A 127,217-nucleotide genomic window follows, 5' to 3' on the forward strand; every position below is an offset into this window, starting at 1 on the left:
AGATAATAAATCGTATACTCAATGATTTACAACTTACCTCAGAAAGCTATGGAGATTCTACTACAGATTTATAACAACATCACATAGTCAAAGTAATTGCAATTCCGAAAAGAGACAATAATACCGAAAAATATAGACCCATTTCATTATTAAGTTGCACGTGTAAAATATTCAATAGTCTTTTAGCAAGACGGTTGAAGTATTTTTTTTGAAAATAATAAGTTTTTGCATGAGGAGACCCTGGGTTTCCGTCGAGGCTACTCTTGTCACGATAATCTATCTCGTTTTATTATAGATTCGGAAATAGCGCTCACTAAAAAAGAGTTTACACGCTGCTCTTTTGTAGATGTTACCGATGCGTATAATAATGTTTTAATTAGATCTCTTATGAAGCTCTGGTTCATTTCAAGGTCGATCGGTACATATGTGGGTATGTATACGAGTTTTTGAAGGAGCGTCATACTGTATATAAACTCAGCAATGGCAGTGAATTGGTTAGAACCACTCGTCAAGGTTTAGCACAGGGGGACCCTACATCTCCTATTTTATTCAATATTGTCACAATAAAAGCCTGTCGAGATATAAGACATGACGTTAAAATATCATAGTATGCAGACGACTTTTCCTTTTACTACTCACATTACAGTATCCACATGTGTACTGAAGTTATACGAAATATACTACATAACTTTTGTGAACTTATTACACCAATAGGGCTCGGCATCTCACCTTCTAAGACCAAGCTGTGCGTTATATTAAGGAAATACAAATTACCTACCTCTTATTTCAATAAATATCAATAACTGTGAGATTGAAGTCGTACAATATATTAAGTTATTGGGTATGTGGATAGACAGCCGCTTCAACTGTACAAAGCATATCAATGAATTAACTCAAAAATGTATACCCTTCATTAACATATGGAGTTGTGTTAGTAGTTCGGCCTTTGGTACACATCCGACACGTCTACGATGATTATATATAAGTATAGTAAGAAGTAGACTCGATTATGGATGTTTTCTTTTCGGAAACGCGAGCCCACGCTTAGTTCGGAAACTCTACGTTATATAGAACCAGTGTTTAGGAATTTGTGGATGTTTCATCCGTTCTACACCCACTCACGTCATGCAAATTGAGATGTACATTCCACCTCTATTTATACGTAGAAATTACTTGAGCCACAAATACTATCTTAAAATATCTTCTAGGCAAAATGATTACTGATTACTGATGTACCTTACTGGCGAAAAAACCAGCTTCCTCTGTTGCATTCAAGTCACAGTCAATATCAGGATTTAAATATTTATAAATTCCAGAACTGGCCATCTCGCCAACTTCCTTTCAATATTTATAAAATTGATTTGACAAGTATAATAAAGATTGATATTGAAAACATAACGTCTTCAAAAGCAAAACTGTCAATTAAAGAACTTAAAGATGCCACAATATCAATGATACAAGTAAGTACGCAGATTTTGTTCAAATTTATACATACGGATTCAAGTCAATGGATGCTCATTTTATGATCCAGTCGCCCCCGTGGTGGCCAAATTCAACGTAGATGATCCAAATATTAACCTCATGTGCTTGGAACTGTTGGCTATTGTTGAGGCCCTACGATATTTAATGTCAATTAACTATACAAAAATAGTCATATTCACTGATTCTAAAAGCAGTTTATATCACCTTCTTGCATGCAACAGAGGAAAGTTAGGAAGAATCTTAATATTGAAAGTATCGAAATAATGATACGTAATGAGATTAACGTCTACCTACAATGGGTACCCTCCCATGTGGGAGTTCTTGGTAATGAGGTCGCTGATGAGCTCGCCAAAGTAGCTCAATCTGATAGAATTCCTCTTCGTGTATCGCTATAGTCTTCAGATTACATCCCAATTGTAAAGAAGCTTTGCTATAATCAGTGGAAGACATATTATAATTAGATCTCTTGCGAAAAAGGCATTTGGTAAAAATCCCTTACTGCTGAGCCTCTACGAGTTCCTTGGTTCAGTAATACTAGGATGTCATATAAAGAACTAGTCGCTTATTTTAGACTACGGTCAGGACATGTTCCTACGATTCCTACGACATGGCTTTACAATAAAGAATAAAAAAAGCTAGCTGTAACCGCGACTTCGCTTTGGAAATTCTATTTCACTCATTTTTTTTAACGGCATGATCCTAAACCCGCATATATATGCATATCCATGGGATAAAAGTATATATATTGTTATGTGACCTCCTTTATTTTATTTTAGCAGATCCAGACACAGTTGAAGAGACATATAGGCAATCATTTAAAAATATTTTAAATTTATCATGCAAATAAAAAAAAATATAAAAACTTTTTTACTAATAGCACATTTTTTTACTTTTTAATATAAATTTCTGTAGTTCAAACTTTTTGGGATTATATGTGGTTTTCGCGCGTAAATATTGTTGTATTTAATAGAAAAATATTTGGTTATTTCATGTTTAATCGATAATTCTGGTCGATAGGTATTTGTCATGTTGCTCCAACACCTTCTCTATCTTTCAGTGAAAGTTCTAGGTTATGGTTATAGGTACGGTACAGCCGTTCCAGAAATTAGCCTGAGCAAACAGAAAGATGGACAGACAAACATTTTAAAACTGCTTTTTTTGTGTTTTAGTACCATGTTAATATACCATGAAAAAATACAGTTATTTTGCAATCACAGACAAACGTTTCTATTTTATTCATATCACTTCAGCCTATCGCATTCCACTGCTGGACATAGGTTTCCCCAAATTCGCGCCAAAAATGGCGTGTACTCGTGTGTTTTGCTCATAGTTACCACGCTGGGCAGACGGGTTGGTGACCGCAGGGCTGGCTTTTGCCGCACTGAAGACGCTGCTGCCCGTCTTTGGCCTGTGTATTTCAAAGCCAGCAGTTGGATGGTTATCTCGCCATCGGTCGGCTTTTTAAGTTCCAAGGTGGTAGTGGAACTGTGTCTTACGATACGATAAGAGACGGGGTGGCTATGTTCTTTAGTGCCGTAACCACACAGCATATTTCATAATCCGTCCGTCACGTCCGCAATGGTATATGTCTATGTCTTAGTTTATGTATATGGTATGGATAAATATATAATGGATAATAGTCTGGCACTTAAAACGGTCCCTGTGATGATTGCTAAGAAATAGATCGCTTTCACTGATACTGAAAGCGAGAATTACACAAGGTTATACGGAAATATAAAACCTATTTATGTAAAACGGTTTCGTTTTCATTTCTGTAATATTACTTGTTTCTATTTTTTTCCCGTTCCCTTAAATTTGTATTTTTCGACGGAGATACTTATTTATGTACGTCGTTACTAATTATAATTTAATATAACTAGATTATCGTCTGGCTTGATCTTAACTAAAAACATTTTTATTTACTAAGGCGATGTATTTCTTTTTTAATCACGTAGTAATGAATGATCAGTTCACTTTGTTATTTTATTAACAGTCCGGTAGCAAAATAAACTAATTTTTACATTAATTTATGTTACAACTTAAAAAATAATTAGTAAATGTAGTAATATATATTATAATTTATTAGTGATGAATATAAATAAAAGATATGAATTAAAATATTGTTGTTTTTAATAAAAATAATAATAATGTTACTAGCGGACTCAGCAGACGTTGTCCTGCCCGGAAAATAGCTACAAAATTGGATTGCTTACATACCGATAGCAGCGCCACCTATTGGGTTCGTTGAGATAAAAACTACTCTATCTCCCAAGTTGGACCAACCTACAGATGTTTACAAAATTCGATAAAATTTGGATCAGTAGTTTCGAAGTTTACACTAACATACATTTAAAAATAAAATATATGTAAATTTTATAAACGATCTTTTGAGCAAAATATGTATTTAATTTACTCAGTATTTATTTTACATTTCTCAATTAAAAGTACAAAATTGTTTGCTTTTGAATAAAATACGCTTCACTTAATCTTCGCTTCAATTGACGTAGCAATTATCGGAAAACACTCGAGGATACACCGCCATTTAACCATTTTACATATTTGTCTTTTGAAACAGTGAAATTTTATTTAATAAAAAAAACCTATATATTAATTTATAAAATGAATCATTTGGTTTTCAGTTTTTGTCAATTTGATTTCTCTATACGTACGTATAAAATTATTTACAAAAAAATAATAACAAAAGAATAGTCATTATCTATACTAATATTATAAAGCTGAAGAGTTTGTTTGTTTGTTTGTTTGAACGCGCTACTCTCAGAAACTACTGGTCCGATTTCAAAAATTCTTTTTGTGTTAGATAGCCCATTTATCGAGGAAGGTTATAGGCTATATATCATCACGCTAAGACCAAAAGGAGCCAATGGAGAATGTTTCAAAATTGGGGGTTGTTTTTTCCTTTTGAGAGCTTCCGCTGCGTGCGTTGTGAAAACAGTGTTAAAGTTTCGCAAAAATCATGTATGACAGAATTGATCCTCTTTAAAAGTTCTAAAAAAATTCTGCGACAGCATATATCTATCTTTTAAGGTTGGCTGACTATAAACTTTTTTATGCTAATCAAGTTTGTTCTAAAATAATGCATTATTTGCGAAGATGTTTTTATAAACATGATATTAATACGTTATCAAAATAAATACGTTATTCATCACAAGTATTTAATTTAAAACAAAATAGCCTTTTATATAACTCGATTTCAATGAGTATCTCCTGAGATATCGCAGTTTTAAAATAACATTGCAGCAAAATAATGATCAAGTACGCGCGCATCTGCTTTACGCGGACGAAGTCGCGCGCAGAACCTAGTTAATAATATAAGGAGTGTTGACACCGTGATAAATAATATAAAACAACATACTTTATTTACGTTTTAAAATATTGCCGAAGATTTAAAGTTTCGGGAATACATGTTTATTTTTATTTTATTTTGTTTACAGACATGCGATGATATTAAGATGATGAATGCTCACGATATCTTCACACCTTGAAAATTAACCGTAAGTAGATAGCTACAGTTTGTCTTTAATAATGCTATTACTTACCTATTTTTCAGATTTTTCTTAACTTTTATTGCATAATATTTCTTTTTTAAATAATTCTAATATATTTTTGTTATACAAGTTAACAATTCACGGCTTGAATTGCCTGTTTGCTTAATTTAAATTTTTTGATGGATGCTGATTTTAATTTGCATAGAAGATACTAGGCTTTGTACTTACTTTAACATTTATAATAGACAAGGATCTTTCATCATCTAAATCTTTACAGGTAACGTAACTAAAATATTTTATTTTTTTATTTAGCACAGCAATGCCGTCGCGCGTGTTGAACGCGCGCGCGGGCAGCGAGGTGACCGTAGCTGACAGCCCGCTCGCGACGTTCGAGTCGCTCACGCAAGCTGCCGTCATCGCTGTCATGGGCGTAGCCATCGTCGTTTCCAACCTGCTAATTATAGCTGCTTTCCTAAACTTCAAAGGTGCCGTAAATCAAATTATGAAAAAGATACCTACTTAGTACAAACGTTTTCCTACCATAAAATCACAATCGTTTGAAATCTTAAAAAAAAAGCGAAAAAGTTAATTTCATTTAATTTATTTAAAATTTGTTTATTTAAAAATTATGTTCAAATATATTGTATTTATAAGGGCCATCACAAACCGTGTGACTTGTCGCCGCGTTTAGTCGCTGCGACAAGACGCGGCTTTGTATGCACCTGGCGTCTTGTTGCTGCGACTAGACGCGGAGCTGTCGCGTTCGTCGGCAATTAGTCGCTACGAAAGACAAGTGCTACGCTGCAGGATGCGCTTCGACGTCCGAAATCAATACATCAACATCGAACGTATCCATGTTGAAATTCTCAAAATAAACGTGCTGCTTCCTTAGCTCTCACAGCGAGACTGATGCTGGGCTGTTGCGCAAGTGTCATCGTGTATATACGTGCACAGCACGACTAGATGTGGTGACAAGTAACGAGCGTGAGCGACTAGTGAGCCCCTAGCTTGTCGTCGTGATTCCGCGAGTCTGACGCCAAGTGTTTATTTGAAAGTTGTCGGCCGCAGCCTGTCGTCACGTCTAGTCGCCTACCTGTCGCTATCGCGTGTCGCCTAGTGTATGCCTAGATTAAATGACAAGTCTTCCTTTTCAATCGATTACATTTGACAGTTAAATACATATATTATAAAATACTTTTTCATAGAAAATAATATTGTAATGTGAAGTTTGTAAAAGCATGGTCAGATAATTATTGATGATTAATTTTACTTTCAGGTCTATCGAACGAGGTTATCAACTATTATCTCCTATCGTTAGCTGTAGCAGATCTGTTATGTGGACTTTTCGTCGTTCCTCTATCTGTGTACCCCGCTATCACTGGACGATGGATGTTTGGGGACCTGATGTGCCGCCTGGTCGGCTATGTGGAAGTGACCCTGTGGTCCGTCTCTGTGTACACATTCATGTGGATCTCAGTGGATCGGTACCTTGCCGTGAGGAAACCTCTCCGTTATGAGACGGTTAGTGCGACGGTAGATATCTCTTTTCTTATTACTTTTCGTCTTCCACAAACTGGGCGCTCTGGTTCTACTGACTCAAGAGATTGTTCAGGGCGTTAACATCGGGTCTCCATCAAGTTAATGAAGTCAGTTTTATAATAACTAGCTTTTGTAGAGTCTTCTTCCTTCTTAATATCTCGTATCTCATTTAAAGTCTCTTCATCTTTGTCTTTTTATAGTTTTTCACTTTATGGTCAATATTTTAGTTGCCCAAAGCTTGTTTTTAATAGAAAATATTTCTAAATACAGAGTTTATAAATTTAATGTAATGTAATGATGTTTATTTTATTAATGTTGTAGAGCAATAAATTAGAGACAATGTTACAGTTTTCCAAGTAAACAATTAAAAAAAGCATTGCATACCATACTTTTATTACATTGATGGAGAAATCAGATGTAATTGTCATGAACATATCATAAACATTTTATCTTGCATGAATACAAAATATCCTTAACATGCCATATTTCTGTATTTTCCTTACGCCTTGCATGAAATTCAAGATAATAATAAATTACTGTTCATTTAGTTAGAATTTTTGAATGTTGTCATCTAGAGCCAGAATGTCACAATAATTGAGCACAATTTGCACAAGTGTTTCCTATAGTCATGTTAAATTTACGATAAAACCCAATATAATTACTTAATTTGAAAATTTAAATAATTGTACTACGCCCACTCGAATTTAAATTAATGATTTATTATTAAATAAAAGATTTTTTAAATTCATTTTAAGTTATTGAATTATAAGGCTGAATTAACATAAAAATTGTAAAATATCTGCAAAAGATGGATGTAAAAATCAAAACTTATGATTCAATATCTACAATTTCTTATCTCATGGTTATTAATAAAACTTACCACGGATTGCTAAAGTATCTGACGCTAGTTTCTGGTTTACAAATTTTCAGAAAAATTACAAAATTCGATATTCATATTTTTTCTTAAACACTTTAAACCATTCAGATAACGATAGACGGACAGCGGAGTCTTTAGTAACAGGGTCATGTCGTTTTTGTTATAGTTCGTAATTTTGGTGTGGGTAAACATGTGGATAGACATGAGTCATGATAATGAAGTGTTAACACAAAGAAAATATATAGTTAACGCACCCATGAAAAGGATATACAAATAGGTGTGATGGGACAGATTCAGAAACATTTGAATAACAATAGGTTTTAAAAGTTTAAATTGTTAATATAGATCGCAGTTGTTTGTTCGTAAATTACAAAAATACTACTGTATACAGTTATCGTTTATGAATTTAAAGAATAAGAAAGAAGATTTCTTAAATTACATTAAATTAAAAGAAATTTGTTGTAATGAAAGCGAGCAGCTCACACTATGTGTGGTTTGAAGTTGATGGAGTTCATAATTTTTTATTATTATCAATTAATAAGACATTTATTCAATCAATTAAAAGTTCATCAGTGTATCCCATTCAAATTTAGTTTATTTTTAATTTAAATGGCTAGTGTTGACCTACTATAATTAAAAAAATCGTAATTAGTAACATAATTTCGGGTTAATTCTGGCTTTTAAATTTCTGTGTCTTATTGAGAATTTTTTTATAAAGTTATTATTATATTATAGTTATTAGCCCCCTTAATCCCCCTCCCACTTGTAACTTAGGGGTATGAAAAATAGATGCTGGCCGATTCTCAGACCTATCCGATATGCACACAAAATTTCATAAAATTTGGTCCAGCCGTTTTGGAGGAGTTTGATAACTTATAACATTGTCACGAGAATTTTATATATAAGAAGATACAATACAAATATACTTTATTGTACAACCAAAAACAATACAAGTAGCATAAAAGAAAAAAAAAACAAGCGAGAAATAATAATAATAACAAAAAGAATATATGAGAAGATACAGAAAAGGATAATAAAATTTTTTATTATGAACCTCGTGAAAGCCGAAACTGAGAAAAAACGTTAATATCTGGATCTGGCGTACGAGATTATCGACATGTGGGAGGTGAGGTCCACTGAAATTATCCCTATCGTAATATCTGTCAACGGTTTGATCCCGGTTAGCCTCGCTCATCATCTGAGGTAACTCAAACAAGTAGCTACGAAACCACTCAATCACCGATGGAGTTATGTTAAGGGAACACATAACCAATATATCAAAATTTACAGTGCTGAACGCATTGCTAAAGTCTAGCAAGGTCAACACTGTGAGACTCTGATTGTCCATGGCAAGTCTGATGTCGTCGGGAATCTTGTTCACGAGACATCGTGAACATCTCTTGAACAAAACATACGTAGCTAATGTCGAAATATCGAGCTCCTCAAAGTAAAAATAAAAAGCATGGTAAATATCCCGTTTTTATATAAGTTTAATAATTCGTTTTATATCACACTAACGGTACCCGTGAGCTCGTTCTCGTGGGAGATAATTATTATTTTTAACATCCTCGTAATGATTCTACGGGATTAAGAGTCTGGTAGTTCTAATACATGAAAGGTGAACCATAAATGTGGTACAAATTGTTGTAATATAATAAATACTTTAACTTCTCTATGTAAATATTATAAATTTCTACGCGAGTGAAGATGCGGCAACTGCTAGTTGATTTGTAAAAAAAAGCTAGTAAACTATTTTGTAGAGAATACTCCATTATTACATTTTATTTCATATTCTTCATATATGAAAATGAGTTGATCTAAAGATAAAAAAGCGTACAGTGTCTAAAAAATGATTACATAGTCTTGCCCTAAATATTGTTACAATAAAAAAAAAACATTTTTCCTATTGCACGTAACATCTCCATGGGCCGCAATACAGTCCTTTAAACGTTGAGGACAGTTATCAATAGAAGCACGCACTCTTTCCATGGGAATATTCTTCACTACCAAACATATGGATTGTTTTAAGGACTCATAATTATCATGGCATTTAGAGCAAGCCATACTCTCTAAAATTGACCATAAATCATAATCCAGCGGATTAAGATCGAGACTAGATGACGGCCAGTCTTCAGCTCTGATGAAGTCGGGAACTTTGGTTTCTAACAAACATTGGGTGGACCGAGCTTTATGACCCTGTGCTGTGTCTTGCTGAAAGTACCATTCTTGGTTATTGAACATGGTGATATGAAGGGGCTTAACTACTTTGTCAAGAATGGTATCTTGATACATCACTTGTACCGATGTTTTGATAACTTTTTCACAAAAACTAGTGGTCACTCAATGGTCGAAATTCGACCATAATTAAAAATTTAAATCAAATAAATACCAAAAAATTATGAAAATAAAGAACCTTTTAAAAAAATTTCAATTTGACTTCAGACTTTAACAATCAACAAAAGAGTATAATATGCGTGTGTGTGTCAAATACATGGTAGTGTGTGTAATATTTTTTTTATTGATTTAATATATTTTTATACATAACTAGCTGACCCCGCAAACGTTGTTTTGCCATACATGTTATAAACCCTATAAACCCCCCCGTATAACTTAGGGGCATGAAAAATAGATATTGTTCGATTCTCAGACCTACCCAATATGCACACAAAATTTCATGAGAATCTGAACTGATCTGATCTGACTGACCGATTTTAAATGGACTGACCGATGTTGAGATACAGAAAACATAAGCAAGGCGAAGACCCCAAGGGCATTGTGACCCTGGCCCAATAGGGCCGAAATAAGGTGACCCCGGAGGCGAAGCCCCGGTGATGAAAGCCCAGGTAAAGAGGGCAACCTCGAGGCCCGTACCCGGACAGACCCTCGGGCCTGTCAGGAAGACCCACACACACACACACACACACACACACACACTAATATAGAAGACTCACGAAGACTTTTGTCTTCAAGCATTGCGGAATCTTCGAAGTGAAGACTCGTCGAAGCCTGCCAAACGCCGCCCAGCCCAACCGAATCCTCCTATCGGCCTCCTTCTCGAAGTTGTTGCGGCCTAGTTGGATAGCATGGTCTAGGTAAATATAATCCTGAACAACTTCGAGAAGGGTACCATTGAACGATACCGGTCTCGGTATGACTTGGTTGTTAAACATAACTTTCGTTTTGTCCAAGTTCATACAGAGACCGACACGCTGGAAGGACTCGTTTAGGCCGGCCAACATGTGGCCTAACTCATCCAACGTATCCGCAAAGATGACAATATCGTAGGCGAAACGAAGGTGAGAGATAAATTCACCGTTGACGTTAATGCCTCGTTCTCCCCAATCTAAGGTCTTAAAGATATCCTCCAGCGCAGTGGTAAACAGTTTCGGTGATATTAAATCCCCTTGTCTTACCTCCTGTTCTCTGGTCCTGTTCTCTGGTCCTGGACATGAACGGTCATCGCCGCCGCGTCGTACATACATTTCAGTATCTCGATATATCGCCAGTCGATATGACATCTCTGCAGAGAGTCCAGGACAGCCCAGGTCTCGACAGAGTCGAAGGCTTTCTCGTAGTCCACAAATGCCATACACAGCGGTTGATTATATTCTTCTGTCTTTTGAATAATCTGCCGAACAGTATGGATATGGTCCAACGGTGCTGTAGCCATTTCGAAACCCAGCCTGCTCTGGTGGTTGGAATTCGTCGAGTCTTCTGGCGAGACGATTCGTAACAACCCTCGAAAACAGCTTATAGACGTGGCTAAGAAGTGTAATCGGTCTGTAATTCTTCAACAGAGACTTATCGCCTCTCTTAAAGAACAGCACCACCACACTCCTGGACCACGCCTCCAGTGTGGTACCTCGGTGGATGAAGGCGTTAAAGAGTCTTGCCAGGGCTTTTAGGACAGGTCGCCCTGCGGCTTTAAGGAGCTTAGTGGTAGCTCCGTCATCCCCCGTTTTTAAGCTGCCCGAGCGCTGCACTAATCTCGCCCTCTTCGAAGTCCGGGATACTCTCCGAATACTGGCGCAACAATGGTGCCCGCTGATCTTCGGTGTCCCAAGTCGCAGGCTTGCGTGCGCTCGACGAGTACAGCTGTCCATAAAAATTCTCAAACTCTTCTCGGATCTGAGGGCGAGAGGAGACGGTTCTGCCATCCGCTGTTTTGAGCTTCGCAAGAAGGCTTCTCACCAATGGTCTTTGGAAAAGTTTGGACCCTCTATTCTGTTCAATCAGAGTAACAATCTCTCTCGTATTTGAGCAGCGGAGGTCTCGGCGTACAAGTTTCCGTATCCTCTTGGAAAGAGCCCTCTGTTCTGGCGAAGCAGCCGGCAACTCGCACCTCTGCCGCATCAGATCCAAGGCTTCAGGAGAAAGTTTGATCTGCTTCGTTGGCTTTGTTGGTGGAAAGTGCCTGCGACCCAGTGTACGCACCGTCTTCACCACGTTGTCAGTTACCTCGTCCACGTCGCTAGTAGTTTCCAGCGATTCGAATCGGTTTTGGAGTTCCAATTGGAACAGCTCGGAGCCACATAGTATTTGGGGCAGCGTAGGTCGGAGAGTAGATTTCATCAAGCGGGTCCGCTTCTTTCGGAGACATATATTCAGAGTGCCGCGTGGTGGTCGCTGCCGGTGTTAAATCTGTTAACCACTGAGACATCTCTGAATATATGCCTTTTATCCGCTATGATGAAGTATATCTCGTTCCTTGTCACAGTATCGGGGCTTTGCCATGTCCACCTCTTTTAGGGCTTCTTCTCAAAAAATGAGTTCATGAAGAAGGGCCCCTCCGATTCGAGAAAGTTGACAAGCATCTGCCCCCTGCGATTCCTGTGCCCCAATCCGTGTGGTCCGATGCTCGATCCATCGTGGTCTCGTACTCCCACTTTAGCGTTGAAGTCTCCCATAATAAGGCTGTAGAAGGTCGAAGTAGTGCCATGTATGGCCCTTGCAATGTCTTCATACAAGGCTTCGACATCATCGTCAGAGTGTGCCGAGGTCGGCGCATATACCTGTATCATTTTCAGGGAGTACTTGTCAGTGAGTTTAAGTACAAGGTACGCTACCCGGGTCGACACACTGCTGACTTCCACAACGTTGCCAGTGAGAGTTTTGTGGACCAGAAAACCGACTTCACCTTGGGAAAGCCCATCACCTTCACGGAAGTAGAACAAGTGCCCGGAGTCCAGGATCATCGTGTCCTCACCCTCTTTTCAGACTTCAGACAACCCCAGTATGCTCCACTCAATGTGACTAAGTTCTACCTCAAGTTCGGTAAGGTGATGGTCCAACCGTAGCGTGCGTCCATTATACGTAGCCAGGTATAGTTTTGTATGGCAGCCTCCCGTACCTCGGTACCTCTACCCCACCGTTACCGCGGCCGCTGTCGTAGCCAGAAATAGTGGGGCTGCCGGGAACTAAGGGCCGAAACTTTAGGCGTGAACTCATGGGGATATTTGCCCATAGTTACCACGCTGGGCAGGCGGGTTGGTGACCGCAGGGCTGACTTTGTCACACCAAAGACGCTGCTGCCCGTCCTCGGTCTGTGCATTTAAAAAGTCAGCTAGTTCCATGGTGGTATTGGAACTTTGCTATGCCTTAGTCGCCTCTTACGACACCCACGGGATGAGAGGGGATGGCTAAATTCTATAGTGCCGTAGCCACACAGCAAATGTAAATTTCATGTTTTTTATAGTAACATGACAAGGTAGGCAGTGCCTTTCTGCCTATATGGAATCCACGCTTCGGCTCCATACCTACTTTGTGTAATGCAATCACAGCGATTCGGTGGTCTTTATCACCCCACTCCATTTTAATATCACAAAAGATTTTTTCAATGTATGCACTTGAAAATGAGAAAACACAATGGACAATCATATAAAAATGACAGATTCCAAATTCAAATGTAATATTTTATGTACTTTTAATTGTAACAGTATTTATGGCGTACAGTATAACACATTTTAAAAGGAAAAATTAATAAAATATATAGGTATAAATACATAAAAAAATATGAATTAATATTGTCAAGTGACTGACTTTTGTCCACAGAGCGTTAGATACTTTTGTATATTTGGTACGAGTATTATTCACTGATTACAAACATCAGTAATGAATATTTAACCATTGGTTATGTTTTGTGCAGGATTACCAATAAACTTATGCACTGGTTTCGTTATAATACAATTCAAACTTCCCTTTTGGGTAAATATGGCTGAGTGTCTCTTTAAATGCTAACTAAGCGGATAATTTGTTTTTGATTAGCAACGCACTAGAAATTTAATCGTAATGAAATTTGGTTAACCAATATATTTATTACATTAATATAGGTACAAACTCGCACCCGAAGTCAATGCTGGATGGTTTTCACCTGGATTTCGGCAGCCATGCTTTGTTGTCCACCTCTTCTTGGATACAAAAAGGAAGCAAATTTCGATAAAGAAACTTTAATTTGCATGCTGGATTGGGGAACAACATATGCTTACACAGCGACATTAGTTATTTTAGTACTAGGACCTAGTGTCATTTCAATAGTTTACAACTACTTCTACATATTCTCTATGAAAAGAAAGTTGAATAGTGGTGCTCCAATCCACGATAAGGAATATGCGACTGCATTGGCTGAAAACCTCGCAAACCCGAGTCATTGGATGAGTTTTATTCTCGTAACAGCCTTTTGGCTTAGCTGGGCTCCATACACAGGTGTAAGGCTATACGAATACTTCACCGATCAAGAGCTTAAAATACCAATGCTTCACTTCGGTGTAGTATGGCTCGGTATCTTAAATTCTTTCTGGAAAATTGTTATCCTCATATCTTTTAGCCCTCAATTTCGACTTGCATTGAGAATATTGTGCTTGACAGCTTGTTGCCGCACGAAAGGTCGCTTGCAAGCTGAGCTGATTGGCATGGACAATGATGATTAATTGTTTTATTCAAAATTCAAATTTTTTTTATAAGAGGTGTGTTAAATTCTGTCGTTTTATTTCGTTGCATTGAGGGTTTGGAGGTCAATGTTCGATTTGATTTTTAGGTTTTGCATACGTTTAAATATCATAACCTCGACTCAAAACTATTGGCATACCCGTAACTGAGAACAGACGTTCAGTTTCTGTACGGATATTTTTTTTTTATTAAATAATAATTTTCAAAAGTTGTCTAAACTATATGAAACGCTTTCCCTTAAAGCGCATAACTATGTAATAAAATTGAATATCTACTGCTGGGGAACATAATAATAATTGGTCATTATAACAACAACAATCACTACAAAAGTCATTCCTTAAATTAAGATAGAGCTTAAACTATTTACAATTGTTCACTGTTTAAAAGCGACCATTTTTATGTTTAAGGTACAAATGTGTATCTACTAACTTGTTTCAAATCGCAATATATGATAAATATGTAATTTTTTGACAATAATTGTTTGTTGATATGATGTAAAAAAATACGCAATAAATATTTCATATCATTTTTAAATCGCTGACACGTTTTGTTTAAGTGTGGTCTTTACAACTAATTAAGTAAGTTTTTTTTCTATTTTGTACTCTAATATATTTTATTATAATTGATTTCGTTTGTAATATATATATGTATAATTGATTTGTATTGTTATTTAACGATAAATTTATAGTTAGATGATATCTTTAGATTATTCTTGAATATGTTTTATTTTTTAAAATAATGCTTGTAAAATAATTTCATCATATTAATTGTATTATCAGAATTATTCAGATTAAAGTGACCTTTCTGTACAAAAGATTAAAAATCAACAAAAACTGTTGGTATCTATGTTCATTACAAGTTTCTAAGCGCACATCAAAAATTTTGCTATTTTTAATGACGTTATTTTTTAAAAATTATATACTATTGATTAAGAATGTCATTAGGTAGCTCGTAAGGTTTTACTTTTTTTTTCAATAATTGTTTCGTAATATAACCAAGAAAACGTTAGGGTAATTCTATAATCTGTTTTATAAAAGCATTTGCTACGGCGTAGAACTTGCTACGCCGTTAGCTTCGAACCGTCATGTTTTGGATCTATGGCTATTTATGTTTAGAAAAGTCATAGACATTCTTATTGCCTTTAATAATCATTTCATTAACAAATTTGCTTAATAATAATTGTACTATTTTTAATAAATATTTTAATAACTCTATACTTAAAAAATACTAGGTTATGTAAAAATAAATAGACAAATAAAATTAGAAGCAGCGTTTTTAAAAAAATGGCAGTAAAAAGGTGGAAATAATAGGGAAACTAGGTTTGTTTTAAAGTATGTCTTAGTGCCTCTAATGATACACGTTTACTGTATTAATAAGATTTTACTAACGATATGTTTAAGTAGATAATCGCGTAGTTTGTTTGCCTATTTTGCTATATATTTGTAAGATTTATAATGATGATCCGGAATCTTTATATAGGATAAATAGCCAATGGGATTTCCTATGGAGATTAGGAAGAAGAGAAATATCATTGTTTTATCTCTTTTGTTATACATATTACTTAATTGCTTAATCCATGTTTAAAAACGTAACTACATCTTTTACTCTTCACTTTTCTATGTCTATCCGTCTCCTATACCTAACTTTTATCTTCAAAAAGAAGCAACGTTACAAGAAACTTTCTGGCGGTAAAAAATTATAGGGCTCAAGATAGTGCAAACTTAAATGACCCCATGTTGCGCTTATACATTTTCTTCCTTATAGGAATTCATTCCATTTCCTTCCATTTTATTCCTAGTTGTTTGATGTACTAAATCATTGACATATCACATATACATTCAAAATGATCTTTTAAAGCACCAAGTTTTTCACCTAATAGTATAAAAATAAATAAATTATTTTCAACTACTACATTATTTATTACACGAACTTTATATTAAAATCATCCATTTGTGTGTATAATGCTCGGCGAGTTGTATCTCAGCAACTTCATTCAATTAGAATTTTTTGGAATATGTAAAAATCATCAAATTTAATTCTAAATTCCATAAGGTCATTGTGATTTGATTCTTATTGGTATTGTGATATTGTCAAAAATAGTAATTGAAAATGTTCGAATGCTAAAAATGTTAAGTAGATTACTGATTGCATGGAAGTCTTAAAAATGTATAATGTCGATAGCGATTCCATAGAAAGTATTGAAATTCAGCTGATCGGAAGATCACAGTTAATCACGGTTTCAATAGCGAATAAGCTAAGAAAAAATAAATTCTAAAACAAGCCTGATTTGTCCAAGCCGTTTACATTAGACATAAAATAATAATTTCTAATTATAGGTAATAGTTATTTCAAAAGTTTCGTAAAAATTAAATTTAGCTTAGATTTGTTTTGGAATGAAGAATCAATTCTAATAAGTAATAAATACTGCCATTTGTAATAACTTAAAATTTTAATATAATACGTAGACTAGGTAAAGTCTAGTAGAGTATGATCGTTGTATCTCCTAGTAACACTTCTCTTCTGTTCGATATGGATAATTTTGTATTGAATTGTGATCGAAATTAATATTAATTTATTTGATTTCAAATTATTATAGTTTATATTATTGATATTAAATTTATTTCATTATTTTTATACCTTTTCAAGTTTAGTTTATAACATATTAAAAAGTTCAAAGTAATGTTTTCAAAAGTTTAATCATAATACTTTGTGATTACCGTTATTAAATCTCGTCTCATTGAATTTGAACTTTGATGTTTATGATTGTGTGAATAAGCAATCATAAACATTTCATGAATAATACGTATACATTTAATCACAAAAGGTTTCTACATTTGACAGGTTTTAGTATATTTAACGTTAGAGTACGTTACATGACGCATAATAACTTAACTCGCAATGCTTTGCTGGTATAGTTTTGCCTACCTCGTATAATCGTGATATTCATTGACTCAGATGACAAACAATACAAAACAATTTAATAGTTTTATCTTTGAAATTAAGCATATTTAAATCTGCCTTATTAACGGTCTTAAAGAAATGACCAGTACGTCTCTTATAGGCTGCAAGTTCTAAGTCATCTGTTAAAATAAGCGACATGGTTCTAGGTTCTATCTTCATCCCTCGAGATAAAATTTTTTGCTTTCGGATAGGATTTCTTCGAATACTTCCTCTTACTTGCTTTGATCGCCTTTTTCGTGCGAACACTGTGTGACGGCCAGACCTTTTTCTGTCACAAACAGAGGAGGTTTTAATTTACCTATCAATAGCCCACACAAAAATTTAACTAATACCAAGCGTATGGAGAGTTTTAAAAATTGTATTTGGCTCCATACCTACTTTGTGTAATGCAATCACAGCGATTCGGTTCTCTTTATCACCCTATTCCATTTTAATATCACAAAATATTTTACAATGTATTGGCGCGAAAATAAGAAAAGTGAATAGTTTTCAATAAAAACAGTTTGCTTATGTGTATTTTATAATCATTAATTTTATAAGAATTTTTTGAATGTTCATTAAATTTGAGAATCAGTTAAGTCTAGTTCTTTAGAAATTGAAAGATAGCAAGAAAATAATAATATAATAATACTGGTACTTATTTAACACATTAAAAAAAATCTTATATAGTGTTAGAAATAATTGTCGACTTCGATTATACGTTAAAATGATTTAAATGTATCTTACATCTTGTATAAACTTATAACAATAAACAGGAAATATAGTTACTAGTGTTTAAAATTAATAATAACATATTTTTAAAATAAAATTTGCTGAATTATAGCTATTTATTATTCAGTGTGTAAAAATTTCATTGCCTTACAATTCTAATTATTATTACAAACTGGTGTATAACAGCAATAATTATAACTTATAAGTAGCATTCAGTTGTCAGCATACTGCCATTAGTGTATCACCGCCTGCCACATTACGTACAAAGTGTAACGGAATAAATTTGTTAACTATTCAATAAAAGTAAATATCAACGTCATTTAATCGATATTTTAGTACATAGTACTTTAGAATGCAGTCAATTTAAATTTCATAATCACTACATTTGCTATTAACTAAAGTATTTAAGTAATTACTGTGTCTTTCAAGTAATATAAATAAATTATTGCTATTTAATGTAGAACTTATTTGAAACGTCTTTATCTAATATAAACAAAGTCTTATGTATATTCTAAATTTTTAATACACCAATTATTGTAACCATATATTTATATGTAGTTACGTGTACCTAGTATAGGAATGAAAAATATCTAAACGAATGATGTAATAAAATGTAAAGGTGTTGTAAGTAAGTCTGGATTTACATTATCGATATTATCATTAGCATTATCATTATTATATAATAAAACTAAGTTGATAAAATGTACGTGCCGATAAAACTTAAAAAGGAGTCCCGGCACGATAAAGGGACTTATATAGTCTGATAGCCTCTGGAACAAGAAAGTTTCCGTTTTAACCTAAAGGGCGTGTTTTTAAAGATATAATGGTTTTTTCCAACCCTTCAACTTGGAAATGAAGTGTAGTGGCGCCATCTGTTGCCGAGTATTTGAACTTCATTCAGTACAACAATTATTTGGGTTACATTTCGAAAGGCGCTGCGAGCAATTGCAGCATGTGTAGTAATGGTGTGAAATGTAAAATTTCAATCTTAATAAAGTCTTAAATTACATTTGTTACTATAATAAAGTTATTAAATTTTATGTATTTATACAGCAGTAGCTAACTTATATTTTGGAGTTAAAGCGATATAATTTTAGTTATTCAAATTAGTTCTGAAAACATTTTAAAATTTAAGTTTTTAAATTACTACTAATTAATTTACTACGGATGCTACAGTTACATAACCTATTGGTACGGCGGATGATAATGTGGAGAACATTCTAGAAGATGCTAGAAAGAAAATATCCTCAAACTTTCTTGAATATCCTAGAGCCTGTCGCCCGCCAGAGTTAGTTCGATTTGAACAGTCAAACAAGCGATTTCAAAATCATATTTGTAAATACAAAAATACAGGTTTAAAGTTTGTAGTTTAAAAATTTTAGTAATTAGATAATAATAAAAGATATATATATATAAATGTTATCATTACACACTCGTAGTAAACATAATTCAATATTTGCATTGATTTTTGTATAACTTGTAAAATAATATTTTTGATAACATATATCAATTATTATATTATAACTGAAAATTTGATTGTTATTAATCTATTTAATTTTGAAACAGTATTTCTTTTTCATTTTTTCATAAAGATGTAATTGTCTAGAAAAAAAATTTTTCCGCTAGAGCAATCTGCTTCAATCGAAATTAAATGATTTTTTTAACATTTCTACGCATAAATAATTGTCTAAAAGATATAACAAACGAAAAAAGCGCTTCACGGACGATGCAAATTTATTTGGCAAAAGGGATTTTCTAAGTCAATGTTTTAAGTTGATTTTCTGAACAACCTTTTTTGTACTTAAAGACGAATAAATCAATGTAAAAAGGTTTTCTAGAGATTCATTATTTTTAGATCTGCACAAAGTACATTTTATTATTGTTCGCATTTGTATTCCGATCATCCTCGATTATTAGTAGTCAATTTGTTGCTACGAAATGATTGTATTGTGGTATTTACACAGTATGTGAAAAACTACGTTTATATTAAACGATTTATGTATATGTATAACCTACAGTTTATTTTTATTTCTAGTTAAACCATAGTTATATGATAGAACTGGATAATATTAATAATTGTAGTAATGTAAGCTGTCTCGCCGTCGTACATCTTATAAGTGTTACTTTTATTACACTCATTGCTCTCTACGATATATATAAAGGTCAAATATGACTACGACATGATAAATATTAAATACGATAATTAGGTTATCATAATTTTTTACATACGTGTGCCGCTATCTATATTTTATGTCTGTGTAAATTTAATCTTTTTCACGTTTAAATATTTCTTTTAACGAAAAACGACGTATTTGTAAATGAAATTTTATCCTAAAAAATAAATAAATGATCATCAGCCTATTTTTATATAAGACGATTCTTTAGATGATTGCATATATTTCAATATCGTGGCGTATTAATATTAAAATTATTATTGTATTGATAAAATTACATAGAATAATATATGTAAAATGTATAATTCAAGTTTGCTTATGAATAAATTATTAAAATTAAGCTCGCACATCATTGTTTTATTTTCAAATTCTATGCGTGTTATTTTTTACCTTAAGATTAAAATAAAGGTATATAATTACGATACATAAGTACTTATTACTCTTACAATTCAACTTCAGGATGTGTCACAGCTATAAGCTCTTCGCTCAAAATAGATACCATATACTTAGGTTTACTATAAGTCTAAGGGTGATTTCTTGAACATTTTATTTGTAATCTAATGTAACTGAGTATAGAGAAGAAAACAAAGAAGGGAAGAGAAAATTAAAGCCATATATTCTGTATAAAAAATGTAATTTATTCGACCGTGACTTCGTCCGCGTGGAATTTAACAAAAAAGTTATTTTTTCAGTTCGCAGAGCTATAAAATAAATAAATTCTTAAAATAAAAGTAACCTAAGTTACTCCTTATTACATCTGTCTGTGTACACATCGGGTAGGTCTGAGAATCGACCAACATCTATTTTTCATAGAGCTAAATTATAAAGAGGGGAAGGGGGAATTATGGGTGGTTAATAAAGTATATGGCAATAAAACAACGTTTGCAGGGTCAGCTAGTGATATATAAATGTGAATTAACTTAATGAAATAATAATTCCATTCCATTTCCATTCCCATTACCACCTTGGAACTTAAGTCGACCGATGGCGGGTTAACTATCCAACTGCTGACTTTGAAATGCACAGGTCGACGACGGGCAGCAGCGTCTTCGATGCGACAAAGCCACCCCTGCGGTCACCAACCAAAACATAAGTAAGTTGACCCTAAAAAATAAATTGAAAAATGAATTACAAGCCGAGTTCGCAAAAAGCATTGATTTTTAAGTTTAAGATTGTAAGCTTAGTTAAGTTTTATTTTTAAAATTATTTAATTGTGTTAAAGATGAGATTAATTTATGATAGATATGGATTATTTTATGATAAATGGTTTGTCTGGGTTGTAATGGGTTGTCTGGAAGAAATGGCTAATCTATATAATATATATAAAAGCGAAAGGTCATTCATCACGAAATCTCCGAAACTATAACACCTACAAACTTGAAATTTGGCAGGTAGGTTCCTTATAGGGTGTAGACATCCGTTGATACCGAGTTTTATGAAACTCGGCCCCTAAGGGGGTAAAACGGGAGTTGGAAGTTTGTATGAAAGTGCTATGTTTTTGAAGTAAGAGACTTTAAATTTAAAATGCATGCTCTGTAATGGTGAGAAGGTGTCCAAATAATGTATCTTTAGAAATCCACTCCCTTTTGGGGTTAAAACGGGTGATGGTAGGTTGACTCACTCATCACGGAATCTCCGAAACTATAACAGCCACAAACTTAAAGTTTGCAGGTAGGTTCCTTATAGGGTGTAGACATCTACTAAGAACTGATTTTATGAAACTCGACCCCTAAGGGGTTAAAAGTGGGGTTGAAAGTTTGTATGAAAGTCCTATGTTTTTGAAGTAAGAGACTTGAAATTTAAAAGGTATGCTCTATAGATAGCCAGAAGGTGTTCGGATAATGTATCTTTAAAAATGAACACCCTTTTGGGGTTAAAACGGGGTTGGTAGGTTGACTCACTCATCACAAAATCTCCGAAACTATAACAGCTATAAACTTGAAATATGGCAGGTAGGTTCCTTATAGTGCTTAGACATTCACTAAGAACGAATTTTACGAAACTCGACCCCTAAGGGGATAAAACGGGGGTTGGAAGTTTGTATGAAAGTCCTATATTTTTGAAGTAAGCGACTTGAAATTTGCAATGTATGCTCTATAGATGGTGAGGAGTTATCCAAATAATGCATCGTGATCTATATATATATAAAAGAGAAAGGTCGCTGACTCACTCATCACGAGAACTCAAAAACCGCTGGATGGTCCCATCCACCCAGGATAGACAAAGATTAAATTTGGCAGGGGGGGGGTAGATTATAGTTAGTAGACTTCCGCTACGCTGCGCAGGCGCAGACGCCGCGTTGGCGCTACGGTCACAGCTATGGATTGTGCCGGTTGCGCTGGCGGTTGCGGGTTCGATCCCCGCACATGACATACATTTGTATTGGCCATACAGGTGTTTGCCATGGTCTGGGTGTTTGTACAGTCCTTGTGGGTCTCCCCACCGTGCCTCGGAGAGCACGTTAAGCCGTCGGTCCCGGTTGTTATCATGTACACCTGATAGCGATCGTTACTCATAGTAGGGAATATATCCGCCAACCCGCATTGGAGCAGCGTGGTGGATTAAGCTCTGATCCTTCTCCTACACGGGGAAAGAGGCCTATGCCCAACAGTGGGATATTACAGGCTGAAGCGAGACTTCCGCTAAGAACGGATTTTGTGATATTCCACCGCTAAGGGGGTTTAATTGGGGATGATAGTTTTTATGAAACGTATACAGCAGCTATAAGTTCGCCTGATAGGTTATTTAAAAAAATAATATGCGTTAAAAATCTTAATAGTACATATCTTCATAACTATGCGAACGTAGTCGCGGGTAACAGTTGTAGTAACAGGTATTATAAAACAAAGTCCCCAAAAGTGTATGTGATCGATTCCCTCAAAATCTACTGAACGGATTTTTATGCGGTTTCACCAATGGAGAGAGGGCTTCAAGAGGAAGGTTTACGGAACGGCTAAGCCAATTTTGATGATAGTTTCACTGGAGGTTTACCGGGAAAACTTTGTGACACACTGATTTCAACGCGAGCGAAGCCGCGGGCACAGCTAGTTAGCCATAAGTCCGCCCATTGTACTTCACTGTCTGTAACTATCTTTATGCTTTGTTTGTAATATATTTGTGGTGTACAATAAAGTATAAGATTAATAAAAATAAATAAATATATAGTAAAAAATAATAATAATTGAATATTATATAATAATTATATATTGACAAGCATTAATTCCGCCGATAAACTGTCACGCAGTTTGGCGGATTATAAAATTGTACAGTATTTGGTCATATAAAGAATTTATTATTAAAAAAAAATATTATTTATTTAATTAACCCCCTTTCTAGCAAGACACATGAGTTGCCAAAAATGGCGCGAGCTTGTGGAGGCCTATGTCCCGCATTGGACTGCGATAGGCCGAAGTGTGTTGACAAAGTGTCCTGATAGGCAATCACTATTCACATATGCAAGGGCTTGCTGTCCCCATGCTGGCTATACCGCTTGTTGTTATTCTTTTTAAACTACCTGGTCTAATCCCGACATTTTTCCCTTTGAAGTGCCTTTATACCAAGGAAACAGTCTGGACAAGAATTTGTTACTTTTTACAAATGTAAACAAGCACGTAATTAATGTTGGCGTCGTAAACAATAATGTCCACTAGCCAAGACTTTACCTTCGAGTTTGTTTCGTTTACGCAATAGCCAATTATTATTTATTTAATCTCTTTCCATGTATTATTCGTCCTTTCATTTTGCCAGTAATTTCTAGAGAAAGTGAGAGTTTATGCAATAAAAGCAAGAGTCTACAGTAGACGTAGACTAATTATTGCGTAGCTAAGTTGTTCAGTCGTACGTATTTTAAAAGCTAGCGGAAAGAGTTAAAGATTTTTAAAACAATATTGTATTATTGCTTAGATGGTTGCGCAAAAAAGTTATAGTTATTTTCTTAATATTATTAAGGTAAGGCGGGTGATCTAGAAATGAAACAATATTTGCCACTAATACATACAACATTTATTGGTTTGACCAAATTTTTTAAATTCATTAAGATATATCAATATATATAACTGTCGGCCCGTACTAATTATTTCAATAAAAATAAATGTATATTTAGATGTAATTAAAATAAAAAGGATAAAAACATAAGAAATTATACAAAGTATAAAAAAACTATATCTAATATTTAAAGTTTAAAATATGATAATAATTTAAACCTGAATAACAATTAGCACAAGCGTAAAAATAAAAAAAGACTTCAAAACTTAAAGTTAATTTAATATCAAATAATACTAAATAAATAATGTAAATAATAAATAATCATAACTAATGAGCGGAACTACAGGAGCCGACTATGTAAAAGACATACATAGATGTAAATAGGTACATTTAAGTTATTCGTATATGAGTATGAATGTATAATAATACATATAAATATAACACCATTAACCCCAAAAGCCTAACTTGTCATATATATGTAAACGATTATTGTAGCTATAGCGTTACATTGATAAAAGCGAGTGCAAAGAAAACGATCACAACATCAAATAGTATTTTCAGTACCTACGTGTCAAGTTTTAGTATACACACACGTTACCAGCGGTTCTATTTCTTACTTTAAAATTTAAAATTAAATACAGAATAAAATGCACTTTAAAATTTAAAGCAAAATACTTTCAAATTTTTGTCTTCGAAATAAATTAAAAAATACGTTGAGTTTGTACGCATTAACATTGCATAATTTAAACAATAATTATTAAATAAAATAGAAAGTTCTAAGTAGTTGTAAACCAATAAATAATTTCGTGGAAATAATATATTTAATTTCACAAATATTAATACTATGGTCAGTAATAAGATTGTTAAATATACATAGGTTTTATTCTAAATATTTAAGTGAGATCAATCAGTTAATGACTCTGTGCAGTGTTGAGAAAAGAAATTGTCAATCTAATATAACATGTAGTTTCTGATGATTATACATAGTTAAGTGGATGTGATAGATATTGAATGTCCATTTTTTTACGTATAGTTTATATTAGTTTCAAATATTTAATCAATTAAATAATAGGCTGAATATTTCTTCTCTTTGCTAAAAGCAAATATTCATCAAAAAATAATTTCCTAGAATGGGTTTAACCCTTTTGTTATATATTGCATACATATACTGCATGCATTATATATTTATGTTAATAATATATTTTCATATAAGTAATTAATGAAATAGACATTTATTAATTTTTAACAATGAAATGGATTAAAATAGTGATGTTATCTAATATAGTTAATTATTTATTAATTAAAGTTATCCTAGATTTTTTTTGATTCTGTTTAATTTTGTATTTTTTTTCTTTTTTCTTTTTCATCGACAAGCTTAAACACACTATAGATAGAAATAGATAGAGTTATAAATTATATCTACTTAAATACGTATACAGTGTATACATTATATAAATAATTTTCAACGTCTCGATTTTGTTTGAAGTTAGATAACGTTCTCAGGAAAATTCCTTGTAGTATAATTTCTATTAATATCTTAAGATTCGATTTATATCGAAGATAATCAATTTCAATTTATTTATTTGCTACTTTTGTTGTATTCAAAGGTCTTTTATACATAACATTACCATGTTTAAAATCAAACAAGAACCCTGCGAGGGCACTGCACGTTTTACTCTTAAGAACATTCATACAATATCATAAATGTAAATCGCATTCATTATATTTTCATTAAAATTGTGCAAGATAATATAGAAGATATGTTTGCTTATTTTTAAGTTCGTGTATAAATAAAATGTAAATTCTTAGTATTAAGAAAGTTATTTTTTTTTAATATTTTATTATTTATAGTTCATACGAAAAGACTTTTTAAAACTTCAGTTGTCGTTTTTAGTGTTTATACAAATTTTGTTTAGTTTTAAGTAATTTTTTCACGAGAGTTGCTACTTATATTTTGTACCTTTGCAAAAATAAGTGTTTCAGGTGACATCTGTCGTTGCCATTCCAAAGTCTGATATTTTAAAACTTAACCTTCATTAGATCATTTTGATATTAGAATATGATTTGTTTGGCTTACGGTGACTTGAAAATTGTGTCAAAAAAACTGACTTTCGACGTGGGTTATCAAGACAAGAGTGCATGGATCAACTTAGTTCCATTTTTGGTGATGAAGCCCTATCCTTCGCCTCTATGAAGCGCTGGTATAACGAGTTCCATCGTGGCCACCATGCGCTTAGTGACAATGTCGCTCGATGTGCTAGAAAACATTGATGATGAGCCAAACCTAATCATGCAAGCTCGTCATGTACCATATCGTGAAATTGTGGCATCTCTGAGCATTAAGACACTAAGCACTTCGAAGTAAATGATCGCCTATTTTTTGGATAACATATATACGTGTACATGTACATGTTGCAACCGTACCATTCGAGCAACGTATAACTGTGAGCACTCACACTCTTTCTGAGGTACCTCAATTAGCGTTGAAAACTGTTTTGAAAATTGGGTCAAAGTGTATGAAAAAATGTATGATCAACATGAAGAATACTTCGAATAACAATAAAGCTATTTTCGACGGTAGTTAATTTTTCACTATTAGGCTCAGAATATAAATAACAACCCTCGTTGTAGTTAAATTTTCAAATTAAAGCGAACTACAAAACAGTTTAAGTACTTATATATATAATATATAGGTATTTATAAAATGTTGTAAAATTGATACTTTTTTTGAAGAAATTGACGTTTTCAATTTATATGAACGATTATAATATAATACTATAATATAAATATCTATACACACCTGTTTTATCCAATTGAAACGTAGCACAAGATTTTTTTTTCAATTTGTCCCCAATATTTTTGAGATAATCACATGTGTAAATGTGACTGATAGTTAATTTGAATAGGCCGTCAACTTTTTTAAAGTTATAGTTTTCGATGAGGTTAAGATTATTTACAGAAATGCTATTTAAATAAGCAGCTATTGTTATTGTTGATGTTAAATTATAATCTAGTATATTATTATTTTGTTGGCGGCTGTTACACTCAAAAAACAAACAAAACAAAAGTACTATTAAAATTATAAATTTAACATATACTTAAATAATTTAATTTGTCTTTTTGTTTTGCAATGATTTTAATATACGAATAGGAATGTTGAGATTTGTTCAGAGTAGTAAGTGTGTATCTTGAGCAAGCGAACAACATACATATCTTAGACTGACATAATTATCACTATTATGAGTTGATGTAAAAGCGTTATCGATAATGAATTAATATGAATTTATGACGAGAATATTTTTTTAATTTATTATTATTTATAAACTTTGTAAATGATGAAATAGATAACACATTTCTGAATACACATTTATTTTGATACAGTCGCAACGGAGTCAATGTAATCGAAGCACGTCATGATAAAGTTGTCCACTGTTTACGAAATTGTTCTACCACTTTTCTTGTTTAGAAGAGGCGAGAGCGCGTTAGAAGATATACGATAAATTGAGGTGTCCCAAAATGTCTGATCAGGAAAAGTGGTGAAAGCATATCAATGCTGGTATGCCGGGGATCGCCGGTGTGGCGAAGGGGTCGCGATTATTCCCGGGGTTGCGACTTTCCCGTATCGCTCTTAGCAGGCGTAGCCGGGGTCGATTCTTCCTTAAACAGCGGGTTCTTCACTTCAATATCTCCAGTCTGAAAAGCATCGACAGTCTACTAAATGTACGCAGAAATGCATTTTCTAGAAATCTAGTGTCGTTAAGTGCAAAACTCGACAGCCAATTGACAGTCGATCCAGATGGTTAATTCAGCTAATTTTTATTTTAGTTCTCTAAAGCTTTGTAGAGGGCTCTTAATGGAAATAAAAATTAAAAAATTTGGAATATTTTAGAGAACGTTACGATTATTTAAATTCAAGAAGAGTTTGACAGTTTACAAGACAGAACAATCTGTCGGGTCAGCTGGTGTCAAATACATGGTAGTGTATGTAATGTTTTTTATTGGTTAGGGTATTTTTATAAATAATTTTAAAACAAATATTAGCATTCTGCACTCTTTCTCTATACAAACTATAAGTGTACGAAATTTTATACTCCTCCGTCCGCGCAATTTTCGTTAAAAGGGATACAAAGTTTTTGCTTCACGTATTAATATATAGATCAACTAATACTTTTTATATTGTATATTTGAAAAATCCGGTTTTAATTACTAAAATTACTAACGCATAATCATAGAAACTTACGGTAGCAAATCCAGGACATTCGTATACAGTGTAGTCTCCCTCTTCGTTCTCTTCCTCAGATTCAGGGTCAGAAACCGAAGCATTGCGGTGATCCATACCGTTTCTTAAGAAAAAAATTACAAATATAAAATCCAGTTTCGGTAAAATATATCGTACGTGTAACGTAAGTTTCATAGCTAAAATTGGAAACGTACCTCTCCATGGCAATGATCTGTTGCTTCTGATGCTGGTAGTGGTACATATGAGCAGACTGGGCCAGCTTTCTATCCCCAGAGCTGTCAACAGTAGGTCCGGTTACTCCATAAGCGGGATAATCCACGTCAGCTGCAGCTTTTGCCTTCCTTGATAACCTTAGAATTGTATAAAGGCCACCAATATGAGTATACATAGAATACTATCATAATTCAATCTACAGTTTAGTTAGGTAATTAGGACAGATATCGATTCTCCTGTTCCGCAAACATAGCCGAGCATAGTTGATCTTAAACAAGCTCACCAACTCTAAAGTTACCTAAGTTCTAAGTTCTAGTTCTAAGTTCTGGTCTAAGTTCTTAACTAGCGAACATTTTTATAATTATACTACAAACTATTCTAGACTTTAACTATTTTAACCTGAGCAGATAATTTTTTATTCCAACTACGCAAACTGATATGAGATACAATACTCATTGAAAAGTATCGGTCCAAGTAGCGTTTGAATGGCAGCCTATAATTGAATATAGGATAGGCCAACTCATTTTTAAATCCATTATAAAAACGTAGTTTATAATAATAATAAGCATTTAGATTAACAATTTGGGAATTACGAAGATACACCAATATTTTTAAAATCTTAATAAATTTCTTTTATTTACGTTTTGAATGATTAAGAAATTTAGAAAACATTTTTATATAAAAAAATGTAATATCACGATACGTTGTAACGCATATCCATTTTATGAGAGTATATTAGCTTTTTTAACACTTAAAATGTAATGTTTGTTAAATTTATAGACATCATATATAACAAATCTACTAAAACTAATTAGTTAATCTAGTATTGCGTGGATTGTATCTCGTTCTACGATACTACAACAGGTCTATTGTAATAACTAAACGTCAACAACGTACATTTAAATGAAGATTATAGTGTCCTCTATGAAACAAGATAGCCCTTTGTCAAGTCAAGCTGTTACTGAACCCGACTGGACAAGAGTCAAGGGTCACGTGACGAACGTAGATTTATACTGTCTAATTTTATTATCCTTAAAAACGCAGTTTGAATCAATTTTAATTTTATAACTTTAAATTGCAATTTAATCAAACCACGTTTATATTTTCTATTTTCAACGATAAATTAACTGTTAATATTTTTTTTTCAATATAAAAAAAACTGCGTACTTTAGCAGCTACAAAAGTTAGACAATATTTTAATGAAGTAATAATTAACCAATAAGCATATTTTATTCCTACTCCTCACTTACGTGTACCATCCGACGGCGAAGCCGACGATCGCCATTGTAAGAGCCGCACCAACTGCAGCCAGCAATGCTACTCCGTATATGGAGTTAGCCGGGTCTACGGTTGGGGTCTCCAGTACATGAATGTGGTGAGGCCTATCCGTACCATCAGCGTCTTCATTCATTGTACTGTATAGGATCCAGACATATAACAAAGTATAAAAAATGTTTTTTATGGCTTGATTTTCGCATCGTCAACGTTAAAAGAAGCTATTCTAAAGTGTATTACATCGCCTATAATACGAGTGTATACGTATGTTAGAAAATCAAATATGTATTCAAAATGCTTGTCTAAATACAAATATGCATCACTCGTGTAACGTGTAAGTTTAATTACATTTTGTTCTCTTTATTCTTTAGCGTCATCACCAATGTAGTTTAAAATTTGATTTCTTTAAATATGTTTTAAATCAGAGAGAAAAATAATACGAATTTTCTGACCTAATAATTTATTTCAAATATATAATTCTTCAATCAACTTGTGCGACTATATAATAAATGTCAACTTCTTTTTACGAATAAGAAAAATTTGTGTGACAAATGTATTAATGCATGTTTAGGTAGGATTCAGTATTTTATCAGAAGTTTGAAAGAGCATTTATCGATTGATATAATTATATGTACGTGACAATGTAAAATTATTTCGAAGAATTACAGACAAGCTTAGTATGGTAAAAATTAATGTATTGTATAACAATTTGTAGCTAACGCTGTAATTATCTAAAATATCTAATAATTTACTTTGCGTTAGAGAATTATTAATTAACCAAAGCAAATAAATAGATATTAGATGAAGCTTTTATATAAAACACAGTACCTAAATTGCTTAGGCTGAACTAATTACCATAATATACTGGTTAACGCTTACGTTGTTCCTGTGTTCTGTAGGTACATGTAAAGCTATGACACAATAGCATAATAAAACTTAATTGTATTGTTAATATTTATGTTAATGATGATCGTTAATAACTTACAAACTAAGTACAATTAAATAAAAGTGCAACTATATGCTGTCAATTGTCTCCCTTGATGAAAAGTTATTTTTTATCCATTATTTCTTATTTAAATATATTATGTAAAGTAAAACTAGTTAAAGTTACGTAAGTTTTTTACTAATATTTCGAGTATGTTTTGAAATAACGTGTATTGTAAATTACGTTTTTGTTATTTTAAACATAATACTCTTAATAAAGAAAAGTTACGGAATAAAGCTGAAAAACTTATTTTAAAATTAATCTCAAGCATTTTTTTAAATCAAGAAAGTACAAATTGACAGCCATTTTCATAAATTTCGTGATTATAAAAAAATCTTGTTTGTTTCTATGAGTGAATTTTAAATTTCTATTTTGAGCAAATACCTTATTTTATCAAACAGTACGATCAAAAGAGTTTAATCGGTTTATTTCCTCTACCTCTAAATTACTATTTCTTGTCTAAGTATTATTTTATTACAAAATAGGTATATTATTTTAAAACAGGTGTGTTTTAAGTAAGGAAATATTTCTATGACCGTACTGTTTTGTTGCGACATGCTGTAGAACCAACACCGCTAGATCAAGTGAAGGTCGTTGAAGAAGTGAAGTGAACATGCACCTTATTCTAATACATGTGAAAGCATAAATAAATAAACCGCTGCTCTTTGATTACGTAAAACTCACTAAAACCACTCTCCCAATGGTAATTTATGCTTGAATGGACTACAAATGATTTCATAAAATTATTATTTAGAAATAAATTATTATCATTAAATTGCTCCAAGTTAAAAAAAATTACTGTTCCCATGCCACTAAAGGAATGTAGGGGTGGATCTCTAGGAGGTCACTAAGTGCGAAAACTGAAATTTCACCTCTCATTTACGACATTTATGTTCTGTCGGTTTATTTTCAACCAGCGTAGAGTGTTGGGCAGTAAAGAGACGGGTAAACGGTAGTCCTTATTAGCCCTGCAATTAATTTACTGGCTCATTGCTTATGTAAACTGCAATTATAATGTTTTTTTTTCCTTTTATAATGTTTTACCTTTGAGATACAACAATACATTCTGCCGCCGTCGGTCAGAGAGTCGAAATATTTTACTATTGCATACAAAGTCGTCAAAAGTTTGATATATGGACAAAATTTTCTTGTTTAATAAAGTAACTGTCGTGATTTGTATATCTTATGCAAAATGCTTGGTATCAATATTTTCTAAAATTTATATTTATGAAAATTATTGTTCTCTTGTTACCTAAACATAAACATAAATAATATATAGGTATTTTATTTATGTTTATGTTATTTCTAAACTTCTAAATGGGAAGTAGATACAATTTGTTAACATATGTCAACAATGAGCTAAGAGATCAAGAGACCGCGAGGGCCAGACTTTTCTCATTTTATAAACGCTAAAAATTTAATGGCCAAATGTGAAGGTTGATTCATATTGACTTTAGCAGATACTTGGTACCAAAGGTTTACAAAATTTCTTTGCACTCCCACCCACGGCTAACCTAAATATTTGTCTGGCCGGGGTTGGAACAGTCCCATCGTTGGGTTAAAAGAGTGGCATGTGGTGCTGACTTTCAGGCTGATACCGGTTCTTACCGGACATGGCTAATTCGGTAAGTACCTGCATCAAATCCCTAGAAGAGCTACCCCTGCTTGCCACGAGTGTGGCGACGGACACGGTGCGCTACACTCTAGAACACGGGTCCCCAAACTATTTTTCTCATAGACTCTTTCAAAATTTTGCTGGTTCCGTAGGACTCTTCAGCTACATTTCTAGTACATTCACAAAAACAAAAATGGGAAAATTAGATCTAAGTATGGAAATTTACATTGTGACTTTGTCAGTCTCGACACGGTGTGAAAAAAAGGAATGAAATTTTTCGGCTTACCCATTTTTTTAGGCCGATCGTTCTATAATATTAACTATAAGTTAATATATTTCCGATGATCTTTTTTTTACCAAGGTTATAGCCCACGGCGCCCTTCCATAAATTTTTGCGGACCCGGATTACGAATTGTAAATCCCCAGTTTTTGGTAACACTAAAGTAGAGCCCCGTTGAATCTCTTGTGAACACCTGGGGGTCCATCTTGACCACTTTGGGAATCAATGCTCTAGAGGAATACGTTACTTGGGGACCCCAGCACCAGGCCTTAGTGGCCATCACAGGTGGTGATCGAGTTGTCTACTCCAAGTTCAGCAGCGAGAGATGCCAGTCAGCCATGGCCTCCTTAATAATATCTAATAGACCTATGTAGCCAAGTAATATATGTAAAATTCAGCTTTTTACTATGACGTAAGTTAAGTTACAAAAGGTTGGGGCAATGGTTGACGTGATGTCTAATATTACTTCGAAAAAATATTTTCAAAAATTACGCTTTAAAAAATAACGAAATTTAGTTGGCACTTTGTACGCCTTAGCTACTTGGTATCTGTCAAAGCCACTATGAGTTTACCTTCATATTTAGTCATTGCTTCTACCTATGTTGGGAACATGCGCTGAGTAGCTTTCAGCTTTTATAAAATTACAAAGGTCTGTCTCTTGCGAGCTCTTGGGCTATAATGAAACACACACTGCTCTCAACTGAAGTCGATTACAATCTGCGAAGCGATTGAATGCATTGTGGTTTGAAGAGTCTAAACTAAAAGACTGCACCGGCAAATAGCTATATACATTTTGCCATAGAACTTTCGATTTGTTGAATTACGTGTTCTCTATACAACGTTTTGTCGTAATAAATTTTAAAGCCTTCCCAGCTGAGGTCATCGAAGGAAAAATATTTCGATTGTTGCCTACTAAGAAATTTCTCTAGTAAATTAAGGGGTAGAAGATCTGTTTCAGTCAAACAATACTCAAATATTCGATTTTAGACTATAAATATCCGATTGAATTTTAAAGTTTATATAGAAACTTCCGGTCTATAATTATAAAAAAATTGAGGTAAATGATTAAGCATACGGTATTTAACAGAATTTGAATATTCTACTTCCGGGCAGAAAGGTCTCTTCTCGTTTAAGGGAGAAATGTTGGAGGTAAGATAAATAAATCTGCGTAGGTTTATATTTGTAAAACAACTCAGAATATAAAAACGGGTTATTCTATATGTTTTTAGATGAAACTTCTTCAACTGATACTCTTTTTGCTTTCGACTTTTTTAATTGAAATATTGTAAGGAATAAATATATATAACTATACTTTTTAAGTAAGATAATATTTTTTTTAAAGATAATGAGGTTTTATTAGACAGATATGTGGCGTCTCTGTATAACTTTCTCATAAACACGCCTTCGATTTGTCGATGTTTCTAGCTTTTTTTAATGTAACTTGTAATCTTTAAAATTAACATGATGTAAATATTTTAAATTATATAGATACTACTTTAAATTTGGTTTGCTTGGGTGAAATATGGTGGAGAAAATATATCGCTAGCAAATGCAAATACTATCTCTATTTGAAATATATGAATTGATTCTAAAAACTACCAAAAACCTTATTTATTTGACTAATCCAGTTATGTGTACGTACAGAATACGTTTCAGAATACGACCCGAATATATGTAGGCTTTATCGAACTGTCGTAGGACTTCGTCGAATAAGAGGTGAATCGCAAATACAAAGAGAGTAAATAGCGTTTCTCTTCTAGCGTTCGTTTGGCTCTCGAGAACGCCAAACATCAATAGCAATGAGGATTTTTTTATTTTCCAGATATTAAAGGGTATTTCAATTACCTATAATAATATTGAGCAATATAGCATTATATAAACTAGTGGTCGCCCAGAGGTCGAAATTCGACCATAATTAAAAAAAAATATTGATGAAAACAAAAAAATACTGAAAGTAAAGAACTTTTTAAATAATTTTTTGGTATGTAGAATAAAAATTGAAAGTGTATTTTGTATAGAATGAAATTTGAAGAAAACCTTTAAATACTAATTAGGTATTAAAAGGTAATAAGTAATTTGATTCTATAAAAAATTAAAATAAACTTATAATAAAATTGTATTAAAATAATTTAATGCAGTTATCATCATTTCAGCCTAACAGAGTCTACCGCTGGACATAGACCGCCACAAGTTCGCACCAAAAATGGCTTGAACTCATGTGTTTTGCCCATAGTCACCACGCTGGGCAGGCGGGTAAAAATTTTCTCTGATAGTGTGCAATAAAGAGTATTTGTATTGTATTGTATTGTAGATTATTCATCACAAGTATTGAGTATATATATACAATACTTGTCATTTAGTGACGAATCAAATATGTAAATCACTGAAATGTATAAACGCGCATTACATTCGAACATAAGTACGAAATCGTTTTTAGTCTGTTCGTTTTTATCAGTACCTACAAGGATTGTAAAAAAGAATAAATTATATAAAAAAGGTTAATATATTCATAAAAAACATATGGCATAACGAATTTCGCTGTTCGTTAGTTATATATACGATGGAATACAAAATATGTATGATGCTTTTATATTATGTATACGATTGAATACAAAATATGTACTTATGTAAAACTTTCTTAAATTAATGTAGCGAAAATAAAAGCATTTTCCGAGAGTAAATGCAAAATTGTTTTTCCGAACTTCAAAGCAGAAAGTATAACGAAGTGTAGTCGCATTTCGCTCAGTTATACATGTACTTGTTACCACCTGTGGCTGAACCACGATTCCCTTTTAACGGAATTAACTGCATGCCATTCAAGTTTTGTATAAACGTCCGGGAAATTGTACGAAATTGAATCTGTGGCCGAATTTCCGACGTCAGCCGCTAGATTGAATGTAACATTTTTATGGTATCTACATTTACTTAATGGAATTGTGTTTTTTAATTAGTTTGGATTTTGTCATTCCTCTGTTTTTATGATTGAACTTCTTAGTAATGGTCTATTATAACTTTAGTCTTATTAATGCTAAACAATAATTGTTTAGTAATAATTATAAAGCACATAAAAGATTACATTAATAATAAAGTTAGTGGTATTGATCACTCAATATCAATAAAAAATAACTTTCAAATAAACTTCAAAGGACTTTGAAATCGTCATTTCACAAATTAAAATTTTAATTATCGTTAAAAATTACGCTAGCACCGATTTGGAATATAGAAACTGCAGAAAATAATCGGCAAGAAACTCCGTAGTTACACCTTAAAAAAATAAACTGTGTTTTAAGACAAAATTGGTAATATCTTACATGAAATAGAGCGTTGATAAATCAACACATCTTTATAATTAACTAGCTGTGCCCGCGGCTTCGCCCGCGTTGAAATCAATGTGTCACAAAGTTTTCCCAGCAAACTTCCAATGAAACTTTCATCAAAATCGGCTTAGCTATTCCGTAAACCTTTCTCTTGAAGCCCTCTCTCCATTAGTGAAACCGCATGTAAATCCGTTTAGTAGATTTTGAGGGAATCGATCACATACACTTTTGGGGACGCCCGCGACTACGTCCGCGTGGTTATGAAGATATGCATATCTTATCATTAAACATCTTTATAGTAATGCATTACTATAAAGATGTTTAATGCAAATTATTTTTTTACTTCAGTCACTTGAAATGCTTATCACACTGAGTAACTTTTTAAAAGGCACAATTTAGTATAATTTAATAGCTATTTTTATAAAACCTCTACACACTACATTTTTAATTTTATTTTCAAGCTGCAGTATAAATAACCTATCAGGTGAACTTATAGCTGCTGTATATGTTTCATACAAACTATCAACCGTAATTAAACCCCCTTAGCGGTGAAATATCGCAAAATCCGTTCTTAGCGGCGACTACTAACTATAGGTAATCTACATCCCTGCCAAATTTCATCTTTGTCCATGCTGGATAGATGGACCATCCAGCGGTTTTTGAGTTCTCGTGATGAGTGAGTCAGTGACCTTTCTCTTTTATATATATAGATTACGATGCATTATTTGGACACCTCCTCACTACTGTCTACGCCCTATAAGAAACCTATATGCCAAATTTCAAGTTTGTAGCTGTTATAGTTTCGGAGATTTCGTGATGAGGGAGTCAACCTACCATCCCCGTTTTAACCCCAAAAGGGAGTTGATTTCTAAAGATACATTATTGGGACACATTCTCACTATCTAAAGAGCGTATATTTTAAATTTCAAGTCTCTTACTTCAAAAACATAGGACTTTCATACAAACTTGCAACCCCCGTTTTACCCTCTTAGGGGTAGAGTTTCGTAAAATCCGTTCTTAGCGGATGTTTACGTCCTATAAGGAGCCTACCTGCCAAATTTCAAGTTTGTAGATGTTATAGTTTCGGAGATTTTGTGATGAGTGAGTCAACCTACCATCCCCCGTTTTAACCCCAAAAGGGAGTTGATTTCTAAAGATACATTATTTGGACACCTTCTCATCATCTATAGAGCATACATTTTAAATTTCAAATCTCTTACTTCAAAAACATAGGACTTTCATACAAACTTCCAACCCCCGTTTTACCCCCTTAGGGGTCGAGTTTCTTAAAATCCGTTCTTAGCGAATGTTTACGTCCTATAAGGAGCTTTTCTGCCAAATTTCAAGTTTGTAGGTGTTATAGTTTCGGAGATTTCGTGATCAGTGAGTCAACGTACCATACCCCGTTTCAACCCCAAAAAGGGGTTGATTTCTAAAGATACATTATTTGGACGCCTTTTCATCATCTATAGAGCATACATTTTAAATTTCAGGTCTCTTACTTCAAAAACATAGGACTTTCATACAAACTTCAAACCCCCGTTTTACCCCCTTAGGGATCGATTTTTATAAAATTCGTTCTTAGCGGATGTTTACGTCTTATAAGGAGCCTACCTGCCAAATTTCAAGTTTATAGGTGTTATAGTTTCGGAGATTTCGTGATCAGTGAGTCAACCTACCATCCCCGTTTTAACCCCAAAAAGGGGTTGATTTCTAAAGATACATTATTTGGACGCCTTTTTATTATCTATAGAGCATACATTTTAAATTTCAAATCTCTTACTTCAAAAACATAGGACTTTCATACAAACTTCCAACCCCCGTTTTACCCCCTTAGGGGTCGAGTTTCGTAAAATCCGTTCTTAGCGAATGTTTACGTCCTATAAGACGCTTTTCTGCCAAATTTCAAGTTTGTAGGTGTTATAGTTTCGGAGATTTCGTGATCAGTGAGTCAACGTACCATACCCCGTTTCAACCCCAAAAAGGGGTTGATTTCTAAAGATACATTATTTGGACGCCTTTTCATCATCTATAGAGCATACATTTTAAATTTCAGGTCTCTTACTTCAAAAACATAGGACTTTCATACAAACTTCAAACCCCCGTTTTACCCCCTTAGGGGTCGATTTTCATAAAATTCGTTCTTAACGGATGTTTACGTCTTATAAGGAGCCTATCTGCCAAATTTCAAGTTTATAGGTGTTATAGTTTCGGAGATTTCGTGATCAGTGAGTCAACCTACCATCCCCGTTTTAACCCCAAAAAGGGGTTGATTTCTAAAGATACATTATTTGGACGCCTTTTCATCATCTATAGAGCATACATTTTAAATTTCAGGTCTCTTACTTCAAAAACATAGGACTTTCATACAAACTTCCAACCCCCGTTTTACCCCCTTAGGGGTCGAGTTTCGTAAAATCCGTTCTTAGCGGATGTCTACGTCCTATAAGGAGCCTACCTGCCAAATTTCAAGTTTATAGGTGTTATAGTTTCGGAGATTTCGTGATCAGTGAGTCAACCTACCATCCCCGTTTTAACCCCAAAAAGGGGTTGATTTCTAAAGATACATTATTTGGACGCCTTTTCATCATCTATAGAGCATAAATTTTAAATTTCAGGTCTCTTACTTCAAAAACATAGGACTTTCATACAAACTTCCAACCCCCGTTTTACCCCCTTAGGGGTCGAGTTTCGTAAAATCCGTTCTTAGCAGATGTTTACGTCCTATAAGGAGCCTACCTGCCAAATTTCAAGTTTATAGGTGTTATAGTTTCGGAGATTTCGTGATCAGTGAGTCAACCTACCATCCCCGTTTTAACCCCAAAAAGGGGTTGATTTCTAAAGATACATTATTTGGACGCCTTTTCATCATCTATAGAGTATACATTTTAAATTTCAGGTCTCTTACTTCAAAAACATAGGACTTTCATACAAACTTCCAACCCCCGTTTTACCCCCTTAGGGGTCTATTTTCGTAAAATTCGTTCTTAGCGGATGTTTACGCCCTATAAGGAGCTTTCCTACCAAATTTCAAGTTTGTAGGTGTTATAGTTTCGGAGATTTCGTGATCAGTGAGTCAATGTACCATCCCCCGTTTCAACCCCAAAAAGGGGTTGATTTCTAAAGATACATTATTTGGTCACTTTCTTACCATCTATAGAGCATACATTTTAAATTTCAGGTCTCTTACTCCAAAAACATAGGACTTTCATACAAACTTCCAACCCCCGTTTTACCCCCTTAGGGGTCGAGTTTCGTAAAATCCGTTCTTAGCGGATGTCTACGTCCTATAAGGAGCCTACCTGCCAAATTTCAAGTTTGTAGGTGTTATAGTTTCGGAGATTTCGTGATGAGTGAGTGACCTCTCGCTTTTATATATATTATAGATGTAATCCTGCAGCGAATAATAACATTAAGTAATTTTTTTTTTAAAAGCTTTAAATTTATTCTCAGACAATTGTAAAACCGTCTGTGAGATTTTATTATACAGTTATTAATTTTATATGTCATCTGGTCATCAAAGTTCACGTATTAATACGTGAAACAATAACTTTGTACCTACCCCTTTTTACGAAAAAGACGCGGACGGAGGAGATTGAAATTTCGCACATTTATGGTTTATATAGAGATGGAGTGCAAAATTCTCATTTTTTAAAATTATGCATAAAAAGTGAATTAAATCAATAAAAATAAAACATGACACACACTACCACGTATTTGACATACAACGCTTTTTACTTTTTTGTTGATTGTCAAAGTCTGTAGTCAAATTGAATTTTTTTTAGAAAGGGTATTTATATTCATTATTTTTTGGTTTTCTTCAAATTAAATTTTTAATTATGGTCGAATTTCGACCTCTGGGCGACCATTACTATATATTAATACGGTAAGGTTAAGATGTTTGCTTCCCATTTTTGAAAAAAAGCTCTCAATTACTCCATATAAATTATATATCATTTTAAAGATAATTGCTTGCTCTACCGGCATCCACAACTACAAAATTAAAAAAAAATCAAAAAGGAAGGTTAGGTATCTTTTCAGAAGAAGGAATACTGTTTTTTCCTCAAATCAACGCGGGTGAAACCACTATGCCCAGCTAGTCTTAATTAATAAGTTTAATTTAAGTAATAAGTACTTACATCACACTTCAATATACTATTTATGATGGACATATTATAAACTTTATCTAAAATCTAAGTTTTTACTAGCATTGGATTTAAAACTCCATGTAATTAATAGAAAATGGAAAGCAATACATAAACCTACATTTCTTTTAAATAGATTGACGATATTGAAATATAAATTGCACTCGATTTCAACTTTAGTTACAAATATGTATAAAGACGAGTTCAAATTCTATCTTATAATAATAATTATGAAAATGTTTTGTACTTAATTTGCTGCTGATATTTGTTTAATATACGAAATATTATGCTTTGAATACACCTTTCATTGCTTTGATCTAAGCTTCACTTTTATCATAGCCTATGTAAGAGGTTCAGAATAGACGTTATTAGAGCTTGTTTACAAAATGATTCATGTATCAAGTAAACAAGCAGCTATGTAGGAAAATATTGCAAACGTTTATATTTTGTTCTACTTTAAAACTTAGTCAGGATAAGTTTCCTTTGATGACCTTTAAATTATGAAAAGCTTTGTAACTCAAAAATTCAATTCGTCAAAGCCAGGTACAGGACAGTTTTAAGTGTGTCATTATAAATATATTTACAAAATAAAGAATAAGTTACATCATGCTATGGCTAAATATGTATGTAATAATAAATTAAATATTTATTAAAATATGTAAATAGATTGTTTGAATTATAGGTTATATAATAAAAGTATTCCAAATAATAAATAAGTCAAATGAGAAAAAAAAAATACGTAATGAAAAAATATGTTTTAAGTGTTTTACTTACAATCCAGTGCGAAGTCTTTCCAAATTTCCAGCAACAAGCGCTTTGTTTTTACTCAAGTTGGGATTTTGTCGCGTTTGACGAGGTTCAACCATTGTTTCTAATTCTTTTGCACCTTTGTCGACCTCCGGATCCAGAGTAGCTTGAAGAAATATTATAATTAGTAATATACCATAACGATATTTTATTTCTTGCCAGTTACTTTTCTATGAAATATTTGTCTTTGTTTGTTAAATTTTAAAAATTTCGAAACAAGCGTAGCCGCACTTATCGTTGGTTCTATGTAACCTATGTAAGCTATCAATATAGAATACAAAAGAAAATGGTTATCTTAAATTCAGCCATCTGTATATCATTCAGTCAATCAATTTTAAAGCATAAGCACTTTTTCTTTATAATTAATTAGGAAACAATCTAAAACATACTACTCAATTAGTTGGTTCATATGATTATAACTAGCCTTTGACGTCTGTTTTATTCTGCATATAAAATTTACTTACATACCATGTTATTTTAGAGAATAGCCGTTACATGTACATAACAAAAATTAATAAAACATTGTACTTTTATTATTTTCATTCCATTTCATTACATTAAATACCCATACCATGATACCTTATAGATAAGCGACATATTTGTAAGTTTAATTATTAGCTGATGAATTTACATATAAAAATAAATAATTAAACATAAAGAAAAATTTATGACAAAAAATCAGTTTTTAAAATTGATAATTATTGTTAAGAATTTTAAAAAAAACCTAACTTAATTTTGACTTCGGTTTATTTATTTCAAAAAAATCAAAACATAAAAAACATTAGTCATATAAAATACTGAAGAGTTCGTTAATTTGTTAGAATACGGTCTTCTTAAGAAATACCTATAGGTACACTGTAGATTAAGATAGATATATTTTTGAGGGGCCAACGAAATTGCCTTTGCGTGTATACACAACTTGTCAGAGAAAATTCGTTTCATTATGGTTTACGTAAACATTGTTGATATTTATTTTCCCTTCGACGCTGATATTTACAAATAAATCAGTTTGGGGGAAAATAATCAAATTATTTAATGTAAATTTTGAATTAATCCTCTTTTCAGATACACTTTTAAGACTTAATAAAACAAACACTCAAGTTATGCATAAATTTAAAAAATTAAAAATCCCAACTGTGTAAAAACTAATTGAAATAGAAAATGAAAGAAAAGAAAATTATTGCATTTTTATAATCATGATGATACACATAGTATTTAAAATACAAGGGCTCATCATGATCCTTTAATGCGATACCCATATCAGTATCTCTTTTATTTTTTTAACTTTAAGCTGTTGAGTCGCACAGTCGTCCTTATATTTTTTATTAATGTCACTTATCTAAGAACACTGGTTGTCAAAACTAATCTATAGATATCTTAAATATATGAATATCTGCATACATACAGGATAGGCGCGAAAAACATAACTCTTCGCAGTCGGATAATAAAAGGCAACGTCTCTAATAAATAATATATTAACGCCAAACCATCAATGACAAACGTTTTAAAATTTAAATAGTATTGATATTGTAGCTTAGCGTTATTTAAGTAGGACATTTTCGAAATACATTAACTAAAGGGCCAAAACAGGGAATGATCATGTGTGAATGAATTTTTTTTACCCCACATGGGGGTGTTCGGGCTTATACGAATAAAATTTTTAACATTTTCTTATATAAAATTATTTGAAATTTAATTCTTAAGCTTTTCTCTAAGCAAAAGAAACACGTATCTAAGTAGTTTGTAAATGTTCTTCCCTTAGCAGCGTAGGAAGATAAGTAAGGTTATCTTTATTTTTATTATTAAAGTTATGAATTCCGTTCTAAAATAATGGATGGTTCCTATAGATAGTATAACATATGGAATCATATCAAAATTTTCCAAGTGAATGAAGTTGCAGGCAACAATTAGTTAAGGTTTAAGTTTAAATATTTATATAATACACGTATAAGCTTATATATAATAATGTTATAACAGTATATATTGACGTTTTTACTTTTTAATACAACGTGAGTAGAATAATAAATAGTCAAGTAAATATGCGTTATTAAAGATTACTCAAAAAATTGGTATCAAATCTCGATCAAATTTAAATGGGACTTTAAGCATCAGCTGTCGATTAAAATAAGAATCATCAAAATCCGTATGAAGTATGATAATCGGTGAAAAGTTATGCGATATAATAAAACTTAGGCCGGAAAAAACAGTCAAGTAAATACGCATTATTAGATGTAACTCAAAAAGTACTTGTTAGATTTTATTTAATTTAAATCATCGGAATCGGTCCACCCAGTCAAAAGTTCTGAGATAACATAAATGAAAAAAAAAAATACAATCGAATTGAGAACCTCCTACTGTTTTGGAAGTCAGTTAAAAAAGATAAAATTTGTGAGGATGAATAGTTTGTTACTCTTTCAGGTAAAAACTACTAAATACATGATTACAATAATGATGATGATAGATGATACATGGCAGATGACCTAAATCTCCAACATTATTTGAAGTATTACTACACAATTTTACTGTATAATATGAAACCTTTAAATAGGATGCAATGAAAATAATGCACATATGAACATCCGTTACTTGATGAATTTGCAGAATAGTCTTCCAGTAATGGATGACAAATAAGAATCCCACTGAAGATTACAATTCAGTTTTATATATTCTTATAAGGCTGTATATAACAATAATTGTATTTAAATAAATTTGTTTACGTTAAATTAATGCTTACTTTTACGACTTCTAAATATAATTAAATCGATTGCATGTTATGTGTATTCACTAATAACTTTTACTGGGTGTATCGATTTTAATGTTTTTTTTTTTAATTTAAAAGCTGGTGCTTGTTGCGTGGCCTCATTTATATTTGAGCAAGTTCGGACAAGTAGTTTTTTTATATCCATATTAACGTGTATTGTATCATAGGTACGTGTCGTTGTAAATTTAAATATGTTATTTTTTTAAATTGTGATTGTTCTCAATGTTGTGAATAGAGAAAAATACAATTATTTTAAATTATAAGTGAATAACTTCTTATATAAGTTAAAATATTGCGACTGATATGAGGCTTCCGGCATCTAAATTATAGATTTCGTCAAAAAAATCTTATTCTACATAGTTAATTTATGTATAAACTTATACAAATAATAATATATAACATATTGTATGGTAACACTGTATAAGTAATCTTTTTCGACTAGTAACAAAATTTCATGGAACAGTGTGTACTGGAAATAAGTATTTGTAGAAAAGGTGTTCATAATTTTCAATTACTCTAAATACTTTAGAATATTAAAGAGACCGTTTAAAACATGTTGCTGCAAAGAATTAAAATCGGAAATTAACCACAAGAATGTTTTATAATATCAATTCAATATTATACATACGTTTATGTATATGATAAATATTTCAATTAAAATTTATAAAAGTGAATTTTAATTTGATATTTATTTTACTTTTTCTTTTATTGCGCAAAACGGTTTTACTTTATTTAGATATGATATGAATGTTTCATTTAAACTAAATTAACTGTTCCAATGTTTTCACGATCAAGTTTTACTCAAATTTGGGGCATCAGAATTTTTTTTGGGTACTGATAGACTAAATAACTACTGAAATACCAAGACTAAATAATTAGCCGACAGTACAAACTAGCCAGGCTATATTAGCTGATAATAATAATTTCTGTGATTTTGATGTGCTATTAGGAAAATATTGCAATTTAATTTACAATAATAAATTAGAAGTAAAAAACTTAAAAAAAAGAGCAAAATTAAAATAAACATGTCCCTTAGAACTTTTTTTCTATCAAAATATAACGTCATTAAACAATTGATATGATATAAAACCTTGTCGCCAGATACTCGTATTGACTTGATTCGAAAATTTTAAAAGTTAAAATCGATCAGATCAAAATATTTAATTTCTTGTTTCAGCAAGGCAAATCTCAACATAACTATATAATGTTTTATAGTAGAGATTAAATATCCTTTTTCAGCTCAGCTCTGCTTCGCTCATCATATTGAATAGTTAAAATTGTTTTAATTGGATATATCATGTATTGTAATTATTATATAATATTCTGTTATGACTTAATTAATAATTCTTTAGATTTGAATACTTATATGTTTGTGTCACAAATTACAAATGATTTCGAAACTATATTATAAATTATTAAAATTTACTTACTTGTCAAATCAGTAGTCGTATCTTCATAATAACCTGAATCAAACGGTGTCAAAGCGAAGGATTTTCTAAGACCCATATTTTTCAACAGATTAGGCTGACTCGCTTTCTTTATTTCCTCATTAGTGCCAGGATTTCTGCCTTCTTTTTTTGATTTAACTTCAGTATATCTAGTGTCGAAATTTGAGAAAGAGTTTTGTTTAGAGTACTGAGACCCAACTGGATTGCTCAGCATTTTTATCATATAGTTTGGTGGAGTTTCGTTAGGAATCCAGCGTGGATATTCAAATTCGTAAAGATTTGGTTCTGGCATAGCGTCTTGCATTTCCATTTGATTGATTAACTTGATTTCCTGTATGATAAAAACCAATATTTAGTTACAGAAATTTCGATACGATTGTTATAGGATTAATCATCATCATCATCATCATTACAGCCTATACAGTCCACTGCTGGACATAGGCCTCCACAGGATTAAGGATTAATAGTACTCGTATATAACAAATCATAATAATGTAGGAAGAATGAAAATATAAAATTAAATTAATATTATTATTTTGATTCAAACCGCCTGACCAATATTTATTCATCACGAAGGCAACCAAACGATTTAAATGTAATGGTTTCTGATAGCGCGATGGTCGACATCCTGTGCTTACGGTCAAATCGTCGTATAAAAAAACTACTAAATAAATAACAACTTTTCATTAAAAGGCAACATTGTATTAAGATATATCGAGGAATAATTACACACATAGTGTAAATAATAAAAGGACAAGCTCGCGCGTGCTGCGATGGGAAAACGAGTCATAACTATCTTTAAATGTTTTAAGAATCGTAGAGCACTTAACGCATGTTAAGGGAATTCGAACGATTTTTTTTACTCGCTTAACACCTTTTATTACCTTACCGTTTATTCACCAAGAAAAAGTGTAGTTTTTCTGGTCCTCTAGCAGTTTAGCAGCTTTTTGTATAATTGCTTGAAAATGAATGCATGTCATCCGTATAATTTTAGATGTAAATATAAATTGTTATACGTGGGGCACACTAAAAGTTTCCGGAATGAATAAGAAAAAATAATATTAAAGGTCAAAAATGAATTTTTTTCTCAAAATATTCTCCCTTTGCGTTAATGCACTTTTTCATACGATTAAACCAATTTTGAAAACATTTGTGCCACTCCTCCGCGGTGACCTCATAAAAGTGTTTTTCATAATCTTCGATGGCCTCTTCTGGTGATGAAAATCATTGACCATGTAATAGTTTCTTAATTTTTGGAAAAGATAAAAGTCACAAGGTGCCAGGTCAGGACTGTATGCAGAATTTCTCATAAGTTCTACGTTTTTGTCCTTCTAAAATTCGTTTGTCTGTCTAGCCGTGTGGGAGCTAGCATTGTCGTGGTGCAAGATGATACGGCGTTTACGGTTATTTTTACAAAGCAACAGGAGCCATGTGTCCAGTTTTATTAAAAAAAGAAGCAACCATCCGCTTAGATGCACTTTTCACGCGAGCCGCTTTGGTTGGTTTGGCTTGGTTAGCCGCTTGGCTGCTTGGTTTTGGGATCGTAGCAATAAATCCATCTTCGTCACCTGTTGCTATGTCCTACACCAAACTTTACGCCTCTTCGTTAAATCTGGTAAGTATGGTATTGTACCAAGTGGCGCCATCCGTTTTTTAAGCCTAGGTCAAATTGTGTGGGATCCACCGCGAGTATAGCTTTCTCACACCCAAATGTTTATGTAGGATTGATTGTATTTGATTCATATCTATGTCTAAGAATGCCCGGATCTCATGGTAGATCACATGCCTTTCTGTTTCGATCATAGGGTGCACAACATCAATGTTTTTGTTGTTCACAGCGGTGGACGGGTGACCTTCGCGAGATTTGTCACTGAGATTGACACGACCGCACTTGAATTCCGCAAATCAGTTATAAATAGATCAGATTGAAGCCGAGCGAGGCTCTGCTGAACTGTCAAATTACATTTGAAATCATAGAAAATTATACTACGAAAATATTCCCGAGTTAAATCCATGTTAATGTAGACACGCAATACAAATAAAACAAACTGCATTCTAGAACCAAATAGTTCCATTTTCAAATGTTTTGATTAGTTTTTAAATATTGTTTATGTAACTGGCCAGTTCCGGAAACTTTTAGTACGCCCCATGTATTATATTTTTTACTACATCATTTGCAAACATTGTTCAGAAACACTTTATTTATAGTACTAACATAATGGATTCGTATAACATTTAAAGTAATACATTAGTTTTTTCTATATTTCAGATTAATTATGAAACATATGGACATAAGGGTAATAGATAAAACAATATAATAATTATTACTCAGAAAAGGATTCCGATATAAAATAGTATTTTAAAAAGTTAAGTAAATATTTCAAGTAATAATTTAAACGTAATATGTATTATATCAAAAAATTGACACGAGTGTATAGTGGTATAATTATTTGTGGTGCGCATTGTATTCTTCCCACATCATTAAATAGCTAGTAATACGAGAAAATTTTAATATATAAAAATCTACTTATGTTCGCAAAAATGTGGGAATATTATTAATAATCGCCGGTTAAAAGAAAGAGTGGCACATTCAATAAGCTTTCCAAGTCGGCGAGTAGGTAATAGTCGACCGACATATTTTACGACACGCACTTAATTTATCATTGTTTGTCTACTTGATTAAAACTCATAAAGAGCTTTTATTAATAATGTTTACAATACTTAGCTGCACTGTTGAAAATTACTCAAAACAATTATAATTTGCAATTTATTAATTTAGATGCTGACTGTAACTAAGTAAATTAAAGCACACGTGAAAAGGCTATGGCTATGGAAAAGGCACTATTATCGTAATACCTATGTTCATTATTGTAATATTATATTTGTTGTTGATGATACGGGTTCATTAGAGCATTTGAGATTTCAGTAGTCGTCTGACACATATCGCAATCCAGCAGTTAAGAGTTTAGATATGTTTTTTCGGCTTTACCTGCAATTTATATTTTTTGCGTCAACATAATTAATTGCACTGCCTCTCGAAACCAAGAAATTATACTTTATCTCTCACATAGATTGCTAATAAGGTATTATTTATATAATATAATTACCGATAGACTTTAGCAGCGAGACGAAACAGTTTTTAAGGCATTAATTAATTAATTAAACACGGTAGAAAAAAAGTATGATCAAGTTTCATTATTAATTATAAGACTAATCAAAAAATTACGTAAATAAAAAGTTAAAGAATAAATTATTTCACAGTGGAAATGTAGTCAACTCTAATTGATATATCCAATTAATATCCCTGCAGTCAATCAAGACTATCTCCGAGCGCTGAATAAATTAAGCAAAAATTTCAAAATAAAATATGTTATGGGTAAAAGAATCAACAGGTTATATAATATGAATTTAAAATAAGTGGACGGAGTTCTAAATGTCGCTAAGATAAACATGGAAAGATTATATTTGGATATCGATTACTGGGCTACAACTAGGTTAAAGTTCATAATCTAAACTATTTTTGACTTATATTTTCTTAACGGTCATTAAAATATTCTTAGCTCTTTGTATAATGATTAGCTCGTTAGATTTCGTTTTTATTTGTAAATTAATGACAAGCTTTCGATGCGTTAAAAACATCTTTCTCATAGGTCATCAAAAATCCGCGATGGCGTAAGCCTATCTTTTAAGGATAGCTTACTATACATATTCTAACTAGTTATTTCAGACAGACACATTATTCATCTTTATCAACTATAATGCGCTAGTTATTTTAAGCACTTCATTAATATTATTGTAATCCTTTGCACCGTATTATTTAAATTTTATCTTAGGAGTTATGGCTAAATATAAATTTGTGCGCGAAAATAAATCCATGCGAGAGTCTCACATCGATCACGGGACTTAATTGATGCGACCTACTCTCTGCGTCGCACCCGTCGCTATCGCTAAGATTATATACTAGCGTTATATTATTAGCCTTGGGAAGTCACGGCGAGTTACTAGTTTTTTCATTGAATCAATTACAATATTTATAATAAAGGTTTGGTAAAAAGTATTCACTTATTGTAACTCAATAATGATCTTGACGCATGCAAGGCATCTTTGTAAAAATATCAAAGTAATTTAAATTAATCTTCATTTCGTGGGTAATGTTTCATTACTGTGAAATAGGAGACATTAGGAGAATTAAGCATCCGAAATTCTTCGCGAAAGACGAATACAGTCAAGATGTATACTTAGTTGTAATTTATTTACTTAGTCCGATTACACTCATTCTGTTTTTGATAGAAAAATATCCCCTACGTTGTAAAGGTTTTCCTGTTAATATTTTAAAAGCTTTGGTTTGTTAGTTCAGCGATGTCGTATTGTAAGTATATCATAAATTTATGTCCGAGTTTCGATTGTTAAGTTTACAGAAAGTTTTGAATGTCTTTTTAAATCGTGTGTACAATTAGAAAATAAATAAAACACACATTACTCTCAATCTAAGATATCGTATAAAACTAAACGGACTAAATTGATTTTGTCTTCAAATATGTATTACATTTCAATGTTAAAACATATCGGCCAACCAGCATTGGAGCAGCGTGGTGGATTAAGCTCTGATCCTTTTTCTACATGGGGAAAGAGGCCTATGCCCAGCAGTGGGATAAGACACGCTGAAGCGAGCGAGCGTTAAAACACAACGCATCGATGTTACTATTTGCTTGGTAATAGATTATAATAAAAACAAGATAAAATGTAAAATGTTAATTGTTGATATTATACAAAGCTTGAGTATTTTATATTATTGACGTCAAAACAACAAAACTAGTACGTCATTCGACGCACTTTTAGCTTGTACCTTCAAGGGGAGATATAAGGGGAGATATAAGAATATATTTACAAATAATTAACATATTTATAGACATACAAATGTGTCGTCGAAATGTATAAACGTGTGCTTATAACTTTCAAACGACTGGGATGTTGGCAGGACAAGGTAATTGTATTGCATAAAAGTAAGACAATGATATATATTTATGTTTGAAAGCGGTAAAAATATACATGTTTTAAAGCTATAAATAGTTCTTATAAAAAGTCCAGTGTTTTAATTGAAAGCTAGCGCCATAAAACCCACGCATCTTTGTCATTTTTATTTAACCTTAAAGTAAATAATTAGCTCTACCTGACGAAAGCTATTATAAGAATTTAATTTATAGGCAACTGTATTTTATAGAATTTTATTTATTTTTATAGTAAAGCTGTAGGTTTGATAATTAAATTACGGAGAAAAAATACATTTTTAGTTTCTAAACAAAACTATTTTTAATACCTAACAGTAAAGTAATTAGTCCCTAACCTACCTAACAGTAAAGTTACCTAACAGTAAAGTAGTTAGTAGTAGTAGAAAGAACGTTTCAAATTCCTTGGTGATTCTCACGAACGCTGTCTTCGTTCTGACAGTAATTTTCTTCTTGAAATTCCTTCTCACTCCTCTTCCTTTTATGACAAATCTTTTACAGTTCAAGCCTCTCGCTTATGGAATACCTTGCCCTTGAATATTAGACGTGTACAAACACCTGCACTTTTTAAAAAGACTGTTGGAAGCATTTTCTTCAAACTCAACAATAAACAAGTAATTCATAATTATAATGTATACAATTATGTATTTATATGTATGTATGCATGTACGTGGGTATATATGTATATATGTATGTATGTATGTATGTATTTATGTATCTATTTATGTATGTATGTATGTATATGTTTAATTATTTGAATATTTATAATAATTTTTTTTTTGTAACTTGTACACCTATGCTGACGCTAGACCATTTCCTTTGCCCTAAGGTTGCCTGGAAGAGATCGCTTTTTAGCGATAAGGCCGCCCTTTGTACCTAATGAATATATTGTCAATATTTTCTTTCTTTCTTTGATATGTATTATTTCTGTTTTTGGTGTACAATAAAGTGTATTATTATTATTATTATTAAAGTAATTAGTCTGTGATGTCTCACTTTCTTTGGTATTTTTAGGAACTTCAAAAATAAATATACGTATTTGCTAACAGTACTGTGTATTTGTTTGGATTTAAAAGGAAGTTTGCAAAATCCCTTGCAAACTTGAAACACAGAGGTTTATTTACCCATAATATATGTACCGGAATACCTACGATTAAGAAAAAGAATGAGAGCGACAAAAAAGTTCTTAAATACAATATTGCAAAAATATTAAATATAGTAAAATTATTCAAAAACTGTATATTTACCATGTTTTAATTTAGAGGAGAGATCTCTCTGTCTCGTGTACAAGACATTCGTAGCTAATGTCGAAATATCCAGTTCCGAAAAATGAAAATAAAAAACATGGCAAATATCCCGTTTTTGAATCATTGTAAATATAGTCAGGGACGTTATTTACATCCTACAAATTATAAATACATAACAATTTATATTAATTAATGTAACAAAAGTAGATTAGATACGAAACGATACGATTCAGCCTATAGTGTAGGAGAAGGATCGACCTTTATCCACCACACTGCTCTATTTCGGGTTGGCGGATATATTCCCTATTATTAGTAACGATCGCTATCAGACGTATATGATAACAACCAGGACAGACAACTTAACGTGTTGTCCAAGGCACGGTGGGATGAACCACAAGGACAGACAGGCAAACCGGAAAGAAATATTTGTACGAATACAAATATCCATCCCGAGGGGATATCGAACCCGCAAACCGCTTCTGTTTTAGACGCATACATGGCTCACGCACCGCCACACCAGAGCAGAGTAACAAAAGCGAATTTTCATAAACACTACAAAAACAGAATCAGTTACGAGTATAAATGCAATTAAAATTAAAATACTTATTTTAATGGAGTTAAGGTAACCAAATAAGTAAAATTGAATTTCATTTCTCAGATTCGGATTGATTTTACTGCATACAAGCGATCTCTTTTGATTTCGTGCGGGCACGATGCACATTAAAATGCAAAAATATATATTTAAATGAATTTACTGAGAGTTTTATTATTCACAATTCTCTCGAACTCATTTAACTAAAACTCACTATCCAGATTATTTTAATAAGTAGATACATAATACTTAGAATAGAACCTAGCTAATGTTACGACAAGCCGAAACATTTTTTGGATATCACACGAAAAGTAGTTTTTTAAAGATTTTTAACGCGATAATAGGAATATTACTTTCTTAATTTTGACTCTCATATAAAACTTTTTAGAGTATTGAAATGTATGCAAAAATGAAGAATATACATATAGTCCGTATCACATGACATTTTTAACAGTAGTACGAAAGAGCAATTAATTAAAAACCGTTAATTCGTTGGCGAAAATAATTCTGAAATATCTGCTTTTAAAACGCACATTAAACTTTTTTGATTAAAAACTTAAAAGGGAACAAAATAACATACAAATTTCATAAGAAGCTTTAAATTAAAATGTATCAGCACAATCCGACTTTTATGCAGTTGTAGTTACACTGTGAGCTATATACATTTCATCAAATCTATTCAATATGTTTTTATCGAACAAATAGTACTACCTGCTAATTTTGAGCTTATTTTATTTTGTGGTTTTAATACTCGTATATCATGATAGACTCTGTGACCACAGCGCAAACTCGACGTTAATTATTATTTTACCGCAATGTACAAATAATTTATTATGTATTTGCATTTAATTAGCATATTTGAAGCTCGTTCGTATATGAGTTAATCTCACTTTTAAGTGGTTTTCGCGTGTCTATAAACATTTACGAGGTTTAAAATGAAAGGATGCTATTATTTGCATTAAAGATATTTATCTTAGAACGATTTAGTGCACCACTTTTCATTTCTGATTGTATACATGTATAACTTTTCGGAAAGCCAGTTGCAAATATACACCTGCACAAAGATATACCAATTTAAAATATTTTTAAGCATAATTTGCCACGTAGCTCCACTGCCGGTCGTAAGTATTGTCAGAGTGGTTTATCATCAGCATGGAAAATGTTTATGGTTATAAGAAACAGCGGATTTACACACTTGTCAAATCATTATGAGAGATCCAAAAGGACAAACACAGAACATTTACAAATATTCGTTGAAAGTACTCGTTTTGAACGGCAATAAAATCTGTATTCATGCTAGTGCTATTTTCCTGTGGCAGGACTACTGGAAGAGATTCCATCATGGGATAAGTAGTGCCTTTGCACCAGAATTGTTTATAAGAGCTATTTCCTATTGCAATCCTAGTGTATATAAATTGTTAAATAAATAAATAATCTAGAATAATTCAGTGAGACTATTTGATTTGACGCTTATTTTTAAAATTAAGACATTTGTTCATTTATCATTTGTTGTATATTTAAGTAGCTAAATATTTTCCTTAGTTTACACTAAATAAGTTTCTCAACGCACGCATAAATATTTGACAACGTATAAATCATTTTTCATTACTGATATTATTCTACATTATTAAAATGTAAAATACGCCACAAACCGCATATTGTGGATATATCTTGTCGATCCGAAACTTTTATTTAAAATACATTCTATAATTTGAGGGGAGTGTTTATTCTACATGAATCATTACAGCCTATACAGTCCACTGCTGGACATAGGCCTCCACAAGTTCACGCCAAAAATAACGTGAACTCATGTGTTTTGCCCATAGTCACCACGCTGGGCAGGCGGGTTGGTGACCGCAGTAGGTACTGGCTTTGTCGCACCGAAGACGCTGCTGCCCGTCTTCGGCCTGTGTATTTCAAAGCCAGCAGTTGGATGGTTATCCCGGTATATCGGTCGGCTACTTAAGTTCCAAGGTGGTTGTGGAACCTTGTTATCCCTTAGTCGCCTTTTACGACACCCACGGGAAGAGAGGGGGTGGCTAAATTCTTTAGTGCCGTAGCCACACAGCACTACATGTATGTAGCATGATATGTAGCACCACATATTCTACATGAAACGTTTCACAAAACCCATTAATATTTTGTATTGAAATTCCTATTTGGAGTTTAATCGTTATAATATATTTTCATATAAGGCTCCCGGTATGAAAAAAATATGTGTAGTAAAATCTACTGAACGAATGACCTCGTTACGTTTCTCATAACGTCATCTATCGGAACTCGACGACGACGTTTTCTAATCAATCAACCAATTAGTTTGTACGTAGTCGGAACCCTATTGGGTTCCGATAGGTGGCGTTATCTGATTCGTTTATTTACCATTTGATATGGTAATAATCATTTTCTTAGGCTAAGTAGTAAGCCTTTTTTGTGCCTATATACACTGTCGATCTGAAGGATTAAACTCCAGTCGTGCTTCGGAGCTTTTTTCTTCTATTTATTTTGTCAATTATCCAATATTTTACAGTAACTATTTGGAACGGAGACAATTACAATTAATCTAAAATAATGGAAATTGGTCCAGCCGATCTCGAGTTATAAGTGTTCGAACAAATCCGACTTTATTTTATATGTTGTAATATATAATGTACTGAAAAAAAGACAACTATTGGTAAAACTAAGATTAATGCGATCCAAATAACAAATAAATAAAGCCCTTCTGTTTTACGTACCAGCTAATGGATTGATTGATTGATAGCTTTAATGGCTTTCAGACGTACGAACTGGTATAGCGCAGTATTTGATGTTCGAAAGCGCGATATCTCTGTAATGGATATTTCAGGACCAAAGTGGGTTGTTGACTATTTCATAGTTGTCGTTTTGCCCATTTTCTTCTACTTAAGTATTTCGTGAGATATATATAGGGTGTTCGATTCCTAACTACGTTCTTTCAAATGATACTCTGGCAAGGTACCTCGGCATAACCTTCCAATGTTATTGTTATAGCCTTAAAAACGTCGATAGGTGAAATATTAATACTAACTACCTCATACAACTTAAGAATTACATACGAAATCGAATTCTTATCTAGCAGAATATTTTTCATTATAAATTATAGCTTTGCTTATGCACTCACGAAAGTGATGTTAAGCTGTACGAGAGAAAAATCAAGAAGATATGTCTTGGCGTCATCGAAACTTTCAGAAACAAACTGACCACAACATTGTAAAAGTGGTCATACAAGGGTAAAAAGCTGTGAATAATGGTTATTAGCGCTGTCGTTATAACTGGTACTGTAAAAAACGTTACACCACGTTGCGTTGCGTTTGCTGAGGCCTTTTTTAAATTCATGAAACTGTACTAGTGTATACATAAACATTGTACTAGTTAAGTGCATTTAGCCTTGAGACTGCTTACCGCTTTAGGATTTCGGTTTTATTACCGACTCGTATTTAATAACACGATAATTTGTTTTAAATAAAAAATTTAAATAAGTGTATCAAATTTGTTACCTAAAATACATGCATTAAGTTGCCTTTTTTTACGTGGGGTAAATCCATCATGGTTACCCTCCGGCGCGGGGGCACCAGAGGGTTCTGTCAGACTCTTAGTGACTAAAAACCACCACGTGTGAGCAGTCGTCCGCTTGAGTGAGGCGAGATGGGGTCAATGCATTAAGTTGCCTACCTTAGCAACAGTTGACCGTGTGAATATGTTAGGTGTATCTATTTATCTTATCGTTTTGTTAGTGATTATTATTTAAAAAAAAGTGTGTGTCCAGCTCCGACGCACGACTGGAGGTTACTCCTTCAGATCTACTGTCTAAATAGGCACAAAAAAGGTTTGCTAGTCTAAGAAAAAGATTAATACCATATCAAATGGTAAATAAACGAATCAAATAACGCCATAAAAAAACGTAACGAGGTCATTCGTTCAGTAGATTTTACTCCTCGTATTTTTTTTCCATACTGGGGGCATTAAATGAAAATCGATTATAACGATTAAACTTCAAAAAAATTATGCTACAAAGCCGACGTACAAGCTTACGGTCCGCTTGATGTAAGCAGATAGTCGTAGCCTATGGTCGCATGCTATATATACCACGATTATTGTAAGCACTTTGTCGATCCTAAGCTCCAACCTGCTTTGGATCTCTGGCCACCTTACTTACCATAGGAACATAATACTTAAAAGCAATGTTATTTGGCAGATCCAAATTTTAAACAAGCTATTTCCATCTACAACCTACTTCAGTTGATTGATATTGAAGTACAATCACAAATTGCAACTAAGTAAACTTAATTGCATCGCTACCGGGCAGTTCAGAATAACGAAAGTAACAAACTCGACTAGCATGAACTTTTATTGCGAGGGTACGTTTTCGAATATTTAAAATAGAATCAAAACAAGCCTCCAGTGATTCGCTTACTAAAAAATTAAAAAAACAAAAAAATATTTAAAAAAAAATAAACTATATTTTAATTTCACTTATTTAAATAATAAAAATAAGATTTAGATATGTAGCTTTTAAATTTCAATTATATTTTTTCTGGTTTAAATTTTTCTGTATGCCATGACTGAATTAAGACGTAAACTATTTTTGCCGAAAAACAGCAAATATACCTGAATGTATAAAGTAACTGCAATAAAGTAAAGACAAGAAGAGAACTACGACGTCTTTAGCTAGTATGCGTACGCTTCAGCCTGTAATATCCCACTACTGGGCATAGGCCTCTTTTCCCATATAGGAGAAGGATCAGAGCTTAATCCACCACGCTGCTCCAATCCAGGACTTTGATGTTAATGATACATTTCGCTTTGGTCGCCCAGTTATTGAAATTTTTGAAAAAGTGGAACTAGATCGATATTTGAGTAGTTACGATATAGCTGAGAATTGACCATTAAACAGTTTTGACCTATTTGAAACAGGCTGGCTATACAAAATATATGGGTACTCGATATATGGATGCCACATGAACTCACTGAAAGAAATCGAATAGACCGTGTACTTATTTCCGATTGACTTTCAAGACTTCACGATATCGAACCATTGATTGAAGAGATTGATTTGAGAGATTGGATAACCTACGATAAGAACGTACGAAAGAGATCGTAGTCAAAGTTCGGTCTAGCTGGACAGATTATCGCGAAAACGGGTTGACACGCAATAACGTGATGTTGAGTGTGGATTGGAAGGGCATAAATCATTATGAGCTTTTACCACCGGGCAAAACCATCGATTGAGGATTTATGCTATCAACTGCTGATGAGACTTAATCAAAAAATTAAGAACAAGCGACAGAATTGATAAATAGAAACGGCGTGGCCTTTCATCACGACCACATATGTCTTTAGCCACTCAACGAAAATTAAGAGTTCGACTGGGAAGTCTTAATGCATACACTATATCTCTAATCTTGTACGTTCACATTTTCAGCTGTTTCGGTCTTTCCGAAAATCTTTAGGTAGTGTAAAGTTAACATCAAAAGAAGACTGTCACAACTAAGTGTCGCGGTTTTTTAATGAGATGTCATAGATGTTTTCAGACGAACAGGACTTTACACTGTGCATACATATTATATATGTATTATCACGAGCGAATAACCGTTTATTTTGAACTGTTTTGTTCTAAAATTATAAGAGCACTCAGCACACTCGTAGATATCTTTTACTTACTATAGAATAACCCGCTCATACATACATACATAGAACTTTTTTACAAACGGTTCAATGAGCAAAATACAAATTGATTTAATAAACTAGCGAGCAAATATACATACATATAAATAAAGTAAGAACACGGGAGCGCACTAATTATATTAATTTGCCATTTTCCTGTATCACTTACCTCTTAGAAATGCAGATGCGATTATGCATGAGTGCTGATTTCTTCGTATACAGATAGGACGATTCGCAGAAAATTTATACGGAAATATTCAAGAAATAGCTTTAGTCTAATAATATCGACAATGTATTTATTACTTATCATCAGAATTCTAAAATTGTTGATCACATTTAATTGCATAAATTCATATCTAAGTTGAAATAAATAAATTGTATTTTATTGAAACTCATGAAAGAACTTGCTTATGCACAAAATATTTTCAAGCTCGCACATGACAAATTTGTATACCTTGTGCCTAGAGGTGTTTGATTATGTTTTTTGTGTGTTTCCAAACTTCCAACACCAGATTTACAATCTATTAAGGGCCACTGTGACTCAAGAAATTAGTAATAAAAAGGAAATGAGTTCAATTTGTTATATTCGTTATACATTTTTAAACGTTGTTTACAGGTAGTCTCTATACAATATGAATTTGTCTATTTACGATAATAAAAAATATATAAAGTATAAATTTATGTACCTATTCAGTCTCCTGTTATATTATAAAAAGACGAAAATTTATAAAATATCGTAATACGATTATATTAATTGAAGAATTCAGTTACTAATTCATATTAATTCAACCCCAGTTATCTATTAACTGTGTAATATCTGTTAATAAAACCTGAAAAATGAAACGTTTGAATATATTTACCAATACTCCGCAAAAATCGGTATTTACAACATTTATAAATAACATATTGTATAAGATCTTCTAGACTACACTCATTTGCGTAATGGACAATAATTATTTTATGTTAATTTTAGTATATTGGAAAAAATCGCGAAAAGGGTGACTAAAAATTCTTGGCCAGACTATTCTTAATTCAAAATTGAAAAATTATTTTTATTTATACATAAACCTACGAGTTTAAAGACTACATTTTAATACCTATCAACAGTATGAAGCCTGCAGAAAATGCAAAGGTCGGGTTGTCTATTATTTTCCTTACTAGCTACTGTATTACAAGTATAAACAAGCGTATTAATATATATATTGTTCTAGTTACTTTCACCCACATGTTCAACAAATACATCTTACACTTCTTCTTCTTCTTTAGGGTTAATGGCTTTCAATAGTGCCAAATGAGCACAGATGAATTCGCCAATCTTACATGAGCGCTGTTTCGTTGCGAATACGATGACTAGAGATTGCCACTTAAAGTTTGGTTTGAATGGCGGTTGTCAAATATAATATAGTCTGGCCAGGACTTTTTAGCCAAATTTTTCGCGATTTATCTTAAACATACTAAATAAATAAAAAAAAAATATCGACCAAATATTTATTTAAAAATCAAAGCTTTAATTATTATATAATTTGTAAAGCTTCATTTTGAAACAACATCAACATATATAATTTTAATAATTAACTTACGAAAACAAAGGCTATAATATTTTTTTTTTGAAGTAGAAGGATTAGAGCAAACAATTAAAGTCCGGCCGCTCAAAGAATACGTTTCTGACGCCTGTCAATTTGTCATGACTAGTGATAATACATGTTTATTCAATTTAATTTATATGTTGTTTTTTTTATAGGAATTATATTTCAACATATTCAATAAATATTCAATCAATCAATCAATTGAATTGAATCAATCAATTGAATTGAATCGTAATTTCTGAATGTAATGAAGCGAAAAAAATAAATAAAAATTCTTTATTTATTTGGAAAATGTATATTATGACATACATAATTTTAAGCCAGCAATAAATAATAAGCAATCAAAACTTCCAATTCGCTTGGGGAGTCGCTGTCATCTTCACTAACGTGTATAATCAAATTATTGTCAATCAAATATCATATATGTATATATATATATGTATCATATATATATATATATATATATATATATATATATATATATATATATATATATATATCATTACAGCCTATACAGTCCACTGCTGGACATAGGCCTCCACAAGTTTACGCCAAAAATAACGTGAACTCATGTGTTTTGCCCATAGTCACGCTGGGCAGGCGGGTTGGTGACCGCAGTACTGGCTTTGTCGCACCGAAGACGCTGCTGCCCGTCTTCGGCCTGTGTATTTCAAAGCCAGCAGTTAGATGGTTATCCCGCCATCGGTCGGCTTCTTAGGTTCCAAAGTGGTTGTGGAACCTTGTTATCCCTTAGTCGCCTCTTACGACACCCACGGGAAGAGAGGGGGTGGCTAAATTCTTTAGTGCCGTAGCCACACAGCACCCGTAGCCACACAGCACTGTAATGTAATGAATATATATATATATATATATATATATATATATATATGTATCTATACGCATATCGCAATCTTTAGTTTTTGGAATCACCTTCATCCAGTCATCTCTTGTGACTTTTCGCATGCTTCTTTTAAAAGCATATTCATCTTTTTTATGCCATACGGTGGAGATGTATTATAACGGGCTGCATAACCTTTAATTTGAGCCCAAATTAGCTCATTGGCATTGTACTGGCAGTGGTACGTGAGTTGATTTGAATAGAACAAAACATTTACTGACCGTTAATAATGTTGACGTTGTTTCGAAATTAAAGCTATCAGATATATAATTTTAATGATTAATTAATTTATAAAAACAATTGTAATAATAATTTTTTTAGTTGTTAATGCCGGTAGGTAGAGCAGGCAATTATCTATAAAATGATATATATATAATTTATGTGGAGTAATTGTGAGTTTTTTCCTTAACAGGGAGGCAAATATCTTCACCTTTGCGTATTAATATATATGATGATAATTATTTAATTTTTATCCAGAAGCAGGTGGGTAAAGATCTCGTTTTGGTCGTATCTTAGGCTAGTAGAATAATAATACATTTTTACCTTTTTACATTCCATTTGAGTAGATCACTCAATGGATATTGTCTACCTAATATTATCTTGAAATCAGTCATGGCAGTTGATTATCACGCCTTCGTAAATCTATACTAATATTATAAAGTTGAAGAGTTTGTTTGTTTTTATTTGTTTGTTCGCTTGAATTTGAAAAATTCTTTCAGTGTTAGATAGCCCATTTATTGAGAACATATATATCATCACGCTAAGACTAATAGGAGTGGAGCATCAATAAAGAATGTTTCAAAATCGGGGTTTTTTCCTTTTGAAAGCTTCTCCAGTTAGCCCAAAGTTATACACGCGTACGCGCGTCACGGGCAGAAGCTAGTATATTTATATAGGAGGCCATTTCTAATTCTATTAACACCAATCTGAATAATTAGCAATATTCAAAAGATGTAAACAACTTTGTAAACATCCGACTAATTACTTTAATACGAAAATTTAATAGAAAACTTAAATTCTTATTAGAATAAAATATTGTAAATATGTCTTTTATTGGGTCTTTATAAAATAGGATTATTTAGAACCAACAATTTTTAATACATTTTAAGTATAGATATTTATGTTAACACCATGTAAGGCTTAAGTTTTTGTTCATTATATAATTCACCGCGAAAAAATTGAATATATACGAGTATATATTCCTAAAGAACGTAAACCTATACATACACGAGTGTTTGCCTGTATGTCCTTTATCGAATCGTAAAAACTATACATTTAAACTATGGATTTGATCATGTCATGATATCCAGCAAAGTGTTTTGCATGAGCCCAGAAAGTTTTCTGAGTTGGCACGACCTAAAAAAGAAAGTTAAAAAAGCGTAGTACTTCGCGCAGGGTATAATAATATAGCCTTTATCTATATATCTATCTTACAACAGTTCTAAGTAGAATTGTCAACACTAAAACAATTTGACAATGATTAATATCCATAGCATTTATACAATTGAACAACCAAGGTACCTAAACATACAAAAAACATATTTCCAATTTGTAAAATATAAAAGAAAATCAAAAATAAATGCTATAAAAGTTGGCATACAATCCTAGGCCTTCGAAAAGGACATATTAATGGCAATGTAATTGGACTAAGAATTACAATTGTTGTTGTTTAACAAATATTTAGTGTAAAATGAAAGTTATTTTTATTCAATAGATGTGGAAATTGATATGACGGAAACTTAAAACTCTGATAATATTACAATTAATAAGCCTGTCAATCGTGAACGCCTTTACCTTATCGATTTGAAAAAATTAAAATAAAATCCATCCTACAATAACTTTGTCCGGAAAAGAAAAAATAAACACGTGTGTGTAAACGACGATAACCTGGTATTGTAATATTAAACTAAATATTTTGGTTTTGATAAAGATTTACTTTTCAAAATACCTATTTAATTTACCAGGCCAGATTAATGCCAGCCTGAAAAAACTTAATATAGTATATATGTACTTACAACTAGTAAGCGGATGACGCTCAGCGTATTTTTAACAGTAGGATTTTAAGCCTTTGGTTGGGAACGCTGAAAATTTTGCTATAGGACAGGCGCTCTATTTATTTGGTTATTGTATATTCTGGAAACTAGGACATGTTAACGTTTACCGGGTCAGTCAGTAAAAATAACTTTATAGTATATATAGCTACATGGCCCTGTTATTTTACCAATCAATATGTGTGAATTTTAGCTGAATATTGCTGAGGAATGGAAGCTTTCACAATCATTTAAATAGGTAACAAAAAATATTAATTTTCATTTAACTTATCGTTATTTGTTTGAACTTTCATATACTGTTTTTTGATTTCCATATTCATGATTTTTAAAGTCGCCTCTATGAATACAACGTTGTTTGTAATTAGAGTAGTAGTAAGTCATGAAACAAGTGCATACTATTGGATAACTGATTGATTGTATGCTCGGTTAGCAAATATTATTTTAGATTTAAATAGTTTAATGATCTTGTAATAAAGCTGTCAGAAAGTTGTTAAGGTTTAGTTTAGCTTTTTATGCTGCATTCATTTATAACTTCGTAATGTAGATCTCAAATATGTTTCGATTATTATATATAAGAATCTCAGGACATGTAAATTTTATGTTCAAAAGGTTTATTTAAACATAAGTCATTTGTAGTCATAGCTATTTATTTCTATTTTTTATTAGTAATGATTTATAGGCAACTAGTTATGATACCCAGCTTCGCTCGGGAGTTGATATGAGATTACGTGTAGTTGAAATAAAAAAATAAACTATGAAAAGTGGCAAACTAATGAAAAGTAAAAATTGTAGAATTCTTGGGAGGAAAAACGCTTCTCCTTAATGCAGATAGCTCAGCTACCTAGCTAGGAGAAGTAGAGATCATAATAGTAATTGCTTTCAAATTACACCTAGAAACTGATTGTTCCTTTTTTGTCACTTGTTACTTGAATATGTTGTGTAAATACGGAAAAAAAAAAAAAAAAAAAAAAAAAAAAAAAACAAATGTAAATGTAAAACTATGGCGTAAAAAGTAAAAAAAAAAATGTTGAAAACATTTTCTCATTATTTTCTTTTTTTCTTTTTATTTTTTTTTCTTTTTTCGCTTTGTCTGCTTCTCAGGGTGCTCATTCTGGTTCGTTGATTTTGTAAACGTGTTTCGTGCTCTTCTTCCGTTTCATTTCTTCGATATTCTTTTTGTTTCCGCCTTTTCGTTGCAGAACTGGCAAGATCTCCTCCTGTTTTACGTCTGGGCATTGTATTCTGTAAAATATAAATTGAATAAACATTTTATAGACAAATATATTGTTACGTAAATGTTGGGTACGTTGTGACAAAGAAAAAAATTTATTTAACCTTCAAGCTATCGCGCGATATTTTGTTTACGGCCAAAAGTATATAGAAGGCATCGATTCAACGTCGCGCGACTGCTTGAAGATTAAGGAAATTACAATTAAAAGAAAAAACCAAAAACCATTAGAATTAATTAAACACACTATTAAAAATACTCACATTTGATATTTCACAGTAAAGGCTCACAGACAACTTTTTTCTTCTTCGCTTCAAAATCGAGAATTAATTAAACACACTATTAAAAATACTCACACGTGATACTTTAAAATGAAGGCTCACAGATAACTTCTTTCCTTTTTGTTTCGAAATCGCTTGTTTCGCTGTTTAAATCAAACTAACTCTGGCGGGTGACACCGGGCTCTTATAAATATATTCAGGGAGCTAGGCTCTAGGATATTCGAGAAAGTTTGAGAATATTGTCTTTCTCACACCTTCTAGAATGTTCTCGACATTATTGTCCGCCGTATGTAGGTAATTTAAATAAGCCTACTTGAAACATAATCCATATTAATTTCCAATAAGTATTACTAACAAACCATGTTTTATGAATACACTAGCTTCCCGCCCGGCTTCGCACGGGTTTTTAACAAAAAATTTCAATCCCTAATTTTTTTAAATAACTTCTTTTCTTTTCGTTTTGAAATCACTTGTTTCACTGTTCAAATCGAACTAACTCTGGCGGGCGACACCTGGCTTTTATATATTCAGAGAGCTAGGCTGGATATTCGAGAAAGTTTGAGGATATTTTCTTTCTAGCATCTTCTAGAATGTTCTCAACATTATCGTCCGCCGGACCAATAGGTTCTGTAACTGTATTCGTAGTAAAGGCGCGGAATTTAAAAACTTAAATTTTAAAATGTTTTCAGAACTAATTTGAATAACTAAAATTATGTCGCTTTAACTCCAAATATAAGTTAGCTACTGCTGTATAAATACATAAAATGTAGTAACTTTATTATAGTAACAAATGTAATTTAAGACTTTATTGAACTCCTTTTTTAAGTTTTTATCGGCACGCATATATTATCAACTTAGTTTTAATATATATAATAATAATAATGATAATGATGACAGAAATTGCCTTTTACATATAATTTACTGAGGTGTGATATGTCGTATGCCATATGATTTCGAGATAATAAATTTAGGTAGACCATATCAATTTATGAATATAACGTACTCAAGTGGAGCGTAAAAGGCTAAAAATTTATGTATTATTCGATGTTATTTACGATTTTTTTGTAATATGTGATATTTTGCAAAGAAATTCTAACACACCGTGTTTATTACACTGTTGAAGCTTTTTTATCCAAACCGGGGATTAATATTTCAACGTTTCTTTTTTTCTGTATTTTAGATGTAATGTATAAATGGAAGAGAACGAATAATATAACATAGGTGTCAATTTAATATGAATTAATTAGTGGATGCCGCAATATTTCAATTAATAATCGACATAAAGGAAGTTAAAGTACACAAGTGTATAAATAAAATAATAATGTCAATATTTCTATTAGTGTGTACCACGTTATACGAGTATATAAGTAGTAATGGAAATTAAAAATGACCGGAATGGAACCTTGGTTTATTTTTTTTTTATAAATGTTTATTAATTTACACATAAAGAATTAAGGAAATTAACAATAGACTATTGTATATTGTATATGTATCCAAACTTTGTGCGAAAACAAAAAGTGCGAATTTGATCTTATCGCTAATAGTATATTATTACAGAGATTAGAATATTTGTTAACTTTATTTAAGGACTACTTTGTTGTAAACCTAAACGTTTGGTTAATGTTTGCGAATACACGATAATGTAACAAGCTTTACAGAAAACTGATAATGTCGCAGCAAAACCAGTTAAGTGACCTTTCCGATAGTGACCGGAACGGGTGAATAATAAATCCATTAATTCAACGGTGACGTTTTGTAACACAGTATAGATGCATAACCGTCATTTGCTGTAGTATTATCGATAGTCGTTGGTCGATAACTAATGTGTTTTCTAACAAAAGCTATTTGGGTTAAATTATATATTGTTTAGAATAACCTAAATGCCTATACGATTAAGCTTATATAAGACTATATAGAATATTGTAGTTATTTTTGAAAATTAAAATGAATATCGAGAATTAGACACAACTTATTGAGGCATAGTAGGAAATATCTTGTTTAAAATTAGAGCAGTCCGACTGTGTAAGTACTTCAACGTTACAGAAGACCTTAGCTAAATAATGCTGCTCTATGGTAGTTTTTTGTAGGGGTCTTGGGTCCTGGACCCCCGTGGACCAAAAAGCAGCAGAGGGACGGGGCGGGTGGTTCGGTTGCTCGCCCTGTAGCGCGAAGGCGCGGTGTGCCGGTTGGGTTGTACTGTGTGTGTCGGCCAGAGATGACCCCAACCGCCGTGTAGCCGGGCGTTGGAGGTCAGGCCTGCCTGGCTTGGAGGTGAGACGCTTCTGGACATGTATCCCCATCCTGCAGATGGTAGGGTGGTACGGTTGAGCGTCCCTTAAGTGGGGTGGCCGGCTAGGGGCTAGGCGATCTTCGGCTAGCTTGAGACCCTATACGTCGTCGGGAGGGTAGTCTTGTGGGTGTCGCCCTTCTAGGTGCCGGGGCCTGGATGTTCTCAATTGGGCAAACCGCCGAGGCGGAATGGTGCATGCTAGCGCGATCCCATCTCGCACCACTTATGCGGAGTTCTGCTCACACGTGGATGGTTTTTAGGCAGTAAAAGTCTGTCACACCCTCCGGTGCCCCCGCGCCGGAGGGTGTCCATGAGGATTTTCCCCACATAAAAAATGGTAGTTTTGTATTCCTGTTTTAAGTAACGTACTCAGAGCACCGGGGGAGAGTCGAGGATACAGGTGCAATGCGGTTGCAATATTATTGGTAATTGCAGGCGTAGTCTACGCTAACCAGTTACCATCAAGCGGACTGTATGCTTATTTTCCATCTTTATAGTATAAAAGAGCTTATTGTTGTAGACAGTTATCTCTTCATATAATAAAATGGTAGGAAAGTCAAAACTGTACATTGAATATTTTTTTAAAAGAATACTTGAGGTATGATCTACAATCGATACCGAAGCCAAAAATATAGTTTTTAGAATTTTCGCCTGTTTGTCTGTATGTATGTCCGGGATAAACTCAAAAAGTACTGCATGGATTTACTTCAAATTTGGCACGAATATTATTAAGAAGTCGGGTCAACATATAGGCTACAAATTATCACGATATCACCTACGAGAAACGAGCAGTGAACCTTTATTTCCTCAACGCATTATGTAAAAACGTGTAATCTAACGACGCATATTTGAATGTTGTTGTTATTACGTTAATAACCGTGCTATATAAGCTAGCTTTACACTATAAAAATCACGCAATATAAGTAGCTAAGCCGATAAACATAACTAAATGAATATAAGTAGACAAGACAATTTTAAAGTAGCGCCATCTATGAGATTTTTCTGTAGATATGAAATGTAAAGAAGAAACGGGTAAATGAATGTTATTTTAAATGGTATAATCGTAGGTATTTTTGGTGCTGTATAGCGTTTACGCAGACGACGTCGCGTGCAGCAGCTAGTAATAAATATTAATGTAAATAACAGATTTGTATAAAAGTATTCAAATTTAGAAAGAAGGACTTATTTGAGTCATAAAAATGTGGTACCAAATGAAAAATATAAAAAATGTCAAGAAAAAAAAGCAAAAATTAGGATCTTATAGTAATTTATTCATATGTTTGTATACTTGTTTGGACTATAGAAGACCATATTTATGAAAATTTAATATTAATTTATTACAACTAATTATGTATTTGGTTTGAGATAGTAGATTACATCCCTAGATCACATTTCTAGTTCTTTATTTTAAATCTCATATATTACTTTTAGCAAAGTTAGGTTATATAATATAAACTAATACATATTTTTACATGTTGTTCCATTGAGTCATTATAATATTCGGATTTAATGAAATCGTAAATTATCACTAAAGTAAAAATTAAAAAGTTTTGCAGTATCATAATTACATAAAGATCGAAACACTTTACCAAAATAATAATACGGGAACATTAAATATAGGAAATCAGATGCTAAAAGCCGCTCGGTAACCTCTACATTATAACAAAAATAGGTCATTCAACCGGTCATGGCTCGAACATGTTGTGTTTGATGACTTTATTTGAAAAGTCAACATTCGCGTTTACGAATATTGTGGACAATTTTATTATTCGCATTCGCATTTGCAAATTTTATAAAATCCAATATTTGTTACATCACTAGAACATAGTCTTGCCATAAATACTGTCACAATTAAACATAAGCAAAATATTACTTTTGAATTTGGAAACTGTCATTTTTATATGATTTTTCATTGGGTTTTTTTATTCTCGATACATTGTAAAATATTTTGTGATACTAAAATGGAGTGGGCTTCGATCGCTGTGATTCCATTACACAAAGTAAGTATGGAGTCAAATACAATTTTTAAAACTCTCCATACGCTTAGTATTAGTCAAATGTTTGTGTACTGGGTAAGTGTAACAATTCGAAGGAATCTTATCCGAGAGCAAAAGATTTTAACTCGGAAGATGAAGATAGCACCTAGAACCATGTCGCATATTTTAAAAGATGACTCAAGACTTGCAGTCTATAAGAGACGCACTGGTCATTTCTTAACTGATAATTTAAAAAATAATTGGGTTCTAAAATCAAAACAACTTCTTAAGCGGTACGCAAAGAGAAGTCAAGGAAATTTTTTATTTACGGATGATTTTTTTTTACAACTGAGCAATAATAAACAAAATGACCGTATTTATGCTCAAAGCACTAAGGAAGCTTCCCAATTGGTCAACAGAGTATAACGTGAGCATTATCCGACTTCAGTTATGCTTTGGTGGGATGTTAGCTATGAAGAAGTGATTGAACCATATTAATGTGAAAAAGGCATCAAAACATCAGTACAAGTGTATCAATATACCATTCGTAAGAAGGTAGTTAGGCCCCTTAGCAAGCTTGTTCAATAACCAAGAATGGTTCATTCATTATCACTCAGCGCTGAATCATTAGGCTTGATCCACCCAATCTTGGTTAGAAACCAACAATCCGGACTTCGTCAGAGCTGGAGACTGGCCAACATCTAGTCCCGGTCTTAATCCGCTAAATTATGATTTGTAGTCAGTTTTAGATGTTATGGCTTGCTCTAAATGCCGTGATAATTTTGAGTCCCTAAAACAATCCATGCGATTGGCAGTGAAGAATTTTCCCATGGAAAGAGTCCGTGCTTCTATTGATAACTGGCCTCAGTGGTTAAAGGACTGTATTGCAGCCAATGGAGACCACTTCGAATAAGTTTTATATATTTTTATGGTTTTATATTAAGGTATAAAACTATGTTTTTTTTTTCTTTATAATAATATTTAGGACAAGGCTATTAGGTAGGTACCTAATAGCCTTGTCCTAGTGCCTGTGTCTAGGCAAGAGCGGCGCGCGCGCAGGTAGGTCAGGCGAGACACTGTTAGGACGCCGGACGCAACCTCTCTGGTTTCCACCCTGCCCTTATTTACCGTGCCCGTGTAATTGCTATAAACTGTATTTTTATGCTATATGTTGTGTTTGTATTTATGGCTTTCTTCTTCTGTCCTTATGCTATACTAGATTCTGTGCTTGTGTACTTTGTTTGTTTGTGTATAATTATCTTGTGGTGAATTCAATAGACACTTGTATACACTGAGCCTAATGTAGACCTTGGGTTATGGTTTTATGAAAACTTTTTTATACATTTCTCACTTCAACTTTTTTCATTACATATTTTTAAACAAAGACATAATAATACGTGACAATGCCATATTATGTAATTTGTTAAGTTTTTGTTTAAATGATTGAAATATTATAACAACAGCTGTTAAAACAAAAGGGAAATAGATTAAACAGCGTGTATCATTAATCAAAAACGTGATCCCTTTAAAATATAACAAAATGTATGGTGTAATTACATTCCTCTTTGTAGGTATATAAAACAGTCTGCGATAGTGTTTTTCTGTCTTTAAATGATGTCTACTAAACTTCACGATACTCGGTCTAACTCAAATAATTGTCACTCTATGTATAGTACAAATCTTTATCCACTTAAATACGTTCGTTACTTTAAGCATTTAATGTACATTATGATAACATTTTTGACCTAATAAATTACATGAATATTTTAGTAATCGTAAAGTAAAAATTACGCGTGCGAAAAATAAATCCAACCGTGGTGCTCACGGCTCGACAGGACAAGCTTTATGCGAACACCTCACGTTTCTTAACTGTCGTATATACACAAAATCACGTGAAGCTGGAGCTAGTTTCTTGTTTAATCAACAATCGACTTACCCGATCGAGAAGGCTTTCCGGCCGTGGGCGAGGGACGCTGGGAGAGTCTTCATATCTAAGGTCGTGGGGCATGAGGAATTGAGGAACGACAAACGCCTTGAGGTACTTGGGGCGGTAAGGCAACGGCACTCGATGCGGTTGCGGGTCCGAATACATGTCAGGCGGCGCAACAGAAGCCACTGGAAAAATAAAATCTATTAAATCTATCCATTTAAATAAGAATCAATTGCTAAAATTTTTGCTAAGTGCAACATTTGACAACGGCTGGTTCAATTTAGGTAATTTGCTTTTTTTTTATTTTCTAATACTTTGTAGTAGATTCTGGCAGAAAGAAATATGATGTACAGTGCACAGAAAATTTCGTAAGTTAATAAACATATTTAGATTATTGAAACGAAATAAATATCATATAACATACACACACTGTCGTCTGTTCCTACGGTAAGCAACTTAATGCTTGTGTTACAGGTAAAAGCCAACTGTTAGAGATATTTTTTTTTGATATATAGACATAGAAATAATACATATAGAGATATATAAATACAAATATTACACTTAGACTCAGGCGGGAACTGAATCCGCAACCAGCGGATCAGAAAGCAAGTGCGGGCCCCTACAAACTGCGCCAACAAGCTAGTCAAAACTTTACGTTTACGTTAACGTTTGCCAATACGGAGGTATGTTGGATCAGCTCAGCAATTTTTCTAATATTAATCTCGCAACACTAACTAATTACTTCATTTACACAAGTAAGCGTTAGTGTAGGCAATGCATATTTTTTTTTTTTACCATTACATTCTTATATTAAATATAAAAAATATACGAGTATATTGCATTGTTTTTACCACTGCAGATCGTGATAAAATATTTTTCATTGTTAAAATATTTCCTACATATTTCGATTCGGGTAGCGTAGAACGTAAATCATACGCTTATATTACGTGAGAACAATCATTATTGTAAAAAAAATACGTTGAATTTTACAGAGCTTAATTAATGAAACGTGTAAAAATTATTCGAATAGCATTTACAGTAAAATAATTTTTACTAAATGCATATGGATGTATACATGTTATATATATACCAAAATAATATTTTTTACAATTTTTGTCTGTCCGTCTTTTTGTAAGCATCTGTCATTTGGTCCAACTTGGAAGATAGGGTAGTTTTTATCTCAATTATTAATCTCAATATTTGTTATTGCAAATAAAATGTTTATTATACTTTAATGTATATTTATCGGTTAGTTCTATAAAATCCTAATAGATTGCGGTTTGGCATCTAAGTTGCACATATATCCGGTAGATGGCTCCGTATGATTGTTTTTATCTCTGCATAACATATTGTAGGAGTATCGCTTCACTTGTATTTTGTATTCTATGCTATTATTCATATTATATGTATTTCGTTTATATGTAGGTATAGTATTTTTATGCGTATGTATATGTGTATGTATGTCTGTGTATATATATATATATATGTTTGTATGTATGTATCTATGTATGTATGTATTGTGCTGTATATGTATGTGTATTTATACTCGATAGTTTGATATTGTTCTAGGTGACACTAATTGTCACTTCTCTGTATACACTTCCCCTACCGCTTTTTCACTACGCTGTGTCCTATATGCCCAAAGGTTGTCTGGAAGAGATCGCTACTCTAGCGATAAGACCGCCTTTGTACACTGTTTTATTTTTATTTTATTTTTATTTGTGATATGTTATTGTGTTGATTGTTGTTGTGTACAATAAAGAGTATCTATCTATCTATCTATCTATGACTATGTATAGATTATAGATGGCACGTTTGAATATAGAATTTACATATCTTAATAAATTATAATATAACTGAATATAACAGAGCCACAGCAACGCGTGGCTGGGTCTGCTAGTGCTTATATATAAAATCGTTAGGTCTAAATTGACTCATCACGAAATTAAAATAACCACGACGCATAAAGATATAGTTAGTAGTCGACTACTAAGAACCAATTTTGTGACTGGGCCGCATTTTAAGGGACTCAGAAGGCTCAGAAGGATTTTATAAGTCTTTAAATTTTTGTTGTGTTAATAAATTGAAAATCGATACAGAAGAAGTTTATAATTAGTTAACGTCCGCTAAGAACGAAAATTGTGACAGGAACAGATTAAGGTGGTCTAAGAGCTCTCGTAAGTTTGTATAAAATTCCTTCATTTTGTGTAATAGCAATTTTGCAACAATTGACAATTGCCTTTAAGGGGTGTGAAATAAGGGTTGAAAAGTTAAATTGAAGTTAATTTTTTCATTCTTTTATTAATTTAATTTCAGCTATAAAATAAAAAACTAGGACAAGATTTGTAGTGGAATTGTGTATATTCCAATGTGTGGATTATTTATGCGAAAAGAGACTATTGTGCAAATTAAACTATCTTATAGGTGAATTGTTATTTATGACAACATATTTTAGTTGAATCATTAAAAAGGATTTGCATGTTGCATATAAATAAATATATAAATCTATGAAACCTACTAAAAATAAATTCAATAAGTACCTATTTCTGAAATAAAATGAATACTCGAATACGAGTAAGCCACGTGAAGTCGTGATGTAGACCATTTTGGTGCTGCAGGAACACAACACTACTAGAGAACAGTATTACTTCTGCAATGTAAAGGTACTTCCCCAGACGGGCTGTTCCAGATTTTGAGCAGGAGTACCTGGATGACCGAGCTTAGCTCGATTTTTTTTGGTAAATCGTTATTTTTGGAAATTTTATTTAAATACGAATTACATATCTACTGATGAAATATGAATAATATATTTCGATCATATTGTCATAACAATAAAAAAAAGTGAACTGGTTTATTAAATAAAAAATCACGAGTGCAATTAGAACAAAAAAAGAGAAAAAATAATCGATCTAAAGACATGAGGATTTGTATCGGAGTTTCCTCTTTTCAGGACTGGCCAATTTTCCACTTGAGCTATTATAACCTTATAGACAGTGGCGAAATTTACCTTCGTAATTACGTTCTAAAAATATTGTAGCCATTTTTTCATTGCCTAAAAACAGGGATAAAAAGACGAGATCGATTTATTGCCCCCGAAATCCCCTGCGTACTACATTTATTATTTATTAATTTAATATATTATTTAAATATATTATTTATCAATTTACACTAAATGTTATGTTATTTGTCTTTTTCTTCTTCTTCTTCTTTAGGGTTAATGGCTTTCAATAGTGCCAAATAAGCACAGATGATTTTGCCAATGTCACGTTCTATGGAGGAATAGAAAAATAAATTAGAAACATTTTTGAAGGTGACAAATTATGTGCACTTAAATAAACAAATTCTAAAGCTTTAAAGTATTACTATATACCATGTTAAGCTCCCGTCTTGTACAGCTGTGTAACCAATATTCGGTCAGGAGGATTTCAGGACAACCCATTAAGCTTAGAAGGATTAGTTAGTTCGAAATGCATGAAATAAATCGCATTTACCTATCTCTAAGTTAATCTATAGATAGAAACGAATGCATTTGTTGCATTAATGGAACTTTATAAGCAACAAGCAAACATATTGTTGTATCGAATCGTGTTTGAATTTTCATGAAAGTGACGCCATGTTTTCGCAATGGTCACAGCCGTGGATTGTGCCGGTTGCGCTGGCGGTTTCGGGTTCGATCTCCGCACATGACAAACACTTGTATTGGCCATACAGGAGTTTGCCGTGGTCTGGGTGTTTGTGCAGTCCTTGTTGGTCTTCCCACCGTGCCTCAGAGAGCACGTTAAGCTGTCGGTCCCGGTTGTTATCATGTACACCTGATAGCGATCGTTACTTATAGTAAGGAATATACTACTAAACCGCATTGGAACAGCGTGGTGGATTAAGCTCTGATCCTTCTTCTAAACGAGGAAGGAGGCCTATGCCCGGTAGTGGGATATTACAGGTTAAAGCCTAGATAACTTGTCAAACATAATAATAATAATAATAATAACAACGCCAAGATAAAAAACACGATAGTCTGTTACGAAGGAAGCCAACTTAGTGTACGTATTATAAAGTCCACTGTGTTAACTAGGGATTCGAATCAAACCCACAACATTGTAAAGCAGAAAGCAGGGTCAATCCAAAATGCGTCAACGGGCGAGTTCTTCTGCTAGCTGAGGGTTAATGTTAAGTGATTACCGTAGCGTATGAGAAGTTGCAACATTAGAAGTGCCAAAATAATTTTGCTGACTAGAGTAGTATGAGTTTGTTCACTTGGAACATATATTGACTTCATGTTCTCTAATATACTCTTCACCGTACGAAATACAGCTGCAATAGTAATGTCAACAATCAATAATTTCTCTATGTGGGTAACACTACCTACATCGGCGTGATAAGTTCACGAAGTGGAGTGCGTCTCCTACAGACTAAAGATTTCTTACAATTTATATACGTATCTATATCTACGTCACGGCGCCTGTCACAGATTAAACGGACAGTATCTGTGTCATGATGATAAAATCGATAGCTATTATTTTTATGTTTAAAGGTATAAAAATTTTATCTCGACGGTCTACTTTCCATATTAAATTTGTTAGCTTTGTTAGAAAAACAAATAAGAAGTTAAAAGCGTTGTCTTTCGTTGGCCGCTTCTGTTTTTCATCTTAAGTGTTCCAGGAGTAAATCACATTTCACGTTTTCTTTAAAAGTCAGAAAATGCTGGCCAACCAAACCTTGCATCCTCAGTGAAAATAAATACTAACAGTAAGAAATACCAGGCCAATATCAGGATTCTTTTGTAACATAGATTCGACCATTATGATCCTGCAAAAGGACTACGTCGTGTCTTAGCAAAATCACTTTACAATGCTTCTGCAATCGTTTATCTTCTAACTATTGTTATCTGTGGTAATGTCAGACAATTTTCGTTTCTTAAGATACCCTGCACCGAAATAATCTATCATGTATAATATTTTTTTTTTGACATTTTTATTAAATATTTGATATAATATAATATCACCATGATTTTTGTGACAAACCACGCCCAATGTACTATTTTCTTATTCATAGACACAAATTCGAGGCAATTTTTTCCGTCTTTTTTCTTTTCCAATCCACTGTTGTTTACAAGCAAACAAACGACATTCGATCGATTTACCTATATTGTTTGTTATGTTCGTAACTGTCACAACAGATTGAAAAAAGAAATATGAATGTGTCGTCGAAAATGAAATATTCGTGTGCTGGTTGAAAAATTTATGGTAATTTTATAAGAATAGCCGGTAATTTTATAAGAACAAACGAACTTTAGTTTAAGAAAAAAAAAACAGTATAATTTAATGTAGTATTCAAACAGTAATCGATTTAAATTCGAGCATTTTTAAAACTAACGACGAATTATTAAAATAATTTATCATTGATTTATTGATTACACAATTGTACCGTTCCATTTTTGCCTAAGCAATTGTTAAGAAAAAAATAAACGTCATTAATTTATTATTTTTTCGTCATTATTAATCTTGTGGTTTTAAGTCACACAGGACCTCTACCACTGTATATTGACCAGTCCCAGTTCAATCAGTTCGGTTTTTGAAATGCTTGAAATTGTGGTTAAGGAAGTTTTCTTTTATAAACTGTCAGCAAAAACGATATATAGACATATAAGGCAATTTTTTAAAGATTTCATTAAATGTAAAATTACTTAAGTGTGGAACGAAATGAAAAAGTTAAAGAATTCGAGTTAAAAATGAAAATAAATTTCTATGATAATAATCATTTGCGTATAACGACTACGTAATAATATTTCTATAAATAATATTTACTTAGAAAAACAAAAACAAAAAACAAAAAAACAAAATGAGCAATATAAATTAAAGCGTACTAATGTATTTATTACTAAAGAATCCATACTTGTGATTGAATAATGAGAATCGTGTTAAAAAAAATATCAATAGAAAAGTTTTATTTAAATAACATTCTTATTCTTACTCTTGATTAAAATGTATGCGTAGGGGATGAGTATTGTGTGTTCTCGAATGACAATATCGTGCTACGACTGTTACCTTGTTTGACAAAAGAATTTTCCATAACACTTATATTGTGTAACAAACAGGTCAAAAAGAGCTGATACTATCAATTCTATACTAATAAATGGAGAGTCGGTTTTTTTGTTCGGTTATACTGCGATTTTGTGCCAGGTTTTATACCTCGGTCGCCTTTTATGACCCCACGGGAAGAAAGGGGGTGGTGCTATTCTACTAGGCCGACGCCACACGGCACGGCAATTTTTCGGCAATTCACGGCAATTAATAAAATTATGGTTGAATTTCGACCACTAGGCGACCACTAGTTAATATGATTGCGAAACAGAGTATCGAATTTCACAACTCAGTAGTGTCGGTATAATTTGAATAGTCTACTGGCGGCAAATATATCCAAATGAGTAAATTCACAACTGCATGTGGTGTTGCATATTTTTCTTTAGATATCTTAAAGACTAAAAAATTTTAGTACTTTGTATTGACTTATCATTATGTCAATGTATCGCGTGTAATGTCATGCTCCTCATTTAAGTTGGTTTATAAATGTCAATTCTGAATGAAAAACTGTTATAATGTAATAACCAAATAGCCTTTAACTCAGTAATAACATTGCTTCCTACTTGTAAAAAAAATCACAGAATTTAGCTACAAGCATACTCAGCTTTTTATATTTTTAGTAGTGTTAGAATTTTTTTAACGGTTTTTCCGCAATACTCATTCAGCCTACACTGGCAATCTCACCTAGATCGTCGGTCCAGCGGGCAGGAGGACGTCCCACACTGCGTTTGCCAAGTTATTAAGTAATTACGTTTAAAACGTTATTTTCAGGTATGTTAAAAACACAAACACGTAGTCTCCACTTCACGATACATCAGCCATTGGTCCTCCGACACAGGTGGCCGGGCTGCCGATTCTTCTTGCTCTAATTCTCTGGGCTATGTCGGTTATTTTCGTTCTCCCGTGAATAGCCTCATTTCCACCCCTATCTTTGAAAGAAATCCATAGTCCGTTCCATTACACGGTGAGCGACTTTAAACTTGTGGACCAGTCCTTTCGTCTGTGTACACGTCTTGGTTCCGTATGTTAACACAGCAGGAAAAATAGCTCGAAGACTTTTTACTTTTGTACATTAACTGTAACTGTATTATACAACCTCTTTGAGATGGGATGGATCTAACAATTTGCAACTTCAAAGCTTCTCTCTTATTTGTAAATAGTTTAAGCTTTTAACAAATGGGACTCTCGCTTATAGAGAATTTCCTAGTATCATTAGAGCGACGAAGGATTGTTTGAATCGTTGTGTTCTATTACGCATGAATGACATTAAATACTTTTAATGTCTTAAAGGGAAAAGTTTGTATACTGTGATGTTTTTATGACTGTTCCGAAATCGTGAAAGGTAACGAGTATTGCTTTCTCAATTTAAAAAGTTTTTTGTAACCTATATACTAACGAATATTATATATATAATCTAAGATCCAAAAATATCTTCTAGTCTTTTTTGTAAACTAGTCCTATCCTACAATGTAACTGGTATTTCATTAAAATTATTTACGTAATTCCAACGTTTGATTACGAAAGCTTTTCATTTCCAACAAATTAAAAATTTCATGCAAGCGGATCAATTCATTACAGGCGAAGACTTCATTTGACCTTTCACGTAATTACTGTAATAGAATATTCTACAGAAGGAACATATTCAAAAAAAAAACATCAAGAAATTAAAATTAGTATTAATATCTAACTTAATATGTTTTGAAGTAATAAGTTTATCATCGATAATCAAATTATCGTTTTATATTTCAAATATCAACAAAATTTTACGATTTTTTTTTTATTTATTAAAAGCTGTTTAATAATTATTGCTTAAATATTGAAATACGATGCTTAACGCATTCAGAAAATAACATCCCACCGTTGGACATAAGTCTTTTTTCCATATAGGAGAAGAATTGGAGCTTAATCCGCCACTTTGCTCTACTGCGGGTTGGCGGATGTTTTCCCTACTATGAGTAACGACCAGGTATTTATGATAACAATTGTTACCGACGGTTTAACGTGCTCCCAGAGGCATGGTGGGGAGACCCACAAGGATAGACATCCCAACTGGAGAGAAATATTTGTACAAATACAAATATCCATCCCAAGCGGGAATCGAACTTCCAAACCGTTGGTTTTTTACTCGCACCACTGTGCACCAGAGTGGCATACGTCAATATTTATAAATAATTGTAGTCAACTACGAATTAAATTAAATTATTAGCTTAGTTAAAGTCAATGTTCGAATTTTTAAAAACGAAAATTGAAAATGTTTTACTGGTTTTGAGACAAGGAATATTTCGAAAAGGAAATGAAAGTCGTAACAATAGAAAACCGTCTTGAACGACGAGCTTACAAGATATCTTCACTCTTATTATTAAGAGATCTCAGATAGTAAGTTCGAACAATCTCGTAATCGTCTTAACTTTGAAATGAATAACGCATTAGGTCAGTATCATCATGTGAAGTTAAAACACTACCATGGCACAGCTAACATTGATCCAGGGTTGCAAGGTTATCCGATAGTGCATGAAATGTCATTGCGATTCCAACGGGAAGCTAATTACCGTTGACACTTCTCTGTAAATAGGTGTCGGCTTATCGATTAATTTGTATTTGCTCACTTCAAACAAGTTTGTTTAGGTAAGCGTATTTTAGCGTACAATGTTCATTTTGTCTAAAAAATCATATTCTTGTATTCGGGCTTGGTTTCCAATATCGGAAAAAAGTAAAAATAAGTTGTGAGGTATTATTTATATCTAATCGGAATATTATTACTTAGAAATAAATGTTTACTAAAGTTACTAAAAAGTATTAAAAAACACATTTTACACGTTACCTGAAATTTTCTCCTAAATTAAGAGTAAAGTAAGTTTTGAATAAATAAATGTTATTATTATAACGTTTATTTATTCAAAACTTACTTTTGTTTTTTGTTTAATTATAATCAAACTAAAACAAAAGTAAATCTTAAAATAAACTTAAAAACACTTAAAAATCCTTAAAACTTCAGGGGAAGTAGAGATTTTATAAAGTAATACCGCCAATAATTATTGCGTAATCGCGAACTTCGTACCGTAATGTTTTTGTTTTCGTGAATATAATAGATTTTTTGACCACCTAGAGGAACCACCACCACCTAATGGAAGGTTGTGCCGTGTCGGCCTAAACGCCGCGGTCGCGGATTCGATCCCGCTCGGAGTGAATATTTGTTTATACAAATATTTATTTCCAGCTGGTTGTTAGACGTTGTGTTTGCCGTGGGTGTTTGTGCAGTCCTTGTGGGTCTCCCCACCGTACCTCGAAGAGCTCGTTAAGTCGTCGGTCCCGGTTGTTATCATGTACACCTAATAGGGATCGTTACTCATAGGAGGAAATATTCAGATTTGGAGCAGCGTGGTGGATTAAGCTCTGATTCGTCTCCTACATGGGGAAAGAGGCCTATATCCAGCAGTGGGATATTACAGGCAGAAGCGATAGATTTTTTTTATTGGATACCCTTTGTCCGGACAGTTAAAGAACACAACAAAAAATAATTATTTAATTTGATGCAGTCATTCGGAAGTTACCCGTACATATATTTCGGCGACTCATTAACATGATTATGTAACATAAACATGTGAACAGATTATTATTATTTAACTTATTGTCTACGTAAATTGTAAATCAAGAATAATTAATGACTAAGCCAATGATAATTACCAGTAGTTTTTTATTTCCAGATCAGGTAATGTAAAACTTTTACTTGACATTATGACTTGAAAAAATTTTTGTTTATTCATTTCAGACGTACAGTATTCTAGTCTAGTACTATTAATAACGGTAAATATAATTGTCTTAAACTGGCAATCAAAATCAAGTTATACATTTTAAGGAGAGCTGTTTATTATGATTATAGCAGTATGCCACACTTACAACACTTATTCTCACGAAATTATGTAGAATAAAATAAAGTATTCGTGTTAAAATCTTTGGACGAAATAAACTATCACCTACACCACCCACTAGAAAGCCTTATTCCCGTCCGCTTCAGAATATATCAACCTACGTTTCTCATAAAGATTTTATACCTTTTCTATGTGGAATTTCTAGAAAACGTATTTCCTACAATCGCGGAAGCTTATTAAAGTACCTATCTTACAAAGGAGTTACTTGTTAAGGATATTTTTAAAGTAAAAGGAAAAATTTAATAACATAATAAAAAGCACATTTCATTTTATCTTTCCTTTTACTAAGCTTGTGAAACACGTGTATTGGTAACAATAGGAAATTTATAGCTGCATTCTTTTTACTATTAGTAGACGGATTGAATTGTTTTTTATTTTTTATTTTTTAAATGCTGCATAATAAACTTGCAAAATTATGTATGTATTTATGTTAGGGTAGAATCTTGCAACTCAATGTTGAAGTTATCTTTAACCGATTGAGTCATTCTAAATCTAACATGACGTCCACTGCCACGATGGCGGAGTAGATATTTTTAATGGACAGGAATTGCTGATAATTACTCGTAATAGCTCAAAACATGAAGTAACTTCACTCTAAATCTGACATGGCAGACTTTTAAAGATGATGAACTAGTTATTTTATTGCGTTTTGCATGGCGCTTACGACCTTTTTCACGAGACCGTGATCATCGTCGATAGAACAAAACGCAACGGCCTACCTTCCTACGACTTTTCAAAAGTCCCACCTGCCATATGTGAATTACACACACACTTTTTTTATTGTTTCGAATATTATTCCTTAAATAATTAATGAAACGCTCTTTATTGGAAATCATTATGATCTTCATTGAAATTTATGTTAATCAGTTGAAATGATTGAATGAAATATTAAAACTCAATACTATTGATACTAAAATACTATTGAACTCGAGGCTCATATATTTCTTAAAATTAATATGCGAATAAACCTAACAAGCGCAATAGTTTAATTAAAAATTGCGTGTATATTTAACCGACTTTCAAAAAGGAGAAGGTTCTCAATTTGATTGTATTTTTTTTACGGAACTTTTGACTGAGTTGACCAATTTCGACGACTTTTTGGTGTCATGTGATTCCATTTAATTTTAATTGAATTCTAACAAGTACTTTTTGAGCTATCATTATTATATAATAAAACTAAGTTGATAAAATGTGCGTGCCGATAAAACTTAAAAAGGAGTCCTGGCACGATAAAGGGACTTATATAGTGTGATAGCCTCTGGAACAAGAATGTTAAAGGGCGTGTTTTTAAAGATATAAGGGTTTTTCCAACCCATCAACTTGGAAATTAAGTGTAGTGGCCCCATCTGTTGTCCGATATTTGAATTTCATTCATAACAACGATTATTTGGGTTGCATTTCGGAAGGCGCTGCGAGCAATTGCAGCATGTGTAGTAATGGCGCGAAATGTAAAATTTCAATTTCAATAAAGTCTTAAATTAAATTTGTTACTATAATAAAGTTATTAAATTTTATGTACTTATACAGCAGTAGCTAACTTATATTTTGGAGGTAAAGCGATATAATTTTAGTTATTCAAATTAGTTAGAAAATATTTTAAAATATAAGGATTTAAATTTCGCGCCTTTATTACGTAGCATACGTTAGCAGTTGCAGAACCCATTGTTACGGCCGGCGATAATGTCGAGAACATTCTAGAAGGAGTGAGAAAGAAAATATTCTCAAACTTTCTCGAATATCCTAGAGCCTATCTCTCTGACTGTATAAGCCTGAGCCTGGTGTCGCCCGCCAGAGTTAGTTCGATTTGAACAGCAAAACAAGCGATTTTGAAACGAAAAGGAAAGAAGTTATCTGTGTGCCTTCATTTTGAAGTATCAAGTGTGAGTATTTTTAATCGTGTGTTTAATTTATTCTAATGGTTTTTTTTCTTTTCTTTTAATTGTAATTTCCTTAACCTTCTAGCAGTGCCCAACGTTGAATCGATGTCTTCTATTTTACTTTTGGCCGTAAACAAAATATCGCGCGACCGCTTGAAGGTTAAATAAATTTTTTTCTTTGTCTCAACGTACCCCACGTTTGCGTAACAACATATTTGTCTATAAAATGTTTATTAAATTTATATTTCACAGAATATAATGCCTAGACGTAAAAGAGGAGGAGATCTTGCCATTTCTAAAGCGAAACTGCGGAAACAAAAAGAATATCGAAGAAATGAACCGGAATAAGAGCACGAAGCACGTTTACAAAATCAAGGAACCAGAATGAGCGAAGAAAGAAAAGAAAATAAAAGTATTGAAGAATCGAGAATTTTAAAAGATAATCTAACAAAGGAAGCATTCCACTACGAACCGATGAAAAAATATTACAATCATAAATATGTTGTAATCGAAAAAATGAATAACATTTGCCAATTATGCCACGCGAAAAGATTCAGTAAAGAAACACCAGGTCTCTGTTGCATGAATGGAAAAATTCTGGTTCTCTCACGGTCAACTATATGTAGCTTGCTCAAGAGTAGAAAATTCGAAAGATTTATATACCTATATACACCCCGGACAATAAAATGAAAAATGTTGTTTATAAACAAGTAGTGTAAATAACGAGAAAATGTTTTCAATATTTTTTTTTACTTTTTACGTCATAGTTTATTTTTTTATTTCAACTACCACGTAATCTTATATCAATTCCCGAGTGAAGCTGGGTATCATAGCTAGTTGCCTATAAATCATTACTAGTAAAAAATAGAAATAAATAGCTTTGACTACAAATGTATTAATACCGCATAATTTTTCACTGGCTGTAAATTGAAAATTGATACAAATTACAAAATTACAAGATTGAGAGTAATTGCTTCTCAAAAACTGATAGGCGCTCCAACAAATCGTGTTTTTTGCAAATCATATTTAAATACGAATTACATATTTATAAAATATGAAAAATATTTTTTTACCGACAGTAATAAAAAGTATAAATAAATATTAAAAAAATAATTATTATTATAAAATATGAACAATATTTTCGATTTTACCGACATAATAATAAAAAATAAGAACTGGCTATTTAAATAAAAAATAACGAGTGCAATTAGAAAAAAAAAAGGAAAAAAGTACTTGATCAGGGACATGGGGATTTGAACCATGATCTTCTCAGTTAATCCCAATTCAACACTGAAGAAAGGCGTAATAAGGGTTATTAAATTATATTCACCTACAAATATAGAATTATTTAAAAATTAATAATTATTAATGAGCTGTGACAACTATTTTAATGTTTTATATATTCCATCCCTAAAACTATTGTGTATTAACTAGCTGACCCGGCAAACGTGGTCTTGTGAAACCTTACGCTACTTGACTAAAAGTCTATGAAAAAAAAGGGGATGATAGTAGAAGGGTGAAAATGTAGTGTTGTATTTTTCAATGCCAAATCATAATAAAGTAAAAATAAAAAAATAAAATTGTAAAAGCAAGTATACTTAGGGTCGGGTCATCCTTATTATTTATAGCTATGAAAAATAGATGTTGGCCGATTCTCAGACCTACCCGATATGCACACAAAATTTCATAAAAACCGATCTAGCCATTTCGGAGGAGTTTTGGTAACAAACACCGCGACACGGCATTTATATATATTAGATATATAATAAGTATATACTTACTTTTTATAACTTTTATCTAATGTATATTTATTTAGATTTTTAATTACAAATTAAAGTACAACTAAACTAACAGAAACTAATATTATACAACTTTTGAAAACCATTTTATAGTAATTTACGTAACAGACACTAATATAAAATTGTAAAAGTTTTTCAAATTGTAGATTCCACCTTAGGTACTAATTAAACTATTTTGTAACTTGTCCAGTGTAATTAAAAAGAGTGAAAACATTTACCTCTCAGTTTGAATCATTATTACATCACAAAGTGAATCACATGTATGTTACGTGTGATTTTTTGATGTTTGAGGTAATTTTGTGATGTAAGGATCTGATATGCACTCATATTTTTACAATATATTGTGGCCATCATATTCTACTAAAAATAAGGTCTGAAAAAAGAATGTTTGATATGACTCGGTTTAAAGTAAATACCACGATTTAAAAGATATTTATTGGAGATTATGTTCTTTTTCATATAAATACTATATCCACCAGTATGGCAAATATTTAAAAATGTGCAAATGCTCTAAATTACGTCATTGACATAAGAATTATTAGTTTTTATACGACACGAAGGTTAGCAAAGAGCGTACGGCACACTTGATGGTAAACGGTTACCGTAGCTTATAGACTCCGGCAACACTAAAAATATCGCAATCACATTGCCAACTCTACCTAGCCTACTCACCAGACGATCACAACATTACTTGAGGGCAGTATTATTTAGCTGTGATCTACTTTACTGGGGACCCGGTGGTACCACACCTGGGATATCTTCTTTCCAACAAAAAAGAATTATGAAAATCGGTTCATAGAAATCAGTTATCCCCGAACATACATTTACACACACACACACACACACACACACACACACACACACACACATATATATATATATATATATATATATATATATATATAGGAGGAAGTTACTCAATTCGACCATATAGAATTGAGTAACCTCCTCAGTTTTTTGAAGCCGGTTAACTAATACGGATACGGAAATAGGCCTTTGTTTTGTTAGTCGCAGTGATAGATCCCCCTTAATAATATAACAGTCAGGAATGGACACAAATTATCATTTCCTAAATACCGGCCCAGAAAAAAAGTAGTTCCTTTATAAGAATGTCTATTTTAATTTATAATAAGATTCCGGCTGCAGTTCAATCTCCGCCTTTACAGAAGTTTAAAAAAGTTGTTAAGCAAACTATATGAAGGAAAGCTCATTATAAGATCTAAGAATACCTTGATGATGAAAAGATATAGGACTGAATAAAGCTCAACCAGGTTAGTGATTATATGACCAATATCATTTTTTACAATTTTTGTCTATCTGTCTTTTGTTCCAGCTAATCTTTGAAACGGCTGGACCGATTTTAGCGGGACTTTTACTGGCAGATAGTAGGTATAATAAGGAGTAACTTAGGCAACTATTATTTTAGACATTTATTTAATTTTATAACTTTGCAAACTGAAGAAAAAGTTTTTTGTTAAATTCCACGCGGAAGAAATCGCGGACACAGCTATATACAATAAATGTGTTTGCTCGTAAACTACAATAAATGTGTTTGCTCGCAAAGGAATAAAATCTGACTTCAATTTACATTGACAAGTAATACAACACGAACAACGTTAGTCGAAAAATCTTAGAATTAAATACGCGTAATTAAAGATAACACAAAAAGTAGGTACTCGTCAGATCTCGATTAAAAACTTGGATCATACAGTTAGCCCTAGCTTTCAAGTAAAATAGAATCATCATAATCGGTACACCCAGTTAAAATTATGGGATATATCAGAAAATACAGTCGAATTGAAAATCCTTCTCCTTTTTGAAGTCGGTTATTAAGGGACAGAACGTGTCATCTTAATCCTTCGTAGAAAGGTGCTACAAAAACATATCAGATGTCATTTTATTGTTTTTTAGTATCTGTCATCTTGTGACAATGGAGTTTACGAATCAATTAGTACATTTCAACTGAACAATATAATTTATGTTTTTACAATTACCTATTTATCATTATTGGAGTCTTCGGAACAAATAGTGAATAGGCTTCATATTTAAATTATTTTTAAAGTTATATTTTTACATCGAAACGATTGACTAATGATTTAATTCTAAATTAATGTGTTCAAATTTATTTTAATTACTCACAGTTATTAGAGCAAAGTATAAAACATATAAGCTTTAGGATGTACCCAAACATATTTTTCGATTTAAACTGTACATACTCATGGTATTGTCATGAATTAGCCAAGGCGCTAACGAGGAAGTTTTAGGGTGTCAGACTATGAAGGAAATTATACATATCAAGTGACCCATTGCAATAAAAAACGATATAAATATGTGTGGTTCTCACACCGAAATTAATCACACATACATTAATTTATGTCACAAATACGTCATTAATGTTGAGTTACTAATATTAGTAACCAACAATAAAATATAGTTTTGCAGTGTCGCAAGTACCAATTTTATCTAGTGACGCAAATACTATGACCAACTAAAAGTAACAAGTGGCTTTATCTACAATGAATAAAATTATTTACGTGCCGTAGAAGATCATTACAATTATTTTTTTAACTTTTAAATGTTAAGTGTGTTACAAAAACTATAGCACATACTAAGACATTTCTTATCACTCTGAGAACCTAAATCGAAAAAAATGACAGCTAAAACAATAGAACGGTTTATTGAACTCATTTTGTCTTAAAATTTAATATATAAAACGACATAAAAATAGTTTTTTACAGTAACTTTTAAACTAAAAATTTACGAAAAGAAACAAAATCGTACACACAAAGCGTAACAGGTGTCAGTCGCTCGCAGTTCCGTTTAAAGATAAAATCTCGCCATGACAAGCCACATTGTTTTTTTTTAATCGCACAGCTAAAATATTTACTGGAAATTATTTATTAAGGAAAAAGTTTTTATACTCACAAGGTGGGCGGGCTAAGGCGCACGCCAGCGCCGCAAAGATGAGAGCCAGCAACGTGTGCATGCCTCCAAGACTCCTGTTCAATCTGCCGATGTTTACTGCTTTTGCAACGAGTCCTGCCGCGCACTCGCGCATCGATCGATACCCGCCCACATGATAACCGCTTGTTATCACATAGAATGTCGTATCTCTCATCCCATAGGACACACACGACCTAAACACGTTGTAATAGAATTTGTTTAAGTAACATACTATCTTCTCCTCTTGAACTTGCAGCAGGACTGTGCATCCGATATTTGAGTGTTAGTGGGATATCGACCCTTTTACAGGAGCATAAAGTTTAAATTACTATTATACAGATAAAGGTCTGAATGGAATCTTACCTCCTTAAATAGAGTTGAGTATTCACGAACGACATGAGATAAATACTTATTAGTCAACACGCTTATATAGTTACGATAACCATCTGAAATCATTTTTTATACTGTAGTGTATATAATATTTGATACTAAGTAACTTTTTTTTAAAAGATGGGGACATGCTAATTACGCACTAGCCCCGCCGCCTGAGGGCGACAGTAGTGTGGAGCACCCACTCGAACGCCAGAATATCCACTAAAATCAACATCTGTTTTCCGCTGGCACCTTAATGGGAATACCATGGGATCGCTATCACGTTCTATCACGACGCCTACGGTGTTGGCCTTTCGGCCCCGTCGGAAGCAACGCTCAAAGGTTCCAAGTCAATCCCACCGCCGTCTGCCGGAAGGAGACGAGGTCTAGGAACGCCCCTACGTCATGAGGCCAGGCACGTCCTCGTCTGCCAGGTCATACCGAGCGGCCCCGCAGATGCTGGAGGGAGCCCGACTGTATCGCACCCGGTCGGTATGCGCTTTCGCGCCTTAGGGTGGGCAAGCGAACACACCCGCCCCATCTCTCTAGTGCGCTCACGGGTCCTCTCTGATAGAACCAGAGCGGTATCCGGAGTGCATCCTCGGAGCGCGACCCAACGGCCCCGGTACACCAATGCGCTTTTGCATCTCCCGCGGGGACGCGCCCAGTAGGAGATCCAGCAACTCCCTTGGGAAAGTAACTTAAACCAAGTGCATTTAACAATAACATCTAGTGTAGGTATTTTAATCTCATAGATCAAAATAATGATCGTGTACAACGTCTTTAATATAATTATTGGGTGCTTACATCTATACTAATATTATATATAAAGCTGAAGAGTTTGTTTGTTTGTTTGGACGCGCTAATTTCTGGGACTATTAGTCTAATTTAAAAAAAATCTTTCAGTGTTAGATAGCCCCTTTATCGAGGAAGGCTATAGGCTATTTTTTTTAATAAATGCGTGTGAAAATGCGTGTGTGCTGGGCACAGCTAGCAAAAAATATATCTTAAGAGGAAAGGGTACCTGAGAGACTTTTGGAAGATAGGTATTTGAATAAAATGTTCCTGTCTCGCTGTAGGTAGGTATGCCACCGCCGCGCCCGAGCTAAGAGAGGAACATCTGCAGCTCAGAGCGCTTAAGGTAGATTAAGGTAGAATAAGGTAGGTTAATTACCAGAACAGCATTTTGTATTTCGACTGTTAGCTTTTCCCAAAATCATGCCATTTTTTATTTTATTTTTAGTAACAAAAAAAAACCTTCAGGAGTATGTTCTCGTTTAAATATGTGTAAGTTTTTTATTGAATGTCGCTAAATTTATAAAAAAAAAATTATGTTACAAAAATATTTGGTCATAGTGTCACATTATCCAGTCAGGCAACAGTCGACTACGTTTGTATGGAGATAGAGTTGATATCCGTTCCTCTTAACTGACTCTTTTTGACTGAAACTGTGATTGTGAAAATCGTCAAGCATAAACAAACGATGTACCTAAATTCTTTCTATAACTGAGGCCTCGATAAGGAACAATAAATTTTGTTGCAATATTTGTTGCAATTTTATCCAAAAAGTTGAGTGAAGCTTAGTATGACGTAATAACTTTTACAATAGACAACTTTTACTGGTACGCAGCATTTTTTTAAACAGAGTAAATAAATATAACTTGATAACTTTATTTTATTATTCTTACATAAACCTTATTTTTATTTTTATAATTTTACATAAACGGACATAATAAATATGTTTCAGCGTTTTCAGAGTTTTAGAAATAATGATTAAGATATATTATATTTATATGAAAGTAACCAAGTTATTAGCAGGAAATATCTAGTGTTATCATAATTTATCAAGTGCCTGTCTAAAAATTCAAACTTTCGCTTACAACTATAATAGGAGTTTAGAGTGAAAGGATTCACAGAAATAGATTTAAGTGGAAATATTAGCATATTCTATGTGTATATTACAAACTATCCTTAATTCCTCCGTTCACCATTTCTGACACGTTCGATGCTTGTGAGAGATTTTGGGATCCACTCCGAGCATATTTAAATTTCTTGAACAAATATACATTTATTAGGAATAAAATTTTCGATTCATATAAGCGATATAGAAATGAAATTAGATCACTAATTTTAAATTCTTTCTTATTTTTTTTCTGTTTAAGACGAGTTCTTTGCAGATAAGAAAGAAGAAGGAAAAAAGAACATACACAGAAGAAGATTTAAGGGAAGCGTTGCATGAAATTCAAGAGAAGAAGAAATCGGTAAGACAAGCACCTATGCAAAAAATATGCTATTCCGATATTGGACAAAATCAGTAGGTGCAAACCAAGAGGGTTCAAAATTTATCTACACAAATAAATAAAATTGGAGTGTCTGTTTGTAATATTAAAGTAACAGCTTTTTACTAAATGCATATTGATTTATACACGGTACATATACCAAAATAACATTTTTTAGAATTTTTGTCTGTCTGTCTGTCTGTTTGCTCCGGCTAATCACTGAAACGACTGGACTGATTTTGAAGGGACTTTCACTGGCAGATAGCTAATGTAATAAGAAGTAACTTAGGCTACTTTTATTTTAGAAATTTATTTATTTTGTGACTCTACGAACAGAACAATATTTTTTTTAATTCCACGCGAATGACGTCGCGGGCTTAGCTAGTATCAAATAAAACCAAGTAACGAAAAAGAAAACAACGGTATTATTAATATTTAATACGTGTCCACCTCGTATTTTGTTTTCATAATTATTATTTATCAAGGCTGATCTTTGTGGTGCTGTGTGGTTACCGCATCAAAGAATATATCCACCCCCTCTCTTGTCGTGGGTGTCGTAAGAGGCGACTAAGGGATAACACAGTTCCACTACTACCTTGTAACTTAAAAAGCCAACCGATGGCGGGATAACCATCCAACTGCTGGCTTTCAAATATAAAGGCCGAAGACAGGCAGCAGCGTCTTCGGTGCGACAAAACCAGCCCTGCGGTCATCAACCCGTCTGCCCAGCGTGGTGACTATGGGCAAAAAACATGAGAAAAACACGCCAAAAATGGCGTGAACTTGTGGAGGCTTATGTCCAGTAGTGGACTACGAAAGGCTGCTGTAATTGTGATTGCAGGCTGATCTTTAGCTTACTTACATTTCTTTAAAATTCACAGAACAGATTATTGTTGAATTTTAAAGGTGGAATTACTATTTACTTACTACATAGGTACCTAATTTGTTTTTAAATTATAGGCTCTATCAATGTTTAGAAGAATAAATAGGTGTTTTATTTTCTTTATAGTGTTTTATTAATGTTAATATGTTGATTTTTAAATAACTATAATTCTTCAATAAATAAATTATTAAAATCCAATCTCTCTTTACATTATTATAAAAATTCGCTCTTTATTCCTTTTCTAAGCTGGTGGACGCGAAGTGGTCTAGCGGGTGGACGCAAATTGGATTTTATGGACGCAAACTGGGTAAATCGCCTAATTCTGAAGTTTGTCTTTAAAAAAATAATAACAAGATGTTTCGAACAAAACTGAAGATTAATCCTTAAATAGACTATATATTAAACACAGTAAATATTTTTTTATAGAAATTAGTGCTGGGACGTTTTTAGTTTCTTCTTCAAACTTGCCAACTACACTAAATGGACGCGAACTATTTTATTTATATTATATATAATATTTAACATATTTTTTATTACTATATAATATTTAACATATTTGAAATACCACATATTATAAAAGTCCCAAACTGCGTTCGTCTCTTTGTTTGTTCGCGATAAAATCAAAAACCTTTCATCGGATTATAATGTTGAACTCGTTACAACTTCATGCCAAATGTACGTAATATAGTACGTAATATAGACTATTGTATAGGCATAGTAGAATAGAAAGAATGTAATGTAAGGATAGTATGCAATATAAATAAATATAGATTTAAGATTACCTATGTAATTTTCGTGGGATAGCACTGCACCAGCGTTCTTTAGGACGAGCCTACTCTGCATTATATTGTAAGGATAACTGACTATATCCATACTAATTTTTAAAAAAAATGTCACGTGGAATAAGATAATTGGAAAGCTATTTAGTTTTAAATTCTGCGGCTACGTTCACATAGGTCTAGAAATGCTCGGCAAGGCATCTAAATTGCAGCAGTAATTTTTTGTGGATGAAGAACACTTCATAAAGACTATTGTAAACGTAATTAAAACTAAATTATTTTGTACCAACAAAAATGCTATAAAAATAGTGAAAAATTCTGGCTGTAAGATGGCATACGTAAAGAACTATCTGCTGAATTAGCTAATTAAATTACAAAATTAACAAAATCTACTTGAAAACTAATTACATCAGCCAACATATGCAATTCCCATAACATATAAGCGAATTTCATTTTAGTAAACATTGTCTTTACACAAACATTTAATTGTTATAACATAGAGAAACACTATTTTACCATTTTAATGCAACTTTTTTATCATATTTTATTTAATTTTAATTTTATTTTCAAACAGCATACAACAATACAATTAATTCATAAGACAATAAGAATGATTAAGCCAGCAAACTTTCCACTTATATCTATAAACGTGAAATTATTACTTAAAACGCCAACAAATATATTACACAATACAATAAAATATACATATGACATAAACGCTACACACGCTACACACTTAACGGCCCCCAGTAGGATTTTCTCCTGCGTCGGGGGCCCAGACCACGACAAACATCTATATGGCCAATACAAATATCTGTCGTGAGCGGGGATCAAGCCCGCGACCGCCAGCGCAACAGTCAGTTCTGTGACCGCTGCGCCAGCGTGTCGTCTATACATATATATATATATAACACGAAAAAAAATTATATTATATAAATCGAACATAACTACAAACTGACATTGGAAATAATTTTGAGAAACAAATAATACCGATATAGCCAAAAATAACAATAGCTTGAAACATTAACTCAAATTTCGATTAGCTTTTTTTCCTTTTTTTCCCTTTCAATGAGTATTTGTACTTGCTGAACAAGTCAATGTCATTATACCGGTATATATTTTACTAGCTGTTGCCTACGACTTCGTCCGCGTCAATTTCTGTTATTATGATCGCAATTGAAAAGTTTTTAAAAGAATATATTTTAAAGTACTTCTCCGTAAATGATATTTTTAGTTTTATTTGCTTGTGGGAGTATTGGGATGTGAGGTATAAGCACTGTTTGACCAACTGCTGGACCAGTCAAAACTATTGCTACGATTACGTTGGTGCGCAGAAATTTGACTTGAAGTCGGGTCCCGTTACATAAATTTGGTGGTTTAAGATTTATATGTAAAATTATTTGAGCACCTATTTTTAACTTGAGGGAATGTGGGGGAAGGCCACTCGCGTTCAAAGATTTAAGAAACTCCTGTGGTCCTGTGGGTGGTGGTCGCATCTTCTTGATCCATTACATTATCAATAGATGGGTAGATAACTACATCCCCTAGAAGTTTAGTTAAAATTAGGTCGTTAATTCCGTCAACGCTACTGTTTCTCGCTGCCAATATTGCCCTTCGACACGTACATTGATAATCTTTATTTTCTATTTCGACGATATCTGGGTAAACTTGCGATATTAAATTCTCAATGCTAGTCACTCTTTCTCCTAAATCGCGATCAATTAGAATTTTATTTTCAAAATGAGGTACTTTTCCGTCTCCTATTAAAAGTAACTTTGAGAGAAAATTTGTACTACCTCCCTCAAATTAATGTGCTCTCATATTTGTTGATAGTTTTAAGGTATGAACCAACTTCCATAATGCGGAACTTTTAAGGCAACACTTTACAATGTCTACTCTCGTTCCCCTTACTTTACCGGTAAAGTTTGTCGAAAATCTCCTACAAAAATAGCGCTAATAGATAAATAATAAGCTTCCAATATCTCTAAGAGTCCTATCTAGAGCCTCTGCATGAGTTCTATAGATCATGGTACATTCTCCCAGACTATCAAAGTGACGTCTTGCAAAACTTTTCCCAATGGGTCATTTTTGCGAATAGAGCACACGCTATCTTTCTGTGAAGAAACAGTTAGAGGCAGTTTAAAAGTGGAATAAGCTGTTCGTTCACCTGCTAATAAAGTTGCAGTGATTCCCGACGACGTTACTGCCAAAGCTAGTTTTCCCTGAGACCTTACTTCTGCTATCAATATCATAATACTCTTAATCAACAATACATTTATTTGATAAGGATTAATAATATGTTGGTAGCGGAACTGTGTTATCCCTTAGTCGCCTCTTACAACACCCACGGGAAGAGACGGGGTGGCTATTTTATTTAGTACCACTGCCACACAGTACACGCTACCACCTTGGAACTTAAAAAGCCGACCGGTGGCGGGATAACCATCCAACTGCTGGCTTTGAAATACACAGGCCGAAGACGGGCAGCAGCGTCTTCGGTGCGACAAAGCCAGTACTGCGGTCACCAACCCGCCTGCTAGTATATATATAATTCTTGTGTCACAATGATAGTTACAATACTCCTCCGAAACGGCTGGACCGATTTTTATGAAATTTGGGGTGCATATCGGGTAAGTCTGAGAATGGGCCAACATCTATATTTCATACCTCTAAGTACTAAGGGGGGGATTAAGGGGGTTAATAACATATATGGCAAAGCAATGTTTGCTGGGTCAGCTATATATATAGTTATGTCGGCAAACAAGCGTAAAGCTCACCTGATGGTAAGCGATCACCGTAGTTTATAGACGTTGCAACACCAGAAGCATCGCAAACACGTTGCCGACCCTATCCCCAATACCCCCAGAAGCTCTATAGTACTTACCTGCTCAATACTATGATCAGGAAATTTCATGTTGTACCCTACCTCAGTTAAAAGCATATATGTCATGAAAAATATTTATGAAATATTTCACTCAAATGTAACAGACATTTGATTTTTAAAATGTTTAGTAAAAAAAGTCATATATATCTATACGATATACGATTATCGAAAAGGAACAAAATGAAATTTAAAGTCAGGCCACTACAATTATTAACTAAATAATTAAATGGATCTGGTTGAAATTCTAATCTACATTTACACGTCTAAACTTAATGGTAATTATTAAAATTAACTGTACCGGGAACTAGAAACAGAAATATAAACGAATACTGTGAATACCCAGATAATGATGAAGACCTTGATACCGTTTATCCATCTTTTTATGATCTCAAATTGAAATTGGGACAGTCCACTTAGTATTGCCATTTAATTGAAATTTTCAATTGATTGATTCAGCCTGTTACATTCCACTGCTGTAGGAGAAGGGCCTTATTCACTACGCTACTCCACTACGGGTTGACGGATATATTATAACCTACTATGAGTAGCGATCACTATTAGGTACTTGTGATAACAATAGGCATCCACAGCCTTGTCCTCTCCGAGGCACGGTGGGCACACATACAAGGACTAACATCCTGATGGGAAACAAATATTTGAAAAAATACAAATATCCATCCGAGCGGGAATCAACTCCGAAATCGTCGGTATTTCAAACATATTGTCCATACGGGTAAACTTAACAGCGTAAGGCGCGTAAAATGTTATTTCATGTTGTATAAATTTTAAATAGTTACTTTTTTACAATATAATACTATCAAATTTCACTGGGTGTGTAAGTAATAAAAAAGTATTAAGGAATATCAAGGCGCGACTTTCGGTGAATAAGCGGGAATGGTAAAAGATGGTTTGGCACGTTTACGTACATCTTCTATCCGAGAAAGCCGATTGCCGCGGCGCCAAAATCATAAAACAAAGTATCCCGCTACGCCCCACTTCGCATAGCGTGTACAATCGACAAGTGACTTTGGAACTGTTCAATTGACCACTTGCAAATGTAAGTAGATTAATAAAATATACAATATCGAAATAAAGAATAACGGGGAGGACGAAATCAAATAATAATAATAACAAAAAACTTTTATATACCACAAAATTTAATAGTAAAGACGGAAAAAATTTAATAGCCTACTGGCGGCGAATTTGTAAGTCCGTCACTGTATTAAAGGTTAGATATATCTACATTGTACATCTATACATTAAAATTGCGCGGACGAAGGAGTATGAATTTTCGTATACTTATAGTTTATATAGAGAAGGAGTACAGAATGCTAATATATTTTTTTTAATTATGTAAGTCAAAGCGGTCGTCAAACAGCAAAAGGTAACTGCTGTAAATTGTTGAGAAATTCCCTCGAGTGTTTATGGGCTCCATCATCAAACCTGGTCCTGCGACACAGATGACCACACAGCAGGTAATTGCTATAAATCGTTGAAAAGTTCCCTCGACTATCTTTCGTCTCCATCATCAGACCTTACTGGCACTTGTAACTCATATAGGTGCAAAGTTCTCATCAATAGAAACGAATCAAGTTCAAACAGCAGGTAATTGCTATAAGTCGTTGAAGAGTTCACTCGACTATCTTTCGTTTCCATCATCAGACTGAAATGGCACTTATAACTCATATATATGCAAAATTCTCATCAATAGAAACGAATTAAGTTCAAACAGCAGGTAATTGCTATAAGTCGTTGAAGAGTTCCCTCGACTATCTTTTGTCTCTAGTCTCTCTTTGTAGTGCTTTATAGTACTTAAGGAAAATTTACTAGTCACCCGTACGATTTTTGAAAGTTTCCCTCGATTTCTCTGGGATCCCATCATCAGGTCCTGGTTTCCTTATCATGGTACCAAACTAGGGATATCTCCTTTCCAACAAAAAAGGTACTGTGTGGCTACGGTACTAAAGAATATAGCCACCCCCTCTCTTCCCGTGGGTGTCGTAAGAGGCGACTAAGGGATAACACAGTTCCGCTACCACCTTGGAACTTAAAAAGCCGACCGGTGGCGGGATAACCATCCAACTGCTGGCTTTGAAATACACAGGCCGAAGACGGGCAGCAGCGTCTTCGGTGCTACAAAGCCAGTACTGCGGTCACCAACCCGCCTGCTCAGCGTGGTGACTATGGGCAAACACATGAGTTCACGTTATTTTTGGCGCTAACTTGTGGAGGTCTATGTCCAGCAGTGGACTGTATAGGCTGTAATGATGATGATGATGAACAAAAACAAAAAAGAATTATCAAAATCGGTTCATAAACGACGCAGTTATCCCCGAACATACATTAAAAAAATCGAATATATAAAATTCTAGTGTCGCGGTGTTTATAGTTAAACTCCTCCGAAACGGATTGACCGATTCTCATAAAATTTTGTGTGCATATTTGGTAGGTCTGAGAATCGAACAACATCTATTTTTTTTCACCCTTCTACCACCTATACCTATTTTTAAATAGCGTTTAGCGGCAAGACAACGTTTGCCGAATCAGCTAGTATGTTTTCTTGAATGCATCGTTATCATTGAGGCTACAAGCTAATCGGGCTACGATAAAGATTTGAGTCGTGAAGTGGGGGAGGAGGTGGGCAGTTGCTTGCTTCTTCCCCTTTCTCATCATCTAAATTCAGACGTTAGATGACGTATAAGTTTAAGAATAACAGAATTAGTAATATCTTACAGCATTGACAATAGCTACAATAAAATAAATAGCTTATACTTAGTAGTAAAATAACTAGAGCAAAACTTTAATTTCTATAGCAAAATACTAATGGTAGGTATTACTTTTAAGGATAAATTCTTTTGGTTTTTAGTTACCGAATGTAGGGTTAGTTTATCCCGTGCGCAATCAGGGCTTAGTAACATGGCCTATATTCAGTGCGTATTTTCGTCCTCGTGACCCCAACACACGTTGAGTTAATATATATATATGTATACTCTTTTGTTTAATATTATAGAAGTTAACAACCGAATCTTAATAATTTATAAACTTATAATTTAAATTATTTACGGTCGAAATCCGACAACTAGGCGACCACTAGTTAATATGAAACCATTGAAAATATATAAAGCTTCCAATTCGAAGAGGTCTCCATTCTCTTTACCAGCAACAAGCCACCAACACCGCAGTCCTCTAAACGTTGAGGCCAGTTATTAATAGAAGCATGCACTCTTTCCATGGGAAAATTCTTCACTGTCAATCGTATGGATTAGGGACTCCAAATTATCATGGCATTTAGATCATAAATCATAATCCAGTGGATTAAGATCGGAACTAGATGAATGCCAGTCTTCAGCTCTGATGAAGACCGGAACTTTGGCTTCTAACCAAGGTTGGGTGGATCGAGCTTCAAGACCCGGCGCAGAGTCTTGCAGAAAGGACTATTCTTGGTTATTGAACATAGTATTGTTAAGGGACGTATCTACCTCCTCAAAAATGGTGTCTTGATATCTTTTTAACAAAAATATAGCTAAGTCACTCCTTCATAGCTAACTTCCCACCAAACCATCTCTGAAGTGCCCATAACAAGAAGGACAATGCCCACGTTTTACTCTATTGACTAATTGGGAATAAATACGGTTATTTTGTTTGTTAAAATATTGCTCAATTGTAAAAAAATTGTTGTGACCTCCCTTTGCTTAAGTAGTTGTTTTGATTTTGGCACCCTATTCTTTTTTTAATTATCAGTTAAGAAATGACCAGTGCGGGAACTCTTATAGGCTGCAAGTCTTGAGTCATCTTTTAAAATATGCGACATAGTTCTAGGCTCATCTTTCGAGATAAAAACTTTTGCTTTCGTAAAAGATTTCATCAAATTATTTCCCTTAGTCCAGATCTTTTTCTGTTACAAACGGATAATCAGGGTTTCATTATACGGATTATACTTATCAATAGCCCGGTACACAAACAGTTGACTAATACCAAGCGTATGGAGAGTTTTATTAATTGTATATGGCTCCTTACCTACTTTATAGGCACTACTAAAAGTGATATTAATGGAACCCAATCGTTACTCCACCAACGATCTGTACAAAGAGGCAAGAGTTCTGCGAGTAAGGCAATTATTCATTCTCCACGTCTGTCTAAGCGCACTCAAAACAATCAGAAACTCTTCACTATATGGTGATAGTTAGCCTAAAGGCCCCATAAGATACCTCTACCACACTTTAAAACTTCATTCGCAAAAAGATTCCCTTCTTTTATTCATCCATTTATACACAATAACGTATCATCCAAATGCTCTCCCAGGGACTGCACCATATTCACAGCTAAAACCAAATTGACTAATTTTCTTTTAGTCCTGGATTACACCGAGACTGAATGTTTAACGTCTGAGATTGTGCCATAGTGTTGGGATAAATATTATCAATATGTTCTGATAAATTTTAGTTACCTTTAAGGTATTTATATTCCTTTCGTTTAGTTGTACTTTAATGCATATTTAATCCACTTAACTATCAATATGTATCCTGCATGCGTCTATTTCCGTGGCAACCTGTAGCTATAGTAGCGGCCCAAGATACAAGCGTAGCTTAGTTTGGGTCCCACTAGCAAATACTGTACATTCTATGCAAATGTAGTTTACTTGAATAAATAAATAAATAAATCTTAAAATTTATATCATAGACAAAATTATCAAAGCGGGTTTATAACAATAGGTAAAAATTATTATTAATAAAACAAGATAACACTAAGATACTCAAGAACTATTATAATAATATTATTTGTGTAATGCAATCACAGCGATTCGGTTCTGTTCACCACCCCACTCTATTTTAATATCACAAAATATTTTATAGTGTATTGGCGCGAAAATCAGAAAACACAATGAACAATCACATAAAAAAGACAGATTCCAAATTCAAACGTTTTGTTTATAATTAATTGTAGGTAACAGTATATATGGCCAGACTATGTATATACTATACATGTTTTTGTCAGTTTTATGAGTGAAAATTTACATTTGTGAAACAAGTCTGAATAAAAAACATTAGATACTGGGACGCTTACGAATTAACTGATTACGTTGACTTAATGGCAAGTGCTACATTTATGAATACAAAATATGTCAGTCTTCAACACATCTGATCTGATCAGGTGCACCACAAATTAAGTCAAAAATATATTAAATAATAATTTATGAGTCTTATTACTAAGCATTACATTTAACCCTTCAGAGTAAATGTTACTTCATCTTCAAATAGTACCTACCTAAATAATAACTATATCGCGTATAAATAATACCTACATTTTTTTTACCATAGTTCGGAGTTGGGACATACGAGAAGATGAAAATTAACGTGAGTTACGTCGTCGCAGAGCGGAAATAATAGTAGTCGATAAACTCGGAATCTAGAGTAAAAAGTAGGTCAGGTAGTTTATAATAAATTTATAAGGTGCCGACGGTAAATAGAGAAGTGTATGCTGTTTTGAGAAGGTATACTAATCGATTTCATTAAGATTTCACTAACATTGCTATTACGGTAAAACCTATTTCAGTTTTGATGTTAGAATAGCTGGTTGGTGGCATAGTTTGCATTTGGTTTTCGCTCCACGATTGTTGCTTCGATTAGCTTCTCAAGTACTTAATATTTATATTTTAAAATGTATTATGTACCTATACACACACTAGAATACTCGAGATAAAAAAAATGTATGTTAATCTAAATTGTTAAAAAAGTATCTTATGGCTTACTATTTGTCGCTAAATTCGCCATGATTGTCTTTTCACCTTTGAATGATATAAATATGTGTGAATTGTTGTTGAATATATATATATATATATATATATATATATATATACACTAGCTGTGCCCGCGGCTACGCCCACGTTGAAATCAGCAAACTTCCAATGAAACTCTCATCAAAATCGGCTTAACTGTTCCGTAAACCTTCCTCTTGAAGCCCTCTCTCCATTGGTGAAACCGCACAAAAATCCGTTCAGTCGATTTTGAGGGAATCGATTACATAGATTTTTGGGGACTTTGTTTTAAGAGTATAATACACCAACTGTTGCCCGCGACTACGTCAGCGTGAAGCGCGCGTCGCGTCGAACAAAATGGTTCGTTGAATTTGTCAGAATTGTAGTATAAAATAATGTGGTAATAAATTGTAGTGTAAATATAGTTAAAACATACTGCATGCAATTTAGTTTTTAATATGGTTCTACATAAATATATGCAACGGAATAGCATAACGCACGCTCTTCCGCGACTCCGTGACGACAGGGGTAAATAAAATATCCTAGTAATAAATTATCCTAGTAACGTAAAAATTAGATATCGTATAAAATATATATTTTTTGTACTACATAGGGTTGCAAACGCGGTTATTTTTCTTTAAACCGAACCTGCTGTATATGTTTCATACAAACTATCAACCCCAATTAAACGCCCTTAGCGATGGAATATCGCAAAATCCGTTCTTAGCGGACGTCTACTAACTATAATCTACAGCCCTGCCAAATTTTATCTTGTTCCATCCTGGATGGATGGATCATCCAGCGATTTTTGTGTCAGTGACCTTTCTCTTTTATATGTATATAGATTACGATGCATTATTTGGACACCTCCTCACCATCTATAGAGCATACATTTTAAATTTCAAGTCTCTTACTTCTAAAACATAGGACTTTCATACAAGCTTTCAACCCTCGTTTTACGCGTCAAATCCGTAAAATCCGTTCTTAGCGGATGTCTACGCCCTATAAGGAACCTACCTGCCACATTTCAAGTTTATAGCTGTTATAGTTACGGAGATTTTGTGATGAGTGAGTCAACTTACCATCCCCGGTTTTAACTCCAAAAGGGAGTTGATTTCTAAAGATACAATATTTGGACACCTTCTCACCATCTATAGAGCATAAATTTTAAATTTCAAGTTTCTTACTTCAAAAACATAGGATTTTCATACAAACTTCCAACCCCCGTTTTATCCCCTTAGGGATCGAGTATCGAAAAATCCGTTCTTAGCGGTAGTTTACGCAATAAGGAGCCCACCTGCTAAATTTCAAGTTTGTAGGTGTTATAGTTTCGGAGATTTTGTGATCAGTGAGTCAACTTATGATCCTCCGTTTTAACCCTAAAAAGGGGTTGATTTCTTAAGATACATTATTTGGACACCTTTTCACCATCTATAGAGCTTATATTTTAAAATTCAAGTTTCTTACTTCAAAAACATAGGACTTTCATACAAACTTCCAACCCCCGTTTTACCCCCTTAGGGGTCAAGTTTCGTAAAATACGTTTTTAGCGGATGCCTACCTCTTATAAGGAGCCTACCTGCCAAATTTCAACTATATTACGCTGAAGTGATGATGATGATAACCGCTTTTCTATGCCATGTCCTATACCCAAAGGTTGTCTGGAAGAAATCGCTCTTCGCTGTTTGTATCTTTTAATGGTGTGCAATAAAGAATATCTATTATTATTATTATTGTGTGACTGGATGTCACTCCGCCCGCTTAATATATAATAGATACATATATTATAATATATACTTATATAAATAATACAGTTTTATTTATACTTAGATATAGGTAAAGCGGGTGGAGGAATACGCCATCCATCACCACGATATCAGGCTTGTTCCCCAGTATCGCACTGTCTGCGGCTATAGGCAGGTCCCAGTAGAGCTGGACTCCGTCGCGTTCTAGTACTGGCACCGGTGAGTACTGGTAATACGGTATCCTCTGTTCCAGGACTCCGTACATAAGAGCAAGCTCTTGGTGGAAAATCTTGGCCACTTGGTTATGTCTGTGCAAGTATTCAGTGTTAGCAAGCGCAGAACAACCCGAAAGCACATGCCTGAGTGACTCACCGTGATGACGACATGCTCGACAGTGTCGGGAGTGTCAGGATGTGCTTTCGGTAGTTGTTCGTCTTAACCACCTGATCCTGTATTGCACAGACAAAAAACAGTTGCCGAAATACAGTTACTGCACGGAGGCCTTACTGTCCACGCGAGGCGGTCTCCCGGTCAGAGTTGCTCAGTACGACCGATTTCTGCCAATTTACTTTGGCCAAGATCTTATTATTATTATTACCTAGAACACAGACTTAAAATGAAAAATTAAAGGAGCAAGTTACTTAATGGAAATCCATTAAAAGACACGGTGATAGTTAAAAACTTCTTGTACCCTGCGGTTTTATCTATTATTATTATAAAGGTCGCTCCTGTATGGTTTGGTAATCTATTAATAACTTTAATTTGATTATACACCTGTCTCAACGTAATCCTATATATAAGACTCAAAATTAAACAGCCTAAATACCAATTTTCACACAAAGTCCAGAAATAACAAAGTTCCAAACAAACTTGACCCTCATTCGACACGATTACGGAGATACGTGCTTTATAGTATAGATGGAAATGTCATAGCAGACGTGTTTTACTTACAATAATTGTCAAAAAAACAGTGGGGCACGCCTTATTTTGGGCCTAAAATAAGACTAAAATGGTAGGTAATGTTTTCTTTATATATCATATTATATCGCAGATAAGAAAACATGTATATTTAAGAAAAAAACATACAACTTACATTACGTGGGGATCAATAATTTATTTAAAAGCATAATTAAAATGCATTCTCTTTTTTATCATAATCTAGCGCTACCATTGGTAATTATATTAAAATCTAAAATTACATTGCTTTCAATAAGCGCTCATATGGACAAATGAAATGATTTTACAACAAAAAAGTGATCGTGATCAATTGAAAAGAAATCAATTAAAGTGTTGGCATGCAACTTTGTTTGAATACGATTGTTCGTCGTTTTGTTAGCGTACCGTACCGCGTAACCTACCGTATAGAAATGATAAGGATGGAAATATATTACTTTTTATGAATTAATTTTCTATATAAATTACATGTATTCATTATTGATACCTTTCCTCTCAACGTCTAGTAGTTTTTGAGTTTCGATTATACGAGCAATCATTAGTATAACATGCTTTAATACCTACACAATTCAATTAATTTTGGGATACACAATTGAATGCTTCATTATTTTCCTTTTCATGCATCTTTGATCAAACTAGTTCAATTTGTTTGGGTGAAAATCCTAATTAGTCATAAGTCCCCAAGACGCGACAAACGCACTAGTCGTCACTACCATTTTCGAGGGTTCCCCTCGATTTCTCTAGGATTACATCATCAGATCCTGGTTTCCTTATCACGGTCCCACCCCTGAGATATATCCTTTCCAACAAAAAAAGAATTATTAAAATCGGTTCATAAACGACGAAGTTATCCCAGAACATATATATATACGGTTGGTATGGGTAGGTAGGGAGAGTAATAAAATAGACTTTTCCATAATATTTAATATATCTTATTAAATAAGTTTTCTTAACATTTTTGAAGTACCTACTGAACATTAATTATTTGATAACTTTATTTATAATAATTTTACATTGTTTTAAACCCATTTAGACAGCATATAAATAAAAAAATCGTGATACAATATTTGTACAAGGCAGGAAAACTTTTCAACATTTATCTTATTTAATATGTACAATCTTTTTACAGGGAAGTTTACCAGTTTATATACAAATGGTCCTTGTACAAAGCCCGCGGGTCCGGTCAGATATCTCCAAATTTATTTTGAGCGGGCTGGGCTGTGTATGCATCGTTAGTTTCACTGATTTGCTCTTCTTCATCACAGTCATTTGTACAAACTTTACTACTATGAACATCTTCATTTACAAATTCATTATCTTTAGACACAAACAAATCTTGGGGTTCCTCACTGCATGTTTTTTGAGCACTGTCTTCGCTCGATAATGATAATTCGAATTGGGCAACAAGTTGGCTAAGTACTTTTTTGAGGTGGTCGAATGATTCTCTATCACTAGGTAAGGTAGGAGCATCGGTTACAGGTTCACAGTTTCCGTTATCGCAACCGCCTTCGAACTGCTGTTTAAGAGATCTTAGATCACCAACGGTTACGATAAGTTCGGGATCCTGATTTAGGGCATCCGTTAAGTACATTGCTTCTCGTGAGAAAAGGAAAACTGCGGGTATTTCAATATCGTCCTTGCCATCGCCGGACATGGCAAAAAGCGCGGTCGTTTCATGCGAGGAATCTTTAACGTTGTCCATAATTATGGCAAACTTTGCTCCAGCTTCTTGCATGAATCGAACTTTTTGAGCAAATGTGCATTCACCTCGCTTCGCTATTGCGAATTTTCCAGCTACTTCTTTGCTATTTTCAATGGTCGCACAAGCGTCTACTGGTGTTACGAAAACTGGTTTGCCTGAATACAAAGCGGGTCCAGTAAGGTCTTTGCCAAAATGACCAGGCCCAGCTGGGAATATTTTATCGTTAATCTTAACACCGGCAGCCATTACTCCATTTTCTGTATCGCTGAGTGAATTAAATTTAGACATCTCACGCATAAAAGTTAGACCTTCTGCCGCATCCTTTGCTGATTTTGCCTGCAAAACAAAGTAGTTATATATTTTACTTATTCAAATATGTAGTTACGATTTATGAAACATGACAGCAGACAAAAAAGAGAAAAAAAAATCTTATTTACAAACTCAGTATCAACAAGTTTGATTATATGACTCGTGTAATTGTTAGTCATAAAAAGACACACTTAAATGTCGTTTCAATAAATTATACCAATAGTACCTGGATGACCGTGCCTTAGCTCGGTTGTTTTTGGTAAATCGTGTTTTTTGGAAATTTTATTTAAATATGAATAGTATTTTTCAATCATACCGTCATACAAAATAATAAAAAATATGAACTGGTTATTTAAATAAAAGATCACGAGTGTAATCAGATAAAAATAATCGATCTGGAAACATGAGTCTTTGAACCGGGGTGTTCTCGATTCGTGACCGGCCGATTTCCCACCTGAGCTATTATAATTTAACAGACCATTTCGAAATTTACCTTCGTATTTCGTATATTCGTATTCAAAGATAAAACGACATTTTATAAAAATGAATCCTAAGCTAGATAGATTTATCACCCCCGAAATTCCCTGCATAGTAAATTTTATAAAAATCGTTGGAGCCGTTTTTAAGATTCAGATTATACAAGAATTGTTCGTTTAAAGGTATTATATACGACATATATGTATATGGGCTATGTAATGAATGCATACTTTAGTCATACAAACGAAATTACAATATTTTCAAAGTAAAATACAAACCGTGTTAACAGTATACAACAACTGCACCCTGCCATCAGGTAAAGTGAGTACTGATATGCCCATATCTGACAGTGCGTGTATTTGTCGCGGGTCGTTCAGAGGTCGCAACCTTGCTGGCGGTCTCGCTGCCTTCGAACCCAGCATCTGTCTCATCGGCTGGCGAACCTTCTCAGCTACGAGGGACGCTGTGTTTGGGCACGTTCTGAAATGTGAATTATAGATTTTTTTATACAACTAGGTCGGCAACAAGCATACTGATCATCCTATATAAACGCCTCCAAAACCAGAGGCAACGTAAGCGCATTGCCAACCCTATCCCCGACCTTCCCCAGCAACTCTGGTCCACTTTACTTAACACAGGAACACAAGACTGCTTGAGAGCAGTATTATTTAGCTGTGATCTTCTGTAAGGTACTTCCCTAGTCGGGCTGCTCCAGATTTTTTACAGGATATTTCCTGCTGTGCTCTACCTCATTGGAATAAATTTTGATAATAAATAGTAGAAAATATAAGATAATTTAGGAGAGAATAGTAATAGTGGATGGAATAGAAGCAAAAATCCACATAATACTTTTCAACGGTTATTTGCAAAGTAATTTGTGACGAAACTTGGTAGCGTAATGTCAGGTAGGGTTAAAATGCTTAAGTGTAGACAAAATTTTTAGTTTACTGCTCTACTGCTACTTAGTAGCGTAACGTTGTAGTATTTAATAAAAACTAACACGATGTCATCTATATTAAGCTCAAAATAGGCTCAAATACTTTTGATACAAATACTAAATACTTAAATCTAATAATCATTGAAGAATTGATAAAACTTTTAAAATATTGACGACACGTTTACGAAACAGGTTTGTGGCTGTTACGCTGGTGGTTGTCGGTCCGCACATACTAAACATTTATATTGGCCTTACAGATGTTTGCTGGGGTCTGGGCGTCTGTGCTTGTATATTGTGTGTTGCCGAGCCCCCGACACATCAATAAATCTTAGTGGCAGCCGTTAAGTATGATGCGTTTATTTATTATTAATTAACATTTGCACGCATGTTCCGTAAAATAAATACCTTTTATATTTATCTTCATCTTCATCGTCTATCTTAATAGTCAAATAGGAACCGTTTTTTCCGTCAGTCGCGAGGGACAGCGGCAAAAAATGGGCTTCAGTTGTCAATACGTAGTCTTCTAACTTTACTGGCAAGTCTTTATCTTCCCCAAACAACATGTATAAGTACTTGAATGTTTCAGCAATTACGAATGAATCCATCCTGTCTTCGTGCAGTCTAGTCCTTACATCGTTCACAGCCGCATAACCGCAGGGCACTTTAGTATGAGTTTGAAGAGCCCGTAGTACTGTTTTACCGACTTGAAGGTAATGATCGTCGCCAGTCGCACGGTGGAGGAAGTAAGTTGATTCTAGAAACTCTGGGCGGAGCGGATGTTGACCCCAGTGGACCTTGAAATGTACATACAAACATAAGTGTCTGTTGTCTAGTGGTCGCAAAGCCGAACCTATTGAAGTTTGAAGAATAAAATCCTGACAGTTGTTTTATTTATTATATTGGTCTTAAGGGAATTAACATTGTACTGTTAAGCCAGTGCTGAGAAGTGTAAAACCTTAAAAATTTACATGAAAAAGTTGTATGTTTAATTATTTAGAAACAAGTGAAACTTTTCTTCCTATCCTTTGTGTTATCTTAGCTCCTATTTTTGCTTAATAATAATAAAACATTAATATTATAAAACAGAAACACTTCACACCTGGAAGTCCGAAGTAAACGCCTCCGGTATGAACGTATGACGCTGCATTACTTGATACAACATTTCATGAGTTTCGACAGCGGGACGAACATCTCCCAATAAAACTTGCAAACCGGGCCAGAAGGCGAGAAGGGCGTCCATGAAATTACGTGATTGTAGATGCGGTCTGAAAAAATTGTACTGTGTAGTAATGATGAAAGTGTAACTTCTGGGGCAGATTCAGATAGCGATCTTCTTCTATCTTATCTTTTGATTAAGCCTAGTTCATATTGTTCTATTATATGTCGTCTGTGGATAAGTTAACGTTTATTACCTTGTTTCATACGTCTGAAAAACACATACTGTATCATGCCATCTCCAATAAAAATTATTTCGAAATAACTGGTTTTATTACACCTATATTAACTATTCTTTTGCACAACTATTCATTTTGCCCAAATTGTGTTCGTCTTATTCCCGGTTAACGTTGTATCGAAATAAAATCGATACCAGATTTGAGTTAGAACTACAACACTAAATGTGAAAACTATATCCACTTTTATAAAGCAGATTTTGCGTGATGTAGGTAAAGACATGCGGGCAGACAGGAACAAAATAACTAAAAAAAAATGTGTTTGATTCATATTGTTCGTAAAAACCATTATTAGGTCTTCCTAAATATCTTCTGACATCGGTCATCTAAAATTTTATCACATGTATAAATAAAAAATTCTTACCTATGCATGTGTACAGCTAGCATGATAGGACCTCTACTTATGTACTTCATGACGGCGTTGTAGTGTCTAATGAACCTGGACAAATATTTCTCATCTCCGAGTAGTATGTAAGCTTTAAGGCAGTATTCGTAGTACGAATCGATACCCGCTCCCACACCAGAGTCCTTCCTCACCCAGTCTCCATTGTGAATATTTATAACTGTGCCCATTAAATCGGAAGTCCTGATAAAAAAGGGTACAGTGAAAATTGTTTTTTTTTTTAACTTCAAAAAATTGCATAATCTGATTTAATTTTTTTATACCAGTAATGATTAACGTGTAAAAGTTTTAACACGTTTATATTATTAAATAACTATCGTATCGTTCAAATATGCCGGATATATATCCGGATGCTAATAAATTTCAAATAGTTATCTGGATACCGATCCAAGAGATGACATTGTAAATGAGATGAAAAGTCATACGAGAAAAACGATTTTTCTTTTATTTCGTATAACATGGTTGTATTGTTGGTATTTATAGATAGTATTGTATGGTTTATGTTGTTGGACACCGCGTTGGCGCAACGGTCACAGCTATGGATTGTGCCTGTTGCGTTGGCGGTTGCGGGTTCGATCTCCGCACATGACAAACATTTGTATTGGCTATACAGGTGTTTGCCGTGGTCTGGGTGTTTTGCAGTCCTTGTGGGTCTCCCCACCGTGCCTCGGAGAGCACGTTAAGGAGGGCACGTTAGGGAATATATCCGCCAACCCGCATTGGAGCAGCGTGGTGGATTAAGCTCTGATCCTTCTCCTACATGGGAAAGAGGCCTATGCCCAGTAGTGGGATATTACAGGCTGAAGCGTATGGTTGTATTATTTTTATTATCTTATAGTTACAAAAGCAAAAAATAGTACCTGTGTCGTATTTTCCAAAGGCGATCCATAGCTTTGTGGGCCTTTTGTTCGTATACGGGATTTCCCGTAAGACGAGACAATGCTGCCATTTCCAGTATCATGGTACCAGCGCAGGCAGTGCACGTCTCACGAGACTCGGACAGGCCGCGCATACCGTTACGAAGATTTATCTTTATGAAAAAACAAAACAATTTATTAAAATCGAAATATAATAAGTGTATTTGCATTTTTGTACACTATAGGTATCGTATCCAAAATTCGCTTCTGCGCAGGTTGAATAATTGAAATTATTATGACACAATCTTAGTCCGTGTGTACTTTTTTAATTTAAATAAGTAACTTGAACTTGTATGGATAAAACCCGAGCGCCTCTTTCGACCTCAAACTCTGTCGAGGGTATAGCGAATTTTCATTTCCGTAATTAGGGTGAAACACACGAATACTCAGGTTTGTGAAATCGTATTTACCAATTATTGGAGACGATATGTTTTGAAATAGATTTGTGCTATTGAGGAACTACCTAACAGTATTTTATGATGGGGACGTTACCGAACAGAGGCGGCTCATCCTAAAGAGCGCTGGTGCAGTGCACTCCCACGAAAATTGCATAGCTAATCTTAAATCTATATTTCTTTAAACTACATCCTTTCATTACATTCTTTCTTTTCGGCTATGGCTATACAATAGTCTATTATACGGCGTAAACCTACGACATTTGGCGTGAAGTTGTAACGAGTGGAGCGCCAGCGATTGCGCGAAAGTGAAACGAAGTTTAGTACGATTCCTAGCACTGTATTCAATAAGTGCGAAAGAGAACATCGACACAGGCCAATGCATGAAACAAGAGATTTCATATGAGTAATTAGCTTAATCAAGAGCGCCGCTCACGCTTGACGTTGCAAAGCCGCGGGATTAGCCGTGCCGCGCGCCGCGGGATAATCTGCCTATGCGCTGGTGTCGTTCGTATCTATATATACAAACAAACGTGTCGGCTTCCTTAGTTATTTTGCAGATTTTCTGTTAAATAAGTATTAAAAAAATGTACTGTGTGGCTACGGTACCCCCCCACCCACGGGAAGATAAGGGGTGGCTTTATTCTTTAATGCCGTAGCCACACAGCAAGCACTGATATTATCACTCGATTACAATAAATATTAAGCTCTTTTGTAATAATGACCCGATGCAATGTAATACGATGACAAAAATTATCAATTTTTTTGATCAAATTCTGTCCCTACAAAACTATACAGTAAAAAGAAATTGCGAAATTGCAAATTTGCGTATAACAAACAGTTCTTTTTCTATAGGCAACGGGCGTAGGGCAACCGATAAGATTAGTAATAAAAATCGATTGTTGGAAAAATTCGAGCGTGTCAGATTGTTATGCTATACTACGCTCGCTTCATCTTGATGTTCTCGTCGTACTGACCCAAAATCTGACAATTATGTGGAGGAAATTTCTTAATCTGACAGTTTGAAAAAACCCACCATGCAAATCGGCAGATTATTATTTTTCCGTTATCAGAAATAAGCAGTGTAGGCGTATTAATATCTGACTAGCTCGAGTACCTATTTCATTGTGACTGCAAGCAAAAGCATCATAATAACCTTTTTTCTTATTAGCATCTAATATTCACAATTCAATGTAATAAGTGAAAGTAACAACAAAATTGTTAATCTAGAACATTAAAACTACAACGTGTAATTATTAATTAATTAGTGATGGGTGATACATATAAACGTATGTATTATCTTTACATCTTATCAAAAATGGACGTGTTATTAAAATACACATTTTGATATCTGATACGTATTAGATAAGTTCAACAATTGTAACATTACTGTTATGTTCAGATAGTGATGCAAAAGGCATGGCTTCATTATATATAAATAATTTTTTTTTCATTACATAGTACGTAAATAAAGTAGGTTCCCACTGTCTGTATGCTTAAATCTTAAAAATTACGAAACAGAATTTGATGCGGTTTTCTTGAGTAAATAGATAAAAGGTGATTCCAGAGGAAGGTTTATATTTATAATAAATGCATAATATAGTAGAGGAATACTGATAGTTTTTGCAACCGTGCGAAGTCGGGGTGGGTCGCTAGTTATATATAAATAAATAATTTTTTTATTTATACGGGACTTTTACTGTATTTTTATTGTTGACAGTTGTTTTGCGACATAAAATCTTCGAGTTGTGTGGTTGTTACGCCGATTATTATTTATATGAACGTACATTAATAGGTTTACGTAATAATAAAACTGGCGTTAAAATTATTTTATGACCACTCTATCGTTATCGAAATGCGTAGCGTTGTTGTGTTTAGCGCATTTTAAAATTATATAATTACTGATAATCTCACTTTCAAATAGTATAAGGAATGTATTTTAATTTAATTTTATCAAATGGTTAAGTTCAGAGTTTATCGAGAACAACACGCTTTTTATACTAATTGTGTGACAAACAAGCACCTGATGGTAAAGAGTCAACGTAGCCTATAGTCATATGCAACTCCAGGGACATTGCAAGCGCGTTACCGACCCTACCCTCGACCCTTCTCAGGAGACGACCCTCGAGGTCATAGAGAAGAATCTTTAGAGGAACACAACACTCCTTGTTAGCAGTCCTATATGACTGTGATCTTGCGTCAGGTTGAAGAACTTCCCTAATCGAGCTGATCTAGGTTTTGAGCAGGATATGTCTGGCTGTAAACATTTCTTTTATATTTAGTAAATAAATTAAAGGTATTTAATGTACTCACCCTTCCATGTGGTATTCCAGTGGAAGTATTGAACGCTGGTAATAATCTTCTGCCAAGGTCCTCGGCCATAGCTAATAGTTCACCGTCGTACCATTCTAGGGCAGGAACTTCGCTCTTCAAAGCAGTAGCAAGAACGTGAGCCGACAGTAATCCTCTAAAATAATGAAATTGATTAAATTTAGAAAATACACACAATCAATTTTAAAGAAAAATTTCAGCTCAGGAACGCGTAATTACATACATACAGAGACGAAAATTATATATAATAGGATTACAATTTAAACACACCTACTTAGTTTTAATTTTGAAGTTGTTTATTTGCAAACTTTGTTGTGTATTGTGTTAAATGTTTATCTTATTCGTGGAAGTGTTAGATCACACTAAAGTTTATTAAACTGTACAGTATTTTTACTATCTAGTTGTATATCTACGAAATAGCAAATTAAGCAGAGATACTAATTTCAACTATTTAGTTAGATTAGTTTTTAGTTCACACGTCGTAGGTCAATCGTAATAAAAAGTAAAAATAAACAGATTCTTCTTTAATTTTATTACATAAAAAAAAGATAAACGATATTTTGAAGTCTGTCAGCTATGTTTAAACTTGTTTTCAACAACGTTTTGCTACGGACATACATATACCCATTTCTTAATTTTTTATTGTTTTGTCTGATGACGTCTATAGTGAGATAGGAATGAGAAAGGGATACTCTTTGCACAGCTATCAGTTCGAGTTGAAATATATTCTTTAAATAAATTACAACACAGTAGTATATAATAAAAAGTTACAACAATAACAAAATTAACTGTAGACGTAAATTTTATACATTTTTGTAGATTTTACACTTTTTTTAAATACCGAAAATGATTACTGAATATAGTATCATTACTACATTACAGTATCATTTAATGTATGTGATACAAGATGGTAAGACGAAGACGACGGTGTGTATCTGTACCGTTTTGTTATATACCTATTTACTTTATTCTCTATTTTATTTTTTTCAATTTCCTTCGGGTATATCTTGCTGAAAACAATAGACGCACCTACACGGTTCTCTTACGTTAGTTTTTACTTTATTATATTTTTGCGAACTAGTGTAAGTTAAAAGGTAAACAAAAACTTGATAGCAATAAAAATTAAAATACCTGAATATATTTTTACATTACATAAATTTTTACCAATCCGATTTAATTTGCATCCGAGACAAGCTATGTAAAGCAGTATTAACATATTCGAATCGTTAAGGATATCGAATACAACGAGAATTAACAAAATTAGCTCAAAAATGAACCGTCATTTGACCTACCCAAGCATGCGAATGTTCGTCTCGAACACGGAAACGATGATATCGTGATCAAACGTGACGTCTTTGATCACCAGCTTGATGGCTCGGCTAAACTCCGAGAAGTCGCCCATTACGACCAACGTGTCTAAGCTGTCCACTAGTGTAAGAGAAAAACTGAAAATAAAATAAAATCAAATACATATCGGGTCAATAACAAAGATATAAATATACGGTCATACGGGAACATAACACATACGGTTGTCTGTTCCTAAGGTAGGCAGCTTAATGCTTGTGTTATAGGTAATAGGCGACTGATATATTGTATGTTTACGTACATTAGCTAGGAACGGGGCATCGAACCCACAAACCCCGATGCAGGAATCAGGGTCATTGAACACTGAGCCAACTGCGTTATTTGTTAAAAAGCTTTCACAGATACAATCTAAATTCAAAAATTAATTTCAAAAGATTTACAATAATTGTGTTTTTGCTTGCAAACGAAAAACAGACTTCAATTACATTGACAAGTAATAGAACATAGCCATACGAAAAAATAGTCAAATAAATAAGCGTTATCGAAGATTACTCAAAAAGTGCTTGTCAGATCTGATCACATTAAAATGGACCTCATGACAAGCTATCGATTAAAAAATGAATCATCGAAATCGGTCCACAAAATAAGAAGTTATGAGGTAACACACTTTAAAACAATACAGTCGAATTGAAAACCACGTCCTTTTTTTGAAGTCGTTAATAATTTCACGAAATAAATAGTCACAACTGGCATGTGCACTAGCGGTCGTGGGTTCGACCCCCGAACTTTAAAAATATTTGTATACGTCATACAGATGTTTATCATGGTCTAGGCATTTGTAATTGTGTTGTGAATTGTACCGAACCCGAGACACATGACTCATCCAACTAGGAGTCGTTTAGTGTGAACCGTTTATTGGCCAAATTTACTAAATTTTGTGCAGATAAAATACTATATTATTCAGTCCAGTTATAAAACGTACAAAGCTACAGAAATTTGTATTCATAATGTTTATGTATGAATATAAACAAAACGTTCACACAAGAATATAAAAGCAGCATATAAAATATTATAGCAACGTGAGTGCAAACATGGCCAATGTGTAAGGTTATCAGAAAACAGTATTTCAATTAATACTGGAATTTTCTTAAACCTTGAAAATAAGTCGTTATCGCAACTTTCACATAGCTTAAATACATATAAAAACAATCGCACTGCATATAAAAATGTAATAATAATAATAATAATAATATATTTTATTAAATAAAGAACAAAATTTACATTACAAGCAATTATAGTCACAAATTGTACAACCAGGCGATCTTATTGCTAAAAAGAAATCTCTTCCGGACAACCTAATCATAAGAGTGATGTTGCTTTTCAGATGAGCAAGTGGTATATAAATATATATAATATAACTATGGAATTAACTACTTTAACTAACTTATAATTAGATAAATACAAAATTATATACGTACATGTTAAACACCCGTACTATCGCAAAAAGTGGTTATGGACTAGGCGCAAACACAACACATATGGTGAACGAACAACAGCTTATTTAGTGCCTAGACTAATAAATGACCTACCATTAAAATTGATTGAAAGTATTACACCAATTAATTTAAAAAATAAACGTAAAATTATTTTCTTGATACTATTGTGATTTGATATATTTGGTTGTGTGCATCTTTTTATTTGAGTTTTCGGTCCCAGCTTATTTATTTGATATATAAATAAAAATAAAAATAAACACACCGTAGGTATAGGAAAAAATAGTCAAGTAAATACGCCTTATTAAAGATAACTTAAAAAGTACTCGTCAGATCTCGATCAAATTTAAATCAAGCCCCACATGACAAGCAACCAGCTTTATATTTAAAAAAAAAGAATCATCACAATCGGTACACAAGTAAAAAGTTATGAAGCATTATACAACGTAGGTCGACGCAAAAAAAAAAATTCAAGTAATTACGCATTATTAGAGTTAACTCTAAGAGTACTTGTCACGCTAACGCTTCAGCCTTTTAGGCATAGGCCTCTTTTCCCATGTAGGAGAAGGATCGGAGCTTAATCCACTACGCTGCTCCAATGCGGATGTATTTCCTACTATGAGTAACGATCGTTATGAGGTGTACATGATAACAACTGGGAACGATAACTTAACGTGCTTTCCGAGGCACAGTGGGGCGACCCACAAGGACTAACAATTAGAATGGAAATGACTATTTGTATAAACACAAATATCCACTCCGAGCGGGAATCGAACTCGCGGCAGCCAGAGCGGTCGTCAAAAGTACTTGTCAGATCTCGATTAAATTTAAATGGTATCACATGACAACCAACAAATTTCGATTGAAGAATCATCGAAATCAACCCAGTCAAAACTTTGAGTTAACACATAAAAAAATACAGTCGAATTGAGAAGCTCCGTCTTTTCTGAAGTCAAGTTTAAAGTCGCTCAACGTGCAACGGGCTATGCTTGGGGTTTCTCTCAAAGATAGGATTAAAAATTAGACTATCCGTGAGAGAACGAAAGTAACCGACATAGCCCACAGAATTAGCAAGTTGAAGTGGCAGTGGGCTGGTCATCTGTGTCGTAGGACCGATGGCCGATGGACCGATGACTTTGGGAGGCCTGTCCAGCAGTGGACTGTAATAGGCTGAGCTGTGTGTGCTGTGCCTTTTTTGAAGTCGGTTAAAAAAAGAACATTTTTTGTCGACCTTATAATAACATGTCTAAACAAATAAATAAAATTGGAGGGTCTGTTTGTAATATTGAAATAACCGACGTATACACGATATATTACCGAATACCGAAGACAAAAAATATCACTTTTTTCATATTTAGTCTGACTCTATATCTCGTCATGTATCACGCGAAAAGTACGAAACGAAATTGTATCGATTTAAATTCATAGTAGCTGGGTGACCGAGCATAGGTCGGTATTTTTAGTAAATCGTGTTTTTTGGAAATCATATTTAAATATGAATTACATATTTATAAAATATGAATATTTTTCGATTGTACCGACAATAATAAAAAATATGAACTGGTTATTTAAATAAAAAATCACGAGTGCAATTAGAAAAAAAACCGACCTGGAAACATGGAGATTTGAACCGTGGTCTTCTCAGTCGTTTCAGACCAGCCGATTTCCCACCTGAGCTATTACAACTTTATTGACAATTGCGAAATTTACCTTCGTATTCTAATGATATTGTAGTCATTTTTTCGTTCCCTAAAAACAGGGATAGAACGAAATTTTCTAAAAATGAATCCTAGCTGGATGGATTTATCGCCCCCGAAACCTCCTATATACTAAATTTTATGAAAATCGTTGGAGGGTATATATATGTATATACAAGAATTGATATTTTTTAGTAATTTAATTGTAAAGCGTATCCCAAACATTATTTTTCTATCGATTGATATTTAAATATAAATTAAGAAACAAAATATTCAGTGTTAATAATATTATCGTTTTACACTCTATTTGAACGCTGAACTAAACCGAAGCACTTTACAACCCAGGGTCATTGCCAACAACGTTAACGGGCCAGTTAATATCATCCCAGATGTTTTTTTCCTTTTTTACAAATAGGTCTTGAAGCAAGCGTACGGCTCACATGATGGTAAGCGACTAATCGGTTACAGTAGCCTAAAGACGCCTGCAACACCAGAAACATCGCAGCGCCTTGCCAATCCTACCCCCAAACTCCCCCAGGAGCTCTAAATACCTTACTCACCACACAACCTACTTGAAAGCAGTATGATCTTCTATACTGTTGAAGTTCTTCCGCAGTTGGGATGCTAATTATCCTCAGTACCTTAATAAAATATATGACTAAGTTGGCAAACAAACATATGTCTCAATTGATGGTAAGCTTTAAAAGTAATATTGAATTATGTATTCATTGAATTATTTGAATTGATTAAGCAATATTTAAAATATACAACAGATAAGATTACAAAGAATAGCAAGGTTTCTTAAGGTTATTCCTAATTTAGAAGTACATAATAATAATATAAATATTCATATCAATTACATACACGAGATAGCACATAAAATATAATTTTTAATATAATTTATTTGACATAAAAATAGGGTAAAAGTACTGTCTCAATACTTTTTTATCACAGATACATAAAATTTTTAATTTTTCAGAATTTGTTATGCACTCGAATATCAATCTAAGTGTAACTAGAAATAAGAATGATTTTCTTTCCAATTCTTAATTATACACAAATGTTGTATGACACGAGGTTTTAAAATTTTAGCTTTTTACCATTAGATTACTTAAATAACATAAAGATCATAAAATATGTAATGGCTTTAAAGCATTGCTACACAAGGCTTGATTTAATATGCACAGAAAAATTATCAACTCATAATCAATTTAAACACAACATACTTTCCCAGTACATCATCCATATCCCCTCGACTAGGTGTAACTCCCCTCCATCGTCCTTTGCAACTGAGAGGCATTAATTCATCAGCTGGATACGCATTGTCCATATAAGCATCATATGCATGGTAAAACATCTGACGTGCCTCCTCCCTGGAGCAAAATAAAAGACAGCTTATTAAAGTGGCTAAATTTTTTAAAATTGTACAACTGAAAAACAATATACATACAAATAATGTGCAACAAAAAAAAGGTCATAACTTTGTATAAAATATGATCTTATTGCTGAGAGCAATACCTTCAATATGACTTACAGGAAAAGGACATGATAAAGACTTAAGGGGTATAGATGTATCCACTCATAAATATATGTACACTAGCTGACCTTGCGAACTTCGTGTCGCCTTATTTTTCTTTTTCTTAAATATAATAATAACATATATCAATATAAAATACAGACTATCTTTCAAGTTGGATCAAACTGCACACGTGTGCAAATTTTATTAAAATTGGTTAAGTACTTTAGGGAGTCCATTGCAGACAAACAACTTGACACATAACTTGTATATATTAAGATTTGCATACAAATACCTACATATACAAGCAAATGACGAATATACATATGCACAGAGCTTTATATACATGGTATAACTAAATTGACAGAGTTTTTTATTTGATTAGGGGCCATAAAATAACATTACACAAATTTCACAATTTTTAATCCCTCCCCTGTTTTGTCTCAGATGGTCACATTTATGAGAGCCTACATAGTGTGATATCCCTTTTTTTCTATCCATTTTAATTAATATTACTTCACTAACAAAACAGTTTCAACTTAATTTTTTTTAGTTAATAGTTAATAGGTATGCCTTTATATAATGTTTTAATACTTAAAATCAGATACATTATATTTTCGAATGTGATGTCACAATATTATAGACTGCTCCCCGTCAAACCCTAGCCTCCCTTAACATTTAATGTAATTTATGGATGGCCCCTTACTAACAATTATATTATTATTGATATAATATCATAGGACTTATCAATAAATGTTATTTGTTGTTATGAGTGATTAATATATTTTAAAATTGAAAACAATGAAGCGTTGAATCACCACCAAGTTAAATTATATTATATTAAAGATAATTATGATTATAAATTATGTAATAATAATCTATACAGTAATATTTGGACTGAGTGTACCAACAGTACAGTTATAATTTGGCAAAATCAAATGACCAGTTCTAAAACGTAAGTTTCATAAAACACACAAAACTGTAAAATGTAAAGTGACATACAAAGACTCAAACAGCTGCCAAAAATTGGGCGTCCTCTCGAAGGTGAGACAGTACTACACTCCGGAACAGCTTCTAAATTTATATCAAGCGCAAGTTTGATTCAGCATGGAGTACTGCTCTCATCTTTGGAATGGCTCAGCCAAGTACCAGCTGGAGCTTCTTGAGTCAATTGAGAGACGAGCCAGGAGGCTCATCGGTGATGATGTACTGGTCGCTGCAAAGCTGCAAATATGCAGCATCGGCGTAGGACCTCCATGATCTGATCCCCCCTCCCCTCCCCTTCCATCATTGTACAACCAGACGCACTGTGTTACGCCATCCTTTTATGGTTGACATTCCCCTTATACACACTAAGGATTCGATAGTACATGTTTGATCCATACGGCCAAAGAATGGAACTCTACCTCTAACTCTAAGTCTGTGTTTTCGTAAAACTTATAACCTGGGGATCTTTAAATCGCGAGCGAATAGGTTACTTTTAGGTAAGCGTACTCCATCTTAGACCGCATTTTCAATTATCATCAGGTGAAATACTGGTTAAACGCAAGCCTATCATTGTATGAAAAAAAAAATACAAATATTTTACAGTTTTGTATCTTTTATTGATTTTTAATATATCGCTGGCCCCGGGCAATAAAGCGGTATACGCCGGTTACACCCTTTTTAATGTTATTTAATTTTTGGCTTCTCTGAGTATCAATCTATCACTCTTATTTTTTTCAGTTTTTTTTAATAATATTTCGTTAGAATAAATGACAATAACCGTTTTATTGCATGGATAATTCTCTTACGACTAAGCTATGTATTATTGCATTACTCTAAGAAAAATAACACAAAAAACCGGTGAACATCTTTACAGTAATTGTTAATGATCTTGCAATTAAAATAGTATCATCTATGAATTGTATTATACATTTTTTTAATTATTTCATTAAAAAATTATACGATTTGTTTTTAAAAAATTATTTTTAAAAGCTTAAATTGGTAAAAAAAATAGCTTTCATTTGACATATTGAACGTCTGTTTTGGATCACTGTACACTGCACTATAAACAAATTAGCTTCTTTTATTTCTCCTGTAAAATTTGATTTTTGATATTACCGCTTTATTGCCCGGGGACAGCAATATATTAATTTTTAATATACAATTTACAACATTTAGAAGGCAAATGATTTGCTTTAGCCTAGAACTACTATATTATCATTTTTAAACGTATAATAAATAAATTGACCAAAAAACCTAGCAATATAACTTAGACATAGAGATCTAGATATAATTATACCATTTCTATCACTTTTTTTTTTACTAAAAATTACATGATCGCAGTGTTTCTGTAAGTCTTGTGTTTTAGAATACTTCTTGAGAGCTTTCCAGTATTCCAGGATCAGAGAATTAGAAATATATTGACAAGGAGTCAAAAAATGAAGTTCCATATCTCAGTCATAATAAATGATAGTGGTCAAAATAAAAATAATTACAACAAACATACAACTCAAGTCATTTTATAAGCAAACTACAAATCCATACTAAGGAACATGAGACGATATACTGATAAGAGATATACTGTGTATCTTAATTGGCAAAATATTGCAGTCAAGAGAAATAATAAAAAGTAAAAGAAGACCACTTAACAATAGATAAATATGGCGAGTATTGCAATACAACAACATAACATCAATTTCTACATGACATGTCTCTGAAAAAATTATTATTCATTATTTATTATTGGAGTCTGTCGTGGCTGGATGTGTAAGGCACCTATTTACCTGTGTTCAACTTGATTGACTAAATAAGCATTTTTTTTAAATAGTGTTATTCAACAGTAACCTGCACTTGTGAAAGTCTCAGACAATAAGTACAATCTTAAGCAACCAAATATCTTGACAAATAATAGAAAGGTTTGATAGGTGTCGAAATAAGGCAAGTTTTAACAAGTGTATTGTTAACTTCAGATTTTAGATAGATACAACTGTTCCTGTATATTTAACCAATACTAAGTTTTATTACAAGAAGTTTGTAACATATCTAAGGAGCCATCCATAAATTCGTCACACGTTAAGAGGGGGGTAGTGGGTCAACAAAGTGCTACTTTGTGTGACAAGGGTTGGGAGAGGTCCAAAATTTTGTGACACGATATTTCCAAATATAATAATATTAAAACGTAAGTACAAAAACATGATATTATAACTACCTACCTATCAACAACTAACTTAAAAAATTTACTTTTTTGTTTTATTCGCAAATTGACTTTTATGAAAATGAAAATAAAAATAATGTTGAAACTGAACTGAAAATCAGTTTGCTCATGCAAAATTGCAAAATATGTGATGTCACACTGGGTGGGGGGGGGGGGGGAGAGTCTCATAAATGTGACCATCTGTGACAAGGACGGGGAAGGTGTCGAAATATCGAGCAATTTGTGTGACATTATTTATAGATGGCCCCTAAGTCTACATGTAGACAGATTAACATGGAACTATGTTGATTTACAATGAAACAGGATTCTGGGATTAACCTCTAAACAGTAAATTTCTTATTTCTTACTCCATTATAAAACCAAATACAATTTAAGCCAACAGTTAGCAAGGTAGGAAGAAAAGTGTGCAACAGGATGGCCCCCAATATGTGTAATTTTGTTGTGAATATTCCTGAAGTCACTCAACCAAACTGATAGCACAATTTGTGTATTTAAAATTAATTAACTAATTAACTAACAATTACTTTGCATATAATTTTTAACTTAGCTAGTATTTTTAATTTTATTTTAAACATCAACAAGAAAGATGACTAAGATATTCAATGAAAGATATTTTTGTTTAATTTTTTTTTTTTTTTTAATTATTTATAACTATAAACAAATTTTGCAAAAGCATGCATAATGTGTATGTGTATGTCTGGATAATGTATGTATATTATGTAGGAAAAGTTACCAAAAAGACAGAATAAGATGGCATTTAATAATTTAGGTAAAGTTTACTTTAAGGCAAAACGATTAGGATATGTTGGACTTACCTCAGACTTATTCTCTCCGCTTTCGACATATACGATGGAGCTTCTTCATCAGTTCTAACATATATAATTGCAAATATAAAAACTAATAATATACTATAACATGGAATTATCTCCATATCAGTATAATTTTAATGACTAGGTCTCGTAACATAAACTCACACAAGTTTAAAGATTTTAATATTTGCATAAAATAAACTCAGACACAACAAATTTAACATTGACCAAAATTAAGATTTACATCGCAAAAACTAGAATGAAATATAAAACAAAACAGTTTTACTTCTTCTTATGAGAATTTGTTATCTATCTAAACTCTCATATTCGTTCAGCAATATACAGATAATAAAAATAAAACGTCATCAAACTCAATTATAGTTACAAATATTGTTGCCAGGTTCATTATCAGAGTAGCCTATGGTGCATTCTACACCAAGCGGACAACTAAAAAACTGCGATGTTTCCGATTATAGTAAATTTCGAATATGTTATACCTATATATGCCCTTAATGACTTGTTTACCGCTGGGTTGAATCCAATGCTAGGTTATTTTTCTACGCATATGTTACGATCTCATAAGTTTTGCACTCTGTAGTCTCCCGTAGTCTTGAATTTATACCACAAATTTTGTATCCGCTTTTACCGCGGGTTTGAATGGAACCCCAGATGACTAACTCGTTTTGAAACCATATATTTGACAAAAATAGAGCTTAAAATAGTTGAGAGCCGTATTTTAACACATTCAGTACCAAATCAGACATCAACTTAGAGCAACACGGAGGGGAGTAGCCATTGCGTCTGCTACCGATACAAAACTGTCTGTCATTTTTTGCGGGGGAAAATTACACACATGCACACTTTATCTAATTCCCACACAAAAATAATCGTCTGTCACTACGAAACTCACACATACTAAATTAAAATCACACTTACATTTTTCACACACATATAGATATAATCTGTGTCATTACAGTATAATGACACGCCGCAACTACACTGACAAGTTTCATAAAGCCATGGTTGTAACAACTGTCGACATCCATTATCGATAAATTCAAGTACTCGGTTAGGGAAATAAGGTTTTTAAAGTGATACAAAGGTAAGATATTATTATAAAAATAGGCTTAATTTATTTTAAACTACAAATCAAACATCTTCATGTAAAATTAACGATTATAAAGAGTAAATATTTGATTGTTTGTTTGTTAGCATTGAATAGGCTCCGAAGCTACTGGACCGATTAAAAACATTATTTCACCGTTGAGAAACTACACTATCCTTGAGCGACATAGCTTATACTATATTTTCAAAAATATTAGGGATCCTTACTAAAACTCCAATAATGTAACCCAAGGGATAAAAAAATAACCTAAAAAATTCCTTACATTGCGTACGCTGCAAAAACTAATGATAATAGAAATATATAATGTAGTAGGACTTTGTACAACACATCATTATCTACAATAATTGTATTTGCTCGCAAACGAAAACAAAACTGACTTCAATTACATCGACAAGTAATACAATATACGTAATATATACGCGTTATCAAAGGTTACTCAAAAAGTTGTTATCAGATCTCGATGAAATTTAAACGCGACCACATGATAAACATCAGCTTTCTGTTAAATTAAAAATCATCAAAATCGGTTCACCCAGTCAAAAGTTCTGAAGTAACATACATAAAAAAATACAGTCGAATTGAGAACCTCCCCTTTTTGGAAGTCAGTTAAAAAGTGTCGCGACAGCCTATGTCTAACTATTATAATTATGTCACAATACGTTTGGTGCAACGTTGTTGTGCCAAACAATGCCATTCTACAATAAACGATTTAAAGTTAACACGATATCAACGAATCGGGAGTAGGGAGCGTAACACTAATGGCATCATAAGATGATAGCTTGTCATCTGCTAGATTTAATGATTTGTTGATGACTCTGAAAGGATGGACATTGGTAATTTTCAAAGTTGATAAATCTAAGCTTCATTTCACTACTATGACTAAGGTGAACCATATCTTGATTACCTTGTACATGAGACAAAAAAAAAAAAAAAACTTACGGGACAAAAACAGTGTGGCGTTAGTGTTGGTTTGGTGCCCTGGACTAATCTTTCTATTGTTCGCCAACACTTGAAAGTTAGTGGTATTGATATGATCTGAACAAATTACACTAATTTTGTGGGCGTCCAGGTTAATCTGTTATTACCATTTTTTTCCATGTATCCCTTAAATTTGGATTTTTAGAAAACCTGCCAAATTTATATATAAAACATTATGGTGGAAGTACACATTAAGGAATTCTAGTAAAATTAATACTCGTGAGTACTGTATTATATTTAATTTAATGCAATTTTATTATATAACTATGTTTATTAAAAAAAGCTAGCAATATAATATTTTAAATAAATCAAAATCTAAAAATGTCTGTCTCCTCTTTTGCCTTTGCCGTTTTTATCGATAACCATCTATAAACAAACTGGTAACAACACTATCGCTCGGCGACAGTGACTTCTCGGAAATAGACTCCGACCAGTCGCTCGACCGATCCGCATATTGTATGCGGGCGAGCGGCCTGTGTTGGTAAACAAATCGAGTCAACACGAACGATAATATTTGTAATTTTTAAGTTTAAAAAAGGTTTAAAAGAAGTATACAAGTAATAATGTGATTAAAAAATACTTATGTATGAAAGGTAACGCTATGTTTTAGTAAATTTGACGTGGCAGATCTTTTTTTGCAGCAAAAAACAGAACAATTTGGCATTTTTGAAGGACGTTGATTCAATCGCGCAACTAGATTTAGTCTAGTGATCAGTGCGGCTGCAACTAGTTTTATTGTTTGCATATGGCCATTTGGCCTTATACCTTGACAGAGGGGAACGCCTGTACATGGCTACTCCCCTCCGTGTTGCTCTTTGGACATCAATGACCAAACATTCATTCATTCTTCATAGAAATGCAGCAAGATTCAATCGGTCAAATACCCGCTAATTTCTGCATCGTTGTCGATGATCGATGTTTGGATCGAGTTTTCTTATTTTCTTTATAAGAAAATTGTATACATACACCCATGCAAAGTGTATTTTGTGTACTTTGTAAATATTTATACTGCTATTTGTCGTGGATACGTAAAGTATGTTTTCAAAAAAACATCCTACTTTCTTGCCCTCTTTGGATGTTATTACCCAAAAAATATTGTTTTTAGTTTTATCGTTGCAATGTTAACCTTCAATACTAATTTTGATTAGTTTTTCTAAATGAACTAGGAAGTACAAACCCAGTACCTACGGTAATTGCTTTATAAGATGTAATTGAAATGTCGTGATTCGAGCATTCACAAACTAGACCACCTATTTTCAAGTAAGTATAAAAAAGAAACTTTGCTGTATCAGAATATATATCTTTTACTGTTAGAGCTAGATGGATACTATAGTAGAATCAACGACAAATTAATGTATCGTAATACTATACTTTTTCGACATGTTTTTGCACTAAAACCACTTTTTCTCCCTCCTCGGAAACAAGCGCAATTTTGTAATTGATAGACGCACATGTACAACACTTTTTATACAGTAAATCAAAACTTACTTCATACTCTTCAAAATAATATAAGCCTTTTCTAAGTGTAGAAAATTATGAGTTATAAGCAAAAAACTACGTCTCAAGTAGCGTGCCTTTATCGAATCATATAACGTGGGAGATGCAAGTTCAGCGCCGTGCGGGCGGTGCGGTAGACCTGGTCCTGGGGTTGAATTCAACCACGCGGTAGACTACGGGAGCATGCACTCGGGGAAGTCCAGTCTGCTAGAGGTTTTTCATATGTGTTATGTTATTATGGTATATTGTTTAATTAACGAGTTATAAGCTATTAAAATTTGGTGTAACCGAAGACAGATTTCAAAATATCACCGAAATTTTTAAATTGAAAAATTACCAGTAAAATTCGAATAATTATTTTGTGATTGCTAAAATGTTAAATGAAACGGTTTTAGCATTACTAATCACCTGTATAACTGCATAAAATGAGGTTTTAATGTCTGTTGGCGAGTTTATAAAAGCATGTACAGGAATTTATACTACATACTACCTTTTATCTGAGGTAGGGCACAGCAGGAAATTTCCTGTTGAAAATACGCGTTTGTGATGCTCCAAGTGTTACAATTTACGATAATCGCTTATCAACAAATGAGCCGTACGCTTCTTCGCCGACCAAGTGCAATCAAGAATATTAAATTTAATAAATATATCATTTGTATTATCTAATACTATTAAACGAGCAATTCTTGTATATATATATAACAAAATTGAATAAATTACTCTACTATTAAACAGTCAAGGTCGTTGTATTTCTTCTTCTTCAGTACGAATGATCATTCCACTTTTGTTGTACAACCATTGTTGTTGTTGTAAATTATCATGATCTACCGCCAGTGCAACAGGTACAATCCACGGCTGTGGCCGTTGCGCCAACGCGAAGTCAAGTATATATTCAGGCACTTAAACTTATAAAATTGTTATCTACTATATAATATAGTTGCAGTCTACTTGGAGATGAAATGTTACGTGTAATAAATAAAAAATAATAATTCTAACTGTAATGCTATTGGTAGATACTATAATATGGTATATTATAGGTTTTTCAATAAATCAGTAATGTTAAAGGTATATTATTATTATAGCTTTATGATAAATATTATAAAATTCTATAATTCATAAATATAATGTACGTTAATTTAAGTTTATAAGGTTTTGCAGTTGTAAGTTAATCTTCAGTTCATAAGTTTATTTACAGTTGGTCAGTTTATTAGTAGTTAAAAAGTTGATTTGGTTATTAGTAGTTGCTAGGTTAATTTATAGTTGTATATGAGTAAAATAAATGGTTTTCTCAAAATTAAATAAAAAATCGTATATTGTAATTCACAAAATATACAGACAGTAATTATAATAGTAGTAAAGAAAAAAAAAAACCGAACCGATGACGGGATAACCATCCAACTGCTGGTTTAGAAATACACAGGCCGAAGACGGGCAGCAGTATCTTCGGTGCGATAAAACCAATCCTGCGGTCAACAACCCGCCTGCCCAGCGTGGTGACTATGGGCAACACACATGGGTTCACGCCATTTTTGCCAAGAACTTGTGGAGGCCTATATCCAACAGTGGACTGCGATAGGCTGAAATGATGATGATGATGATGATGAAAGAAAACAAAGGCACTGCTTGATATTCTCAATAGAAATTCTTTTAATGACCTTTTAATGATGAAAAAATAGTTATAAATTTTACAATAAATGATAAGCAAGATGATGATAGAAGATAATGCATATTACAAAGGAGGTATAAAAAGAGACGTGACACATAACTACCATAATATTAACAATTTTATTAATATAACATTGAAATAAAAGTAAATATAAAAAGGATGTATAACAATTTTACGTATAATAAAGGTGGTTATGAGGCATTACACATTTGCACCAAAGTAATTCTAGACAATTTAAATTTTAAAAATAAAAATATTTATTTAAAAATAATAATCGTTTAGATAATAATATTTATTTTAACTTATTTAGATATAAGGATTTTTCTACAAATATTCTAACAAGAATTTCAGGAATAAAACTATACGCTGTCCATCACAACATATAATGATCATATAAAATTAATTTTACACGCAAATAAATAAAACTGCACGATTTATGAACGATTTATTTGTCCCATGTTAGTACAAAAATTAAATCATTTTATATATTATAAAACATTTTTAACTGCAAACTTTTATTTCGAAAATGACATCGATATCATATTTGCGCATTTGAAATAAGAATCAGTTACATAGCTAAAAAAAATATTGTAAGGCATGATGTAGATAAGCACATGTAGCGATTGTAGTCTGATTAAAAAGTTAATTATAGTGTCGTTAAACTTTCCGATTGCTTAAATTTAGATTTATTATAAATTTAG

The 127,217-nt window shown here is 33.2% G+C and overlaps 3 protein-coding genes and 1 long non-coding RNA gene across 4 annotated transcripts; 1 reads left to right on the plus strand and 3 right to left on the minus strand.

Moving 5' to 3' along the window:
- Positions 1-5,307: 5,307 nt before the first annotated feature.
- On the plus strand, positions 5,308-14,330 carry LOC123668952 (G-protein coupled receptor 52). Its single transcript, XM_045602643.1, has 3 exons — positions 5,308-5,473; positions 6,265-6,521; positions 13,734-14,330. The coding sequence occupies exons 1-3, from the start codon at positions 5,308-5,310 to the stop codon at positions 14,328-14,330; spliced, it is 1,020 nt and encodes a 339-aa protein (XP_045458599.1).
- Positions 14,331-27,531: 13,201 nt separating this feature from the next.
- LOC123668848 lies at positions 27,532-86,832 on the minus strand. Its single transcript, XM_045602539.1, has 8 exons — positions 86,640-86,832; positions 70,036-70,214; positions 45,248-45,596; positions 41,024-41,162; positions 29,883-30,047; positions 28,614-28,769; positions 28,420-28,522; positions 27,532-27,872 (listed from the first exon to the last, which is right to left on the minus strand). Exons 1-8 carry the CDS (start codon positions 86,830-86,832, stop codon positions 27,774-27,776), a joined length of 1,383 nt encoding a protein of 460 aa, XP_045458495.1. The 3' UTR covers positions 27,532-27,773.
- Positions 63,414-64,182, minus strand: LOC123668944. The gene is made up of 2 exons (XR_006745643.1): positions 63,816-64,182; positions 63,414-63,566 (listed from the first exon to the last, which is right to left on the minus strand). It is a non-coding gene; the product is annotated as an uncharacterized LOC123668944 (long non-coding RNA).
- Positions 86,833-103,217: 16,385 nt separating the features above from the next.
- LOC123668358 (ER degradation-enhancing alpha-mannosidase-like protein 3) lies at positions 103,218-121,593 on the minus strand. Its single transcript, XM_045602095.1, has 10 exons — positions 121,256-121,593; positions 116,952-117,098; positions 112,523-112,675; positions 111,213-111,366; positions 108,448-108,617; positions 107,549-107,770; positions 106,833-106,998; positions 106,139-106,527; positions 105,075-105,276; positions 103,218-104,346 (listed from the first exon to the last, which is right to left on the minus strand). The coding sequence occupies exons 1-10, from the start codon at positions 121,369-121,371 to the stop codon at positions 103,492-103,494; spliced, it is 2,574 nt and encodes an 857-aa protein (XP_045458051.1). The 5' UTR covers positions 121,372-121,593; the 3' UTR covers positions 103,218-103,491.
- Positions 121,594-127,217: the final 5,624 nt, after the last annotated feature.

Source organism: Melitaea cinxia, chromosome Z (genome assembly GCF_905220565.1).
Source record: "Melitaea cinxia chromosome Z, ilMelCinx1.1, whole genome shotgun sequence".
NCBI lineage: Eukaryota > Metazoa > Arthropoda > Insecta > Lepidoptera > Nymphalidae > Melitaea > Melitaea cinxia.

Excerpts from the sequence above, each read along its gene's own strand:
- LOC123668848 (XM_045602539.1), bottom strand. The coding sequence starts at position 86,832 with ATGAGAGATACGACATTCTATGTGATAACAAGCGGTTATCATGTGGGC. Across the intron at positions 70,215-86,639 it reads CGCCTTAGCCCGCCCACCTT|TGGCTTCTGTTGCGCCGCCT; the intron begins GTGAGTATAAAA and ends TTATTTTTCCAG. Across the intron at positions 28,770-29,882 it reads TTCGCCGTCGGATGGTACAC|GTTATCAAGGAAGGCAAAAG; the intron begins GTAAGTGAGGAG and ends TACAATTCTAAG.
- LOC123668952 (XM_045602643.1), top strand. The coding sequence starts at position 5,308 with ATGCCGTCGCGCGTGTTGAACGCGCGCGCGGGCAGCGAGGTGACCGTA. Across the intron at positions 5,474-6,264 it reads TGCTTTCCTAAACTTCAAAG|GTCTATCGAACGAGGTTATC; the intron begins GTGCCGTAAATC and ends TTTTACTTTCAG. Across the intron at positions 6,522-13,733 it reads ATGAGACGGTTAGTGCGACG|GTACAAACTCGCACCCGAAG; the intron begins GTAGATATCTCT and ends ACATTAATATAG.
- LOC123668358 (XM_045602095.1), bottom strand. The coding sequence starts at position 121,371 with ATGGAGATAATTCCATGTTATAGTATATTATTAGTTTTTATATTTGCA. Across the intron at positions 108,618-111,212 it reads CTGGAATACCACATGGAAGG|ATAAATCTTCGTAACGGTAT; the intron begins GTGAGTACATTA and ends TTTTTCATAAAG. Across the intron at positions 104,347-105,074 it reads TGTTGTATACTGTTAACACG|GCAAAATCAGCAAAGGATGC; the intron begins GTTTGTATTTTA and ends TTTGTTTTGCAG.